This window comes from Cornus florida, unplaced genomic scaffold, assembly GCF_030987335.1.
Source record: "Cornus florida cultivar Cherokee Brave unplaced genomic scaffold, ASM3098733v1 CherokeeBrave_3.0.0_Hap2_Chr06, whole genome shotgun sequence".
NCBI classification, from domain to species: Eukaryota; Viridiplantae; Streptophyta; class Magnoliopsida; order Cornales; family Cornaceae; genus Cornus; species Cornus florida.
This window is the reverse complement of record NW_026775576.1, coordinates 56,854,294-56,998,472: the sequence shown is the minus strand read 5'-3', so window position 1 is coordinate 56,998,472 and position 144,179 is coordinate 56,854,294. Positions and strand designations below refer to the sequence as shown.

The 144,179-nt window shown below is 36.6% G+C and overlaps 4 protein-coding genes across 7 annotated transcripts; 2 read left to right on the top strand and 2 right to left on the bottom strand.

Annotated features, from left to right (window-relative positions):
* The first annotated feature begins 27,496 nt into the window (after positions 1-27,496).
* LOC132311582 (protease Do-like 10, mitochondrial) lies at positions 27,497-48,863 on the top strand. Its single transcript, XM_059809568.1, has 8 exons — positions 27,497-28,118; positions 30,615-30,860; positions 32,854-33,049; positions 35,105-35,364; positions 35,805-35,932; positions 46,229-46,432; positions 47,552-47,602; positions 48,378-48,863. Exons 1-8 carry the CDS (start codon positions 27,626-27,628, stop codon positions 48,582-48,584), a joined length of 1,785 nt encoding a protein of 594 aa, XP_059665551.1. The 5' UTR covers positions 27,497-27,625; the 3' UTR covers positions 48,585-48,863.
* A 1,284-nt stretch (positions 48,864-50,147) lies between these two features.
* On the top strand, positions 50,148-53,445 carry LOC132311581 (L-ascorbate oxidase homolog). The gene is made up of 2 exons (XM_059809567.1): positions 50,148-51,539; positions 52,299-53,445. Exons 1-2 carry the CDS (start codon positions 50,188-50,190, stop codon positions 52,597-52,599), a joined length of 1,653 nt encoding a protein of 550 aa, XP_059665550.1. The 5' UTR covers positions 50,148-50,187; the 3' UTR covers positions 52,600-53,445.
* A 581-nt stretch (positions 53,446-54,026) lies between these two features.
* Positions 54,027-66,168, bottom strand: LOC132311580 (uncharacterized protein At2g24330-like). Of its 2 annotated transcripts, XM_059809566.1 has the most exons (7): positions 65,696-66,168; positions 64,874-65,031; positions 61,143-61,421; positions 59,843-59,987; positions 57,332-57,441; positions 55,063-55,486; positions 54,027-54,896 (listed from the first exon to the last, which is right to left on the bottom strand). In XM_059809566.1, the coding sequence occupies exons 3-7, from the start codon at positions 61,416-61,418 to the stop codon at positions 54,649-54,651; spliced, it is 1,203 nt and encodes a 400-aa protein (XP_059665549.1). In that variant the 5' UTR covers positions 61,419-61,421; positions 64,874-65,031; positions 65,696-66,168; the 3' UTR covers positions 54,027-54,648. The 2 variants fall into 2 exon arrangements, with proteins under 2 accessions (XP_059665549.1, XP_059665548.1); XM_059809565.1 differs by lacking the exon at positions 64,874-65,031 and having other exon boundaries at positions 65,696-66,163.
* A 507-nt stretch (positions 66,169-66,675) lies between these two features.
* LOC132311579 (uncharacterized) lies at positions 66,676-127,537 on the bottom strand. Of its 3 annotated transcripts, none has more exons than XM_059809561.1 (22): positions 127,272-127,537; positions 126,940-127,159; positions 124,178-124,240; positions 119,656-119,915; positions 119,462-119,555; positions 119,276-119,353; positions 119,119-119,178; positions 118,915-119,019; positions 116,733-116,843; positions 103,897-103,938; positions 103,608-103,721; positions 103,346-103,530; positions 88,270-88,556; positions 88,073-88,194; positions 87,866-87,908; positions 87,669-87,760; positions 84,685-84,733; positions 74,935-75,005; positions 74,653-74,772; positions 72,210-72,310; positions 70,703-70,748; positions 66,676-68,583 (listed from the first exon to the last, which is right to left on the bottom strand). In XM_059809561.1, the coding sequence occupies exons 2-22, from the start codon at positions 127,111-127,113 to the stop codon at positions 68,533-68,535; spliced, it is 2,268 nt and encodes a 755-aa protein (XP_059665544.1). In that variant the 5' UTR covers positions 127,114-127,159; positions 127,272-127,537; the 3' UTR covers positions 66,676-68,532. The 3 variants fall into 3 exon arrangements, with proteins under 3 accessions (XP_059665544.1, XP_059665545.1, XP_059665546.1); XM_059809562.1 differs by having other exon boundaries at positions 126,940-127,129; XM_059809563.1 differs by lacking the exon at positions 103,897-103,938.
* Between the last annotated feature and the right edge of the window lie 16,642 nt (positions 127,538-144,179).

The window sequence follows — 144,179 nt, the reverse complement described above, 5'->3', positions numbered from 1 at the left end:
TTAATCATATAAGTAGCTGCACATATACATTTAACATTAATAGTTGATCATGCTTTTCCATTCAACAATTAATAAACTTAATGAGCAATGAATACGGAGACATATACCAAACATAATAACATGTAAGCACATAAGCACATAGCAATAAGTCATGTTTTAAAACCAAAAAGTAATAATCACATAAGCATGCAATGTCGTCAAACCCAATTCTAACTCTTCTAGGTCAACTCTACCCGTCGTCCTTAGGTTTTCGAACCTAAAGCTCTGATACAATTTTGTAACGACCTAACTCCTTATGGATCCGGATCATTAAACGGGTCCTTGCCTGTCTCATAAACCTCTGAGGGTAATACGGTCATTTCACGTTAAATTTAAATATCAAGGTCTAAAAAGGACAAAATGGTAATTTGCCATAATTCAATAAATTGCGACTCCGAGGGTGAAATGGCCATTAACTTGTATCACATAATAATTAAAATAAGATCCGGGGTAAAATAGTCTTTTCGATGGTCAAAACATAATTATTGCATTTATTTGGGTCATAAAATAATTACGTGTAACCTCACTTGGGTACCAAAGTGTAATATAAGAATTTAAAATAGCAATTACATACGAAACAAAAATCGGTCGACGTATATGCTTCATACGTCGACTGGTTTGGGACATGAACAGTAATGATACCCACTGCCGCGATACCGGTCGACGTGTAGGATGTACACGTCGACCGGTTTGGGAAGTGTACAGTGACAATCTCTCTGCCAGGATACCGGTCGACTGATTCACATTATACGTCGACCGGTTCACGCTATACGTCGACTGGTTCATGCTACACGTCAACTGGTTCACGCTATACGTCGACTGGTTCATGCTACACGTCGACTGGTTCACGCTATACGTCGACTGGTTCATGCTACACGTCGACTGGTTCACGCTATACGTCAACTGGTTCATGCTATACGTCGACTGGTTTTGGGTTATCCACACTCGCAATTCCCACTGTCCCATATACACCAACTTTGATAACCATTGCACGTGTACGTATTTATATACAATTCAAAACCCAATACGATAACAATATTGGTAATAAATATTTTGAATGATACAACAAACGTTCCAAGAAAATGCACTAAGAAGGATTTTGTGAGATTATATTTAATTGTATTCCCAAATACAAGTCCAATACATCATTTAAAGACCGAATTACAAAAGTCTCATTTTATTCAAATTTTAAAGGAATTAAATACAAGAGTAAGGCCTTTATGGCCAAAATTTACATAGCTTTGGTATGAGTAAAAAAAATGAAGTCCTATCTACATTGATATCATTTGATGCATGTTATTCATCGGCTCGTGTTCAATCCCTAAAAAATATTAATAATGATAGGGTGAGCTCAACAGCTCAGTAGAGTAAGCCTAAAATACAGTCCTAAAAATCCCATGAGCCACAACCAAAGAATGGGAATCAAAGAAAAGGGATCATGGGGTTATGAAGCATAACAATCATACATCAATTTTGTGAATTCATAATAACATTCAATCACGCGTAAAAATGCAAATGCCCCATTCTCATTTGCAACCCAATCTCACCGAAACCCTCATAACTTCACCTTATCTCACAACACAAATCATCACCTCACTTCTCAACCTTCTCTCCCACATCAAAACTTCATTCTCTCAATTCACCCCATGCCAAGCTTATGCATAACATGTTACCGTTCTTCAACATACAAGTCATGATATACATCATTAATATATTAAAAAAAATCCAAGCATAAAGATTAAACACATAAGTCATATTTTCACAATTTCACATATAGAAATTTGCATGCTTGACACAATTATAAGAAATCATCATAGTCTCAACCCACAACAATTAAATCAACACCATCTCATGCTTATTATCACAACGAAAATTTACACACTAAGCATGTTTCACAACATCAAAGTAATCATGTAAGAAAATACATAGAACTCACTAAAATCATAGGAATTGTAAGTTAAACTTCCCCTACCTCAAGATAATAACTCTAGCTCCAAGCTCCAAACTTAAATCCTACCAAAAGCTTGCAATACATGTACTAAGACGTAGCCCTTGCAATAGTCTACAATTTGCCAACTATGGCTTAAACCAAATCTTCTCTAGCATGAACAAATTTTTGAGAGAAGGGAGAGAGCAATATAGATGGAGAAAGAGAAAGAAAATAGAGAAAGAAAGAGCTTGTGGCAGTGGTCCGGAAATGAAAGGAAAAAGGGAAGGAAATGGTCTAGAATGAAGCCACCTCATGTGATACCCCTCGGATCCGAGACACGGGTTGATCAGGCCCAGACCCAAACCCGAGGGAAATATTAAACAATTAATTTATAACCGAACACAGAATACAAGATGAGATAAGTAATAACAATAAGCTGGAAGAATACTAATTGAAATCCTCAAAATATCATTAATGAAAACTATTAAATCCAAACTCCAAAATTCCATAAGTTACAGCTCGGGAATCCATTTAGTAGACCCCTTATTAAAATCCCAAAAGAAACTAAAATAACTGAAATAGAAACTTAAAGTAAACACAGAAAAGATTCCTACGTAGTCGGAGGAACGAATGTCTGTATCTGCGCTGCATGTCCAAGTTCTAACCCTAGAACTGACGAACACCTGAAAAATAAGAGAGTGGGTCAGGCCTACATGCAAGTCCTATTCTACTACGATCCAAACAGTAATCCGATACGCAGATACATCCTAGGAAGACTCAGCAATATCTAGAGTAGTCCATATGTATAGATATAGTACACACTATAGGACGCTCACTAGTCCAGTAGGTCTGTCTCAGCCTGAGTAGAGATACCATGCAAATCGCACAATAATGTGGTCATGTGTACCTAGACCTACCAGGGAACAACACATATGTCCAGTTATCCATCCTAGGTGATATACGCGCCCTAACCATGGTCCTGAGACTCAAGCTCATACCATGGTACCATATAGTAAATATATAAATCCTTGTACTCCTAATACAAAATATCAACCATCTGTATTGTGGTTTGATATATGTATCACCAATCCATCCTAAAACCACCATAGATCACTCAATCGTTTTATTGATATGACACAAATATGAGATGAACTTAACCTTTTTGGTTAATCCATCATTAAATCCAGATTAGGTAAAACACAGTGTTTGAAAACAGTCCATACCCAGTACGCCACCGTCCCATACCGGTGCATACAATCCTCCATCCAACACAGTTAACAAAAATAGCACCATATGCATTTATTAACTATACTCCAGAACCAATATACAACTAATCTAATCTATGTATGATTCAAATATATATCCAGTATATGATCTAGAAGTCACATTCTAGTCATTTAAAATGTTAGAGTAAAACACAGCAACTAACTCCTCTAAAACAGTACCATAACTTGATGCAATAACTAGTATAGTTAAACATCAATTAATTTCCATTTAAGCATACCTATATATTTTCCCAGAATATGTAATATATGCTTATACAATAGTTGAACCATGACAACAGTTTAAAATTATGCTAGAAACCAAAGTGCTTTATAGAAACAGCAAGCAATGTCAATGTAAAAATCAACCTTCCACATGCAGTGTATTAATTAATTGTAGGTTATTTCATGCTTTAAAATTAATACAAACATGCTTCCCAATCCTTTTAAAACCCTAGAACAGTTTTATAAACCATCCACAGCCCCTAGAGCAACTCAGAAACCTTCCTACAGGCCAACCCGAAAGTCAAAAAAGTGAAAAATCAAAAAAATGAAAGAGAAGCCGCCTCCACCAAAAGTAGAGCCGCCTCCCCCCTTGGTGGAGCCGCCTCCACCACAAGTGGAGCCAGCTCTACCCCTTGTTGAGGCGGCTCCACCCTTGTGGTGAGCCGGCTCTACTCCCCTGTGACCCCCTATGACCCGTTTGCGCGTAGTTTGATCATCTTCTTCGTCTCCGGTGGAGTTCAGAGGCTCTGTACAATTTTTATAACTTATTCTAGAGTTCAATTGATGTCCTAAAATTAATTAAAATCATGCATTCATTCCAAAACACACAAGGCTAACAAGTTTAAAAACCCACGCAAACAGATTCTTAACAAAGTAACTTCCTACACACAAAACAGATTCATACAACGATTTTACAGTCAATTCAACCATGCTTCCAAGATTGATATTAACTTTAATTTAATCTATTTTAATGCTTAATAAATCCCTGGAGTCCAAATAGGCATGCACAGAACACGAATTAAAGGGAAGGAGAAGAATAGTGACTTGCCTTTGAGTTTATGATTTGAAACTCTAAATTGCCGTCTTTGAAACTTCTGTCCACGTCTGAGACTCCTGTTCTACACCTCAGGTGCTCTTGGTTTAACCCAGAAGCACTCCGTCCAGTATATCCTTGAACCTCTCCAATAACGTCCTAGTTTCCACTCTCTGTATCTCTCTATCTCACAGTATAAGTATCAATGAATAGGGTTTTGTTTTGCAACTCTAAACCAACGTAGAATATGCATACATATATATACTTTTAAATTCTAAACCCTAATCCTTATACAACTCGGCCCATTGAACAACCTAGGTTTAATAGTGCCGGCTACATGAACTTACGTAAATTTATAATAACAATAACTTAAATAAAGAAAAAAAAAAACAACCATTAACAACCATTAAATAATTAAAACAATTTAAATAATTAACAATTTACAAAATAATTAACAATTAAACAAAATACCCGTAATTAAATAATTAACACAACAACCAAGGAAAACAATTAATCACAAAAAATAATTAAATCAAAAAATAAAATACCAGAAATATCCTTTTAAAAATTAGGGGTATTACACCTCATGTCTCTAGAATTCTCTAGACTATTCCATGAGTCAAAATGACAACAATGCCCCTTGAACTCCTTTGTAACTTCAACCTTGCCATAAAATATCCTCCTCCAATCAATACCACTAATACCATATACATACATGTATAAATATACACATAAACAGATGAAATGCCGATAACGTCCCTCACTTAAGATGCAAAAGCCGGAAGAAGTTCCCGACCTCCAAAAATTCTAAAAATGATACCGTCGCTTCTAATTGACTTAAAATGAATAAAAATACCCTTCTAAAACCCTCGGCTTAACAATTGACCAAAACGCCCCTCGGGGCCCGCATGGCACGCAAAATGAGACAAGGATTAAAATAATTTAGAAAGTCAAATAAATTCCAGAAATTAAAAAAACGGAAAAATCGGTAACGTCACATACTCCATATACTTGAAACTCTGATGTGTACTGTGGAGTGTGATTATTTTATCAGGTACAAAGGACTAAGTTTGGGAGTGAGGTGACGATTTCATTCATTTGAGCTATCAATATTTGATCCTTGCTGGTTCTGCGTATTTGGTAATATCTTTTTAACTTTACATTTGTTTTCACACATTGAGGACAATGTGTATCTTAAGTTTGGGGGTTAGGCAGTGCCTTTTAAAATTTTGTTGTTGATATATTGTGCATAAGAGGATGCAATTTAATTATTTAAGCATCATTTTGAGTCTGTTGATTATTGTGATGTCCATATACAGTCTGATATTAGTTTAAAATTGCTTGTATGCTGAATTTATGCTAAATAGGGATTTTTGAAAAAAATTTATATCAATTGGTGGCCTGTGGTCCACTTTGTCATGATAGTTACAATTTGATGATTTTGATTCTTAGAATACTTCACTTTGCACATGTTCACACTTGCATGAATTCTGTGGGGTATAAACTTAAAATCTTATTATGATTTGTGTTAAACTGAGGTGAACAAGTGAATTTGATGATTTTGAAAACCAAGGTATAAAAAAAATGATGAAAGAAAAAAAAATAGTATGTATGCAATGGGAAAAAAAAAAAAAAAAAAAAAAAAAAAAAAAAATTCTTTACCAATGTGATGGAAACAAAAGAAAAGGGAAAAAAATGATCAAGTTTGGGTCTGTATCTAGATTGCTTGAACAATTAAATCCTTAAGGGTGTTTCAACACCTAATGCCCTAAAACCATATGGTTTGGGAGTCATTGGCTGAAAGTTCGTTACATAAGTAGTTTAGGTTGCCTAGATTACTTGAGCAATTAGGTCTGTAGAGGTATTTTAACACCTAATGCCCTAAAGCCATCTGGTTTGGGAGTCATTGGCTAAAAACTCGTTACAGGGGTGATTTAGAAAGCTTAATAGACCTGAGCATTGCACAGTATCCTTTTGAAAAAAAAAAAAAAAAAAGTTGAAAAAAATTAAGTGATGAATGAAATAAATGCATACCTGTAGAAAATTAAGAAAAATACCTTGGAGATCAAAAGTTGAAAGATTTGCTTGTGAATTGAGGGATAACATGAGTTAGATATAAGTATGGATAGTAAGCCACATGTTTAGAATTGTTAGTTCACTATTAAAAAGGATTTTGGGGATCGAGATTGTTAAACATGTGATTAAACTGACATATGGGGACCATGGCTACTGATATGATATTGAAAGTTGGAGATTTTTCTTGTTTACTATAGTTCCTTATATTTGTTGTAGTTGACTCATTGATGCATTGCTGGGACATTATAAAAGCAGGTTTGAATGAGTTTATCGTGTAATTAAGGCACTGATTTGAGAAGTTTGTGGGTATCTTCACTGGAAACCTTCACGAGACTACAACTCGTCCACTAGGGGTAACCTAAGGGTTTAAAGGCTTGTTGCATAAGCTAAATGTAACCGTGATTCTCACAAAAGCGGCTTATTAGTTCTGTATTACTAAGGGACTAGCAATATGTAAGTTTGGGGGTGTGATGAACGCTGAATATTGCATATTCGAGCCCCTAAATATGCATATGTTTAGACCTAAAGTGATATATCTATCTTGTTTTATACTAATTTATGTTTATTTCATGTTTTTAGGTGTTTTCCCAAAGAAGCAGTTAAAACCGGGCTTTTTATGATGAAAGAATGATAATGAAGTTTACCGCGTCATTGCCGGTCATCCGAAACAAGCCGAGAGTCAAAATGGTGAATTTTGAAAGAGTTCAAGTTCAGAAGCTCGAGTCTCAGTTTTAAGGCTCGAGCATGAAACAAGAAATTCCACCAAGGCAGGAAAACTCAAGCTTTGAACTCAAAGCTCGAGCCTAACTTAAGGGTGCTCGAGCCTTTGCCTAAAAGCTCAAGCACATGATGCGTCGGAATGAAAAAAGTTGATCCAAGCTCCCAGACCTCATGCCAAGCCTCAGAGATCGAGCACTAACACTTAAAGCTCAAGCCCACAGGCCCAAAGCTCGAGCCCAACACCTTAGAATCGAGCACCATGAAGAGAGGATCAAGCACCATCAATAAAAAGATGTTCTGGACAAATTTTGTTCCCAGAGCTCGAGCCCGAGCTTTAAGGCTCGAGCCCGAATCAAAAAGCTCGAGCACCACCACTTCAGGCTCGAGCATGGCTAAAAACTCTGAACCTACTCTAGTATTTTGGCTATAATTTTTGACTTAGAACTCTAAATTAAGCAAACTTGGTGGCTCTAGAAAGAAGACTCGAAGCCCGACGTTTTTGTCTCTAATAGCCATATCGAGATTCGCACTCTAAATGGGTCAAAATCATGTTACAAAGTCAGAAAAAGTTGCTGGCAGGTGAAGCTTGAGCCTGAACCCAAAAGCTCGAGCCTGAACCTCAAAGCTCGAGCCTGGGACTCTAGAGCTCAAGCCTGGACGTCCTAAAAGTCGAAAATACATGCGGGAATTACCAAAAATCATATTTATTTATTTCCTTATGAGCCCAATTGTTACCAAAAGCTGTAAAACCAATCCAAAGGGGTTAGGACTTGTTCTCCACTATAAAAGAAGAAGAGAAGGCCACAGAAAAGGGAGATCTCTCATCCATCTCTCTCATATCCTCTCTCTCACGGCGACTTTTAGGGTTTTGAAGGGAAGTCCCGAAGAGAGAAGTGCAGACCTTGACAATGAAGACTACACCAACACAGATGATATCTAGCATCGTCATGAGTAGCTAATTCCTCTCTTAGGGCATTAATATAACCTGATCCGATTACTATGGTTTGATTGTTTATACTTTGGGAATTTAATAATTTATATACTTTAATTATATGATTTTGAGCAATTGAGCCAACTCAATTGGTGTTTTAATGAATTAATAGTTTCAGAATAGTTATTACCTTGTTTTAGATATAATTGTTTATAAACTGTTCTCAACCCATTCTTATTGGACGGTATCTGGCGGAGCCTTGTCAGACATAAGAATGGAGATCATGTAATGGTGTTCAAACGTTTTTTGTGAATGAATATTTTCATAGGTTATGCTTAGGAAAGATGGATTATACTGCAAAATTAGTTAGAAGTAGATAGGTTGATAGTCCATGCTAACCGTAGATAGGTTATAGTTAATTGAAATTCATGAAACATATTTCTTTAAAACTGAATTAAATGAATGTTATTGAGTTTAATTCGTATGGTATATAAATTGTTGAAATCCCAAGGTTGAACAGTTGACCATAGTAGGAGGATCGTGGTGAAGTCAATTCCTAAGTATCTTTACCCTTGATCTTTTCTTTTACTTTATTTATTTTCTGTTTATATTATTGCACCACAACAAATCAAATCCTTTCTCTTAATTAAAATAGCAATTAATTGAAGACTCGATAAAACACCACAGTCCTTGAGGTTCGACACCCTCAACATAGCCCTATCCTACAATGATTCATTCTAGTGTAAGTGGTAAGTTTATTATTGACACAACAGTCACCAGAGGACCCCATGTAGTCAAAGGTATGTAATTGCATTTATTTCTAGCATGTTATTCGTGTTTTCTTCTGGTAAGTGTTCGGTCTAACGGGTAATAGTTATAGTGATGGTAATGGCAATAATGTTGGAACATGAATGAGAAGAAATAATGATGTTGAACTTAGGACATGAAGTTCTCTTGTTTAGGGATGTAGATCGCCTTGGAAAGAGTGGTTTAAGTAGTTGGTTAAGTATTAATGATTGATTGCATAGTTGGTGATTTTGAGGAGACTATTGGGTGTTGAGAATTCTGAGATTGCGCCCATTTTATTTTGAGGATTTGTCAGCATGGCATTACCGTATGGAGGTTCTTCCCTAGTGGTAAACAGTGGTTGTTGTGGGGGGAGTATCGAGAGGAATGGTTATTTCTTGTTTTGATGGTGTTACCTTAAGGATGTTTGAAGAATAATCGCTTAATTGTGACTTGATGGTCTGGTGGGGTAATAGGTTTGAACTGTTATTTCGAATGAGTGGCAGTAAAGGCGTTATGGCTTGATGTTTAGCATTGATGAGTATAATGGTTTTAGGTATGATCCGATTGTGGATTAGAATTGTGAGTGTTGTTGTATGTTGTCAGGTAGGTGATGGGATTATGCACTAGTTGAGGAGATTGTGGATGGCTTAGTTTTTAGAACCAACGAGAGCGGTGTTGCAGGATAGACACCTTTTTCTTTTGAGGAGTCAGTGGACTGTTGTGACTGAGGTCACGGGTCTTGTGTACACAGCATTCGAGGTAATGTTATTTTGAAGGGTGAAGGTGGAATGGGTGGTAAAGTGTCATTTTATGGCTTTGAGGTTGTCATTTGGGAGTGACGGTTTTCAGATAGGACAGAACATGGTGTCCAAAGTGCTATGATTGTTTATAGTGATCGAGTGTCGTGAGCATTAGTGCTCTTATTTGGCTGGTTTTGGTTGGCATGAGTATCGCGATGTAGCGTATATGAGGTTCCGTGTTTGTGTTTGACGGTCCGTAAGTGGCGAGGTCGCCTAGAATTACGTTTGTAGTCCTATATGTGTTTCCAGTTGGTTTTTCTCCTTAGGTGTAAGGAGTTCATTTTATCTTAGGCGAGATTGGGTGTCCATGGTTGAACGATTGGTGGGTAGCATGTAACAGGGTGTCGGGTGCATTTTGGTGTGAGTTGCCAATCTCTTGTGAGAGCGGGGTTCATTACCCTTTCCATTTGTTCTAGTCCTGGCAAGGACGTCATTTGTTGCGAGACTTGTACTCCATCTAGGAGTTGTGCGTGTCTATGGGCAGACGAATTTGTGAGTGGTTTGTTACGCTGTCAGAGTTCATCGATTGAGGTCCTGATTGAAGGGGTCAACTCACTCACACGGAAGGAAGTGGAGTCTTTGGTTTTTGTAGTGTTTGTTTTGAGAGTGGTTTTAATTAGTAGGATGTGAGGCACGGGTTGCCGAATAGGGGTTGTGTTTCCGACGTTTAGTACTAGCGGTGATGGCTAGGAAATGTGTCGTGAATCGCAACTTGAGGATAATTAGGTGATGTAATGTGACTTATGTATTTAGATGTTTTTAGAGGTGATTGATTCTAGCAGTGTCTTGAGGATAGGTGTTGGTATTGTTTGAATGTTTTGCAGCTAGAGCGTGATTATGGGATTCCGTTGAAGAACTGTAGGAATGATTGACCTTAGTTTTGAGGTTTCAGGCATAAGATAGTCGCATTGTGTGTTTTGACGAGGTAGGAATTGAATCGAGTAATGCTATGAGTTGTTTACTTGGCGTGGATGTTATGAGGAAATTAGGGATCTTTAGTGCTGGTCGATGATTGTGACGTTTGGTGTCGTGTTGCTTTTAGCTTGTTATGATTGTGTGATTGAGGAATGATTGTCGTGTTGCTTTTAGCATGTTGATATGTGACTGTATAGTTGTTGAGGTTATGTGGAACGATAGGTGGATAGTGAGTGGATCTCTTGATTATTTTGTGGACTGTGTGGGGATGTGTTTAAGGTTTGGACCTGAAGACATGGATGACATCTGTGTTGAGACCGGATCGAGGATGAGAATGGCCTGGCCAACCATTTCTCCTGAATCAATCCCTCTTTAGCCCGATGTCGGGTCAAAGGTCAATGATCGTTTTGAGTTGTTACGAATAGCAAGAGAATGGTTCTAGGCGTTGCGTCGGTATAGTGGTGTGGATTCAGGAAGTTGTCTCAGGTGACGAAGGGTGTTAGATGGTACTAACTGTTTGATAAAGGGTTCGCGATGCGATCATTAATTATTGAAGATCTTATTTTGAGGGTTTGTGACATAGGTGCAGGATAATTTGTTTTATTGTTTTGGTGACTAATGATTGTATAGTTGTTGGAAGATTCATTAATTAACTATCTTGCGGTTGTTAAGTGCAATGATTACTGAGTGGTGTGGTTAGTGGTCGTTATATGATTATGTAGTGGTGTAACCGTGTGTTAGATGGCAAGTGTTGATCTGACTAAGAGGTGTAAATCTGAGTTTGAGCCTAATTAAATAAATGGACGGGGTTCCTTGTTTGGGATTTTGTGTGTCCTTTAAAGGATGGGTTGAGATAGGATATTGTCATGTTCAGGGGTCTTGTGATCGTTTTTCTTTCGATTCTGAAGCCTTGTGTAGCGGTGTAGAAGGGACCAGTGTTGGTTTTAAGTCGAGCGCAGAATCTAGCGGGTTTTGTGTATGATGTTATAAGTGATGAGTACCCTCATAGGGTGGTAAGCATTGGGTTTTTCTGATGACAGTGTGTGATTGCCTATTGGCATCGGGTGTCAAAGGCAACAAGGTTGTTGATTTCTTAGCTCTGCGGTTTGGTGAGGTGTTTCGCGGGAAGGTGTTTGGTTATGGGTTTCCTTCTTTAAGGAGGGTAGATTTCGAGGACGAAATCTTTTAAGAATGGTAGATTGTGAAGTTTTTCATTTTTCAATTTTTCCATTTTTGTGTGTTTTTCGAATTTTCTGAATTTATTTAAATTTAGTACCACGTTTTGCGTACCGGACGCCGTGGGGTGTGCCGATGTGTCTGAGGGTTGATTGGGGCATTTCCTTGAGTTCAGGGCTTATGCAAATGCAATGGCCGCCATTTCAGCATTTTTCATTTTTCGGGTCAGGAGGATCCAAGTGGGACCCTTTACCAGGATTGTTATGTACGATGGTTGTGTCACGGGTCCATTGCATTTCTTGCATTGTTATTTTGTGCGTAGATTATTTGTTTTTATGTTAATTGGTGTGGTGGTGAATTAATTATTGTATATATATAAATTTATGTTATTAAAGATTATTATAAAAGAAAAAAAAAATGGTGGGACCCACATGATATTATAACAAATATAATAGCTTTATAGCCAATATCTTCAACAGAACTTCACCATCTCTCTCGGCCAGTTTTCTCTCTCTCTCGCTGCCTTTTGTTTTTTTTTTTTTTTTCTTTTACAACTTCTATCTTTGATTACTCTTCAACCACTTGGAATTTTTGGGTGCCGTTTGCGGCAAATCGGAGAGCACGGCGAGATTTACGCGTGGGTGTAAACAATTCCTTATTTGGCCAACTCTAATGATTTTAAATTTTTGGACTCATTTTGGGGGTTTTTGCATCTTAATAGGTAGGGGTTCCTAATCCACGAAATTTCTTGTTCTTTTGTGAATTTCCTTTTTGAATTATTATCTAGCATGTCAATTTATGTTGAATTTCTTCTAAAATAATTAGTTTATTGTAAATGAAGTATGTGGCTATGTGTTTAGTTGAAATTGTATGAACTTATATGCTTGTATAAATTAATTTCATGTTTATAATCTTATCATGTTAGATTCTTGTTGAAAGGAAGCATGCCATAAATTATTTGAAAATTCTTGCAAGTATGGTAAGTGGTTTAGAATTGGATTAAATGTATGATTATGGGTATTAATTAGCATGGCATAAAAAGGGCATGATGCATTCATGCATATCATTAGGTATGAAGAAAAGGGAAATTGTTTTGGAATAAAAGAAAAGGGATTTTGGGAAAAGTTTTGATAAAAAGGATTTTTAGAAAACCCGGATGCCGAGGAGGTACCGAAGGTCCGTGGAGTTAATGTAACCTAGAGGGAACTTGGGAAATCACCCTAGCGTGGTTGAGCTATCTAGGCCCAAATGACACCGCGGAAGTACCAAGGGTCAGGGACAGTAGCCAATCCTTCTCTCGTGTTGCCGCGGAGTCACCAATGGACGGGTTATATTAATAGTTTGAAAAATGATGGATGATTTTGAAAATGGGGAGCGACATAGCACGGTATTGCATTTCATATCACCATATTGTTCATTTGGATTTGAACTTGATGTTGTATTTCTCCCAGCATAGCATGATCCCGTTCCCTATTGTTCTATTCATTGCTTGGATTCATAGGGTCACAAGAGGTGTGTCTTAGGCACCACCTTCTGAGCTTTATGTTCACCCTATTATTTAACATTTTTCAAGAGATGGGAAAAAAGTGGCGGGTGACGTTCCACCACAAGCCTAATTTGGATTAGAGGATCATTTTGCTATTTTTGTATCTAAGTCCCATCAATTTTTGTAAAACCTTAGTTTGTTATATTCGGTATAGAGACTTATAAACTCTTGTTATTGTAATTTTGCTTCATGGGTTGTAAGTTGATGTAATTAGACTACAATTCTAGTATGTGAGCAAAGGACTGTGTAAGATAGGTACTCCTTTGTTCTAGATGAATGGGATGGTGATGATGGGCTATTTTGAGGAGGTTGTTGATGTTGTTGTTTTGGGAATATTTTATATTATTTGTTTTTTGTGTTGGAACAAGTTAGATTAGTTTTGAAGGTCCAAGAGAGTCCTTTATTTTTTTTATACATTTCAACAGGTTGTTGTAGACCCCTTTTTAGCAAAGGTCATGCCAATTTTTTTTATTATTATTATATATAATTGGTATCATTTTCGGGTTGTGACAAGTAATACCCCTAACTTTGAAAGGATAGTCTCGGCATTTTAACTATGGTGTTATTGCATTTTTGTTTGATTAAGTGGTTATTTGTTAAATTGTTTAATTGTTTTGTTATTTATTTTATTTAATTGCTTCATTGTGTATTTAATTACATTTTTGTTTAATTGGTGGTTTAATTGAATTAATTATATTGTATTTTTATTAATGTATGCTTATGTGGAAAATGTATTTAACTGTCTTATTTATTTTATTTAAATTAATTGGTTGGTTAAATTAGGAATTTATTGTCTTATTTGTTTATTTAAATTTGGTTTGTTTAATTAAATTAGGTTTTATTCTTTTGGCCAACTAGGGTTCAGTTTAGGGTTTTAATTGGACTTAGGTTTAGCAATTGCCTATAAATATATACCATACGTCTGCCTAGGGTTTTAGAACCCTATTCATGGCACAGTGAAGGCAGAGACATAACAGAGAGAGGTTTTGAGAAAACAGAGCACGGTCGGTGAGGGTTTCGGCTGTGGCTTAAAGGTCAGAAGTAGGAAGAGGGAAGATTGAGTAGTAGGAGGTTGAGTTGACAGTAAACGGATGTCATCGGAAAGCTTAGGAAGACGGCGACAAGGTTTTGATTCCAAAACTGCACAGGCAAGTTCTTTTCTTTCTCTCTCCCGTTGGCCTATGTTCTGTGCGTACTTAGATAGTTTTTAGGGTTTTAATGGAATTTTAACTGAATCTTGCATGCTTAGTTTACGCTGAATTAATCGACTGTATGTGTTTTAATGTAATCTGTAATTGTTCTTGCAAGTTGAAGTTCAAGTTTTGTGTTAACGCATAATGAATCGGTAGCGGTTTTAATCACTGTAATTAATTCCAACTATTGTAATCAAATCATTGGGATGCTACTGGATATATATTAGACTGTTAAGATCAGTTTAAAGGAAGAATAGGAAGGTAGGAAGAGGCCGGATACGAAGCAGATGGCCGGAAACGGATCAGAAAGGGATCAGCGCTCTCAAAGAGGGAGAGAGCCAACTCCAGGAGGTTGGGAGCAGGCTCCCCTCTTCACAGAGCCGGCTCCAAGGGCTAGAGAACTGGCTCCATGGTGCATAGAGCCTGCTCTGTGGTTTTGAGAGTAGGCTCCCTTGGTTGGCCTTGTTTAGACACGTTCCAGAACTGTTTTGGGCACTGTTTTGGACGTGTTTGGTATTTTGGATTGTTTCAAGGACTGGACTGAGGATTTTAAAAGTAATTTCATGGGTTTTTAAACTCTCTAATTGTATAATTTGATTCGTAGTGCAAATAGAATGAATAGTATAAAAATAAGCAACTTTGCACACTGTTAACGGATAGGAGGGACTAAATTGTTTAATCTTGTTTTAACAATTTACTGGAATGTAGCATGGACTCTAAACATGATATTATGATGTAATTGAACTCACAATGCATAATTTATTTGTATATGCTAATGGTATTCACAGTGTGAAAGTTTTAAGCAATGTCGCACACTGTTGACGGATATAAAGTATTTAGTTGCTTAAACTGATTTTAGCAACTTAGATGACTGGTGTATGATTTTTAAAGTTGTTTTGGATGCATAATAGGGTCTTACACATAGTAGATTTAGTTATGCTTCTCTTGGATGTTAATTGAAGAATTATTAAATTATATTCTATCAATTACATGGAATTAGGTGTTGGATTTTAATTGCTGAATTATTATATTATATTCTGTCAATTACATGGAAGTTAATCTGGAATTTAATTGAAGAATTATTAAATTATATTCTGTCAATTACATGGAATTATGTGTTGAATTTTAATTGCCGAATTATTACATTAAATTCTGTCAATTATATGGATGTTGTGGATTGTATGTACCGGTATGGGACGATGGCATACTAGGGATGGTTTAGCTCAAAACGCTAAGATCTACCCTATTGGAATAAGGGAATGGAATATAAATATTGAATCCTACTTATATTTAGGTCAGATCAACTGAGTAAGTTGAGTGACTATATGGATTAGTTGTTGTTTGTGGTTAAGTCATATCAACTGAATAAGTTGAGTGACTAACTGGATTATCAATCGTATGTCAGGTCAATGAACAATTGAATGACATACTCTGGTTCTGGACAGACTTTAAATATATGGTTATGGTACTACGAGATGAGCTTGAGTCTCAGGCTCGTTGGTTTAGGCGCGTATATGTAGTGGATGCGTAGCTGGCTATGATAGGTTGAGGTGTACCCTGTTTGGTCTAGGTACTCATGCCTACATTTGGGTGCGTTTTTACATGTTGCCTTCTATTCAGGTTGGGATCCCCTTTGTAGTCCAGTGTCCTTTAGTGTGGATATATATACACTTATGGACTAAATAGATATTGTGAGATATCTAGGATGTATCTGCGTATCGGGTCACTGTATAGATTGTAGTTAGATTAGAACTTGTTCGTGCGCCTAACCCACTCTTATACTTTTCAGGTAGCGGACGGTTCCAGTCTTAATGCTTGATCAAGCTGAGCAGAAACGGTCATTCATTCTACCGATGACGTAGGATTTAATTCCTAATTTTAGAGTTGGATTTTTATATTCAGTTCTTTACTTATCATCTGAGATTTTATTTAGGGGTCCACTAGATGGATTCCCGAGTTGTACTATGGGAGGTTTTGGAGTTGAATTATTTAATCTTTATTATTTGAGGATTTTTATAATTAGAATTTCTTTCCAACTTATTACTTTATTTCTTAAATCTTTTATATTCTGTGTTCATTTATATATTAATTGTTTGATATTCCCTCGGGTTTGGGCTTGGGCTTGATCAACCCATGTCTCGGATTTGAGGGGTATCACATGACATACCACCACATAAATTAACTCACGACATTAAAATCATGCACAAAATAAATATACATGATATGCAATGGACCCATAATGCAACCCCTGTGCACAACAATTCCGGTAGAGGTCCCACGCAGGACCTTCCGGCCCGGAACGAAAAAATGCCGAAATGATAATCGGTGCATATTTAAGAGTCCTAAACTCAAGGAAATGTCCCAAACAACTCTTCGATACTCCCGGCACACCTCACGATGTCCAGTACGTAAAACGAGAAAAGACAAAAATGCCCTTGCAAAAATAAAAAATTTCAGAAAATGGAAAATGGAAAATGGCGAAAATCGAAAACATTACAAATGGTATTGCTAGTAGTTGCGCCACGTCACCTACCACATCAGTTGACACGCAACAGTGGTGCTAGCAGTAGTGCCAAGTCACCTGCCACTTCAGTTGTCAGGCCATCAACCACGTTAGTATCAGTGCCATGTCAGCTACATCAGGGTGAAAGGATTGTCCTCAGACTCAAAATGGCTTCATATAACCCACTTTGACTTTAAGGGGGACTGTTAGAATATATTGTTACCATGTATTATATGAATATATTCTATAATATAGTGTTACCTTATACTTCGTATAGAATTACCATATATATGTTTACCTTATATAGAATTACCATATACATATAATAATAATAATTGTATAAGTATTTTATCCTTCACTTGTAATGACCCGGTCATTTTCCTTCATTTCATTTTTTCTCAAATTTTACTGATAAATTTTTTCCATTGTCTTTTCTTTTCTGAGTTCGGTTTCTCGTCACTTGGTGTCGTCTCGAGTGCTCGAAAATGGTTTCCGAGACTCTTTCCTGTGGATTGACAACTTCTTTGTTAGGACTGCGTCATTTCCATATTTTCGTTTTTTGGCACTATTCACTTTTCGTCTTTTCCCTGTTTGTCACTTTTTTGGCACAACCTCACTTTTCGTGTTCAGAGTTGATTTTTGACTTCACATACATTCATTCTAAGTGGTTTTCACGAAATACGTATATTTAATTTTGTAAAAAAGTACTCTGGTTACTCTTGGTAACCACAGGGGCATGGATGCAAAGTCTCTTCGGAAACATTTTCTTTTCTTGGGGTATTTTTCGTAAATATCTTTTGAAGATATTTTATTTCAGGGGTATTTAAGAAAATATTTTTAGAAGATATTTTATTTCTGGGTCATTTGTGCAGTTATCCCTTTTTGTAGGGCCATTATGCAATTAACGAAAGTTATTGCAAAAAGCCTCGTTTTGAGCCTGGATCCTCGTATGAGATTCATTTTCACTTTTCATTGAGTCGTATGCCTTTAGAAATTCCTTCTAGTCGTTTTTTCCAGTTTTAGGGTTTTCGGCCCTGATTGTTGCCAAACTTGTTCGGGGCATATCTCTCTGGACAGGACTCCATTTTTAACGTCGTTTCTTATGTTCTTCATTTTTTTTTTTTTTTTTCATTTTGATTCTTTTTCATTCACGGTGTTTTACCGTTTGAGAGCATCTTCGTAAATTCCACTTTTTCGGACTAGGCGGGGCTCGTTTAGGGCACTTTTTGGGATTTTCAATAAATAGAGGGTTTGAAAAATTAAGTCATTTCATTTTCTCTTCTTCTACACTGCTGCAAATCTGATTCTTCAGCCCTAAGGGGGCTGCCACCCTTCATTTCTCAAATTAACTCTTTTCCTCTTTGAAAAATGCCGTAGTGCCTTAATGTTTATTGTAGGCCTTGGTGAGGTGGTCCTTTCCCCCTTATTATAAAAAATTTGCAACCATTTTTTAGTTTGGGTTTTGAGTTCAAGTTGGGATTTTAGTGTTGCCTCATGAAGGATTGTTGTTCCCCTCGTTGTCTCCGTCGTAACCCCGAAGTATCGTCGGATTCGGGGCGGTTTCCATTTGGTGGCTTTTGAGATTTTCCTCTCAAATTACGGGAGGGGATGTTTTAGGATTATGTCTGTGTTGTATTAAGTGCTTGCCATGCTTATATAACTTGATTACATGCCTTTGTAATAAATCTAGAAATTTAATTTAGTTATTTCTTTGAATAAAATTTAATTCACATGGATGTATATAGCTTAGAATTAAATTTTGACATACTATTAATGTAATGACTCGTTCATTTTCTTTCCTTTCCTTTTTCTCAAATTTTACAGATATTTTTTTTCCGTTGATTTTTCTTTTTCGAGTTCGGTTTCTCGTCACTCAGTGTCGTCTCGAGTGCTTGGGAATGGTTTTCGAGACTCTTTCCTTTGTATTGACAACTTCCTTAAAGGACGCGTCATTTCCACATTTTTCATTTTTCGACACTATTCACTTTTCGTTTTTTTTCCCGTTTGTTACTTTGTTGGCACAACCTCACTTTTCATGTTCGGAGTTGAGTTTTGGCTTCATGAGTTTTCATTCTAGTTGATTTTCTCGAAAGGCATAGCTTTACTTTTGGAGAAAAGCTCGCTAGTTGTTTCCTTTTCCCGCATGGGCGTGGATGAAAGGATTCTTCAAAAACATTGATGTTTGTTGGGGTATTTTTTGTAAATATTTTTTGGAAATATATTTATTAGGGGTTTTTAGAAAAATATCTTTTGGAAGATATTTTCATTCTGGGCCAATCTTGCAGTTATCTTTTCTTAGGGGGCCATTGTGCAATTAACGAAAGTTATTACAAAATGCCTCATTTTGAGCCTGGATCCTCATACGAGATTCATTTTCACATTTCGTCGAGACGTAGACTCTTAGAATTTCTTTCCGGACGTTTTTCCCAGTTTTAGGGTTTTCGCCTCTAGTTAGCGCCGAACTTGTTCGAGACATATCTTCTTGCACATGACTCGATTTTTGACGACGTTTCTTCCGTTGTTTATTTTTTCTCATTTCGGTTCTTTTTCATTCACGGTATTTTACCGTTTGAGCGCGTCTGCGCAGATTCCACTTTTCTAGACCTGGCGGGGCCCGTTCGAGGCACTTTTAGAGTTTTTCAATAAATAGGGGGTTATGAAATAAAAAGTCAACTTTCTTCTCTCTTTTCTATGGCTGGCCAGCAGCTCTCCCATGGCTGCCACCTTTTTTCTTCTTTTTTCGGCCACTTCTCTCTTGAATTATATCGTAGTGCCTTAGCGTTTATCGTAGGCCTTGGCGAGGCGGTCCTTTCCCCCTTATTATAATCTGGTTCCGACCATTTTTGAGTTCAGGTTTTTAGTTTAAGTTGGGATTTTGGTGTTGCCTCGAGAAGGATTGTTGTTTCCCTCGTTGTCCCTGACATAACCCCGAAGTATCGTCGGATTTGGAGCGTTTCCGTTTCGGTAGGGATTTGAGATTTCATCTCAAAGTGAGGTAGGGAATGTCTTAGGCTTATATAATTGCTGTATTGATTGTTTTATAAGCTTATACAACTTGTATCAATGCCTAGGTATTTTATCTAGAATTTAATTAATTATTTTCTTTGTATAAGATTTAATTTTCATGGTTATATATAACTTGGAATTAAATTGTGGCATGCTATTAAATTAAGTTTTGATATGTTCATTAACATATATTAAATTTGGAGTATTTGAATAAGTATTGAAACTTTTACTTAATCTTTCACTTGTATAAAAATTTAATTCACATGGTTGTAATTAGAATAGAATCAACTTGTAATGTGATATTAAATTAGGTCTTGGTATGTTCTTTAACATATGTGAATTTGAGAATATTCAAAGTTGTTTTAAAATCTAGAAAAAATTAATTAATTAGGTTAATTAATTTTATTTTAAGTGTTCTACTCACTTAATTGAATTTTTTATTTAATATTGGCGATAAGCTTGACATGTTCTATCATATACATTAAATTGAGAATATTTGAATAGGTTTTGAGACTTTTATTTAATTATTTTCTTTGTATAGAATTTAATTCACATGGTTGTACCTAGCATGGAATGAACTTGCAATATGATATTAAATTAGGCGTTAATATGTTTGTTAATATATATGAAGATGAGAATATTTGAATGAGTGTTGAGAACTTTATTTAATTATTTTCTTGTATAAAGTTTAATTTACTTAGTTGTAATTTAGGTAGAAATAACTTGTAATGTGAAATTAAACTAGATCTTGATATAACCATTGACTTATATTAATTTAGAATATTTGGAGTTACTTTGTAATCTTGAGAATTTAATTATTTAATTTAATTAAATTCCATTATATGCTTCCATTGAGGTAGTTAGGTATTGAAATTGTTTTTATACTTAACTTGTAAATTTGAAACTTCTTGTACAATTACATTATAGTATTCCATAAGTAGAAATTATACTTTAACTTGTTTATACCACATTATATATTTAACATGTCGTATGCCATTGTAGCTTGAAAACATAGGACGAATATTGTGTGCCTTACTTGACTTGTTTGTGCATGGTAGTTAACTAATATATTGTGTGTATGTATTATACCTTGATGCACAACTTGTTGATTTTAGGAAAGCTTCAACGGATATTGTAATATGTTATGGCTAGGGCATGGCTTTAGTACAGAAGATGAGAGCTTCCCCTATAACATATAGTGCGCACTGGGTGGTACCCTGAGGGCTAGTAACCCAAAAACACCAATATATGGTTTTATTCCGGGTTTAGTGCACACTAGGTAGCACCTTGAGGGCTAATAACCCGAGATCATTTGCTTAGTCATTGAGACCGTATGTCCTTATCTTTCCACTACTACTTGATTTCGCATTCAATTCCAAGTTGTTTAATATGGATTATTTATAGCTTGTGATGTGATGTTTGACATTTCAATTAGGTTTAGTATGCATGTGCTTAGTATACTTGCATGCCTTTCTTTTCAATACAAGTTAATAGCACTAAATTGTCATAACTTGTTGTTTCCATATTTTAGATTTCAAGTTGTTAACTCTGATAATCTATACCTTGATGCATTGTATTAAAAGTTCTAATGTTAGTTAAAATTGCATTGAAATTGTAATATGTGTTTTAATTATTCAATGTAGCCTAGGATGATTCCTTAGACTCGTTTGGAACATAGAAGTTAGGCGGTATGAACCGTTTCGGTTGTTTTCACATTTTAGGTTCTAAGTTGATAACTTTGAATACTTATGTCTTGTTACGTTACACTATATGCTTCCATGTTGTTAAATTACATGAATGATGTGGTTTATGCTAGAAATGCTCTAAGGTAATTTAGGATGCTGCCTGAGTCTCACCTTTGACATAGACGCTAGATGGCATGACCGTATGAATTGATTTATATCAACTAAATAAGTTTGTAACATGTTAGGCCTTTGCATGCTCATCTCCTGCGATTAGCTTTATGTTACTCACCCATGCAGTAGGGACATTTTTCAGGTACAGGAATCAAGATTCGAGATTCACATTATACTTGGGATGATTTGTAGATTTGAAGTTCATGATCGATGCAAATGTTAGCATGAAATCCTATTTGTAGCTTTATATGTCAAAACTTGTATATTTGGTTCTAAACATGTAATGTGTACATAAGTACACTCTTTATGATATATTTTACATGCATGTATGAGATGAGGCCATGGGCCAATGACTTTTATTTTGTATTCTAAGCACTTTTACTTTCAAGCTTTATTGTTGAAAACTAAAAAAATTGCATGCTTTAGCATCACTACATTGGCATGGGTGGTGGGAAGTGGACTTTTGCACTTCCATAGGGTCTCTTCAATTATGTATGAAGTGTGGCCAAGGACCAAACGGTCATTTGATCTCATTTTGAAATTTTAAGTTTCAAATTTCCCCTTTAACATCCATTTTTAGCATTTTTGGGATTCGGATAGGTCGTATTTTACATCGGGCATTTTTGGGACCCACAGGTCATTCTCTTGCACTTAAAATCACTAAATACATTTGCGTGCATAATTGTTTTAACTTAGAAATGCATTTAGGATCAAACGAGCACTTGGTGCAAAGTTGCATTTTCATCGTTTTTTACCTAAACTGATCCAGGGGCATTCTGTGCATTTTAAATTTTTTTTTCAACATGGTCGAGTAGAAAACTTGATTTTATGGGGGGTTTCTTCTTTGTATTTTTACCAAAAAAAAAATCATTTTGATGCTGAAAATAACTCGCAGGTCTGGAAAATCTGGTGTGCGCCCTTTTTTCAAGTTTTTCTGAAAAAAGTTCTGACCTAAGGGGCATTTTGGGTATTTCACTTGAAAAATAAAAACTTCTCTTGACATGGTCATGTAGAAAACATGATTTTTTTTTGGGGGGGGTTTCTTCACAACTTCTTTTTTTCTTTTTTTTTTTTCTTTTTTTTTTCCCCAAAAAATGTCATTTAAGCCCTCAAAACCCTGTTTGAAATCCAAAAATCTGTGCAGCCCTGCACAGATTTGAAACCGAAAAGTCTAATTTTATAAAACTTTGAAACTTCATATCTTTTTCGTCCGGACTCCGAATCAAGTGATTTTTGAGTCTAAGTTTATTCATTTTCGCTTGTCTATCCAATGATATGCATGGTTACATCCAATGTTATCTGAAAAGACCAATTTTACCCCTTGTCAAACACCCTTGCTGCATTGATTTGAAACCTAAAAATCTAATTTTATGAAACTTTGGAGTTTCATATCTTGTTCATCCGGACTCCGAATCAAGTGATTTTTTAGTCTAGATTTATTAATTTTTTCTTGCCTATCTAATGGTATACTCAGTTGCATCCAGTTTTGTTTGAAAAGACCATTTTACCCCTGGTCAAGTTCCCTTCTCATTTTATAATCTTAGCTTCCACGTTTGATTATTTTGAATTCTATGACTTCATGGAAGGTCACCTTGACGTCTTAGGGGTGTCATATATCCCTAGAAAACTTATTTTTATTTTTGCTTCCGCATTTCGGATCCGATTTGGGTCATCTTACGGGTCACAAAGGACGCACTATTTGAAAAACCAGGGCCATCACAATTAAATTAAGCCTTGATATGTTCATTAACATATATTAAATTAAGAATATTTGAATAAGTATTGCAACTTTTATTTAATAATTTTCTTTTATAAAAATTTGATTCACATGGTTGTAACTAGTATGAAATCAACTTGTAATGTGATATTAAAATAGGCCTTGGTATTTTCTTTAACCTATGTTAATTTGACGCCATTTGGTATTGTTTTAAAATCTAGAGAAAATTAATTAATTAATTTTATTAATTTTATTTTAAGTATTTTAGTCACTTAATTGGAATTTTAACTTGATATTGTGGATGACCATGCTATGTTCCTTAATATATATTATTTTAAGACTATTTGGGATTGATTTCAAATTTAGAAAATTTAATTTTTTTTATTTAATTAAATTCTATCTAATTGTTCCATGGATTTAATTATGTTTTAGAAGTTGTTTCTATGTTTAAATCATGGAATTGGATTTGTTGTATACTCAATTGGTTATGTTTTAAGCATTTGATAACATGGTTGTTATATTTATATTTATGAGAACATGTTTCCAATATTGAATATATTGTTGTCTTGTGTAATAAATTACATATTGTATATTTGACATTTCATATGCCATTGTAGCTTGAATGCCTAGGGCATATCTTGTATGTTTTCCATGACTTTGATGTACATGGTATTTAGCTAAGTGCATTGAGTATATATGATATACATATGTTGCACTATTTGTTGATTTTGGATCATTGGGGCATCGTTTGTTTTGATATAGCTAAAGTAAGGCTCTAGTACGGGAGATGTGAGTTCTCCTTACTTTATAGTGTGCATTTAGGGGAAGGTACCCACGGGCTAGTAAACCAAAAGTGGCTTTTGTATACGGTTCTATTCCGGTTGGTGTCCAAGAATATCCACTTTGTTTAATTTTGCAATTTCGTTTTCAAGTTGATAATTTTGAGTATTTATAACTTGATGTATTATTTTGGGGGTTCCAATTATGTTTAATTATAGCACTTTAGTTAATTTTGCAATCTTGATTACAGGTTAGTAACTTTGATAATCTATACTTTGATGTGCTATATTAGAAATTTCAACTATGTTGCATTGTATCATTTTGTTGGTTTTGTGTTTTAAACTTCAAGTTGTTTATAGTTGATTACTCTTAACTCATGTTTTGGTGCATGATAATTCATTTTTACTTTGTATACTTGTGTCTTGTATACTTGTATATTGAATATTTTGTTGCGTTGTACCGCATGCTTCTATATTGTTTAAATTGCATGAATGATGTGGTTTATGTTAGAAATGATCTAAGGTAGCTTAGGATGCTCCCTGAGTCTCACATTTGACATAGACGCTAGGTGGCATGACCGTTTGAATTAAATTATATTAACTTAATAAGTTTGTAAAACGTTAGGTCTTTGCATGCTCATCTCCTACGAGTAACTTTATGTTATTCACCCACGTAGTGGGGACATTTTTCATGTACAAGAATCAAGATTTGGGGATTCACATTATGCTTGGATGATTTGTAGACTTGAAGTTCATGATTCATGCAATTGTTAGCATGAAATGTTATTTGTAGCTTTATATGTCAAAACTTGTATATTTGGTTCTAAATATGTAATGTGTACATAAGTACACCTTTTGTGATGTATTTGACATGTATGAGATGAGGCCATAGACCAATGACATTTATTTTGTATTCTAAGCACTTTTGTTTTCATGATATATTATGGAAAAATAGAAAAATGACACGCATTAGCATCACTACATTTGCATGGGTGGTGGGAAGTGGACTTTAGCACTTCTATAGGGTCTCTTCAATTATGCATAAAGTTTGGCCAAGGACTAAACGATCATTTGAATTCATTTTGTAATTCTTAGTTTTAAATTTTCATTTTAAAGTTCCTTTTTAGCCATTTTGAGGTTCGATTATGCCGTATTTTGCATCGTCCATTTTTGGGAGCCGCAAATCATTCCCCCGCGCTTAAAATCACTAATTACATTTACGTGCATAATCGTTTTAGCCTAGAAATGCATTTAGCATCAAATGAACATTTAGTGCAAAGTTGTTTATTTTTTTTCATCGTTTTTGACCTAAACTGATCTAGGGGTATTTTGGAACTTTTCTTTGAAAAATAAATTCCGGCCTTAATATGGTCATATAGAAAACGTGATTTTAGGGGGGGTTTCTTCACAATATTTTTCCATAAAATGCCTTCTCGGTCTCGAAAACCCTGCGTCAAATCTGATTTTCTGTGCGCACATGCATTTTTTGAAAAAGTATGTTATAAGGGCATTTTGGAGATTTCATGTCAAAAAATAAAATTTTCTTTTGACATGGTCAGCTTAGAAAAATTATTTTGAAGGGGGTTTCTTCTTAATTTTCCAAAAAAACGTCATTTAGTGCCTCAAAACGACACCCGGTTTTAGGATTTTTCTGCTCAGCACTATTCACTGCTGTCAAAACACTATTCACGGTCGTGACTACGTCAAAACTTTGTTTTGACTTTTCTCTTTCATCCGGACTCCGAATAAAGTGATTCTTGAGTCTAAGTTCATTAATTTTTTGTCGTCTTTCCAATGGTGTGCTGGGTAGCAACCAAATCTTGCTAAAAATTACTATTTTGTCCTTGGGGCTAAACTTGTCCGTTTTTAAAACGTCGCTTCCACTCGTTTTCCTTTTGTTTCTGTGGCTTCATGAGAAGTCATGATTGTGTCTTAGGGATGACGTATATTTCTAGAGACGTTGTTTCCATGTAAAAAGACCATTTTGCCCTTGAAGGCTTATTTGGTCTTTTTTTGATATTTTACTTCCGCATTAATTCTCGTTGGGATCCGTGGCCTCATGGAAGGTCACTTTGGCGTCTTAGAGATGCATTGCATCTCTAGAGACTTATTTTCTGTTTTCGCTTCCGCATTTGGATCAGTTATTGGGTCAAATTTCGATTAATCACATGACATACTAACTTGAAAAACCAGGACCATCACATCCCTTCTTCCTTTCTTTCTCTTCTAAACCTCATGGCTGGTGCTGACCTAGCCCACCATTTTGTTCCTTCTATTTCCCTTTAATTCAAATGATGCATGTAAAGAATGAGGAACACTTGCATGTAAAGAAAATAGTGTAACGATTAGGCACAATCATTTGTCTCTATGGGTGGTATAAAGAAACATGGTGTCATAGAGGTATTATGGGGCTGCCATATGGGTCACCATCAAACCTAACTCTGTAAATTCTCAAAACCCTTCGCCACTGTCTAATTAATCACACAAAAATTGTAATGTTATTTCACCATATGGTATGATATTATTCATTTTGAGTTCAAGTCCGCATGATTTTGTTATTGAGTTTTACCCTCAAAACGCATCATACCAATTGGAAATGGACCTTACTTAGGCAAAGGCGATGTGAGATTGTACAACCTGTATCTCGATCATGGTAGCTCGGTAGTGCCCGTCACCCACCCACACACTCCGTAGGAGTTGTGGTAGGTAGCCAATGTACGCCACCTGCCTATTCAAACTACAATATATTGCGATAGTTGGCTAGTGTACGTCATCTGTCCACTGACACTCGTTTATGAGTGGTACCTAGCTGGTATCTGTCGCTCACCCACTCATACCTGTCTATAACATTGCTATCACCACACTTCCGGCTAGGATCTAGATATGATGCCAAGAATAGGAATATGTGACTATGGAACTTATCTATATTATTATGAAAGTGTAAATTTTTTATCCTTATTTTCAAACATTTTTACTAATTTTTAACTCATAATTTGACATATAAAAAGAATATTTAATAAAGAATTTAAAGATATTTAATATATCTATTTATATCTATATTCTTTCTTATTTTTAAATATTTTTACTATATATATATCTTTTAAAAATCATAGTGTGACATATATCTATACCAAACTAACTAATATTTTCATGTTTGCAAGTTTTTACAATAAAAGTTGGATGAAAAAAAAAAAAAATTTTGTTTATATAAAAGTGTGAAAATAGAAAGGGTAGATGAAAACTCTCAAAACCTACTTGCCCGCGAACACATACAGAAACAACATATACGGTGGCGCACAAAACACAGAATCCAGCAAAGTGTAAGCGCCGAGCCGAAGCGGGGCTGCGATGCTGGGAACTACTGTCCGTGCAGTTTACAGACTCTCCTCTTCCGCGCCCTCCTCCTCCGTCCACCGCCGCCTGCTCCGCCGCTCGATTTCCTCCGGCGTTTGTGGTTGTGGTTGCGTTCCTCACTCCCTCACAGCCACTAACAAAACCCTTCTCACTCTTTGTTCTTTTTCTTCCACTCTTCTCTCACCAAATAGTTCCCTAAACAATGCCTCCTCCTCCTCCTCCTCCTCCTCCTCCTCCTCATTCTTCTCCACCTCCTCCGTAGCCCAAAGCGCCTCCACCGTCTCCACCGCCACCTCCGTCGCTGAAGACGAAGATTATGCTGAAGATTCGGGTGAGCCGTCGCGTGCTCGATATGGAAGATCGGTTGATGCCTATTTGGCGATAGAGCTGGCTCTCGATTCTGTTGTGAAGATTTTCACCGTGTCAAGTAGCCCTAATTACAATCTTCCATGGCAGAACAAGTCTCAACGAGAAACTATGGGTTCCGGTTGGTATTCAATTTTCGTTTTAGTTTGTTTTACACTAACAATAATAATGTAAATTTCAGTTATTGTTTTTCTGCATTTTACTTTCTCTTCCCATACCCAAAAAAACAAAAAAAAAAAAAAAAACAAAAAAAACAAAAAATATGTCTAGAACAATCAACCAATTGTCCAAATGTAAAATCTTAGAGAGAAGGAAAAAGGAAAGCTGAACAAACCTTCTATATAAAATTTGGGATTTCCATTTTTAACTTATCAAAAAAAAAAAAAAAAATGTAGTCTTAGTGTTCCAATGCTACCTATTCCACCCTGTTTACTCATTTTCCAAAAGATTCTGACTTTTCACACATCAAAGGTTTATACCCCTGTTGGCTTGAGTATTAATGATACATATTTTAATTTAGGTTTCCCAATTCGTTTAGAAATTGATTTTCTTTTTTCATGTATCATATCTCCTCCTTTTTATTTATAATTTTTAAATGATCACCAGTTGCTTGAAGTTTATTCTCTGTTATATACTATTGATTATCTACTTTTTTTTTTTTTTTTTTTTTTCCTAGTTGGTACTCACACACACATGCCTCCACCAAGGCTCGAACCCCTGACCTCCCTTTGGGAAGTAGGAGCCTGATACCGTTAGGCCACTAGTTGGTTACTTTTAGTTTTTCATTTTTTGATGGATTGCCTGTTGCTTTGTGGATTCTGATATGATCACTCTAAATTTTTCCTTCACCAATTTTGAATGAATAACAGACGCTTGAAATGTATTCTCTGCTATCTATTTTAGATCATCTGTCTTTGGTTATCAACATTTAATTTCAAGAAAAAACCCCGGTATGGCCCCATGTAGGCATATCTATCATTGTTTTGAACGTTTTTTTTTTTTTTTTAGTCTAGGATTTAAAAGCATCAAGCTTTTTGACACATGGCTCTTGGGATTTCTTTGAGATAGTAGCATCTCATGCAGGCTCTAACTTCGATAACAAGGCATTATTGCTACCTTAGGACCATCACAGTTATAGCGCTGTTCTCAGGCTTGCCAGTCGCCAGCTCCACTATCAGTAGCTCACCAATTTACTTTTACTCTAGGCACCAGGCAGGCGTCACTCGTATACGGTCTTAAGAATTTGAAGGTTTCTTTCTTAGGGGATTCATCAAGTACATGTATCAGATTCCAATTAACATATTTCAATCATGTCATTTTGCTCCTACTGGTTATTGTGTATATGATGCTTCTCCCTATTAGGGATTGGTTCACTGGACCTTTGTTGGCATAACAGTGTGAACGGGGCAATTGTCTTGTTGGACACTTGGGAAGAGTATTTTTTTATTTACTTAAAAATTATGGAGAAAGCATGTGATACACCTTTGGAAAGACATGGAGATGTTGGAAAGAGGAAACCTGTGACATTGGATAAACAAAGGTTTACTCTATATGATATAACTCTCACATAATATTAACTTCTATTAATGGTCTTGATAATTATGACTTCAACATGACTTGCGAACAATGATATGATTTGGTATTTGCTGATATCAGTTGACATGCAAAAATAATGCATGAAGAAACTAAATGAAGTCATTGAAATGAAAAAAGAATCCGTGTTTAAACTGGAACCTTCTTTTTGATTTAAAAAATCCAGGTTTGATGCGTTCATAAAATTGGGGAATTCATTAAGAAGGAAGTCTGTAGGCTTTGGGTTCCACTTTTTCTTCTGTTTTAGAGAACAACTATAAACAGTTGAAAAGTTTGTTTGTTCAGCAGCTTTTGAAAATTGAGTTACAAAAGGCATGTTTTGTAGTTATTTGAAAATAATTTTTGGTTTTATGTTCTCAAAGTTCTTGAAAAATGTTTTTAGAAAACTGAACCAAACACATTTTTTTGTTGCTTTCCTGGGAAAAAAATGTGTGTTTTTTGGGGGTGGGCGGCAGTATGGTTTTCTACATGTTTTACTGTTTTCTTTTGCCATTCCGTTTATGGTACAATGCTTGCTTGATCCATCATCAATTTGACATGGCGGATCTGGTAGAGAGTTCCTGGCGTGGTAATCGGACTTCTATTTTGATATTTAATGCGGATGCATTATTATCTTAATTCTTTATGTATCAGCTAATTGAGATTTAGTTCTTAGATATGCTAGAAAAAGTTGAGTTGTTTTTATCTGTAAATTATACTCTTGAATTAGAAGAATAATATAATATAAATTGGGAACTTCATGCGAAGTTTATATGTTTTTCCTTTTCAAGAATGGAGAGTGGTTTATCTACACATTCTTAATGTGTTTAGTTGTAACCTTTTGGCATCACCCCAATCTATTGCAAACTAAAAGAAGTTATACATACAAAGAATACAATGTGCATACTGTTTTCCCGTATTAAAATTTATGAACCCGTGTAGGTTGATTTGGGAATGTAAAAATTCTAAACAGCTTACGCTTAAACCTTACTATTCCATTTGATGATGATTTTCTAATTTCATTATCCCTGTAATGATCATGCAGGATTTGTTATCCCTGGGAAGAGGATCCTTACAAATGCTCATGTGGTGGCTGATCATACATTTGTACTTGTAAGAAAGCATGGTTCTCCAACCAAGTATAGAGCAGAAATTCAAGCTATTGGTCATGAGTGTGACTTGGCTATTCTGGATGTTAAAAGTGAAGAATTTTGGGAGGGTATGACCTTCTTGGAGCTTGGTGATATTCCATTTCTCCAAGAGGCTGTTGCTGTTGTTGGGTATCCTCAAGGTAACAATATGACATGCATAATGCATGATGCTCAATGTTTAAGAAATATAGCTTTCATTTTGTCTACTTTTTCTACTTTATCTTGTACAAATTTAGAGAAAAATACAAAATGAAGTGTAGCAGAAAGAGTAAAAAGATGGAGAACTGCATCTTAAATTCAAGATTAATTTTTATGAGATTTCAAGTTGAAAGTAAAAGTTAGTATCATGGTGCCTTTATTTTACTTCCGAACAACCACAATTAGACTTCTTATTTTAGTGCACTTGTATGCCTTACTGGTTCAAGCAACGTTTTGAAGTTTGTCATACTTAGGACCATATCGTGTTTAACTTTTTACATGTTACCTAAGAATCCTTAGGCTATACTGATTACTTTCTGGTGCAGGCTTATATTGTGATTAATTGGGCTTGGCTGTGTTTTTACTTTTGATATGTGGACTGATTTTAAGTTGTGATCAGCTTGGAAGTTATATTTTGTTGGTTAAGGTCCAACTTTTAAGTTTCACTTGGTTTATACGTTTACTGGTGCTTCCTACATCCAATATAAGTTTCTTCTAGGCAGGTTACTTGTCCTCCAATTGTTAATTTCAATAGTTCATTTCTATAAGTGATTATTGACACTTTTATGGAAAATGGAATGGACAACCTCTAATAAATCATTTAGTACTATTGAGTGATCCATTCCTTAGTTATTGTGTTTTCCCTGAAATCTTTGGAGATATCACATGGCTTTCCTTTCTCTTATCTTAAAGCCTTTTTTCCTTTAAGTTACTGTCTCTCTGAAGCTACTTAAGGGTTTCATCCTGTTTTACTAAAAAGACTTAAGGGTTTCATCCTGTAATTTTAGCAATTGGCTTTTACTTACAGAAGCTTTAGACATTATCAACTTGTTTTCCTAATCAATCCCACATTGCCCTGTACATCAGATTTTGTCTTTTCCTTCTTTGCTCTTTGTTAATTCTACATTGAGAGCTATGACTCTGGTTGATTCTACATCCTGTCTCTACTATTTTGACCCCTCTTCTCCTAAGAAGTACAATCACTTCTAAAATGGAGCCGTCCCTGTATGGACACATGTCAGACGCAGACACTTTTTGGACGATTGTGGACACATGGTCTTTGAATGTGTCCATAACTTAAAAATAAAATTCTTGATTTTGGATACTTGACTAACACTTCTTGGTCATGCACCAGACTAAATGATCTTGAATATTGGATAAGACCTCATTCTTAGCAAGCAAGAAAATATACCTATAAGAAAAATTGAAGTAAATTTTTTTTAATATGAAATTTATATGAAATAATTAAAAAGCAAATAATAATATTGTCAGGAGGTTTTACTATGCACAAAGCAATAGCCCCTTTAAATAATATTATTGTAGAATGATTTCTTGAATTTGTTCCAATTGCTACAACAAATTTGTTGTTCACTAAAAGCTACATTGACTCAATCCTATTTTTGTTTTGGCTTCGGCCTTTGTGTAGCTTTTGGGATGTGTTGCCCTCTTGACCGCTTTCTAATATATCTGCACTTGTCAATTTTTTTTTTTTTTTTTTGGAGAAGTCTGAGGTGTAAGGGTTCCCCTTTTTTTTTTTTTTTTTTTTTCATGGGTAGTGTAAGGGTCCCTTTGAACATCTTTTAAGGACATGTGCATGTTTACCAGTATGATGCAGATTTTCTACTGCTTCAGATCAATGTTCATTGCAATATGTGGGGAATATTGATTTCAGTAAAGGTTTTGCTGTACCCATTAAGACAATGTAAATTTTTATATCATGTACAGGAACCTACTAGCGGAAATAAAACCTGGGGAAGGGGTTTTACTTTGTCTGTTGTTAGAAGAATCTTTTTTCATCGAAACTTCAGAAAGGATGCAGGAGAAAACTATATATATTTTTTCTTTTGACAGTCAGTGTTGTTTTACTGTAAAAGAAATCAATGTTTGGTTTCTATTTTTACTAAAGAATTTGTGCCTTGCGCTACTTGGTTGCAGGTGGGGACAACATTTCGGTTACAAAGGGAGTTGTCTCCAGAGTTGAACCCACACAGTATGTACATGGTGCTACCCAGCTCATGGCAATACAAATTGATGCAGCTATAAATCCAGGGAATAGTGGAGGGCCAGCAATTATGGGCAACAAAGTTGCTGGGGTAGCTTTTCAGAACCTTTCAGGTGCAGAAAATATCGGGTGAGTTTTTGGATTTGTTTCTGAGTGTTCATATATGTATGTGCATATATATTACTTTAGAGAATAAGACATCATTAAGTAATTACTTGATATGAAGAGGTTCCTTCTAGTATCAAGTAAACCATTTTACTGTTTATTGAGCTTGTCTGATGAGAATTTCCTTTTTAATCTTCAATATCACATTGTTTTATATCTCTTTGGTCATGGACATCAAGGTCTTATTTTAACTGTTAAAACAGTGCCAATCAAGTTTTGGCATTTTTTTGCTAGATGTAGGATCCTAATCTCATCTGTCCTCATGGTGCACCATGAATGAATGCATATCCATGTCTCCACTTTCTACTGAAGCTTGGAGGATAAGGATGGCAAAATTTTGGGATTGGATTTGATGGAGGGAGGTAGATGTACTTATTTATCATGTCAACGACCATATTTGGAAGAATTCTCTGCCCTTCCATTTTTTTGTGGTGTTGTGACTGAGTTGAATAGATCTTGTACGGAAAAGCTGAGGAATGAATAGGAAAAAAATTGTCTTAAACTGTCCTAAAACTGGATTTCTTATGGGAATGCTTTGTTTGAACCTTTTTTGGTCAGTGCGGTTCAGATGGGCACGTTGGACTATCATATTGTCATATTGTATTATTGACAATTGACCCCTTTTTTCTAGCCTGAAATTGGTACTTTTGGTGGATAAATGGAAATGACATTAGTGGACGCAAGGACAATTTTTTTTTCTTTTTTTCCCCGCGAGTTAAAAAGCAAAGAGCTAGAAGGAAGAAACAAGGACCAACTTCCTAAAGCATTTTTCATGTTAGAACAATATCTCCTAAAGCACTTTTAGCACTGATTTGCAGTATTAAAATAACAACTTATTTGGTATTATAATATTATGATAAAATTATGTTCTAAAAATCTTTATGTTTATTTGATATTCTTTTATCACATAGGACACTGTGATGTTGTGGCCCGAATTTGGTTCCGGGTCATGTTGAGGTCCATTTACTACGCGATGACCGGTTGATTGAGCTTTGACCCGTTGATTGAGCTTTGACCCGTTTTGCTTGCGGGTTGTGGGCCCTATTTAGTACTCTCTTGTAGCCCGATATATAAGGGTGTTTAGGGTTTGGAGTGGGATATTGAGAGACACTGAAAATCGCAGAAAAGAGAGTGAGAGCGAGAGCTAGGGTTTGGGGCTGAAACTTGTAATACCCTGTTTTTCGCCGGATCTTCACCGTGGACGTAGGCTTTTCCGAACCACGCTAAATCTTTGTGTTCTCTTTGTGTGGCGTGTTTACTTTATGTCATGTTTCATGATTGTTGCTTGGGTTTGTTGTGTTTGTTGTAAAAGACACCACTAGACTGCCAACCTGTTCCACTCCTGCTTATTAGCACCTCATGTATCTCTCTGTCCTTTTGTACAATTGGTCTGAAATATCGAAAGTAATCTACTTTTTTACTGTGTAATATTATAAATGCTTTGCATGATTTTATTGATAACAACTGTGCAAACACTGTTGTTGGACTATGATATGTGGGATATAGTTAATTTTTTAATTGAAAAGTAAAATAAAAAAAAATGTCTTGTTATATAAAAGATATGGTAGGAGCATTTTGTGGGATACAAGGGTTTTCTTTTTAATCTAAAAAGGGAAGAATACTTGATTTGCTCTTAAGTTCATCCATCCATTTATACATAGTATAGATATAGAAACAATATAGTATTACAATATCACATTTAATTTTCTAATTATTAACATTATTTAGCAATGTCAGTAACAAAAACATGATGCATGATTGGGCAGAGATACGAAGCTATCAGAATCCAACATGTATTTTGCAATGAAAAACTTTAGTCTAGCAATTTATAGGTTACAACTGGAGCTTAATGATTTTAGGTGTTGATGTTATTCTTCATTTCTTCTTTTTTCTTTAATAAAATTGTAATTCGGAAGATGATTTGGTATTTGTGATATAAAAATATATGTTTAGATGAATTTGTGTGATAATTGTTTCTCAAATTTTGTTTGTTTTCCTCTCATGATTTCGATTTTGCAGTTACATAATCCCTGTTCCTGTTATAAAACATTTTATAACTGGTGTGGAGGAAAGTGGAAAATATGTTGGATTCTGCTCTTTGGGTTTGTCGTGCCAGCCTACTGAAAATGTTCAACTTAGAGAACACTTTAGAATGTCTCCTGACATGACTGGGGTACTTGTGAGCAAAATTAACCCACTTTCTGATGCACATAGAGTCCTGAAAAAAGATGATATTGTCCTTGCTTTTGATGGTGTGCCGATAGCAAATGATGGGACTGGTACATATTTTTAATTCCTTTTTCTCATTATTTGCATATGGTGGACTTGTGTTTGTTGGTTTGCTTATAAATATGATTGCCTGATTGGTTGCTCTTATTACTTTTCCCCCTTCTTCTCTAGTGAGACAAAAAGAAAAAGATGTAGTTGGGTTGTGTGAATAAAGTAAATTGATAGCTATGTTGAAAAGAAAATATAGAGATGCCATTTGTCCATTAGTGATCTTCATTGGGCAGCAAGCCACATCAATATGGCTCTTTGGCATTCTCAAAAAAGTCACTCACGAGCTGCCAAATGAAGGCCATTAGCTATGAGGTTCCTCGAAAATGTTAGTTGTAAAGAAGCAGGAAATGGTTCTAGGAAAAGAGAGTTTCCTCTTCTTATTTGGGAGACTTGTGAAGTTCCGCTATCATAATATATTTGCATTCTTTATACCCTGCAGTTCATTTTCGGAATAGAGAGCGGATAACTTTTGATCATTTGGTCTCCATGAAGAAACCCGATGAAACGGCCAAAATTAGAGTATTAAGGAATGGTGAAGAGCATGAGTTCAGTGTAACTCTTCGTCCAGTAAGTCAAGTTATTTTTTCTTACGTTTCTATTTATATGTGATATTTTCTCTGTTCTACAGATTGTACAATATTAAGTGTCTGTAAATAGTGAGTTTGACATGCAGGTTCAACAGAATGGAACAAAATCTACATTCACAAAAATGAAAAATGCAAAAGGAGAATGACAATGGTTTATTAATATAAACATCAACGAACAAGAAGTAATTTAAATCTTTGTCATTTCTTTTGTGCCCCCTAACTTAATGGAATAAGTTCTGTTGTAATATTGTGCAATATGGATTGGGATACTATTTGGTTTTAATTAGCAAGAACATACATAATAAAGTAAGAGATGACCAACGCATGAAACATCACTTAGAGGAGTATCATACTATTAAGATAATATTAGATTTGCATGGGAGTGTTCTGGTTAAACAATAGGTAATAGAGATGCTGGCGTTCAAAATTTCAGAACTCATCTATGTTAGTTTAGCCACAGCCATTTTTGGGGTATATTTTGCTCTTGTTTTGGCATTGGAGCTCATCTAATTTACTTTTTAGGGTCTCTTTGACTTCAGGTCTCTGTCACGTTCTTTCTGATGCTGTCACTGGTTTCTATTGGTTGTAGTTGTAGATGGTGGTTCCGAAAGGAAGATAAAAGCCAATTTATTCGCTGGTCATTTTCACATGTTTTTCTTCGTTTTCTTCTCCCTGCTGTTTCATCTCCCTTCTCTCCCTTTCTTAGTGGTTTCCAGACATCAACACACGTGATAAAGGGGACAAACAGTATTTCTGAACTACGAGTATAGAGTTATCATTTTTTTAGTAAGTACTGGGGCTATAATGTTCAGAGTAAGCTCTCGGCTGCTGGTTCATTGCCATACAAACAGTTTAATTTTGAACATCTATACTAAGGTTTTATTTATCAAATATGAGATTTTTTTGGTTAGCTTTTGTTTTTTGTTTTCTTTTTGAGTTGGTGTGATGATTGTTACAATACATCTTTTTCATGGAATGAATGGTGCCAGTTTCTGAAGAGCGAGAGTATACAATCCATCAAGAGATTCTTTCTCATGAAGATCGCGTAATAAAACTCTTTTTTTTTTTTCTCTTTCTCATGAAGATCGCCACTTTTTCATTTTTGGATGCCCAAAATTTATGTTCCTATTGAAAATGTCAGAGTAGAAACATGCCTTTAATTTTTTGAAACTTAACCAACTTGGCATTTTCCCATAAACTAAATATTGAAGATAGATCGCAATTCACAAACCATGACTTGCTCATAAGAGTCGCACGTAATTTGAATATCTCTGTCATCTCAAACTTTAGTTACCACTTAACAGAATGTTATTAATATTCCCCAACACTTATATACTCAACATCAAGTAAGTGCCGTTGTAATGCAAGTTGGATTATTCTTGCACTTTTTCATATCCAACGGGCGTAATATGTCTCATTCATTACAATTTCATTTTTTTCTTATCAATTTAGTTCTCAAATGTCAAGTCACAACAAATATATGTTCATTTTGTATTTCACATTGAAAATTTAACCTAAGAGATGTGCTAAAATCCCATCATGCCTCTTTGGTTATGCCTTCTATTCATACTATCCACATTATTTGGTGATACTTTCACGAAATTTATTTTGTTATTTTGTTTAGTCAGTATAAACCAACTCTGTTTAAAAAAAATTTCTTTTTAGTTTTCGCTAATTAGAAGTGTCATGCTGTCATCTTATTTTGAGCAGTGCTATATGCACCACTGCTGTTCCACTAATGAATTCTGTGGAAAAATAATTTGAAAGGTGATAAATGTAACATGGACTCCACTTTGATTTAATACGAGAATCAAGAATGATTTAATGTGAAATGACATAATTGTGATTTAATTCATGTGAATCAAGTATAAGAGGCATATATGTTATTTAGCTTAAGAAAACGGTTCTCTCATCTTGCTTGGTCGGTCGATTCGACAAGGAGGTTGGGGTGTGTGATCGAGTGGAGGAATGGGCGACGCGGGCATGGAAAACGTCTTGTGGGGTGGGGGTTACACCCTTATCCGACTCATTGCTTTTCTTCAGGTTTCCTTCTCAGGCAGAGGCTCAACGGGTGTTGAAAGAAGGCCAGCGACAGTGGGGATCTGCAACTTTGCGGATCGATGTGTGGTCTTTCAGAGTTGGTTGTTGTGGTGTTCTCAGAGACAAAGGTCTCAAATAGATCCGGTTGTTCAGACTTCCTCTTCATCTATGGTGTCATGCCTTGTTTGTTGAAGTGGGGGAGTTGTGTGGTGGATTTGTGAGAGTTGTTGCTGATGAGACGAGAGATGCCGAAAGTGTTCGGATCACAGTGTGAATTGGTTCAGATTGTCCACAGTTCGTGTTTATTAATGATGACACCTTCTGTTACAAGGGCACGATCTGGGAAGAAGTCTTGCCGGAGCTTGTTCCCTCGACGGAGAGTTTAGAAGGCAGCGACGGGTCACATCTTATGACGGAGGAAGAATGGAATATAATCCTTAGCGAAGGGGAGAAAGGGGTGTTACAGATCCAACAATGGCTCAAGGAAAGAGAAATACAAAGGGCGGTGAAGTTCGTGGGGGGAAGAAGAAGTGGCCGACATGCGCCGGTCACGCGCGTTGAAATTGAACAGGAGAGAGATGCATGTGGCGGTCGTAGGGGCTCCTATCCAGATTCTTCCTTATCTCTAAGGGTTGGTGAAGAGATTGGGAAGGCCGCAACTTTGATTGGGCTAAGGTTGATTTGGGTCGGAAGGTGTCAGGGTAGGCTAAGGGTGAGTCCTTAAGTCATTATGGGCTTGGTTTGAATAATGGGCTCATTAAGCCCAAGCCTAATAGGACTTTGGCTAGATCTGGGCCTCGGACAGCCCACACCAAAAGATGGGTACAGAGAAGACCCAACTCCTTGTCCATTTCTTTTTTAAATAATCCAGGTCCATCATTGGGCAAGTATTAAAGGACAAAACCAGGTTCAGGCCTAGTCTTAAGTTCTCTCTTTTTCTATACAGCGAGACACACCCCACTGGTCTTCGACTGAGAAAGTGAAGTGGAGGACGATGACTGCAGCAGCCGATCGCCAGGGCTCTCGATGGACTTGTAATGAAAAACAGAAGTGGGTTGCACGCTCTCCTGCCTCTAATTTTCCAGGTTTGAATTATGTTTCTCATTCTCAGAGTTCTATTTCTACTCCTTCGTGCGGGGTGTTGAGAAGTGGTGGTGGGGTGGAGAATAGTTCGGTTCAACAGAGGGGCTTTTCTGGGGCTATTGTTCCACGGGTTGAAGGGTCACTGATCGATACTTCTCAAATTAGGTCTAGAAGTGTAGGTTGCTTCAATGGGGTGGCAGTTTGTGTAGGAAGGGATCTTCACTTCAAGTTGACAGATGATTTAGCTGTGGCTTTGCTCAAAGAGCTCAAGCTTTTTGTTGCTTTGAAAGGCCTAAATTGCCTACCATCCGAGACTCAGGTGAATGATGCTCATGATTTGATGACGTCTGTTACGGATGATTCTGGAACAGAGCTGGATATGCAGTTAAATACGTACGGGAATGGCAAAGAGAGCGAGGGGGAGGAGTATGATGATCGGGTTTCTTCTTAGCTGGTCTGTTCTAATGATTTCTATTCCAACATGGAAATGGATCAATCTGATGTGGACATAATGGAACCTTTGGCAGTTGTGCGCCCTGATTGTTTAAAGACGACTAATGATTTGGGTATGGAATGGGTGATGGAAAATATTGGCGAGGTTAGTGAAGCTTTGGGTGTCTCTTCGGAGGGTGATGATGACCGAACTCAGTCCATTCTTCACGCAATTGTGGCAGGAAACGATAATACAGAGACCTTTCAAGGCATAAAAGATGTTAAAAATAGAAAACATTTATCACATCGGGAAGGGGAACAGGAGGTCAAGAACCTTATTTCCTATGTAAATTACGAGGGGAAGGATGGGGTGACTCAAGAAAGGGGAAGGACCAGAAGTGGGAAACGGGGAGGAGGGGAAATGATCGTTTTTGGTTCTTAATGAAGTTACGAATTATTACATGGAACTTCCGTAGTCTAAATGATCCGGATAAAAGAAGGGTGGTCAAGGTTGCTGTGAGGAAGTGGAGTGCCCATGTTATATGCTTGCAAGAAACCAAGATGGCCTCTATTACCGATGAGGTGGTTAGGAGTCTTTGGGGTGAAAGGTTCGTGGAATGGGAAGCGTTAAATGTCTCTGGCACATCGGGTGGAATTCTAATTATGTGGGATCAAAGATGGATGTCCAGAACGAACATATAGAAAGGGCCCTACTCTTTGTCATGTGTGTTTCAGATGGAGGATGATAATTTCAGTCGGGTCTTTTCTGGAGTTTATGGTCCTGTTATTGATTGTGATAGACCAGTCTTTTGGGAAGAGCTCAGCTACGTTAAGGGATTGTGGTCGTTGCCTTGGTGCTTAGGCGGGGATTTTAATTTTGTTAGGTCTCCGTTTGAGAGGTCCACAGGGGGTAAGTGGTCCTTGGAGATGACCCAGTTTTCAGATTTTATTGATGGTCACTTTCTTATTGATCTGCCATTGGAAGGGGCAGTCTTTACTTGGTCTAATGGCAGGGATCCCCCTACTTTTTTAAGGTAGGATAGATTCCTGATTTCTGGGGAATGGGAAGAGAAATTCCCGGATGTTACTCGGGCAGCTATGGTTAGGGTAATGTCCGATCATGTGCCCTTAGTTCTCGATTGCGGAGGGATGAGATCTAGACGCACACCATTCCGCTTCGAAAATATGTGGCTGAGATCTAAGGACTTCCAAGGGAAAGTCTAGTCTTGGTGGGGGGGGAGGCAACTTTTACAGGCTCTGCTAGCTTTGTGTTGGCTAGGAAGTTTTAGATTCTCAAAATTGAGCTTAAAAAGTGGATCAAAGAGGTGTTTGGGAATCTTGAATGGAAGAAGAATAGAGTTCTTGCTGATATTGCTGAACTTGATCGTCTTGATGAGTTAGGGCAAGATGCAGAGTCTTTACGCTCTAGAAGAGTGTCTTGTCAGGCAATTTTTGCTGAGATTGCTGTTATGGAGGAGATTTTGTGGCGTCAGAAATCTCCGGCATTATGGCTAAAAGAAGGTGACCGTAACACAAAAAAGTTTCACAGGCTTGCTAACGCTCATAGAAGATGTAATCACATCGGGTGTATCCGTGTAAATGGTTCAGAGTTGTGGAGAGAGGATGAGGTGGGCGGGGGAATTGTTTCTTTTTATCAGCAACTCTACACTGAGACTTTGGGATGGAGACCTAAACTTGATGGTTTGCAATTTAATACTATTTCTATGTTGGATAGTGATAGGCTTGAGGTTCCATTCACTGAAGAGGAAGTACTTAAGGCGTTATCAAGCTGTTATGGTGATAAAGCTCCAGGACCATATGGATTTACTATATGATTTCTCAAGGAGAGCTGGGAGGTGGTGCGCAGTGAGGTGATGGGCACCTTTCAAGATTTTCATTCTCCTGGCACATTTGAGAAATCATTGAACGCATCTTTTATTGCCCTTATTCCTAAGAAGGGCGGCGCCTCTGATATTAAGGACTTTCGGCCATTCAGCTTAGTGGGATGTATGTACAAGCTTATTGCCAAGGTTCTTGTTCTTAGGATGCAAATTGTTTTGGATGGAATTATTTCAGAGTCACAGAATGCTTTTGTTGGAGGACGGCAGATCTTTGATTCTGTTCTTATCGCAAGGGAATGTGTTGACTCTAGGTTGAAAGTGGAGTTCATGGCGTCTTATGCAAACTTGAGATCGAGAAAGTCTATGATCACGTTAATAGGAAGTTTCTTCATTACTTGCTTCGGAGGATGGGGTTCGGAGATAGGTGGATAAAATGGATCGAAACTTGTATTTTGTCCGTTATGTTCTCTGTGCTTGTGAACGGATCTCCTGCTGGTTTTTTTGCAAGCTCGCACGATTTGAGGCGAGTAGATCCCTTATCGTCTTTCTTATTTGTTATTTTCATGGAGGGATTGACCAGATTAATGAAAAGAGCGGAGGATTTGGGTTACATTAGGGGGTTCAGAGTCAGTAGAGATGTTGCTCATCAGATGGAGATCTCCCATTTGTTGTTTGCGGACGATACCTTTGGTTTTTGTGATGCCGATGTTTCCCAACTCAAATATTTAAGGTGCATTCTTGCTTGTTTCCAAGCGGTGTCCGGACTTAAGATTAATGTTGGAAAGAGTGTGCTTGTCCCTGGGGGATGTTTCAGATATTTCCTCTTTAGCTGCAATTCTTGGGTGGAGTGGGTGCTTTTTCACTTCCTTATTTGGGATTGCCTTTGGGAGTTTCCTCTAGGAGAGTGGGGAGTTGGGATTTGGTGATTAGTTGGTATGAAAAGAGATTGGCAGGATGGAAAAAACAGTATTTTTCGAAGGGGGGGAAGAGATTTGGGGGGGGGGGGGGGGAAGGTCACTCTTATTAAGAGTATCCTCTCGTCCCTTCCCATTTACTTTTTATCTCTGTTTCAAATCCCATGCTCTGTTGCTGAACTAGATTGAAAAAATTCAGAGAGACTTTCTTTGGGGTGGAAGACGAGAGGAGTTCAAGTATCATCTTGTTAATTGGGAGTAAGTTTGCAAACCTTTGAAATTAAGCGGTTTAGGCATTTGAAAACTTGTCACTTTCAATAGAGCTTTATTAGGAAAGTGGTTATGGAGGTTCGGTAAAGAGCGTCATCGACAGTGGAGAAGAGAGTGGGGGCTGGTCCTCTCGTCCTGTCTCTGTTACGAGAGGCGTTGGCATGTGGAAATTCATTCGGAAGGGTTGGGATGTGTTTTCCACCCACATTAGATTCAAGGTTCAGTAACGGTAGGCATGTTCAATTTTGGGAAGACTTATGGTGTGGTGATTAGTTGTTGTCTCATTCCTTTCCTCGTCTTTACAGTATTGCCGAGAATAAGCATGCTTACATAGTTGACTGTTATCAACTTGATAGCAGTGGGGTTACGTGAGATGTGCGTTTTAAGCGTTCTTTTCAGGATTGGGAGATGGTAGAAGTGTGCGTTTTTTTGGATCTGTTGTATAGACAGAAGGAGGTTGGCAGAGGCTGTGACGATATTTTGTGGGTCCCTTCCATTCATGGTAGATATGGTGTCCGGTCCATGTTCTTGTGTTTGTCCAATTTCGCTGGCGAAGATTTCCCATGGAAGTCTATATGGCGCTCTAAAGCTCCTCTTAAGAGTCGCATTCTCTGGTTGGACTGCCACCTGGGAAAAGATTTTGACATTGGATAATTTGAGAAAGAGAGGCAATACCATTGTTAACTGGTGTTGCCTATGTAAAACAGATGGTGAGTCCATGGGTCACATTCTTATGCATTGTCCTGTGGCGTATGATTGTTGGAATCTCATATTCAGTATTTTTGGCGTTCAGTGGGTGATGCATAAGCACTCCATTCAACTGATTAACGCATGGAGAAGATGCCCAGTCAAAGGTCATGCCCGTGATTTTTGGAGGATTGTCCCACACCGTGTTTGGTGGTGTATTTGCAGAGAGAGAAATAATAGAAATTTTGAAGGAAAGGAATCATCTCTAGCAAATTTAAAAACTCATTTTCTTCGTTATTGGACTCTATTGGTCCTTAGGTTTTTTGTTTTGTGTATTAAGGACGCGTTCCCCTTTTGAACGCTTTTCTAATATATTTTTTACTTATAAAAAAAAATTTGTTATTTCGGTTAGGAAAAAAAAAAGTAAAAGCGGAGTGCATTTATAATAATATGGAATTCATTCATAATCATCTCAAATAATTTTTATTTTTGTTCTTTTCAAGCGTTAAGCAATTTACTGTAGATTTGATCATAAAAAAATCTACAGTAGATTTAAAGATTATTGCATGCCATGGGGTAAATATTCAGATACATCCTAGACCCATTTGGTCCTGGCTGAATTATTGAGAACATAGGCAAAACTGGGAATTGCGAGCATATTTACCAAGGGTCATTTTGGCACTCAATGACCAACATAGATTTGTTCAAGATTCTTGTTGATGTGTGATGTTGGATGCACCTGATCAAGGTCTCATAGTAAATGTATAATCAAAATTGCAGAGGATGGTGGGTTCCGAGTCCTCTGTCAAAACGTAGTAAAAACATGTAAATTTTAATGTAAAATGTTAAAATTTGTGTTGTGGTTTCCTGAAAGCTTTCACCTGACAAAGAGCATCGATACATCTTTGCTACTCTCTCTCTCTAGACTCTCTATCCAGAGGTATTTCCTACTCCTAACTATAAGATCTGAATTTCTGGTTAGTAGAAACATATTTGGGTCTCCTCTCCATTTCAACCAAACCAGAAAATCAGATCTTATAGTTAGAAGTAGGAAATACCTCTGGATAGAGAGTCTGGAGAGAGATAGAGAGTATCAAAGATGTATCGATGCTCTTTGTCAGGTGAAAGCTTTCAGGAAACCATACACAAATTTTAACAAAATTTTACATTAAAATTTTCGTGTTTTTGACTATGTTTTGTACTCGGAACCCACCATCCTGATTATACATTTACTATGAGACCTTGATCAGGTGCATCCAACATCACACATTGATGAGAATCTTGCACGAATCTATGTTGGTCATTGAGTGCCTACATGACACGTGGTAAATATGATTGCAATTCCCAGTTTTTCCTTTTGTTCTCAATAATTCAGCCAAGACCAAATGGCTCTAGGATGTATCTGAATACTACCCCAGGGCATGCGATCACAATCCTTAACTCTACAGTAGATTTTTTAATTATCAAATCTACGGTAAATTGCTTGACGCTTAAAAAGAACAAAAATAAAAATTATTTTAGAGGATTATGAATGATTCCATAGTCTTATAAATGCACTCCACTTTTTGGGGTATATTTTGCTCTTGTTTTGACGTTGGAGCTCATCTAATTTGCGTTTTAGGGTCTCTTTGACTTCAGGTTTCTGTCACAGTCTTTCTGATGCATTTACTGGTTTCTATGGACTATAGTTGTAGATGGTGGTTCCCAAAGGAAGATAAAAGCCAATTTATTTGCTGGTTGTTTTCACATGTTTTTGTTTTCTTCTCCCTGTTGTTCTTTCTCCCTTCTCTCCCTCTCTTATTTGTTACCGGGCATCAACGCATATGTGATAAAGGGGACAAACATTATTTTTGAAGTTTGAACTAATCAGAGTATAGATTTATCTTTTTTTACTAAGTACTGGAGCTATAATGTTCATAGTAAGCTCTCCGGCTGCTGGTTCATTGCCATACAAACAATTTGATTTACACTAAGGTTTCATTTATCAAATATGAGAAATTTTTTGTTAGCTTTTGTTTTTCTTTTTGAGTTGGTGTGATGATTGTTTACAATACATCTTTTTCATAAGATGAATGGTGCCAGTTTCCGAAGGTCGAGAGAGTATACATTCCATCAAGAGATTCTTTCTCATGAAGATCGCAGAAGAAATTTTTTTTCCCCTCTTTACGTTCAAGGAGAGAGTTCCCCAGGAGTTATTTTATTATTCATTTCTACGTTTTCATTCTCTTTCTAAACTGTTATACATACCCTTAGAGGCTTCCTGTCGTGATCTTATAACAGTGTGTTACAGCTGGTGTTTGACTAACTGAAATGTATTGATTGAAAATTTGAGGTTGTGATGCTGGTTGAACATTTGTGAGGTTGTCTTTGCAACGATGGCCATTTTGTGTTAGTGTGGATCCAGAAATGGCTACTTTTGATTGGTGTTAAGGTGCAAGTAAAAGGAAATAGAAACCTTTTTCGGGCTTATTGATATGGGAACATTTGGTTGGTCTATTAAAACATACTCCGTATTTGTGTTGGAGCCTAAAATTTAGTCTATGACCCTGTTTCCAATTTGTTGGTCTAGAAAGAAGTATCCATGATAGCTATTCTTATTTTATGTTTACTTTAGATTAATATGCTGCTAGTTCTTTTTATTTATGTTTTCTTAGATTACAGTAGTAAAAAATATTGTGGTGATTTTCAAATTTGCTGTACATGGGCTATAATGTATGTGTCAGAATTTGGGTTGGCTTGAGTTATTAGGCCTTTATATGTGGTCTCAATGCCTAGCTAGTCAAAAGTTTCAAAGTTTATGACCTTGGATTGTTAATCCTAGTAAAAGTAAGAGAAATGTAACAATTTCTAATTTACCTATTTAATCTCTCAGTTTGATGAAGTTGAGTTTTAGTAAATTGAAGATCTTGTTACGTGTTGAACCAATTTATGTAATTCTTCGTTTTCCAATTTGGATATATGTAATAGTTTGACTTCCATCTAACATAAAAACTTTGGTAACTTTTGCAGTTGAAGGCGCTAGTTCCAGTTCATCAATTCGATAAGCTTCCTTCTTATTACATATTTGCCGGTCTGGTCTTTATTCCATTGACCCAGCCATACCTTCATGAGTATGGAGAAGACTGGTATAATACTTCACCCCGTCGATTGTGTGAACGAGCACTGAGGGAACTGCCTAAAAAGGCTGGTGAACAACTTGTCATTCTGTCTCAGGTCTTGTTCTTATTCTGAAAGTCACATGTCGTTGTATATTATTCAATGCTTTATTACTTGCGTAGTTGCATTATTAACACTTAGAAGGTGAGACTTTTAAGACATTTAGTCAATGACTACTTAATTCTAGGAGGTCAAAATCCTGATCGACGAGAAAGCTAAGCCCACAATTTGAATCTGCAAAGGGGAAAAACTGATTTCTATGCCCCCTGTTCTAATTGAATTGTACACCCAGAAGAAATAAAATTTATGGAACAGCTTGTTTCACAGGTCAACTAGTGAGAATTGATTCTATCACACATTTTTTAAAATAGAGAATATGGTTTATATCATGATTTGATTACCGCGCTTTTGTGTTTTTTGTATACATAGTTCTGTATAATTCTTCCATATAAAAGTATATCCTCCTTAGATAAGAGAAGTTTTAGAACTTATTTGCCAAATCCACAGTATCTCCTATGAATAAACCTTCTAAATATCACCCCGATCAATGTAATAACCTACTAGGACCAAATGTGACTGATAAAGCCCTAATGACTAGTAAAAATACGAAAACAAATACCCAAATTCTAAAAAATGAAAAGTACATAAAGTACCTCATAAAATTGTGTTTTGTGACTAACTAAAAAATAATAATAATTGTTGTGATATGTGCTTGTTATCTGTCCTTGATCACCCTTGTTCTTATAATCTCATTTGGGCTCCATCTTGCACCAAAACGACCTTGGACAACAGAGTTTATCCGGGGTCGGTGGTGGTGGACATGGATCTTGAACTTTTCGCCATCCTTGGATCTGTTCAGTTAAAGCATGAAATGATATTGCTTACTTTTCTGTATAATTGTCTAAAGCAGCACATAAAACATCTCTTGGCCTCATTACCTGCCTTGCCATATCTGCCTTTTGCTTCTCAACTGCCCATTTGAGTCCTTCGAATTAACAGAAAAGCATATTGGTTAATGACATCTACCATGTCCAAGAAGTTGTATTGTTTTTGTCTTTGATAACTACTTCTTATTCTTCTTCTATTTTTTTTATTTTTTATTTTTGTTGCGTCAAACTGTTGAAGCTACATACTTCATATATAAGTGATTGAACATGTAATTTGAAATTTTTTCAGGTTTTGATGGATGACATCAATGCGGGGTATGAGCGTCTTGCCGAACTACAGGTAAACACCATTTTTTTTTCCTTATTTTTTATATTTTATTATTGTCCATCTAATGTTCAGCTCATCTTTTTGATGGTTCATCTTTATTTATATTTTATTTTTACCTTGGCAAGAAACTCACACACCCACTTTGCCCTTATGGGGACTTAAACACTCGACCTACTTTGAAATGTGAGGAAGTACCACTAGGCTACAACCCTTGGTTTTTTGATGGTTCATCTTTAATGTGATGCTCTTAACCACTGCCTTCTAAACGGGGTTTTAAGATCTAACACCTTGTTCACTTAAAAGGTCTCCTTGGTTGAAAGTCGAAGAAGGTGTTCAAAATCAATCTATTTATCTTAAATGGGGTTTTAGGATCTAGCACCTTGTTCACTTAAAAGTCTCCTTGGTCGAAAGTCCAAGGTGATCAAAATCAATCTATTTATATTTCAATTTCTTTTCCTTCATTTATTTAATTTTCAAAGAAGTTTTTTTAAAACATTCCACCATGAAAAATCAATTTGGATCAGTTGAGTTTTCTGGTAAAAGTTGACTTTTGAAGCAGGAAATCTGTAGGTTTATTCCCCAGTTAGGCAAAATCATATACAAGCACCCATTATTGTCCCATTTGGACTTGAACTCTCAACATTACGTTTGGAAGGAAGAGGAGATACCCTTTGGGCTAAGTCCTCGGTTGGGGTAGTTATATGATAATGAACTTGGATATCTATAGTTCATAATGAGTTTATTCTTGTTTGCTTGTGGAAATACTGAACAACTATGTGATGAGCAGGTAAAGAAAGTTAACGGGGTAGAAGTTGAGAATTTGAAACATTTATGCCAGCTTGTGGATAACTGTAGCGAGGAGAGCTTAAGGTTTGATTTGGACGAAGAAAGGGTCATTGTTTTGAACTATGGTTCAGCAAAAATAGCCACTTCTCGAATATTGACGCGTCATAGAATACCTTCTGCCAAGTCTGGCGACCTTGTTGATGAATAAAAAGAAGAGAATTTTGTTTGCTTAAAGCTGAGTCATCCTCTTCTTCTTAAAATTTTGATTCGGTGAATTTATTAGTTTTATTTATTTATTTCTTTCTGGGATATTATTATGATCATATGTCATTCTTAAGAACAATATTGGTGGACTCGAGGCCTCCACCTTAGGGATAGAAAATTTATGCAGGATACCAAAGGCCATTGATTGTTGTACATTTTTATTCTATTACTGTATTGAAACTGGCATCAATTTCAAAATTAACAAAATCTTGATTTATAGCTATTGAAATTATAATGTTGAGGTTGTTACAGAGTTTTAGGGTCTTGAATTATGATCTAATGTGCATCGAAACATATCATTGAAGTTGTCATAAAAACATATCATTGGATGAGCTCTTGGATTTTGAATGGTAGGTCCTTTTTGGTCATTAAGAATCCAAAGGATGGGAAGTGTACACGCACAAACACGAGAAATGTGCTAGAAATGTACAGTTTTATTCAGTTTTTTACTGCCGAACCAATCCATGTAATAATATCTCACATGCACACACATTAATATAATATGAACTGAGTCTTTTAAATGGTTTTTTTTTTTTTTTTTTTTTTTTTTTTTTTTTTTTTTTTTTTTTTTAGTATTTCAATGAAAAGGGGCATTATAGGTATTTTATTGGGAAAGGGGAATACGATTTGAACTTATTTAAAAACATTTATAGAACTGGGATTTTATGGCGTCAATAAAAATAGTGTAAATTATACTGGCCTCCCTCGTGTTTGTCATAATTATAGGATCTTTCTCTATGATTTGAAAAATTACTCGATTTCTCCTAAAATTAAAATTAACCCACACATTCCTTTCTAGTAATGGACAGTCAAATGTACTAATAGATTTATTTAATTTACTAAAATGTCCTTAACTTATTATGCTAAATGACTATAGTATCCATCTGTATGTGTGTAATATGGAAATTTCAAATAGTAATATGGAAATTTCAAATTATTCAGTACATGACATAAACAAAATTCGTTGACCGTAACAAAAAGGGAAGTTTTTAGTTACATTTTTAGGGAGGTCCGAGTAATTATCCAAACTATACCGGTCTGTGTAAAACCAGGTCAGGTCCTTGAAATGATATATATATATATATATATATATATATATATATATATATTTTAATTCAATTTATTGAATTGTATTGTAATCATTTGTCAGTATTCACTAGTTACAATTTTTTTTGGATAATTAATAAAAGTCCATTACATCTGGTGAATTAGCTCTTTGATCCTCACAAAACCTAATTTGGACTCAATTTTCTAATTTTCTATATATGGGGAGAGAGAGAGAGCAAAGAAAGTGAGAGAGATGTGGTAGAAAAGATGGTGAGAGAGATGAAAGGAAGACCATAATGCAAGGATCAAAAGGCAAAAGATTGAGCTGCCTAGTGTTTGGTTATGGTCATAGTGTTTTGTGGGAGAATTGAACGGCTCTCCATTTGCCCCTTTCGTATAAAAGCTCATTGGGGCTCTGAAATCCTCTGAATACACCCCACAATAGACAGAGAGAGAGAGAGAGAGGCAGAAAAGAAGAGTGAAAATATATAGGGAGAGAGATGAGTAGGGAGACATTGGTTCTTGTTTCATTGATATCATCATGTCTATGGTCATTGGTCCAAGGAGAGGACCCTTACTTGTATTTCACATGGAATATCACATATGGCACCCTATCACCCCTTGGTGTCCCCCAACAAGTTATTCTCATCAATGGTGAGTTCCCGGGACCAAACATCAACTGTACTTCCAACAACAACATCGTTGTCAATGTGTTCAACAACATTGACGAGCCTTTCCTTCTAACATGGAAAGGAATTCAGCAGAGAAAGAATTCTTGGCAGGACGGAATGGTTGGCACCAACTGTCCCATCTCCCCCGGAACCAATTACACCTACCATTTTCAAGTCAAGGACCAAATCGGAACCTACTTTTACTACCCCTCCACCTCCGTCCACCGCGCTGCTGGGGGCTTCGGAGGCCTCCGTGTCCACAGCCGCCCCCTCATCCCTGTCCCATTCCCAAACCCGGAGGACGAGTACACCGTCCTCATAGGCGACTGGTACATTAAGAGCCACTCCGCTTTAAGAAAGATCCTCGATAGTGGCCGGTCGATACGTAGGCCGGACGGAGTCATCATCAACGGCAAGAATGCAAAGATGGACGGCAAGGATGAGCCCATGTACACTATGAAACCCGGTATGGTATACCGTTATAGGGTTTGTAATGTAGGCATGAAGAACACGCTCAATTTTAGAATCCAAGGCCACAAAATGAAGCTTGTGGAAATGGAGGGTTCTCACACGGTGCAAAACGTGTATGACTCTATGGACGTGCACTTAGGTCAGTGCATGTCGCTCCTGGTCACCGCCGACCAAGACCCGCAGGACTACTACATGGTGGCTTCCACAAGATTCACCAAATACCATCTCCAAGGTGCAGCCATTTTTCGTTACACTGACGGAAAAGGTCCGGCCTCTCCGGCAATACCACCAGGACCGACCGGGTGGGCGTGGTCGCTGAACCAGTTCCGGACCTTCCGGTGGAACCTCACAGCCAGTGCAGCCCGTCCGAACCCACAGGGCTCGTACCACTACGGGAAAATCAACGTTACCCGGACAATCAAGCTGGCTAACTCTCATGGCGTGGTGGAGGGAAAGCTCCGGTATGCCGTCAATGGGGTGTCGCATACAGACACTGCCACCCCGTTGAAGCTTGCTGAGTACTTTGGAGCGGCGGAGAAGGTGTTCAAATATGATAGCATCGGCGATGAACCGCCGGCCGAGGACAAGATCAAGGTGGTGCCTAATGTGGTGAATGCCACATTCCGGAACTTTATAGAGATCATTTTGGAGAACACTGAAAAGGGAGTTCAGTCATGGCACTTGAATGGATATGCCTTCTTTCCAGTCGCGTAAGTAAAATGACTAATACAATTTTAATTTAATTTTTTTTTTTTTTAAATTTTAAAAATAGCAGTTTTGGACAGTCGTACCTTTTCAATCTCATTCATTAAATCCATAACATCCATAATGCAGTTCATATGTATTCGAATCACCACATCCAAATTTGTCACGATTGTCCTCGGTATCTGCCCTTTAAAAGAATAAAAATATATATATTCTTTTATGATTTTTTTTTCATATAAAAGAAAGGGAGTTGTATGCACGGACCTACATTGCCTGATTTTATTTTTATTTTTTTATTATTATTAATATATCCTACTAAGTTGCTCTTTTTCAGCTATATATCTCTAAAATACTACTATTGATCCCCTGAAATTAATAAAAGATGTCATTATTACCCCCCTTACCTTATTTTCTAAGTCCGTCCCTGATTTTATGTAATTAGGGAACTTTATAAAAAAATCTCATCATCACATTTTCATGATACACTTGAAAGGAAAAAAAAAAAAAAAAAAAAAAAAAAAAAAAATTTAATAATAATAATTTACCCAAAAAAAATAATAATAACTTGTCCATAGTTTCATCTTATTACATGACCATACAGATTGAAAAGAGTTTCATTGGATTAGGATCCCACCAACAATAAATTTTTGTAATGGCAACAATAACACCTTGCTCCCACAACTATGTGTGTCTCGATAATATATATATATATAATTTGAAGTAGCCAAAAAATGATGCGATGCATTTTTGCATGCAATTTGCAGGATTGAAACAGGTAAATGGAGTCCAGAAAAGAGAAGAAACTACAATCTTCTTGACGCAGTAAGCAGATACACCATCCAAGTCTACCCGAAATCTTGGGCAGCCATCATGACGTCATTTGACAACCCTGGAATGTGGAGCTTGAGATCAATGGCTCTAGAGAGGCACTATCTGGGACAACAGCTCTACATCAGTGTTGTCTCTCCTGCGCGCTCCCTCCGGGACGAATATAACATCCCCGACGACGCCACTCTCTGTGGCGTCGTCAAGGGCTTGCCCAAGCCCCCGCCTTACGGCATCTGAATCTGAATCTGAATCTGAATCTTCTCCGTCATGCCATGAGTCTCTTTGTCGGTGATAGCACTCGGCGGCAGAAGTTAGGATAGTACTAGATCATGAAAAGGTGTTGCATGGGATGGTTGGCCATGCAATGTACGTATCAACTTTGTCACTAGAAATTTTGTTTTTGTTTTTATTATTTTATTTTATTTTTAGTTAATTTTTTTCCTCAGTCCAGCATCCGGTATATAGAAAGGGATGAACATTGGCTATGGCGCTAATAGTGTCCTTTTTTTTTTTTTTGTAATGTATTGTTGTAATTCATCTAATGAAATTATTTCTTTGTAATAACATAATGATGGTGACTTTACTCGACTTTTGAAATTATTGTTGTAGAATTGAAAATTATGGTTTTCAAAGTAAGTTTCCATTTCCAATTTCCATACTTTGGAAATTTGAAAATTAAACCAAAAAAAAGTAAGGAAAAAAGATGGGAACATGTATCCAAAACATACCCTAAATGAATTTCATTTTTGTCAGGCACCTTGCGAACTCGAGTATGTAATAAATGCGAATGTATTATTATCTTAAAGTTTGAACTAGCATAATTTACATTCCATGGCATCTTATATTCATGCAAATTTTTCGATAGTCCAGTGGTCAGTATCTTTGGTGAATTTTAGAATATCAAACTTTTACTTTATACATCTACTAATCTAACTTTTAATACTTTTTACCTTTGAAAAAAAAAAAAAAAATTGCAAAGGCGTAGAATCTCCTTCATTGAAAATGATACTATATATATATTTTCAATAATTGAGGTGTTCGAGTCCTTATATAGATCGTGTAAAATTCGGACTATGTATGCGGGAGATGGCCCCTAAGGAATTATTTGCACATAGGAAGAATAGATCGTGAGACCTGGTGTTGCATGGGCATCAGGACCTAAATTTTTTCCAACTAGGCCAACCCATTAGAACTAAAATTATTAGACAACTTGATACTAATTATTTTCATTTGTGAATAGTATTGTAATGGATTTATTCGAAATGATATGAATTTTGATGCAAAATGTGAATGTAATTATCCGATTTCTGAGGACGTGCTTACAAATGCCCATGGTTCGAATTATTTTTAAAATTTAGTTAATTTCTTTCATAAACGTACACTATTTAATCTTAAGGTGAATACTCTAGCCTCTCCACTGAATGAGAGTATCCAATTTCTTTTAGAACACCAACCACGGTAAAAGGAAAAAACAAAAAAGAAAAACCTCAAAAAAAATATGTTTTGTGGTTCTATGTTCCTAACATATGGTGGCATTGTGTATCCAAGGGAAAAAATAATAATAATAAAAAATAAAAAATTCCAAATAAGAAAAATATAATTCATTCACAAACCCTTGGGTTTCTCCCTTGAAACTACCGATTATCATCATATTATAATAACAGTTGGCCAATCAATCTATACTTTTTAGCTTCTGAACACAACATATAAATATTCCTGTGTAGACAATCCACAAAAATGTTGACAGACAACGCCTAGATACAGCTTCATACATATATATCTATATATATTTGCCATTGATGTCAATGTCAACAACTGCCCATGTACATAATTCTGGAACCACGCACGCCCAACAACAGCAAGAGTTGAAAACTGAAGAAAACTCAAGCCCAAAAGGAACTACCTAAATGGCTTAAAACCCAAACAAACTGAGGTTGGCAACCATGCCGTGTGATCTATGTATAAAATCATTCAGAACAACTGAACAAAGTTCCCCAGTTATGAAATCTCAACATTATGCAACCAAGAAAGAAGTAAACCCTTCACCCAGCACTCAAATCGGCTCTTATCTATAACGAACACACAACTTATTGACAAAGAAAAAGATCACCCCTCTTTGACCTATGTAATTCTCGGAACAAGTTCCTTGGTTAAGAAATCTCAGCATTACGCACACAAGCAAGAAGCAAACTCTTCACGGCCTCAGCATCTAAAACGGCTCTTACCCCTCTTTGACCTATGTAATTCTGCATGAAGTCTGCCTTTAACCGAATGGATCCCCAGAAACTATCCTTCTTTATCTTCCTTGGTTTCCACAGCAGCTGCCACAGTCTCACTGCTTGAAGATGTCGTCTCGTCATTCATGGAATGACCACCACTGTGGACCATGTTAACATCACCTGTTGTGGGCGAGAGAGCCACAATTGGGGGGTTGGAAACAGAACCACTCTCTTCAAGTTGTTTTGACCTATTCAGAGCATTGCAATGTGGGCAGTAGTAAGTTAAGTATGGGAAATCCTCCTTCCTTGCAAGCCCTGCACAAAAAGAAAAAAAAAAAAGGAGACAAATTTGGTTGATTCGTTCCATCACATTCAGCATAGAACAAAACTTAAATCTCATTGTTGGAGGGCTCTCTTCAGAAAATAAGAGGCAAAAATAAATCTATAAAAAATTCAAGAATGTGCAACCCAGTCCACTCACCATTGTGCATATGACAGTTGCCGCATATAAGGGCATAAGACTCCGTTGGATCCTCGCCCACAAGCAGTGCAGCAATTCGAGCAATCCATCCCCCGTCATGTGTGGTTGATCCCGGGTCATGGTGATGTTCCACAACCAGCTGATTGTTCTTAGAAGACTCAGGGCTCTCATTACCTTCATGATGGAGCATTTCCTCATCAGCATGATCGAATACAGTGCTCCCTGGGATACCAGATCTAGTTTGCAATTGTTTTCGATTGCGGAGCCCACTAGATTGCATGACTTCAACATCATTGCTCTTTCCTGTAGGGGAACCGAGCTTGGACTCATCCCCAACATATATATTAAAGCCAGAATCTGAACCCAACTTGGATGCAAGGATACTTGCAGCAGCTGCCTTTGCTGCTGGATCAGTGTCATATCTCTGCATAAGAGATTGCAGTAAGTATATCATGCAGTTTCAAGTACAAAGATAATGCATTTGTAGGGAATTGTTATGATAGATGCAATTATATAATAGAGGCAACCACTCAAAGATGAACAAAGTCTCAGCCTAGAAGTTAATCTTATGCTTGATGACCCAGTTATGCAGAAACAGTGAACCTTCAATACTTAAAATGTAATGATTTGATAATTTCTAATCATTAATAGTTCTAAGAGTAACCAACTAGCTTCCATAGTGGATACAAATTCACAGTTCCATTACTTCATAACAATTTGTTGTAAAGTAAGAAGGAATTATCTAGAGATACAAACACTCAGAGAAGAAAGCGTGATAATATTCTCATGTCATACTTGGGTCAATGTTATTCTCGACCAATGAAACACAGTGTGACTTGCCTGTCTCAGCAACATTTCACATAGTGACTTAATTTAAATTTTTTTTTTTATTTTTCCCTTTCACCTTTAAGAGTTGCAAATTGTATATGAGTATGTTGAAAATATTGTTTGAAAATGTATGTTTTGTCCAAAGTTTAAAAGTTTTAGCAAATTAGTTAAATAAATTTGGTAATTAATCCATTAAATGATAGAATTTTGTCTCCCACAATTACCAATTATCTGAGTGGACTGAATATGAGATGAATAATCACCAAAATAGACTACCAAAACAAGACACCGTTAGGTTCATCTAAATTCATTTTTCTTTCAAAATAAATTTTACATTTTTAGTTTAGTCTTTTAACCAGGCATTTTGAGATATCATTCTAACATTCACAACTTATTTGTTAGCATAATTCCGACTTGACTGATCGACTCCAACTCAACCACACTTGAGTATGAGGCAGGCCAAGATCTAGGCCAAAACAAAAAATAATTTGAGATGACCGTGATTTTCGGTTAAAACCCCTATTTTCAGCCTTCTCTCATTCTTTTTCTAAATCTTGAGGCCAACAAATAGACAGAAACCAAAACTCCAACCCTACCAAACTATAGATTTACAACTCAGGAAGTAAAAAACTCGATACTTTCCAGTAGATTTACATTCTAAGTGTTTGGAACTTGATATTAACAGTTAAGAAAATTTCAGTAAACAACTAATTTGTGTATAATATAAGTTATAAACATAATCCATATTACGCATATATTGATGTAAAATTGTTTTGCATAAAAAATCAAATACAAAGTTCTTTTGGTCCCTCTTGATACCTTATTGGAGCTTTGTACCTAGACCGGTCACCAATGGCTAAAACCTTACAAGAATTCGAGACTTGAAATTTACATAATTAGTAAAATTCATTGAAAATTTATTTAAAAATAGAAACAAGCTAATAAGTAAGAGTATATAATCTTTTACGTATATGATTCCCAAGTGCCAACTACATGTATACTCATTTCCAACTAAGTTATCAGTTCAATATAATTTTTGTGAATATGACATGTTTATTTTTTGTTTTAATATGCATTTGTGGCCATAATATAAGTGCAAATTATTAATTATTATACTGGTAGTGTGCACAACACCTTGAAATTTAATTTACAGGCCATTACTCATAAATACACCTTGGAATATTCATTAAGAATCGTTAAAAAAATCAGTTCATATTTCCGAGTGTTTAATAATAATAATAAAATAAATAAGAGAGAAAAATCTCAATCTTGTGCCTCATCCTGAATATTCCTTTGATGCATTACTTATTCCCTATGCATTCAAATTTTAAATCATAAAACAATAGAACTTCAAAGGTAGAGATCTATCACAAAAATTATGTGATAATCTCCACAAGCAACACAACAAGAATACAACATGGCTAGCTTCTAATTATATCACCTGAATGAGCTGTTGTGTACTGTAGTAATTTGTCTTCTCTTTAAGTTCATCAATTTTTTCTTGCCTTTCGACCCGAAGCCTTTCCAAAGTTTTCTGGTCCTTGCGATCACCTGTAAAATCACATGGGTAAACAAAAATTAGATTTCTAATCAGAATGAAACTCTTCCCCAGAAAGAGAGTAGTGTGAATGTGTGGTTCCATCATGATTCATGGTACGTGAACATACATAGATATAAAAAAAACTATAATATGTAGCAACCCATTAACTTGACAATCCACCCCTCAATGACGATGCGCTACATGGCAACTCGAAGAACTGTGTGTATCTCATTAGACTACACGTGCCTGGCGACCTTCTAGTAGAACACACGACCGCCTCTCCATGCATGATTTTCCTGGTGCATACTATTCAGTAAGGTCTCTACACTTGAGTATTTAATGTGCTTACCTGCGTCAGAGGCAACATTCAGGTACAAGCTCAAGCTTGGCGATCAATTATGACGTGACCATCAGCATCTAATTGTAATTCTGCGATTGTGGTTTAAACCTTTCGCAATGCGTTGTGATAAAAAAGTACAATTTTTTACGTTGTGTTGCAATCCCCATGATCAAAATGAAAGCGCATAGTACATCATAACCTAGCGATTGTGTTGAAGCACATGCACTAAGTTGTGATCACCATGATTATGGTGAAAACACAAAGGCGCCACATGTCTTCTTTCCATTCTCAAAGTATTGTTATCTCTACTCTGAGGAAACGTCCACCTCCGTGATGAGTTGCATTCTATTAAAATAGCTGCTGCTCATCAGAATCCAATATGATAAGAAAACGGAGAATTTTAAAAATTCTATGGAAGGCTGAAGCACCGTTTTATATTCTCTAGGCTTGCCCGCAAAAGGTTTGCTATTAACCTAGAGACCATAACCCTCTTAGAGGCTTCAAGAAATTTGAGGTTGTTAATAATTGGCAACAAGATTGTGGCACTAATCGCTTTATGAAATACATTAATGATTTGACCACGACTTAGAGCAGAAGAACAGATGGATCCCTACATCACTCATGATTAAGCTGATGGGTCAGCTAAAAGCCTAAAACTACTATGCAATTGAGAGAGAAGGAGAGAGAAGGAGGGGGGGTGGGGTTGGGGGCGGCATTTTATCCTTCTTGAGCATTCTTTAGACTGATGCAGGTAGAGATTGTTTTTCCCAAGCGTTTGTCAAATTTTTTATTTTTTTTCTTTTTCATTTGGGTTTATCTGCTAATCAGGCTTGAAGGATTCCTCATTCTCCTACCCATGTACTCTTGTTTTCTTTTTCTTTTTTCCCTGGTAAATACCCTTGTACTCTTGTTTCTCCACTCTAATAAATAAAAAAATGCTCCTCCAATCAGCTGTAAACCTATTTAGTCAAAACTTAACCAGCTTGAAAGTGTAATTGTAACGGATTAAAAGAGAAAAATAAAGTGTAGTTGCAAGGAAATTCCTTTAAAGTTGCAAAATTGCACAAGGGTATTAAAATTTGATGTCATAGGATTCATGTAGCCGACCTCAAGTAGTTGGGAAAAAGGCTTCTTGTTGTTGTACTACAAGTAACCTAAATGCAATTTTGATTTTCTTCACTTCATGATATACAGCTACTTCTATTTCATCCTCCATATTTCTGCCAATTAACCGCTGTATTTTTTATTTGTCATGGCAAGTGGCCATAAAAGCCATATTAGGACTATTTATGAATAAGAGTGATAGTATGGTATTTCTATATGCTCTTTGAGTAGTCCAAATCAAAATTCATCACATCTTAAAAGAAGAAAGAGCAGTAAACGAGACAAGTAACAATAAATAAATAAAAAAAGATTTTCCAGGACTTCTCAGAAAAGTAAGGAAGGAGGCATTCAAAAGGCCGATGACAACACAGCTCTAAACCAAGTCATGAGCGATAACAAAACCAAGCCACCGCCTATAGGCGAAGGATTGAAAGCCCAACAAAGGCCTATGCAACAATTAGAAAGAAAGTACGTTAAGGTTACAAAGTCAGTAAGCTGTTGATATTATTATTATTATATGTAAGTAGGTGGTAATGGTTCTTTATATTGACTTTGTTTGTAGCCTTAGGCTTTTACTTTGGGAGGGACCATATACCCTGCATGTACATAAGCATTGCCCCTTTCCCTTTCTTTATTTTAGTAAAACTTCTACTAAAATAATAATTAAAAAAGATCCAATAACTTAAGTTGGAATCTCATACTGCCTCAAGGTATACCCAAAACATAAATTACCTAGCTTAGGCTCCAAAACTCAAGTATACAAGGATTCAATGGAAACACGTCCAATGTTTTCTATGAAACTGCATCTTCAGCAAGATGACAAAAAAACCCAAAACATAAAATTTACATAGATATGCATGTCCTTAGAAAATCATTAGTCCAACTACTAAAAGTGAAAAAATAAACAGCAAAAGCAAAAATAATTTTCAAGGGAAACAAAATTCTGTAAGGAATTTTAAGATACTTACACATCCTTGTGAAGCTTGCAAGTGCTGAGTAAGTAAGGGTAGATAAACCAGGCAAAAGGAACATTGGCAAAATTCGGAATGCCCTCATTTTCCAGTTCAAGTCCAACGATCTTGTTGTCATGATAGCATAACCCACTGCAATAACCTGACAATTGAAACCAAACCACCTTAACACAAAGAAGAAGATAAAGAAACTATTCCCCCTCCATTCCCTCCCTCACTTCCTCTGCATGCATGACTCTAGGCTGATAGCATGGGCAAATATATTTTAAAGAGGATTTGATTCGATAAAATTTGGCTTTAAAATTAAGAATATAGAGATTTTCACTCAACTCTCTCCAAGCTGCTGAGATATATTTTTTACCCTAAACAGATGTGGGAAGTGGTGCAATGATTTTTCTTTTTTTGGGGGGTGGTGGTGGTGTGTGTGGAGCGTTGGTATGGTCAGCAGCTGTATAGATGGTATGGTCAGCAGCATTGTAATGGGAACAACGGAGGTGGCATCTGCAGTGGGTTACAAGGGAAGTGAGAACAGCTTTGGGAAAAATGGTTAGTGAGAATACAGTCAAAAAAGTAAAAGAGAAAGAAAAATAAGGCTAGAAATGCGGGGGAAGAAGTGGGAAAAAAAACCAAAATACTCCTTATAGGAAGAGAAGAGAGTAGGTTGACGGTTGATGTTGTGCATGCATAAAGGAGTTGTTCAAGTGTGGTGCACCGGCTATGTTCCTGTGTTTGGAACTTGGAACTCTGGGTCTGGGACTTCTTGGGATTTAGATTTTAAAATCGAATTCATATTATTTGAACAAATGGAATTAAAAACGAAACTTCCTTTTATGGAATTTGGGAGGAAAATTTACAGTGTCTGGATCTGGAAATTAGTTACCATCCTTGACATATAAATTTGCAACTTACCCAATTTGCCCCTTTTATGTGAAAGATAAATGGCAAATCCAATCCATAAGGGTAAAATGGTAAAAGAGATTTGATTCCAAATAAAATAAAATAAGAGATTTCATTTCAAATACAATCATTTCCTTTTCCTTTTTCCAATCCCAATCCAAAAGGATTTGGTTCCAAACACAGTTTGTTCTCTAAATCAAATGAAAATACACTATAAATGGTATCAATGATTACATCAAGTCATCAAGTACACAAACAAGCTCAAGCTAAAGAAATATCTATTTATCCAAGTTATGCATGGTAATTATTTAACATTTTTGCAGAGGAACTGACGCTTCAAGTCACATGCACAAACAACTTTTGGTCCCTGTTACAGAAATAAAAGAAGCCCGCAACTTACCTCGAAAATCACAGAGAATACTATCAGGTTCCTGGCCATCTTCCTCCAACTCCGAGATCGCTTCTTCATTCTAGCAAGAACAGCAGCTTCTTCCTTGGAAATATGTTGCAGTCGCTTCTCAAAATCATCACCATGTGTCCTAAAGACTCCATTCCAAATTCGAGACAAAACTCCTCCCTGCTTCTTCTTCACAACAGTCACCTTGTCTTTCTTTTCAGTAGTAGATACATCCAAACTTTCATCTACATTTTGGTCCTTATTGGTCTCCGCAGCCATGTCCTACAAGTTAGTTTGAAGTCACAACCATGATGCTTTTTTTGTTGTATATATCGCCACAATAGATAATTCCAAATTTATTATCATATGATGATACATCAAAATATACCCTAGTAAGGGAGAAAGAGAAGCAATAACAATCTTCAACATTCTGGAACAGTTACAAATTAATATAATTATAGATAAAATCTATCATAAAAGAGCGACCACTGCAAGAAATCTAGGGCACAATGATCCTGCATTCGCTGATATGCTAGGCACCTGCTTACTTGCCTAAAAAAGCACATGACTTCTAATGTCTTTCTCAAAACTAAAGTAGTTTTAATTACGCATACACCCTAAACACAACAGAAATTTAATCCGGAAGCAGGGATGATGCATGACAGTTCGCCAAACTGAATAAAGCATAATTAAAAAAAATCACGACACAAAATCATAGGTTTATGTCTAACACCAGCATGATACATGGATCCTCTTGTCGATAAAGCGGTAGCAGGGGCGGAAGTGAATACAATAACTTGGACAGATTTATAGAGAAAAAACAGAATCTAACATATTAATAATAAGGGAAAAAACATGAAATCCTAACAGATTAAACTGAGATTGGAGATCTAAAACTAATACCGTAGTGATAAAATTGTTTGCAAGAAAATATAATAGCTATTATTCCAATAACAAAATTCAAGTTATCGTGCTACCATACACAAATTTAAACTATGCTACAAGGACTCACCTTATCAACCCAAGGTATCCATGTCTACAGGACACAACATGGTACACATATCATACATGTTGGATAGATGTGCCCAACTGTTCTACATGCGATAACGAACCAGACACAACTGTGGGATCTCTTGCATTGAATTCCAATGTTTTGCTATTTAAAGTAGTGTTCAATCAAGAGAGCTCCGATAGCATCAAATTAAGGGGCTTCAATCCTATTGAATGCAGACAGAGTTACTAATTTTTACATGTACAAACCGATCCAATTACTTATTAAAGAGAGCTCTTTTTCATAAGTCAAAGTTTCCAAATTTCAAGTCGCAAGTATTTCTTTTATTTCTTTCTTCTCCCTACCAGTCTCGAAACCTTGACCTGTGGCTTGGAAGTTAAGACCCAAAGCTACCAAGACAAAGGTAGACCGGTGAGTCACAAGTATTTGTATTTATAAACTAACACCATCATTTCAATACTTTTTATACATCCAAATTTACTATAGTTTTGTTTATGTATACCCTTTTTTTGTTTTTTGATAAGTATTTGTTTATGCATACCCTTAATTATTTATAAAAAGGACCATTAGCCAAAGTAGTCCCATTAATCAAGGGCTACACGACGAACTAAATATAGACCTAACTATTGATATTAGTTTTACCACCAAAAGCTTAGCTTTAGTAGTATCTCTGCATTTCATGTAGAAGGTTGAAGGTTCAAGTCCCCATAAGGGGCAAATGAGGTTAAGGATGGTTCCACACCTAGATACACATTCATTACAAACATTCTGAGTACATATAAGATAGATGAAACTCAACTCAATAAAGCTTTTTCCCAACTATTTGGGGTTGACTATGTAAATCATTTTCGTCATTCCACTCTACAATCATAACAACGTTCAAACCACATTCTATCATATACTTCCTTACTTTTCTTAGCCAATGTTAGACTATTGGTTCTATTCTTCCTCACATAACGAAACTATCTTAATCCTCATCTTATCCCCTTCAATTGTCTCATTAACATGTTCATTTCTAATTTTATTTTTTCTTATCTAACCACACATCAATCTCAACATTAGCTTTTCTGCTATTGATCCCCAAACTATGTCCAACGACTCCAAGCTTACCTCGTCCTCCATGGTTCATTTTTAAATGTTCCAAGTGGTAAACAGTGTTTTTAGCTTTTCAAAGACGTGGAAGAGGCTCTAATGATGACGATGAGCACTAGGACTAAGGATCAAAGAGTTACAATAAGCTAAAGAAGTCCACACACAATTCCTATTGAATCTTGGGAAAGGGGCAACCTCAAAGTCCAATTGCACACACAGACGCACAAAAGCACTCTCTAGCAATTTAAAAAAGAACGTGGGATCAGTTGAATTTGATGATTTTAGATAGGAGTGCTGTGGAATGGCAGAAGCATTGGACGGGGGATCAATGGATTCTTTTCCTCTAAGACTGATTAAATGAAATTTGTTAGCCAAAATGTTATAATCAATTGATAAATGTACAAAGGCATTAACTTTCTTCATATCATGAGGCTAGGGTCATTTTTTGGGGATGAAAATAAAAGTGTTACACAATAGTAATGCATGATTTTAGGAAGTAAAGAAAAAAGAAGGTATTAAACAGTACAGTTGGTGAATTTGGTAAAAGCCCCACTCACAAGATGATGTGATTACGTCATTGAGAAAGAAAAAAAAAGTTGCATATTCATGCATCCTACATTTTTACAGTATATGTTTCCCATTTTTTACATACCTACTACTACCCATTTGTTTCCGAAATTGTCAGTATATTACCCAACTAATGATACAACATGCTTGTGATTCAGAAAAGCAGGATGCTGATTCATAATATGAATACTGATTTTGACAACTAATATTCAGAACGACTTAATTTGTATCATCATTTCCTACATGATTCTAAATAACCACTGTCATGTTACAAATCAGATCCTGCTAAATATTGAAAAAAACAAAAAATTTAAAATAAAAAAAGGATTGCTAAATGATGTGTCTTATTTTTTTGTTGCTGCAGATGCTTGCCATAATTGATAAAAATGAAGAGTGATATTTTGATTGTGCTTAAAAATCATGGGTACATTTAAATAGATGATTTGTCATTATTTGGGATACCTGAAATGAAGGCAATTGAAAAGGAGGTGAATGGAATCAATTCGTTTTAAAGTTCATCATTTGGACAAATGCATTAAGTTCCAAAAAAGTAATGAAGTTTGCCAACACTGAAAGTGACACATGTAGTGATGATGTAATTGGACCATAATGAATTAATGATGGTGGCAATTGTAACAATGGCAGTAGTGGGGATAAAGGAGTCAGTTACAAAGGCGGCAATGTGATGTTAGTGACTATACCAATGGCACTGAGCAATGACAGAATTGAAATGATGGCAGGGAAAATAGTCTAGTAGTGGCAACAGCGGTTGTTTTGTGACCAACACCTGAATGGCAATGTAGTGTTCTCTAACGATGATCTTGATGGTGGCAGTGATGATAGCAACCATGGTGTTATTATGGTCGTGGTGGTGCGGTAGTAATCCATGCCTCACAAACGTGGTGACCCACTGAACCATTATGCTCAATATGAGAAGGAATATGTAGCAAAAACAAATTCTATAATAGGACCTTAATTTGGTGATTTTTGAACAACCAAATGACAATCTTCAAATTCCTGCTAGTGGCACATCAAAAACTACAGAACCAACTCAAACCAATACCTAAAGGTAATAAGCATTCTGGGTTGATCCCCTCACGGAGTACAGAAGGGCACCGGTACCCACATTCACATGCATGAAACTCACTGTTTGATCAATTCAGTGCCACCAAAGCCTCAAAACACAACCATTATATATGCAGCATCCACAAAACCAAGTCCCTGAATTACTAGCATTCTGTGAGCTCAATACACCAGAACATCCAAGCAAAACATTTAACAATCAAAACTTAAACAAGTCCAATGTAAAGAGAACATTCAAACCTCACGAGATGAACAGCTAAACAACAATTGATTTCCATTAAACGCACTGGGTTAGCACTCAGTAACTAAAAAAACCCAGCCATTGGGACTCAAATCCGAATTGGGTCGACTCTACCTCGCCATGAGGACACCAAAATTAACTACCCCTCAAGCAAATTTTGACTCAGCTGAGTCAATGCAGCGCTCAAATCACTATTGCTAATGTTATCCAATACATGACACCGATTTGCTACAACCAAACCACTTATATTCACACAACAACATTGCTCCCCCAAGACAGAGTTGACTCGGTGAGTCTAGATGCACAAATGGCCCTAGATTTGGTTCACGTCGGTGATCTAAATCCAAAAACACGACGGGCAGAGAGAGAGGTCAGCGAGTCGTGTTGAAAATGGGTCTGTGTTGGGTAACTGGATTCAAACCTGGGTTGAACCCGGTTCGTCCCTAGTTAGAACAAAGCGGAGAGAAGAGGGATATTTATATAAACATACATACATATACATATATACAGTAATGAATATATATATATATATATAGAGAGAGAGAGAGAGAGAGAGATTACCTGGTATGATGATGGGTTTAACAGCAGTGATCGATGATCCGTTCCGATCTCTTCTTCTTGATCCTTAGATCAATTAATCATCGCATGGATTCGGGGAAATGAAACAACTGAGTGGTGGTGATTCAAGTTGTGAACGCTTAATGGAACAACGGCGTTGAATGATTGGGTTTTGGTGGCTGTACGGCGGAGGTTGTATGTCGCCGATGGTGGGTCACCGGAGATCCTCAACACCCGGGCACCTCGTCGTCCTCTTACCCCTCAAACAAGGAAATTCTCTATTTTATGGTCCCGATAGTTTGTTTGTGGGCAATAATGGAAGGCCTATGGAAGGAACTTTAATAAAATCTTTTTGAAATACAAAAAAAAATGTTAGGAATGTCAATTTTAATCAGCAAAATCTAGCAAGCTCATTTTGGCTTCGTGCCCAAGGTTATGTTCTATTTGGTTTTTTGTTTTTGTTTTTTTATATTTTTTCATATATGTTCGGTTTGGTTGGACCAATGGAAAAATATAATATGAAAGTGAGCAAAAATAATAATGGACACATGATCATTCTTAAGAAATGAATATCATATCTCTCCCCTTTTTTCTTTTATTGAAAAGACGAATGAGATATGTCACACTTTTTCTTTTTCTTCTTTTAAAGTAAATTTTACTTACTTATTAAGGTTTGTCAATATTATCATCATCCTACATTTTATAATCCTACTTACTTATTTTGGAGTTATGACTTATATAATAGAGTTCTCCTTCCATTTAGGCAGTTGACCAAGACAAATAGGATTTGTTAAGAAATGAATGTTAGCAACAGAAAATGAATAAAATGTTAGTTTTGCTCTTTTAGTACTGGAAAAGAATTTTAATTTTGCCCTTCTGACGTCTGAAATGACAACAAATATTTCTGGAGGTAAATTGAATTGAACTATAAAAGCTTGACAAATTTCAAGAGAGGTGAGTGAAATTTAAACCCCCCACTTCCCTTTTTTTTTTTAGTTGGGAGGAATAATTTTAATATTTTAAACCAATAGACCCTCATTATATAAAATTATAAAAAAAAAGCCTTTATTTGAAGTTAAAATTGGTATTATATATATTGAAATAATTGTTCTTTCTTTTCCTCTTCTCTTCTGCCCAATTTTTGACCGATAAAAAACTTCAAAGTTGGTCATTCCTCCTTGCTTCCTCCATCTCTTCCATTCCTTTTAACCAAACAGGAGAAGACTCGTCCATCCTCCTCTCTTCTATCCCTCCTCAATTAATCCTTCAAACCAAACATAGTATTCATAAGCACCATCTCATTTAGAGCAATTTCATTTTTATTTTTATTTTTTGGTAAGTACAATTTTATTTATGGGTTTGGCTACTTTAAAATTTGTATTGGTTCTCGAAATGACTATGTGATCACCAAACTCTCTCAAACGTCTTGGGAGATGCATGAGTTTCTTGTCGATATAAAAGTAAATAACCATATCATCAAATTTGATGTTAAATTTCTCTCTTTTATTAGTTGAGTCATTAGTGATAATTTTGAAGAGATTCAAGCACTGACAAGCTGACTTGACAAAACTAAAAGCAAATCTGTTCATACTTACAACACTATCATTAACACGTCTTACACAATATTTAGTGCCAACCATATCATTAACCATTGCATAAATGACAAAACTCACCTACGCTTTTATTACACATAATTACTTAACCTACTCTGAGATTTGCAAGTTACATCTCCTGATTAAATTTTGATTAAAATTGTTATCTATGGCATTTGTGAAATTGTTATTTAACTAGAAATAAAATTAATTAAAAACCATTTAACTGTCCTTTGCAATAGAGAGAGGTTATACCACCTACCTAATCCTTATTAAATTTAATAAAGTGCCAAAAATATTTGTATTAACTATGTTCAAATTTTTATAATTAATAACACGTTAAGTAGATACTCTCTTCTAATTGCGATCCAATCACAAACGTTCACATTATTTTTAATTACAAAATTAATAAGGAAAACACCTACATAATAAATCACAATGTAATTGGACATCAACAGTCGGAAGGAGCACCCAAATCCAAATTAGATAAGACATCATTGTTCATCAGATAGCATCAATATTTTTGGGGAAAAAATAAATAAAAATTCAAAGGTTAATTTTCTAATTTGACTAAAACTAGGCTTAAGAAGAGTAATCAAGTGTAATATATGTTTTTTTTTTTTTTTTTTTTTCTATTTTATTTTAATATCTTGGCAAGAAATTCGCACCACTTTGCACTTGCAGAAATTTGAATCATTAATCTTCAACTCCGAAACGAAATACATACATAATACATAACCATACGATGGTATAACTTATAAGCCCTCCATCCCAAAGTAGGGGCAAAATATAGAGGGTGTGCGCGTTTGCTTAAACTAAGCATTTTCCATGTGACACGTCACCCAACCCATTTAGGAAAAATAATTATTGCTCAACACATAATTGTCATTGATTCTTTCTGCTTATTTTTGAACCATAAACTGTAAAGAGAAGCAGTTGTAAAATGTCGCCGGCTTACTCTTCCTAATCAACAGCCACAAACCATTGTCGTGGAGAAATAATGCAACACTTTGCGAATGCATGCATACGAGTGGCATCACACAACACACACACACACACAAAAATGGAGAGAGAGAGACATGGATAATTAATGTATTGAATGTGATGGAAGAAAAATAAGAACGGATCTCATTTCACACCCAAGCTGATTTTCTACCTACGGTGAAGTTTATATTGTTCACAAGCTACAGAACTACAACACCCTTTACAACATACATTTCGTGACCAACTGAAAAATGCCGTAGCGTCTCACTTGTTAAAGAATAAGCCTCTCTTCTTCCCTTTCCTTTTCTCACTAGCCTGCAATCAAATGGAATAATCCAGAAGTCAATAGATGGCAATTGCTTACCTAAACGAAGACAGTTTCAAACAAATTATTGAACTTGAATGAGACTATTCAATCAAGCGTGTGCAAGTAAAATGGTAAAGAAAATGTTTAATGTCAATACTTGAAATCTGGTTTTAAAAAAAATGTTGCAGAAAGAAAGCCAGTATCTTAAATGTCAGTAGCTCGGCAAAAGCCTTGTATGCATTAATGCTGCCTCACTGTTTTCTATCATGCTTCCGGTATGGTTTCCCATGTCAACCACACCCCAGCATGCAGGAACACACGCACCACGCGCATGCGCGCATGGACAGACAAAGAGAGATGAACTAATTAACATTGACTTCTTGACCTTTTAGTGTTGACCAGCCACCCATCTATATCATTTCTCCTATTACTAGGCAAAAACAGTGAATGGGGGCTAGCAAAACCAAGAATCAATTTCAACCACCTCCATTGCCACCCCAAACCAAGCGCAAGATCTTTCAACAGGTGAAGCCTGAGAAGGGCTGTTCAAATGGGTCACTTGAAAATCAATAATACTTGAAAAGAATAGAACGGACAATAAATAAATAAATAATATGTAGCAGTGGGAACTGATAACAGATCATCTCGGGACTCTTTACCGCAGGAAAAAATGAAAAGAGTTTGTTTCCAAGCCAATAAGGAACCGATATCAGTTCATTTAATGACGGAACCTTGAAATCATCCCACTAAGAGGTGGACCACTAAATCCTCAAGACGGGCCTGAGGATTTAGTAGAAGTCTTCTGCCCTCTTAAATGCAAGGCTAAGGCTTATTTATAGTCATGGATTGGAGGTAAAATGGATGCCCAAGCAAATGTATAATGAGAGGGTCGAAAAGAGATCACCATAGGACTCTTTACCACAGGTATCAATGAATTAAGTGCCTTTTCAGGCCAAAAAGGAATCTGAAGCGATGATCTAAGTTCATTCAATGACAGAACCATTGGCATCGTACCAATTAGGGGTGGACGTTGTCAAACTATATTATTGAAGGATTCTTTATAGAAGAAAATGAAAATGTTGGATATGCCATTAAAAAAGGCATTATGATAAAAATATATAAATAAAATAGAATAATATATGCAATATTTCTAGGATTAAATGGATATGATAAATATAAACTCCAAGGAGATGAGACTTAGATGATGGACTAACTTATGAATTATTTTTGAAATAGATGAAGAAACATCTTTAGCAGATGATTAGAAGAGTATTGAAAATTTTCAATGATGAAAATGATGACAACCATAGAAAGAATAATAGAGGAATTCTTTTATAAATCTAATGGATGGGAAAACGGGAAACCACCACAGGAAGCTTCTGCAAGCACATAAAAAAATGAGCTGCAAAAGGCTATTCAGGTGAAGAAATGCAAGTCAATAGTTAACACAGAAGTAGTCACGCCTAGATAAAGAACAAATATTGAACTATTACTGAGTGTGCAGGAAAATGCTAATCCACAATATTCGGAAGTAATTACATTATTTATCATTTTTAGATTTGTTAGATGAGACCATATCATTCTAATCCTGTGCCACTGCAGTCCACCTGTGACTTAAAAGTCTTAAATCCTGCATACTAGAACAAGAAGCATTGACAAAGAACCATCTATTAGGTGCACTGAAGAGCATAGTGTACAGGGTAGATTGGATGTTAATTGTAACAGTTCCGGCAAAGGTAACACATAGTTCTTGAGCATGACATTTTCTATCTATATACGAATATTGAGTACTGGGTTCCATCTAAATGGGCAAAGAGAATAATTTTTATACAGTGGCCAGCGCAGATTGTACATATGTTATATAAAATATTCATAATCAATCACAGAAGCTCTTTAATTGTTAATGCAAATATATGGCAATATATGTACAGGAGAAATGTTCTCTTGGAGAGCAAACGAAAATATAACTGCATGACAGAATCTAATAATAGGTGCCTAATATTTAAAGAATTTTTTTTTCTTGGGATTTAAGGTAAATAAATAAAAGAAAGAAAAAAAAAAAAAAAAAACCCCAAAATTTCCTGCCATTCATACTGAGAAACATGTCTTGAAAGTAAGAAGTCATACCCTTCTGATAAACAATCTCATGATGAGAACAATTGTATCTCTTGAACTGCAAAATGGAGAAAAAAGTAAAGGTCACATACATTCATTAAAACAAAATCACATAAAAGTTTAAGCATAGGACATCTGCTGCTTCTCCAAATTCAACAGATAAAACACTATCATAGAAGCCTCAATTATGAATTAGACAATTCCTTATGTAAATTTCAACCAGTGTTGACTGTTGATCCAAAAAACAATACAAATTTAATCACTGATTCTTGTGGGAGAGAAAAAGGATAGCACAGGTACAGAAGCACATGAATGAAGGATCACATCTTATAATCAAGTTCAAGACACACACTAGTTTTCAAAGTCCTTTCAGCTGTGTTCCATGTTGTTTCTATTATTTATTTTAATAATCACAATCTTGTTAGTGATCTTTTCACTTTGATCAATTTAATTAGAATCCTAATAGATAGTGCTGCTGCATTAAGTGTTAATCTAGCACAATCTGCATGGTAGCTATTAGTTGTGGACTGTAAAATGCTCTACATGAAAAGTTTGAGGATAAAAATTTGAGTTTGAGAGCCACACTTTGTGCAAAATAATACTGTAGTTGGGTCTGCCCACAGTCCAACCCTCACAACATAGGTTGGACCAACACTAGGTTATTCATGCAATCAGCTTATGAAAAAAAGTAGAATCAGTAAAAAGGGAAAACACGGAGCTAGTTCAAGCTAAAAAAAAATAGCTTAAACACCCACCACAACTCAATCCCAAAAGGGAGAGGTAGAAAGTTGCAGTAGCAGGCTAAATAAATTGATAATACATCAAAAACTGCTGATTACAACTTGGAACAACCCTTTTATAAGGCACAAGGGATGCCCTAGCAAAGATTTAATCCTAGCCCTTCATATAAATGTAATTTAAAGGCTAGTATTCTGTCCAGCAGAATAAATAGTCAAAAAAATGACAAAAAATTCCTTAAATAGTCACATGACTCATTTAAAAGGCATGTGACTTAATAAATAAAACCAGAATGACAATAATATCCTAAACATGAAATAAAGACAGATTTAAAACTTATATAAATGACTCAAGACCCATAAACAATCACACAATCTGATCACATCATCAGCTGCTCCTATTAATGGAAACTCAGTCTAGCCTTCTTATGATGTTCAAGTATTTGAAAATAGTCCTCTTCCATTTGCTCTCATCAGTTATATAGCCTTTTTATTTTGTTTACTCATATGATTTTTGTTCCTTAAGAAGAGTGCATAATTTAAACTAAAATAAAATTTTAAAGGGTTAGCTGGAGACTATGGGTAAAGATGTATTATATGCTTCACGAATGAAGAAAAAAGTTAGTAATCATTTAACATTGTAAGAAATGAAAGCCACCCTTTCTGTAGCAGGAGTAGAATACAACAGAGGACTCAAATAACAGTATTTAATAGTTTGATAAATTTGATGGAAGTCTTCATTGAAGATATATGTATATCAAGAGAGACTATGTGAGACATACCAGCTAGTATCTATTGAACTATTATCTGCGCGTAATATATGTTCGTTTCCCCCAGAACCAATTATAGAAAATTCTGTATCCTGTCCAAATGGAATATTAACCTGCAAAAGAGAGAAAAAATCACAACAGATTTAAAGTAAAAAAAATTGACAAAGCTTCTTAGCACATTATATTAAACATATGTAATTTTTAAAATATTTTCTGTCCTACTTGAGAACTTTTAAACCAAAATAGTACATGCTCCTTGGGGAGGGCAGGAAGAAATTTAGTTGATACAAAAACCAATATTTCTTCTTAAACGAATTCTGTTTCATGAAAATGAACCCTACCAAGGGTTACAGCCCTGTGGTATCTCCTTTGCCTCCCAAAGTGGAAGGTTAAGGGTTCAAGTCCCCATAGGGTGAGTTATTTGCTAGGTCCAAATATATATATATATATATATATATATATATATATATATATATATATATATATATATATATTATATTCTGATCACTAAAGCTGGCAAAAAACTACTAGGGGATTATAAGAAAATGCTTTGGGAATTTACAACCTTAATACATGTGTATGAAAGCACTGTGGAAGGTTAAGGGTTCAAGTCCCCATAGGGTGAGTTATTTGCTAGGTCCAAATATATATATATATATATATATTATATTCTGATTACTAAAGCTGGCAAAAAACTACTAGGGGATTATAAGAAAATGCTTTGGGAATTTACAACCTTAATACATGTGTATAAAAGCACTGTGGAATCATAACATTACGTATATGATTCTACATTACAAATTTGTTATCATCAAAATAAAAGGTAGCACCCGAATAGTAATTAATTAAAAAAAAAGCATAAGGTACACATATAAGTTACCGTATCCTGCCAAAAGAGAAGGTATACAATAAAGTAGTACATAGCATTTATAAAAATAAGGAAATGGCAAGTACTTCGTACATCAGACTGGATGGAGAAAAGAAAAGTGCTCACTAAAGTTCACATATAATTATCCATTGAAACTGATACAATTCCAATCACATGCATTTGTTCTTTAACTTTCCCAAGTCTGTTTTCATATACTCCAAATCTGCCTACATGGGCATGGGCAAGATGGTGTGAAGCTTTTGGAAATAAACCAGGTTCCCCAAGTTCAACTCCTAGACAATCCCTGAAACATGTGGTTTCTGCGTCACCTCATGTACCCAAGATATTTGTCCCACCTCCACAGGAAGTGTAAATACCCCATGACACCAAAATAAATAGAAAGATCTTCCAAACCACCAAAAGATGTAGGTCCATCGGGCAATGATAGAGGTTGTAACCAAACATCTCCACTTCCATAACTGAATGTTACCACAAACGTAACGAACCCAATAAACAATCTCGTAACACGACCAAAAAAAAAAAAAAAAAAAAAAACGCGCCCCTCAAAGAACACAAAGAGAAGCATACCCATTTATTTCTTTGCTTTTCTTACCCTTCATCAAAGAGAAACATACCCTCTAATAAAGTTTATCCGGCATCACAGGCAGAAACAATGCAAGTGTTAACAACTATCTACTCCAAAATCTTAAGTTGTTAGAGAGGGTGCAACTTTAATATTTAAATCCTTCAAACCACCCCTCACGTGTGGCTTTCTTTTAGTCCAACACATGTTTCGATTTTAATTATCAGGGTAACGGTGACGGATGACGGTGAGGTTAGAACACAAGATCTTACATGCTCTGATACCACGTTAACAACCATCTACTCCAAAAGCTTAAGCAATTAGAGAGGGTGTAACTTTAATATTTAAATCCTTCAACAGCAAGCTACATTTAAAACAAGATCAAGCTGTGCTCAATCAAGATCTAACTTCTACCAAACCCATAACTTGACAAGGCCCAGTTGTTACAAATTGAAATTATGTTGTCAAATAAACAATATACAAATATGAAAGCACCCATTTATGTAATATTTGACTTCATTACGGGCAGTGTTCTTCTCTGTCATTCCAAATATTCAACTAAATGTTTGCCCACATTTGGAATAAGTGCTTGATATGCTTCAGAACAATTATGAGCATTGCCAAATCCAAATTAAAAAGGCTCAAGTAAGCAGGCTACATGCACATTAAGCTAAACTATGCACAATTGGAATCTACATTCAATAGAGCCCACATTTGTACACACATAGTTGTGCTATAAAAGGTGAAAGAACTACAAAACGTTAACTTTCCTTTTAACCCAAAAAAATATATATATTAAAAAAAATTAAAAATTAAAAAAGAAGCAGCAATAAACAAAAAACAAAAAAAGCCATCTTCTTCACAAAATCAAAATTTACATTTTAGAATTAGAAGTACATAAGACTTTAATATTGCATGTTTTCTCAAAATAAAAAATTATAACCCTACAGGGGTAAGTGAGATTTTTAATGCTATATAAAAGACTAAGCGAACAAGAATCATACACTAGTGGTCGGTGAAAACTTCTCACTGACTACAACACCACTAGATCCACTGCACTTGATACTGTAACCACCCCTCTTGATGGCCAAGGTAGCTGGCTCCCATATATCAAGATAGCCAGTCTGTACAATTAAATAAATGTAAAAGTTGAATCATTAACTTAAGCCTCTTCAAGAAAAATAATATTGTATAGCCTTACACTAAGAATTTGATAACTTAATAGGAAGAGCAGAAAAATAGACTAGGCAATTAGTCATAAAAAGAGACTAGGGAATTAATCATACCGGCAATGACACCAAATATGAAGCCTGACCATCATAAAGTGTCTTTTCAATGTGGCTTTGCATTTCAGGATCTGCGGCAACAAGGGAAAAGAGAGAAGCATATCGCAACATTAATGCACTTGCAATATGTTAGGTCCAAATAGGATGTGCACAACTAAATAAGATAGGAAAAATCGAGGTTCTCAATTACAAATTAATATCAAGGGGACAGCAATGCTGCGTCTCCTAACAAGAAAAAGAAAAACGAAAAAAAAAAAAGGATCATCTATCAAGGTAAAAAAACTAAATCATCCCAAAAGCAAATAACATGGTTATGAAACAATATAGCTTACAATTTGTGGAATCGTAATTTTTTTTTTCCTAGTTGGTACTCACATACACTTGTCTCTTTCGAGACTTGAACCCCTAACCTCCCTTTGAGAAGTAAGAGACTGATACCTCTAAGCCACTGCCCGTTGGTATTTTTATTTTTTATTTATTTTTGATAAGTAAGACAATTGTATAGAAGCACTCAAAAGGGGAGCGAAGCCCAAAAGAACTACACAAGGCCAAAAAGGGCCTCTAAACTTTCAAAAAGTCCAAAAAATCAACAATCTCCTCTAAAGATATATTATTGCTCCCCGCAACCCAACAAAAAAGAGTGGAGATAATAGAGAACTTAAGCATAGAAATAGGATTCTCCTTTCCTTCGAAAGATCATCTCTTGTTCCTCTCAAGCCAAATACATCACCAGATAGACAAAGGCGTAACCCTCCAAGCATCCCGGACTTGGACCTCCATTGAACCCCAAACACACCAAGCATCAAATCCCAACAGTCCCTAGCCATGGTGCAGTGCAAAAGGAGGTGATCCACTGTCTCCTAGGCACGAAGGCACATACAACAACAGTTGACCACCACCTGATTCCTTCTCCTCAAATTATCTTGCTTCAAAATCTTCCATAAAATAGACGTCCAAGCAAAGAAGGCCACCTTGAGGGGGGACTTGGAGCGCCAAACAGCCTTCCACGGGAAAGGAGCCCCTGGCACCTCCGTAAAACACCTATAGAAGGATCGAACATCAAAACGACCCTGAGAAGCAGGGGCCCACACCCAACCATCAGAATCTCCACCCGTGATCTCCTGGCAATACAGGATTTCCAAAAAACCAATGGCGTCCTCAATCTCCTTATGAAGCAATATAGCTTACATACAACAAGGTCTACATCTCCTTTCTCCCTCCAACACAAAGTAAGGTTAAACATTCCTAAATGAACAATGTTGATCTTCAGAATTTTGGAGGGCAAGTTTTGGAACTCCAAGGGAGACGTGCATTAAATGCATGTCCCCTTACAAAGTTCGAGTACCCAAAAGGAACACTTAGTTTGGGACAGGTTTTTTCAATGCTTACTGATACTCGAATATACCAGTTGCACTAATTCTCCTTTGCATTTTAGTTGAGTACTCTGGAAATTAAAGAATTGCAATCCGGAGATGAAATTAGAAGCGGCAGCAAATTACACCCAAAAACTACAAAGAAAAATGTGATACAGTGGCATGTTTCTCAGGTGACTGGGAAACTACGGTAAACCCAATCCAAAATACATGGTAATGAAAAATAAAGCATAAAAACATATAAAGAACCTATTTTACTAGATCTAAATATCTAATACAGCGATGTCATGTTGGGTTTAAGAGTAACAGGCACCACCTCAAATACATACCCAAAGTAATGAAATACCCTTGCGTTATTTTTGGTATTCCTAAAATAACCTTGGTCATATATAATTTCAATCTCAGCAACTAAGGGTTCTAGGTTATTTTGTTGAAAACCAATTCTCTTCATCTTTCACTTGGTCCTTCGAAGATCAGAGACCGCCTCTCCAATTTTCATCTCACTGCCACTATATGGTATTGTGAAGCAAAAATAATTAATGGTGTGTTGGGAAGTGTTGGAAAAAAAAGTCAAAGAGTCATTCTTGTTTTTGGGTACTAATTAATCAACCTTTGGAACTACCAAGTGTTTACTTAGGGAAGTGGTAAAAATGTTATTAATGTTGTGTGGGAATTCTAAAAGCATTTTAGGAGAAGTCATGTGTGACATCTTGGATTTTTATGAGGTTTTTTAAATTGTTAAGTAAATTATTTTTCTTTGCAATTATTATTATTTTTTCTCTTGCTGCCACATGAATTTATTTTGCCTTATCCTTAATATTTAAAATGCATCAAGATTTACTTTCCTATTCTATGTGAGTTAAGTTGTTTTATTTCTATTTTTGCTGAATTTTTTTCTATAGTGGTATTGTGCTATTTTCCTTGTTTTAAGTACAAAGGTGGGTCCAATATGCAATTAGTTAGCTAAGTTGTGCGGGTTCACTATTAGAGGAAATTGTGGGGAAGCATTGTTGTTCCTCTGTATTTAAATTAGTTGGTGGGAGAAACTTACAATTTACACAAGATATATATATTAGTGGGAAATTAAGCACCAGTCAATATTCCTAGCATCCTAAGGACACGTTTGTGTTCTAAGGTTGACACCAAGACTCCAAGCTTAGGCCTTTCCACATATTTCTCTGCATGTAAGATTATCTAAAAGAAACTAATAGAAAGGGGAAATCGAGCAAGGAAGAGAGGAAGAGAAAGGGAGGCCGAGAAAGGCTGGGATTTATTCATCGCTATTTATTCATCTATGTAATTGGTAGGGATTCTCTAATTTTGCTGATTTGGGAGATTTTCATTCTCTAAAATTTCTTTGATAGTCCTATATGTTATCTTGAAATTACTTTGGCTGTAAGCTCATTAAATATTGCTCTCTAGTCGTAATACTTAGAATTTTTGAATGTCATGTTTTCTAATATGTATAAATTCTGATTTTCCTCTTTGAAATATTGAGATAAGCATTGTCTATATTCTGTTAAAAACTGATTTTTTTTCTTTAATTATTTGAAAAGAAGGGTACTTCCAGTTAAGGTTTTATAAAAATTCCTTTATGCATATTGTGTAAAAGTGAGATGTTTACTGGGTTGTGCATAAGAAACAAATTGAGTAGACTTCCTTCAAGTTTGAACTTCTAAGTTGGTACAATAAACATCATGAAAACAGATTTTCTTGCGTGAATTGAGATTAGGTGGGGTGAAGTCTCGGAAGGGAAAAGAGGGTACGAGCTACCCTAGGGTGAAAGTCCCAAAACCCGCAGCGGTAGACCCTTGTTTGGGTATTTGGGAGTTGTTTACATACCGATTGGTGTGAGAGTGACAGTGTGGGACACTCTGGGATGAGTTGAAGGTGTTCGATGAATTGTTCCAAAGAAAAGAAAATGTTTTTCAACAAAATTCCTGAATATTTTGTTAGCTCACTATGAGTTTTGTCTGTTCCTTTGTATGAAAATATAAAATTCTGATATATAACATAGTCTATAGTCAAATTATATTTTTTGAAAGTTCATCATGTGCACAAAACCTCATTGAGGCATCATTAGAGTTTTTCTACTGGGCGTTGTCTCACTCCTAACAATTTTCAGGTACTGTCAACCGAGATGGTGGACATGGAGATGCTAATTGTGGTCCATGACTTGCTTTTGCACTGGATATATTTTTGGATCGAAGCCTATGTTGCTTGATGAAATTAAGCTGATAGCATGATCAGTTTTTTTTGGCTCTCGTTATAGTAGTTATAGTTTGACTCCTGAAGCAGGTTGTAGAATTGTCACTTTTTGTGCTGGTTCGAAAATGTTAGCATGCTCTTCCATTGTGTATATTTGATTTTGGTGTTGTATATAGTTGGCTTAAGTTGTAAAGCATGCTATGGGGTTAATGTATGGGTTTAACCTATTTCAGGGTATTAGTTGTACCCTCTTTTATGTGTGTACCAATGTAGTTTTTGTGAATTGACTAAGTTTCTACTCATCTATATAAAGACCTTGGTGTGTAAATGTTATCCGTTTCCATGTAAATGGATAATTGTGTTATGTAGAATTTCCTTTGCTGCCTAGGGTATATTTATGTAATCAATGTCAAGTTTGGGTTCTCGTTATCATGAGTTATACTCTACGTCATTAAGAATCTGTCATCGGGGATGCACCTTTTATTTATTTTTATTTTTTCCTTGAGGTCAGCATTATTGTATACAAGTAATCTTGATGATGTGGCTGGGTGTTCAATAACTGGTAGCAGGGAACTAAAATAGTTAACTATCCCATAGCCAACAACGGATTATTTCTCCTTAGTCTTACTTGGACAAAATTCTTAAGAGGTGATGTCGTGTCCCGATTACTATGATATTTTTACCACAAGTACCCAAAGGAGGGTAGTACCACTCTGTAAAATATTGTGATTTTTGGACAAGCAGATAATTTTCTAAAAATCTGACTCTACCTGCTGTTCGTCCTTTATTCACTGCTGGAAAATAGAGTTTGGATTATTTATTAGGCTAACTTTTCGACTTCGTAGCATTATCAAAATTTCCAGATTTTAAGTTCTTCAAGTCTACTTTATAAAAAAAAAAAATCAAATCTATGGAATTTCTCTCAGTTCGCTATTTTTTTCAAATGAACAAAATTTACTGAAGGGTCTATGTCTAGCTTACATTTTATGCGTTGTCATACCTTGAAAAACTGTTTTCATTGGCTAAGATTAAGCTGCTGGGAGTGACCCGTCTATGTTACCCTCGGTGTCTACTTTCCAAATCATTTTTGTTTGCTCCGTTTCGATCTAAAATGAATTTTCTACGAATTTTTTTATTAACCGCTGCTTAGTTTTTCTACCAATTAGAATGAGCTGTCTTATCTTCTTTGGAACCGTAATTTTTTCGTGCCTTATAAATTTGGGGCATGACATCATGTGTCATTAAAAGTTGTATTATAAAAGGGAGCCCTCTTATTTGTTGTAACCAAGTCATAACCATTAACAATTTGAGTTATTATCGGTTTGTAAACTTCTCAAAAGGCTTTTCCCAAATTTCCCTTAGAAATCTAGGCTCCAACAGTGACTGGAGAATTTGTAGTCTTCCTTACTATTGTAAGAAGAGTTTTATTTATTTATTTATATTTATTATTATTATTATTTTCTGATTGCTTCATTGTGCCATTAGGGTATAAGCTAAGTTAGATCTTTTTCTCTTCTTTTTTTTCCATGAATAATTTAGATCTTTTTTTCTCTTCATCTATCACTTCATCAATATATTTAAGCTCTTTTGTTATTGACGAGCTTTTTTTTTATAGGTTTTTGTATTAGTTGGGAAAAGGATTTGTCTGTTCTAATGTGTCAATGTTATGAATAGTTTGTGTACAACCATGAGAAGATGATGGACACGAAGATCAGCAAAGAACACATTACAAATCTCTCAAGACTCAATTGTATATCTATGTTAAAAGCAAATGAGACTTTATCGACCATATTTGACCTAGTAGTGCTCTTTAATTGGCTCATAATTATGTTTTCAACTTGTTTTTTCAAAATTAGGGTTTAAATCTTGAGTTTTCTCAATGATTTCAAATGAGCTTGAAATTAGGAATTTTTACAGAAATAGAAGGGCTCAATCGATCAACATGTTCTAAAAAAAATCAGATTGCAGTCCAAAATGACTCAATCGAATCATCGACAATGTGTGTTTCAGGAAAATCTCTAAAACTATATTCTAAAAGGATTCTACGTTCTATACCTCATGGGACTCCTCTATTCACTATATTTATGGGGATCTAGTCAATCTAGGGCATTTATACAAGTATCTAACACAGTTGAGAGAATTCAAATTTTTAGAGAGAAAGAAAGCCTTGTTTCTCAATCTAGGATTTTCCACAGATTATTCATTATATGTGACCAAGGAATTCGAAGCAAAGAGTACATCAGAGAATTCAAACAACAACAAATCAATCGAGGAAAGCGTGAAGTTGAGGGATTGAACATCCATGGAGAGGTAAACCATGTGAGGAGTAGGCCTGTTGATGGATCAGCGGTTGGAAGGAGCAAAAAGATCTTACATAAGTCTGCGTTAGAAACACAGTTCGTTCTCCTCTCTTCCCTCCCTCCTCCTTCCTTCCCTCCTAAAAAACATAGCCCAAGTCTTCAGGCACCCAGTCTGCTCCATCAACAGATTCTGCTCCTCATACAATCTACTTCTTCAATAGCACTTCGATCTCCAGACCAGTCATCCACACAATCACTGAAGGTTGACTATTTGGTGTTGAATTTCAATTAAACTCAGGTGCAGTATGTTCACAACACATATATAACTCACCAATCTATATGCGGAATGATTGATGAATGAAAAATATAATGCTCTCTATTGTATTTTCAGTGTGTATAGGTCTTCTAAGTATTGTTGCCGTGCGTGTAGGTCTTCTAAGTAGTGGAGTATTTATATACAAAATAGAGAGGTAGAATGGTTGGGATTGTAGAGCTCTAAATAGAAAAGAAAATCATAGGTCAATCAATCGAGATCACATGTCAACCGATCATGTGCTGGCACCCTTGGATTGATCTCTCAATAAATCAAATTTCCCTGTACACTCTATGCATACAAAATTAAAATTAAAATTAATTTTTTTTTAAAAAAAAATAGATGCAGTAGTTTCCAAAAACTAGTGATGCATATCAAAGATGATTTTTCCAAACCAAAACTCAGAATAATAAAACCGCAATTGACAAATAGATGAACCCCAATTTGGCGAGTGCATATATTCTGTCAAATTACCTTTGTACCCTTAGCTTTGAAGATTACCAGTCTGCCCTTGGTTGTAATTTTACATCCGATTCCGTCCTTGGACAGGTGGTAACTAACATTACATTAACTTTCAAAAATCTAACTAAAGCCAAAATAAAAACTTAAAGGTTCTTGTTTTGATAAAAAAAAAAAAATTGCAATGTAGTCCTATTGACCTAACAAAACGAAAGAGATGTTTTCTTACAACAGATCAATACAATATGTTAACTGAGAGGCTTCCATCACTTTAGCAGCCTAAGAGAGACTGGAACAGGCTGGAAGCCTCCCCATTTGCTTTTCTTTCTTCTCTCCTTTTCAACTTTTTAAACCCTCATCTCATGCGAAATAGATTGAAGCCACCCCTGTAATGTTTCTGATTTTCCTTCTTTTCCATTTTCTGGGAATTTTCCCAATTTTTGGAATTATTTTCATCTTGTCTCGTTTTGTGTGCCGGACACCGTGGGGTGTGCCGGGTGTGTTGCGAGAGTTGGTTGGGACATTTCCTCGAATTCAGGACTCTTAGAAATACATTAGTTGCCATTTCGACATTTTTCCATTTTTCGGGCAAGAGGTCCCAGGTGGGACCCGCAACCGGAGTGGTGGTGTACAGGGATTATTTTTCAGTTTTGTTGCATTTCATACATTATATTTTTATGCATAATTACTTGGTTAAATGTTTAAAAGTGTAATTGTAATATGGTTAGTATATATATATATATATATATATATATATTAATGTTTAAGGTTGATATTTGTTGAGGGGGGAACCACCATTACATTATATCACTGCATATGGCCTTTGGGTCATTAACTGACTCTCAATATCTCTCTCCCTCTGCTGCATTCTCTCCCAGTTTCCATTTTCTTTTTTCTTTTTCTTTTTCTTCAACCTTTAAGCTTAGATTTACCACAAACCATTGAGACTTCGATCTTGCCATAAAAGGCAAAGTTGACAAGCTCGTTGAGGACTATGTTTTGATCAGAGCAGATCTTGAATTGGCCACCCTTTGAATTTCGAATTTAGGGGCTGAATTGGGGCTTTTCTTGTTTCTTGAGGTAGGGGTGTTCTAATGCATGTTTCTTTGATTTTCATGAATTATCCCTTATGAATTTCGTTATTTGCATGCTCAATTTTGTGAATTTTGTTCTTGGCAATTATGGTTAAATGCATAAGATGTGATAAATGCACTCCATGGAATAACTGTGTCGCTATATGTGTTTTTATTCGAAATTTGTGAACGAGCATGCTTAGTATTAAATTGTCGTATGCCCTATATTCTCAATTGCCATGAAATTGAAATTTAATTGTGAAAAATTGATGCTTTGAAATTCTTTCAACTATGCAAGTATGATGTAGATGATATGTATGGGATTTTGTTGTTGAGTTGGCATTTGGAATCATGGGGAAAGAAAAAAAAAGGGGAAAAGTGTTTTTGAAAAGCAAAAGAAATTGTTTTGGGGGAAAAAGTTTTTGAAAAGGGTGAAAACCCGGACGCCTAGGAGTCACCTAGTGGTCCGTGGCATTAGTGTGGTCTAGAGGGTACTAGGGAGATACCCTAGCGTGGTTGAGCTACCTAGGCCAGATACGACGCCTTGGAGTTGCCTTGTGGTGGTGGATAGTTAGCCAATTCTCCTCTCGTAAAGCCTTGGAGTCGCCTTGGGTCGGATTGCACTAACGGTTTGAAAGGTGAAATCATATTGTTTCGGAAAATGGGGAGCGACATTGCATGGCATGGCATTTCATTGGCATGTATTGCACACTTGGTAGTCAGGTAACTTGAGTATGTATTTGTTGATACTATTACTATTTTTATTTACTTCCCAAGGCATGATTCCGTTCACTTACACTCTATTCTTTATGTGGATTCACGTGGTCGTAAAAGGTGTGTCTTAGACACTTCCTACTAAGCAGTTGGCTCACCCCATTTTATTATTAACAATTTTCAGGATGCGGAAAGGAAGTGGCGGATGACGCTCCTCCACAGGTTTTGATAGTAGCGGACTATTGTGACATATTTTGTAGCTATGATCTCATTTTTTATTACTATTATTATTATTATTATTATTATTATTATTATTATTATTATTTTATAAGCCTTGGGATGACACGTATATTATGTATTGACATAGGAAATGACGGTAGTGTCCTTAGTTGACCTCGGGTTCGGGTAAGGACCCGGTTAGCAATTCGGACCCTTGGGTTCGGGTTGTTACACCCTCACTCTTCTTTATCTCTCCTCCTCTCTACAATGTGCTAGTGAATCGTTTCAATTGCTAGCTTGTTATAGATTTTGTTCTTTGACCATCAAAACACAAATAAACAAATGCAAACACCATTTATTTATTCCGATTAAATAATCAAAAATCATTGAGTCAAGATAATATTTCTTACAGATTACACACTGTACTAACTAGTCTTATTATAAACCAGATCCTAATGATAGGTTAGCACAAAGTATCATCTGTCTCTAAAGCAACATAATCTGTACACAACAAAACTTCGTGAAAAAACAATTTTAATTGCACTTATCGGAGACCACAATCTGCACCTTCAAACCCACATTTTTAATCATAGTCACAGACATCAGCATCCAACTTATATGAACAGATACTTTTATAAAAAAATGTGCACATACATATATGTACAAAAGATAATATGATTTATCCCAAAACAAAAAACCTAAGGGATGAATATTTGATTGTGAGCAGTGCTCCTATTGGAGGGCTTTCTTTCCTCCGCCACTTGCAGATCCTTTTATTTCTCCTTAGTTGGGCTCTTTTCTTGCAATAGTCTAATAATAATACTACACTAATGTAAGATTGCACCTCATACTAGAAAATCCATACGATCTCAAAATTTAAATGCATATCATTTAGGAAGACAAACAAATAAGAAAATCAGTTCTTAATTAGTAAGAGAAGCTAAAACAGGTGCAAGAAATCCATTTACTGATGACAGCAAGTTTGCAATTTCAGCCAGTGTTTATGAGCAATCATTTCTATTTTCCAAAATACAGGTAGAAACACGTGTGCATGACAAAATACAAGTCAAGTATCAATTTCATTAGCTTACCACAAGTGATCTTTCTATGCTCATTGGTGAAGACCTTAACTAGTTCACCCTGGAATTGCAAAAGGAAAAAAAAAAAAAAAAAGTAGAGATTTTAGTTTTACGTGATTATAAATTTGAGAACAGTACTGACACTTTGGTTTTATATCAAACAACTATGCTGCATAATCATCATTGACACGAAGGCGGATTCTGACTATTGATATAACCCAGTACGCAATAAGTATACCATTAGCATAAAAATGTGCAGAAATGGTTTTTGACAAATACATATATATATATATATATATCTCGAAATGTAATATTTTAGTAACTTTTTGAGACCAGCAGCACCAATAAACAGCTAGAAGCATATAATAAAAAAATTCAGGCCCAACGTGTAAAACCATTAATCCGAACTCCAGACCGAAAAAAACCACAACCTTTCAATCACTTTGCCTGGTTCACACGCTAACAAGTGTCATTAAGTAGCCTAAGGAGTTCTAGATGCCTAAATTTTCAAAATGAGGTCTCCTAGGAACCTACCACATACTATTCTCAGGTGTTTCCTGCCAATACAATGGTCAAAGTGTTGGTATATGTTAGTAGATATGATAGTCACGATTTATGGAATGACTTACCATATTAGTAGAGATTTGATAGCCACAAATCATGGTATAGAATATGCCATAGAATATGATGTGATTTGATTTAGATTTGATTTAATTTCCTTTCTTGTAATATGAGCATGTACTCTTTTTATCTTTAAATACTAGAGATGTGAATGAGTGATTAATCTCATTCAAGCCTTTACACAATTCTCTCCTTTTTGTTCTTTTTATATTTCTACTTAATATCAGAGCTAGGGTGGTCCGACTGCAATGAGGCCATTGCGAGTTCGGCACCACCCTCTCAAGAATGGTCTAAGGGTGACATCACCCATCTGGGAGGTGTCGCGTAGGCAGGGTGGTTCGACCTCAATGAGGGCGTTGCGAGTTTGGCACCACCTATTCAAAAATGGTCTGAGGATACATAGTTGTTTCTTTTTTATGGTATGAGGAGACATTGTTGATTCTTTCATCTACATTGTTTAAACATACGCATGAAGGGGAATGGTCTGAGGAGATATTGTTGATTCTTCCATCTGCATGTTTTAAACATGTGTATGAAGGGAAATGGTCTGAGGAGACATTGTTAGTTGTTTACGGTCTGAGGAGACATGATTGGTTGTTTATGGTTTGAGGAGACATTGTTGATTGTTTATGGTCTGAGGAGACATTTTTGATTTATTGATTGACACTTCATTTGAGAGGAAATCATCGCTAGTAAAATTTGCACTTTGTAACTTGTAGATTCTGAAGAAAGGTGCTAGCAAGACCGTGTTTGAAGATGCATTGTCCAAATCGGTTGTCTCAGATATCCACACACCAACTTGAGGGGGAGTGTTAGCAGATATGATAGTCACAATTTATGAAATGACTTACCATATTAGCAGAGATTTGATAACCACGAATCATGGCATAGAATATGCCATATAATATGATGTGATTTGATTTAGATTTGATTTAATTTCCTTTCTTGTAATATGAGCATGTTGTCACGGGTTTAGAGTTTCAGCACCACTCTAGCTACTCCCGTGCGGCACTAAGACGTTGCTTCTACTCTTGCAAGTACTTGGTCAGCCTAACTCCCGTGCACAGCTTAGCCAACACACTCCCCTCGTGCACTTACTAGTGTTGTAGTGGCCCTCGTCCTCTCCTCACTTGGCTTGCACACTCACACACACTAAGGCACTTAAGTTGGCAAGGAAAGAACACTTCTATTACTTCAAAGAATGCTTTGTACAAGGCTAGCACTCAGACTCTCTACAAGGCTCTTAAGGCTCACTCCAGGATTTGTTGGCTACAAAATGAAGTCCTACTCCTATTTATAGGCATCCCCATCCCTAATGGATGGCTAGGATGCATTCTAACCAACGGTGGAGATCGATTCTCTAGAATCTTCTCCCACTTTCTTCACACTTCCATACTTATCTACTAGTATCTACAACATTCTACAACTCTCCATACTACTCCACACAATTCTGGAGAACTCTACAATATACTACACATATCTAGAATCTTCCACACAACTCTAGACAACTCCGGAAGACTCTAGAAACTCCACTCGCCATGCAGTTGCCATGCAACGTCCTCCTCAGCGTCTGCGTGTCGCTTGCATGACACAACCTCCATAGGCGGGGCGTGACAATGTGCTCTTTTTATCTATAAATACTAGAGCTGTGAATGAGTGATTAATCTCATTCAAGCATTTACATAATTCTCTCCTTTTTCTTCCTTTATATTTCTTTTGTATAGCATCTAAAGATAGGGGGTTACATAAACTGGTTTGAAAATGGCTTTTTTTACTTGGCTTGCAGCCCTCGGGAGGATTCTTACTTTAGACAATCTTAGAAGGAGACGACAGATTGTGGTAAACTGGTGCTGCATGTGTAAGAATGCTAAGGAGACGGTAAACCACATTCTTCTTCACTGTTCAGTGGCAAGGGGCGTTTGGTCTATGTTTTTTGCTATGTTCGGAATGTATTGGGTGTCGCTCGGTTCCACAGTCGACATAATCGAGGCTTGGAGAGGGTGTATAGTGAATAGGCAAGCCAGGGATGCTTGGAGGGCCACTCCTATTTGTTTATTGTGGGGCTTGTGGTGCGAGAGGAATAGGATATCTTGTGATGGAGAGGAGACTTCTATTTGGTCTCTCATGTACATCATTATTAGTTCTTTATTCTTTTGGGTAAATGGGCGAAATTGTAAATCTGTGGGGGACTTAGTGGATTTTGCTGATAGCTTGAGATTATAGTTGGCTGTGGTTGGGTTTTTGTGTGTTCTATAGGGAGCGCTCCCCTCTTGAGCGCCTTTTAAAGAAACCTTAACAGAAAAAATAATAATAAAAATAATAAATAAATAAATAACTGCAAGAAATTTTTTTTTTCCCCGGCTGCAAGAATGTACCTTGCGCTTCCTGTTATCCAGAGGCTGGACTTCAATAGCAAGGAGTGTATTAACATCATCAGCAGTAACAAGATAGTTTGGTTGCTTTGCCCCTGCCATAATAAACTTCTCAAGAGCTAGACAAATTTCGGAAAAAAAAAAACACAAAAAGAGGAAAACATTAAACAAAAAAAAAAAAATCAAAAGAAGCATAATACCATCTATGTAGTTGACAGACCCATCTTCCAAGTGGCGAACCCACTGTGAGGGCAAAAGATAGCAAATTTTAAAATGAGTTGCATGAAAATCCAACAGAAAACCTCCCCAAATTAGGCATTTCATGGTTTTACTTGGCAAAGTTTGACAACAAAACGTAATGATAAATGAGATAATAGAAAAAACTGAAGCTAGATCCAAAGAAACACCTCAAAGTTGCAGCTTGTTGTTCCATTAATAGAGTATCCGCTTGCTTGTAGTTTCCGTCCTGGAAAAGCGTCACCGGAAATTTGGAGGCCATCTATTGCTGGTAGTGGATCATCATCTCCAGCTGGACATTGCAGTGAATTTAGTGCAACAGCAACGCTTAATCAACACAAAAGACAAAAGCGCAAGAAAGTCTCACCCTCAGAGATAGAGGAGGAAGGTTCTTCAAGAACCGGTGGTAAATAATGAGGATATGATGAGCTGGGATCATTCATTGCAGTTGTATAGGGAGAATTTCTTGAACCCCAATTAGAAGGCTCTATCTCACTTTGTTGTCCCTCTACATAGAAATCATCGACCTCACTTCTGCTGACAGGGTCACTAAAAGTGACTTGTTTATTGGTGGTCTCTTTGCCGTAATGTGTAGAATGCAATTCATCCCGGCTTACAACAGGAAGTGAAGGTACATCCTGGGATGTGGTGTCCCTGTAAGAATATTAGAAACATTAAAGCAAGACCAAAATTGACACAATCATTATAATGTCGATAAGTAATTGAAATATGCAAATTTTGGAAACATTCTATCTCCCTATGTAACATTACAAAGATTACAAAAGAACTTCTGCACACAATTTTATTGGTAGAAATAAATTTATTTCGATAAATGGGGAAAAAAAGGGAGAGAAATTGTCCAACAAGGTACTGAATCACCCATATATTATCTAATAGAATGTCGAAACTTTTTATTAAAGAAGCACGTACACTTCCACAAAGAAGCAGAGTATATGTTGAAACACCATATAAAATCCAACACATGCCTATACTCGCACACTCCAAAAAAAGGCCACAATTTAATGTAGATTTTCTCACTAGGCTGACATGCCAACAAATAGTTGGACATCCATTGGACAAATAACATAATAGAAATAATCGGTAATGTGCAAAGCTGGACAAGGTGTCATACAACAAAAAGAGGAAAAAGGAACAGAACAATAACCACTATAAAATAAAAACAAAAAATCAACTGAGACAGATTATCCCTCACAACTCAAGCGATCTAGACCACATCATATCCAAGAACTCCACCCTGCCATCATGCAATTCGTGGAGGCAAGGGAAAAAGAACATTCCCTAACTTAATGATCACAGTTCCAAGAACCTCTTCAAGTTTACCCAACCAAAAGTCATCCCATTCCACCAAACGATGGGTCACTCTTAAAAAGACTGCCGTTTAATATCATCTAGCACACTCAAGATCTTTGCTTTAATAGCCTCAATTCAACTGACCAGTTTAAATGCTATAATAGAAATTATTCCCCACATCCATGAAAAAACACCCGTTCTACTTTGTCTCAAGTCTCCCAAAAGAGCAACAGAGTTAATTTGAAGCACCCAAAATGAATGAACTTTCCAAAGACCAATGGTTAACTTTATGAATAACATAAAATGAAGCATCAACCCATTCTCTTGGATTCAACAAAAGAGGACATGTTTGAAATCCTTCATAACTGAAAAAATTGAAGCAATTTTGAGCTAGAACGAGCAAGATAATTTGAAGGTTTAGATTCCATTTCGGGAAAAGTGTAAAACATGAGGTCTGCTACCATGTCCATGTTCATGAAATATAGCTCTGAACACAGTTTTACATCATACACTTCCAGAATTTCAAACCAAGCAAAGTGAATACTCTTGGTAATAAGCTAACAGAGTCGATTTAACCATCAAATGTCCTCCTCATTGTGAAGGATAATTCCAAAATATTCTAGTGAACTTCTTCTTCCATAAGCTATGCGAACCTCTGCTGGAAAAAAGGTTACTGCAGAATTACATTTGATAAAGCCTCGCCAGTTTCTTGGGAACATCCAGTTTACAACAAAAAGCTTTAAAAATGAGATCCAAATGTTACAATATATCATCCGCAAATAGTAAAGTGAGATCATGTTCACAAATCTACACACAATGCATTGGATAAATGAGATTCAACCCTTGTTTATTGGGTGATCTATAATCTGAATCTTACTGAAAAACATTGTCTGGATAAAGAATGCAATCTTACTGGGTTTCTTCCCGGCATAAGTATGCCAACTAGAAGGAATAAATAAATAAATTTCTGCATGCAGATGCAAATGCAAACAGGGAGAGAGGTGTCCTGACTTTAATCAATCTCTTGTATCCCACCCACCAGTCTCGTGTATCAAATTCATGGCATAAACGATTCCAGTCAATTTGAGAGGAAAGAGTATCATTCTGTAGTATAATATCTAAAAATCCCTCAAATCCCCAATTGACCAGATTTCCTCAAGAGCAACCACTGAATTTGGACTTGATCGCCCTAGTCGCAGAGGTTTCCAACATATAGTACTCTCATTGCTGGCTTCCTGCAGGAGCAATATTTTTCCAATCCCTTGTAATTTAACTTCAAGTAAGTGGCCCGCATCTACTCTTCTTGAGAACAATTGCCCTCAAAATTTCCAGCAATCTCTTGCTCTAAAACATCCAATCATAGCCAAAGAGACCAACAGGCCTGTGGCCTAGCGGTACAAGGCTCCTACTTCCCAAAGGAAGTTAGGGGTTCGAACCTCAGTGGAGGCAGTGTGTGTGAGTCCCAACTAGGGAAAAAGAAATAATCATAGCCAAAAAGCCCCCAGCTGAAAGGATCTAAACACAAAGCACAAATCAAATTAAAGATAAAGCACAAATCAAAGAGACTAAACCACAAAGCAAAAGCTTTGAAACAATGAATAGAAATGGGTTGGTAGCCCATTACTCCTTTTGCAAATAATAGATATATTCTAGCTAAGGGCTTCATAAGGTACACTAACAAGAACTTGTAAAGTAAACCTTAATTGACATTACATATGCAGTGAACCAATTTGATCAGGGATGACTTGGGCTCAATTCGTACAAGGGTCGGCTCAATTTGAAGCCCAAAGGGACATCAAGTAGGTGGCCCGCATCTACTCTTGTTGAGAATAATTGCCCTCAAATTTTCCAGCAATCTCTTGCTCTAAAACACCCAATCATAGCCAAGAAGCCCCCAGCCAAAAGGATTAAAACACAAAGCACATATCAAATTAAAGATAAAGCACAAATCAAAGAGACTTGCTAGCAGATATGTTAGCCACAATTTATGGAATGACTTACCATATTAGTAGAGATTTTGATGTCTCCTTACACATTTCTATATTGCATTTCTTCTATCTTGTATTTCTTCTTGGTATCAGAGCCAGGGTAGTCTAACTGCAATGAGGCCATTGCAAGTTCGGCACCATTCATTCGAGAATGGTCTAAGGAGATATCGCCCATCCAGGAGGTGTTGAGTAGGCAGGGTGGTCTGACCTTAATGAGGGCATTGCAAGTTCGGCACCACCCATTTCGAAAATGGTTTGAGGAGACATGGTTGCTTTTGTATTGTCTGAAGAGACATTGTTGATTCTTTCATCTACATTGTTTGAACATATGTATGAAGGGGAATGGTCTGAGGAGACATTGTTGATTGTTCTATCTACATATGTTAAACATGTGTATGAAGGGAAATGGTATGAGAAGACATGGTTGGTTGTTTATGGTCTGAGGAGACATTGTTGAATGTTTATAGTCTGAGGAGACACTTTGATTTGTTGATTGGCACTTCATTTGAGAGAAAATCATTGCTACTCAAATCTTGCACTCCTCACCTTGCAGACATTCTTACAAAGGGAGTCCGCAAGATTGTGTGATTGTGTTTGAGGATGCATTGTTCAAGTTGGGCGTTTCAGATATCCACGCACCAACTTGAGGGGGAGTGTTAGCATATATGATAACCACGATTTATGGAATGACTTACCATATTAGTAGAGATTTAATAGCCACGAATAATGGAGTTTGACTTTATTTACGTATATGTCTAGCCATAGAATATGTTGTGATTTGATTTAATTTCCTTTCTTGTAAAATAAACATGTGCTCTTTTTACCATAAATACTAGAGCTGTGAATGAGTGATTGATCTCATTCAAGCCTTTTACACATTTCTCTTCTCTTTCTTCTATATTGTATTTCTTCTAGACTCAACCACAAAGCAAAAGCTTTGAAACAATGAATAGAAAGGGGTAGGTAGCCCATTACTCCTTTTGCAAATAATAGATATATTCTAGCTAAGGGCTTCATAAGGTCCACTAACATAACCTTGTAAAGTAAACCTTAATTGGCATTACAGATGCAAATGAACCAATTTGTTCAAGGATGACTTGGGCTCAATTCATATAAGGCTCGGCTCATGTTCGTTCGTTCATTCATTAAGTAAATGAACCTAGCTCAATTAAGGTCTAGCTTGGAGATTTCAAATCTTCAACATGCTTCCATAGTTCTTAATGAACCGCTTTCTTAAGTAGCATCATTACTTGGTAGTTTTCAAGTCACTTCGATAAAACCCCACCAAAAAAAATCACATGCTTTAAGATGGACAAAAATTCTAACACTCCATTCTGCATAATTATAAAAAATAAATTTTAGATCTTTCTATTTTTCATTAAAGTATTAAGGGTGTGTGAAAAACCATTAGAACTGGTAAACTAGACCAGACAAATAGTCTGGTTCTGTGATGGAACAGCTCGATTCCGGTTCTAAAACATAACAAACCGTTCATTACAGTTTGGTTCTCGATTTGGGGTCCAAAAGGATTCAACCGAGTTGTTAGTAACAAATAGATATATATTATATAAAAGATGCAGTGTCTAAACATTGCTTACTTTCAAACAAAGTTGTTGCCATAAATCGAGTTCAAGTGGCATTTTCTCCCTAGTTGTTTAGATTTGATAGATCTTTTCTACATCATCATCATCATTTGCCTATTCTAATCTACCAATTAAAGAATGTCTAGCATATAAAAGACTTGGAAGTTAAAAAATAAATAAGTGATAAACTTAACGATTGCTTCTTCTCATCATTATTACCAATATGAGTAGAAATCCACCAAAACCCTAATCCTGATGTGAAGTTTTATCTATCTATGTTCAGAATTTATCATATCAATGCATACAAGAGAGACCTATAAACGGAAGTCACGAATAAATGATCCATTGGATTATAAGGATTAGATCAGATCAAGAAATAATCTTATCAGATTAGGACCGGATCATTCTTGAATGAATCTGTTGAAATATATAAATATTTCTATATAATTGTGGAGCAAAATCCTCCACCAATCACGGTGATCCGATCAATTTCCTTCCAACTATAAATATTTCTATATAACAGTGGAGCAAAATCCACCACCAATCACGGTGCCTCCTTTGACTGTTGTACATCTCCCATATCTTTTACCTTTACCATGCCTATTTATAGGCTCTTTGTACTCAAACAACATATACATCTGAATAATAGAAATGTAGCCCTTAGTAGGTCTTTGTCCATGGATGTAGGCCTTAGTGCCGAACCATGTAAATCTCTATATTTTCCATCTTCCGCTTACTCTTGATATACATTTTATATTTGCATATTCAACTTATTTGGGCTGCCGATTTGTTCGGCAGTAATGTTCTTCGCTTTTGCCGTGTCTCCAACAGTTTTTTATTAACTTGCTTGGGTTACCAGTGTGTTCGGTAACATTGTCTTCGTCTTGGCCATATCTCCGGCAATTTTTATCAACTTGTTTGGGCTGCCGGTGTGTTCAGTAGCATTGTCCTCGCCTTTGTCGTGTCTCCAACAGTTTGTTGTTGACTTGTTTGGGCTGTTGGTGTGTTCGGTAGCATTGTTCTTCGTCTTCTCTCTTCTCTCTTCATCATTCACACTTGTTGTTGCTCGTCATCTTAATGACAAGTTGGGCATTCATACTCCAACTTGAGTGGGAGTATTGAAGATTTAATGGAGGAATCAGTGGAGGAAAATCTTTCAGTAATTGATGTTTCCTATTATTGAAGATTTGGTGTTACTAGAGGAATTAGGAGAAAAATCCTCCTTGTTTCCTATTTTTTAATTCTTTCCATTCTCATAATTTCTTATCCTACATAAAGGAGCCTCCACCATTGTATTATGCATAATTTGAGAGAGCATTATAAAAGTGATGTAGCCCTTTGGGCTCTTCGTGCTATGAACGTAGACCCTAGTGGCTAAACCACATAATTTATGTGTTCTTCTTGTTTCATTTCTCTCTTCACTTCTATTTCATAATTTACAACATGGTATAAGAGCCTAGATGTTCTTGTAATCCCATCTAGAATTTGAGGAGGAGTACTGATATTATTATCATGAAGCATATTCTCTCTGCCTTCACATTCCTTTCTCTGCGTAGTTCCGGCCAGTTCCTAGCCAGTTCCGGTTGGTTTTCCTGGCATAGTTCCGATCCGTTTTTCGGATGGTCCAGCACCTCAGCGTTCCCCAATGTAGTTCCGGCCCATTTCCCGGCTTTATTCCCGTCATTTCCCGGCTTTGTTCCTACCATTTTCCTGGCTTAGTTCTGACCATTTTCCTGGCTTTTCCCGGCATTGTTCTGGCCATTTCCTGGCTTAGTTCCGGCCATTTTCTCACGCAAAGTTCCAGTCATTTTCCCCGGCAAGATCTGGTCATTTTCCACAGCAAGATCTGGTCAATTTCTTGGCTTTGTTCTGGATAGCTTCTCATCATCTTTCGAGGCGTTTCTTTGGCAAGTTGGGCATTCATGATATTCATGCTCCCAACTTGATGGGGAGTGTTGAAATATATAAATATTTCTATATAATTGTGGAGCAAAATCCTCCACCAATAACGGTGATCCGATCAATTTCTTTCCAACTATAAATATTTCTATATAACATTGGAGCAAAATCCTCCACTAATCATGATGTCTCCTTTGACTATTGTACACCTTCCATATTTTCTTACCTTTACCATGCCTATATATAGGCTCTTTGTACTTGAGCAACATATACATCTGAATAATAAAAATGTAGCCGTTAATGGGTTTTTGTCCATGGATGTAGGCCTTAGTGCCGAACCATGTAAATCTTTGTTGATTTACATTTTATATTTGCACATTCAAATTTAACAGAATCCATATCCAATTTGTTATTGTTGGAAGTTGTTATGTCAGAGAATATCATTATAGGAGTGATGAAATCACTCCTTGACATAATATTGACATGATTGGGAACTTGGGGAGGTCGTTGAGTTTTTGGCCCTGCTGTACAAGTAGGAGGTGGAGGGTGCAAGGATGGATGAGATGGTGTGGGTGGGCTCACCGAGGGGACTGTTTAAGGTCAGGACGTTCTATCATTTGTTGCCGGTGATCCCAGGTTTTTCCTTCCCTTGGAAAGTGATTTGAAGGTCGATAGCTCCTTTGAAGGTGCCCTTCTTTGCTTGGTGTGCAGCCCACAGTAGCATTCTCACACTTGACAATCTTAGAAGGACACGACAAATCGTGGTTAATTGGTGTTGTATGTGCAAGAAGATAGAGGAATCAGTGAATCCTCTCCTTATTCAGTGCCCGATGGCAAGGGATGTTTAGTCTATGTTTTTGGTTGCTTTTGGCATGTTTTGGGTGTTTCCTAGAACCACGGTGGATTTGATTGAGGCTTGGAAAGGGTGTTTGGTGGAGAGCTGAGCCAAGGTTGTTTGGAGGACCACTCCCCTTTGTCTTTGGTTGGTTTTGTGGCACAAGAGAAATAGGAGACATTTTGAGGGCAAGGAGACTCCTATTTGGTCTCTCAAATACACTATATTGCATACTTTGTTCTTTTGGGTTAACGAGCGGAATTGTAAATCTTTGGGGAATCTTTTGGATTTTGTGGATAGTTTAAAGCTTTAGTTGTTGCCTTTTGCGTTTTGTGTATTCCTTTGGGAGCGCTCCCCTCTTGAGCGCCCTTCTATGAAATTTTGACTTATCAAAAAAACAAAAAAAAAGAGTATGTTTAGGAATCTGTCCTATATCATATTTATTTCACCTATAAATAGAGGTGATCATTGTATACAAAAACTATTAGAGAATATTATAAAAGTGATGTAGCCCTTTGGACTCTTTGTGCCGTGGATGTAGGCCTAGTGGCAGAACCACGTAATATCTTTGCGTTCTTCTTGTTTCATTTGTCTTTACTTATACGTAGTATTTTATTATTTACAACATGGTATCAGAGCCTAATTTCTCTCCTCTCTTGCTGCGGCTGCCTAGGTGCAGAAAAACCCTTGGGCAGCGCTTAGTGTGTGCAACAGTGTATGGAGGATCTCTTCCTAGGTTCGGACCTCTATTTTGGGGTATTCCCTAAGCGTCTGAAATGTGTTAAGGTTCTCTCAGTACTATTTGTGACTTATTTAGGCTGTCGGTGTGTTCTGTAGCATTGTTCTTTGCCTTCACAGAGTGTCCAGCAATTTTTATTGTCTTGTTCTTGGTCTACGTTTGTGATAATTTATCGGTGGTGACATCATCGTCACCACTATAATTAATGCTAATTGTTAATTGCTCGTGCAATGGTTATCATTCTCATGTGTTGGCAATTGTATCTATAGATCGCCATTGTTGTTGGACTTTGTGGTAATCATTCAATTGTTAATCATCGTTCGTGTGTTGATCGCTTGTGCAGTGGTCATTGTGATTGTGTATTGGCAGTCATTGAACGTCGTTGAGTCGCCGAGTTGCTAACTGTGTTGGTCATTGTTGATCGTCGTGGAGTTACTAACTATATTGCGGATAGGATTTTGGATTGAGTAACGTCGTTATGCCTACGTGTTGGCTACATATCATCACAAAGAGGAATACACTATGGACATTCTCAAGTTGCCAATATCTTCACCAAATTGTTGGAAAAAATCTGTTTGAGGATTTGATATGCAAGATGGACATTATTTGCATACACGATCCAGCTTGAGGGGGAGTGTTGGAAGATGTTATGTTGGAGAATATCATTATAGGAGTGATTAAAGCCCTTAAATCACAGATAGAATATTGATATGAGTGAATCATGGAAGTGATTTTAGGAATCTTTCCTATATCATATTTATCACATTTTTGTATTCTTTCACCTATAAATAGAGGTGATCATTGTATGCAAAAACTAAAAGAGATTATTATTAAAGTGAACTAGCCCTTTAGGCTCTTTGTGCCGTGGATGTAGGCCCTAGTGGCTCAACCACGTAATATATTTGTGTTCTTGTTTCATTTCTCTCTTCACTTATATTTTATTATTTACAACAGTTATTAATCGGATATCCAATCCGATACCCCAGTCCATTAAGAGATTGAGAAAAAAAATTAAAAAATAATGTCAAAAGAGATAAACAAACAATGATTAGCGGGGCGGGGCGGGGCGGGGCAAATAAAATATGAACAAAATAGGTTAAGCATTCGATGATATATGTATAACATATTATCTATTATATTATGTCAAATCGAATTATTATCAGATTGGATTGACCATAATCCATATCCGATTTGTTTAACAAAGAAATTTTCAGATTCAGATCGTTAATGGTTTATCAAATTAAATTTGCAATCCATATCCGAGCTATTGAAGAGGTTTTAGATCGAAGTCCATCCATTGACAGGCCTAATATTTTAAAAACACTTAAAAGCTAGTTGGAGAACCAAAATTAGAGTAACTCGCTTTTGAGTTTGTCTATTTATGTTCATATACAAAATAGAATAATAGATAAGTATGTGTCTCTGTATAAATAAGAGGCAAGAAACTATGAGAGAGAAAGAGACCTCAAAGTTATGCGTTAGTTTCGGCTGCCCCTTGCTCTTAGTGTAAAGGTCTGGTATTCAAAGCATAATACACTGATCTCTGTAATCTATACATTGTTTATGGATTTATGCTGATTTCAAATTGTTCTTCATTTTCTTTATGTTGTTTTAAAACTGGGCTAGTCATTAAGCCAAATTATCAAAAAGCTCAAAACCGTATAATCGAACCCAATCGATCATCTACAATTTGATTTCCTTCGGTTCTAAAGGTTTCATTTGGTTCCAATATTCCTAAAACCGTTGGGACCGGCTTGGTCCTGGTCCATTGTAGGACCAGACCAAAAGAACCATGTGCACCCCTATTTGGTACACTTTTTCTTTGACTTACCTCTGTCCTCGAATCCTCAAGGATCACTATGACTTTGATACTATGTCAAAACTTTCTGATGCTCCAAAATCAATGTTGATCTGATACTTCGATACAACTTTTTTGGCTTTAATTTAGTACTCAATTTGTTGGAGGCAAAATACAATTTTTATTATGGAAAAGGTAAGGAAGTACAGTGTTAAGGCTTTTGCCTATACTTCATGGTTTCTTTTTTATTGCTTAAAAATGAGAAGGAAGTACCCCTTTTTATACAGGCATATAGATTTTTCTTTTTATAAGTATCCAAGCAGACTCTATTATAAACTCTCTTCCTAGGGAATCTAAAGATCATGCATGTATCTATTGATTACAAATTTCAAGAGTTCTACGCTGGACAAAATACAAAAATAGATATTACAAGATTTTCAAAACTATTTTTTCTTCTTCTTCTTTTTTTTTTTTTTTTTTTTTCCTAAATGATTTGCAAAACTATTCTCCAACAAACAAAAATAAAACTGAATGGTTAAATGGAGGAGCGTTGGCATACATCCAAGGAAGTGCAGATGTCAACTCACATGTTGAAAAGGTTGATGTCAAGTAATTTTTAATCTTAGATTAATAAAAGTTCAACAATTCTTCTCAGTCTATTATAGACTTTTAAGTGATTTCAGCTTTAAGGGGCCTTACTGCACATGAAAATTGGGTTCCCCCCATTTAGCACTTTTTCAATATATTCATGTGCAATTATATCAATGTAACTGACTATTTGAAAGATCTTTTAGCCCTCCCTATCTCCTCTCTCATATGTTCTGTTTATTTTTTGTTGTGCCAGACTTCCAATGTCTTGAGTCGGTGTCTAAGCTTCATAATATCAAAGTCATTAGACTAAAAGAATTTATGACGAACTAGGAGAGAAACTAATGTCAAACCATACTTTAAAAGCATTTAAAAAGAGACAATATTCACACTCCAGAAAAAGCCTCCTGCATGCCATTATATACTTTGTCATTTCCTTTTAGTTAAAGGAGTAGAGGAAAGGAGACAGGTGCTGGTTAATTGTTGCTATACGTGCAACAGATATGAAGAAACGGTTGGTCACCTTCTTCCGCATTGTCAAGTGGCCTGGGATTGTTGGGTCATGTTGTTGGGATTGTTTGGAGGTCAGCGGGTTATGCCCAGATCCTCCAGAGACTTGGTGGAGGCTTGGAGAGGGTGTATAGTGGGGGCCCAAGCCCGTGATTGCTGGAAGGTTACGCCTTTGTGCGCTTGGCGGTGCTTATAGCTTGAAAGAAATAAGAGCTTTTGAAAGAAAGGAGAATCCCATTGGTGCGTTGAAGTGTTTCATTATTAGCACTCTTTTTTGTTGGGTTCTAGGGAGAGATTGTAAATCCATGATGGAGATAGTTCATTTTTTGGACTCTTTTGAGAGTTTAGAGGACCTATTTGGCCTTGTGTAGTTTCAGAGGGATGCATTCCCCTTTTGAACGCCTTTTTTAATACAATCTTACTTATCAAAAATAATAATAATAATAATACTGTTTCTCATTATATTATTATATCACAATAACCATACAAGTAAGTGCTTAGTGTCCCACCTTTTTATAAAGCCAGTTCAGTAGTTCCAAGACAAAAAAGAGGAGGTTGTGTTAGGTCCAGAATGTATGAATAGTGGCAACTATGCTTGCTAGGTTGCATATCAACAGTAGCAACAACCATAACAATAGAAAAAAGAATAGCTACTTATTAAATAATATTAAGGATGTCTTCAATCAACCATGAGAAGTATAAAGTTCTAGATAGTTTATGCTGTTTGTGTGAGACAGAGGGAGAAGGCAGGTTTGCTAGTGTATGCTAGAACTCTTGATAATGAATTGCTAGAAATCCCAGGCAGCAATAACTTGAAATTAGGGGCTAGAGAATCAAGTCTGTTTTACACTGGTGGATCAAGGACTAAAGGAGTAGGTTCTGAAAGCAAATAAGTACAGCTCACCATAGATATATAATTTACAATAAATAGAATTTTTTTAATAATTTGATGATAAGGAATCTAAAGGAGGAAATCTCCAAAAGAAAAAACTATATACGAGCACTGCAAGCAAAAAAGAACAAAAAGGAAAACTCAATTGGCAGCTTAGTACGTCTAAGAAGGATTTCCCAAATGTTGAAGCTCCTCTAATGGCAAAGGAAGTTCCTTAAAACATTTAACCTATAGACAAGAGGGACATCACTGATTATTGCACAGAAACTCACCTTTATAAAAGGAATCTGCAAGACTTTACTTGCCACCTTGCACTAAACAATTAAAGCAAGTCATTAACCTTAGATTTCATGAAACCTGATACATTTGCAAGATTTGTTTCCATCGCCATATATATCATTTACGAGAAATTTAATTTTTTTTAAATAATTTGGAGATAAGGAATCTAAAGGAGGAAATCTCCAAAAGAAAAAATTATATACGAGCACTGCAAGCTAAAAAGAACAGTAGGAAAACTTATAGGGAAGCTTAGTACGTCTAAGAAGGATTTCCCAAATGTTGAAGCTCCTCTAATGGCAAAGGAAGTTCCTTAAAACATCTAACCTATAGACAAGAGGGATATCACTGATTACTGCGCAGAAACTCGCCATTATAAAAGGAATCTGCAGGAATTTACATGCCACCTTGCACTAAACAATTAAAGTAAGTCATTAACCTTAGCTTCATGAAACCTGCCTGATACATTTCCCAGATTTGTTTCCATCTGCGTAAGATATCAGCTAGAAGTCTAGAATACAAAACCATGGGTAGTGTAAATCCATCAAGATTCTCTACTTTGGTCCAAAACCAATATTCCCATAACAGGTATAACAAAAAAAATATAAAATAAAAACCTAGAATATGTAGTCATTAACCTTATGGAGAATTACCTACCAAAAGTATAAATAAACCATACATAAAATCACCTGTACCCCTTACCGAACTAGATCCAATTCATTCATTCATGATATGAACTCCAAGAAAATCATAGTTCCTGCATAAGCATCGAGGATAGTGAAGGTTGTTACCAACATAAAATCTAATACCTGTCAACAACTTTTAAGTAAAATCTTTTAAATACTCACAACAATTCTGACTTAGATATATTTGTCCAGTAATCTGCCTCTTTTCTTTACCTAAATTTTCTCAGACCACATAGACTACACCTGTGAAATCACTATTAATAGTCTATAGCAGAAAACTTTACAAGTCGAGCCATCCAAAGTCAACACTTTTCCTTTTGGCTGGTGCCATAAGAACCAAACAGTTTTCTTTTCTGTAAGGAAGAACCAAACAGTTTTAATTAAAATTTATTAGAAGTTGATGTAGCTCCACACTTTATTTATTAGAAGCTCTTGGGCCAGATAAAACACAGATGGGTATGGATATGGCATAAGTATCCAACACACTTCCTCTAAGAAGATGAGCCACCCCTCTATAAACTAAAAAATTCCTCGTTAATAGTAGGAATACATCAGTACTTATACTAGGAGAATCACCATTAACTCCACATCAACTTTTTCCATACGAAATAAGGTGGGTGATAACAACTGAATATGGTCTTGTCCAAACTCCTCTCAACATTAGATAGGAAAGATGCTTATGCCTATTGTCACTATCCCTAAAACTGACATTATATGAACTATTCACTCAAGAAAAGAAAAAAGAATATATACAGTATCGGGCTGTGCTCCCCTTTGAACGCTCTTTTATGAAATATTACTTATTTAAAAAATGCGTGTGTATCTTTCTTTATATCAAGTTATCAACTCCACATTTATAACTTTTAAGTAAAACTATTTGTGGAAGATATAATTTAATGAAAAGAAGGAACATTTTTTTAATTTTTATTTTTGCTTAGCAATGAACTCCACAATGCTTTTGGGGAGCTTAAAAGAAGGAATATTTATGAGACTGAAATAGTGACCCGACTATAAATGAGGCACTGAACAAAAAGGGAAAATTAAAATGTACTACAAAATATGGTGAAAGCTTAAACCCAATTCCATATAACTTCCCTCACCCACCAAATGTTCCATGAGTAATGAGTACATATTGAGTGGTGCAATTGAAGGGGGAGCCTAGGCTACTTTTTAGGATGTAGAGATGTCCGTTACACACTTAGAAACAATATGCTTTCTTCTCACCATTTTCAGGTTTAGGTGTCACGAACACCCCCCCTGGCGGCGGGGATATTGTCCACTTTGCACACTTTTCGTGCTTACAGTTTTCAAAACGCATCTACACGAGAGTGCCAGCAACTTCTCCCTCTAGGCGATGTGGGACGTTAAAGTCACCCTCTCTTAGGACCAGGTGTTCCCCACCCCCCCCGGCAATGTGGGACGTCACAGTCACCCCCTCTAGGGACCCAGCGTCCTCGCTGGCCTGACCCACACAAGCTAGTGCACGCTCCCCCATTTCTGGCTGGAGATCAGCTCTGACACCTAAGCTCACGATTTTCAAAATACGTCTACATAGTTAAGAGGCATCCATACATATAAGTGCCACCAACTTCTCCCCCCAGACAATGTGGGTCGTCACATTAGGGAATTTTTCTGCTTCCATTTCTTCATTTTCAGGTTTCATGAGTGACTTGAGCTCCTAGGGAAGAGCTTAATTTGTTGGCCATGTATAACTTGCATGTGCATGGATTTTGTCCCCTTTGGTGCCTTGCGTTTATACACATATATTTATATGTTTTGACTAGTCAAAAAGAATCAACACCATAAGGATTCTAATAAGCACTCCAGCCTCTTGAAAAATACAGCAATTACCACCTCCAAATTCTTTTATATAAAACTAAATGGGAAAGAATCGAGAAGATTCTAAAGACAGCAAATTCTTTATACAAGTTTCATTTTCCTGACCTACTGCCAATTGAAGAAATCATCAGAAACAGTTTCACAATGAAAAGTACAAAACAGAGTTCTTTCAAACATTTTTCCCTCATCATTATTCATAACAATGTAAGTGCTCCTAAGTTTTGACAAGGTTAAGCTTATAATAAATTAAATTGGCACATATTTCTTGTACAAATGAGGAAAGCACAGACAGAGGAATAGATGCACTTGATGAGTTGGTTGGCTACAGGAGCATCCTAATAATAGCACACAAGGTTCATTCATATCTACATGATTTTCAGACATACATGGCAATGAAAGTGAGAATTCCGAAAAAAAAAAAAAACAGAACCAACCAACAAAAGCAGATGATTAATTACATGTCAGTTCATAGAAGCAGTCTACATGTAACCAAGCTCACCTGCTAGAAATATGTGAATATCTACCCAAGTCATGCTCCAGTTCTTTTGCAACACCACCACCTAAACCATTCTGGTGTTGTCTCAATAGATCCCAATCTGCGGTTGTTTGAGGATCAGACGAAGAAATTGGCATGTTCCCATGAGAATATGCTGGCCGAGGAACCAGTTCAAGCCCATTTTTGTTCTGTCAAAGAAACATAGGAATTTGAAAAAATCATCATGACATTCCGGGAGGAACCATAATAAGATATGAGAGCATACTGAAGCAGTAAGTGCAATGCCAATGGAATGAGCTGGTGATTGAGGAGCAAAATTTGATTGGTTCGCATCAGAACGCCACGGTGCCAGATGATAATGAGATTCATTTAGCTTTGCCTGTGACCATCAAAAGCCACGGTGCAGAGTCAGGACAATCCAATCATTGAGAAAAAAGAATGGTTGAAACTCCTGTACTTAGCAAATTAACAAAAGCAAGGTTAGATTTGCTATCAAAATTACAGGAAAACCAATAAACACAACTTCGTAGTCTTCACAAATCTATGTAGCACACCTCTGTAATATTGAGCTTCTCTTGCAAATGTTTAAACAGAACCTGCAAGGGCAAATTTCTAAAAAGTAAACATCTTGAATGCGATTTCATATAAAGAAAGACCTTTATACACACTTCCTTTATCTGAAAACATAGACATCATTGTTTTATTTACGACTGTAAATCGATATGTCAGTCATTTTACATATCTGAATTAAAAAATTAAAGCATCCCCATGAGAAATAAGGCTGGAAAAGTGTAATTAGGTCAGGAAGGGGAAGCCGCTACTTGCTTGTTATATAGTTCATGCCCCATGCTCCAATGGGTCACTTCACTCACTTAAAAGCCAGCGAGAACGATATATTTATAATTGGTAATTGCCTTTTAATAGGGAATGTCTTAACTCTCCACCTTCTGGGGGGACAAGTAAAAATACACACACCCAACTCAACACAAACACTCACACTAGCCCCAAGGGGGGCTTCAGCCCCAACCTCTCACATGGAAGGATGAGGAGACCACTTGAGCTAAAGGCTTGGTAAGAAATGTCTCGCTCAGAAATAGAAAAGGGAAAATGAAAGGAAAGAACAATGAGAAGACACCATATGATACTTGAAAGATACAAAAGACAAGAACCCAAGATCAAATGGCAAACCCCCCTCCCCCTCTTTAAGTTTATTCTAGATTAGTATGGTGCAGCCAGTTTCATTCAGCCTTCTTATGTTTCAAAAGCCAAGGTTATTTTAGTTAAATCCAGAGATTTTCTGGCATTTATATGTTTGTGGCGTGTAGGTTTTACTTTGAGCCTAATTATGCTATTTATTACATTTATTCTTTTTCAATTCAAGATCTCAGTTGGCAAAGATTGAAGTTCCACTACCATATATATAGCTTAACTGCTACTCCTGCTCAATATAGGAAAGATGCAGACTTCAAGTTCCAGTAGAGTAACATAGGGTTAAACGGTATTGGGGGATGGGGGGTTATGTACCCATTTTTAAAGTTTCCAATTTCTAAATCCTAGTTTTTCTAGATTTAGAAGAAATCTAGCAGCCTATTGATATATTTGTATTTTTTTTCAATTTAATTGACCTGAGTCTAGAGGGGCTATTATTTGGTGTCATATAAAAGCTCAGACTAAAAGGCGAGAGGTTGCAGTTCAATCACTTTTATGTATCTTTCAAGTATCATACAAATATAAAAGTGACAAAAACAGAATTAAAATTGAATCCAAATATTTATCTTTGCAACAAGCATGCAAACAAGAAGAAAATCAAATCATTGTCATTGTCCTTGCTTGTATCCAATATGAGTGGGTGGACCACATGGATTCTCTTTTTCCACTCTTTTCTATTACAAGTCATCCTATTATATTTAAACATTTTAAATTACCGATGCATCAACAGGTATACTGTTCCCTTATTTTATCACTCATAGTCATAGGCTATGTTACATGGACTCCTAAAATTAGTGAAGTACCCATGTCGGACACATGTTGCTAGAACATGGGTATGGAATATGTGTCTGACACTTTTGGTTGGACATGTACTTAAAAAGCATATCCAATCATTCAATTTTACTATAGTATAAACTAGGAAAAAATGTATATATTACTATTACTTTAAATGAGTTAAATGTGTATATTGAACACTATGTTACATAAAAACATTACTTCACTCTAGAAAATAAAATGAAAATTTAGTAGTGTCCATGTGTCCTTCTATTTGGAGTTTTGACATGTCTAACACATGGATACATACTCGGACCCGCCACACGTACCCAAGTCCATGTAACATAGCTCATAGGCGTCACTCTAAATTTTTCCTTCACACATCAATTATTAAGCCTCTCTTCTATGCTTTCCTATCATCCATCTCAGCATCCTCATTTCAGCTACATTAACGTGTGGCTCCTATTTATTTTTTAATGTCCACCATTTTGCTCCGTGTAAGATAGCTAGCCTAATAACCGTCCCATAAAATTTTCCTTTTCATTGCTCTCATTCCGAAGAAGGGGGAGTGAGACCTTATGTTCCCACCCAAGTAAAGGACTGCAGATTCAACAATAATAGAAGGTTTTTTTTTTTGGTGGGGGGGGGGGGGGGGGGGGGGGGGGGCGCTTCTAGATCGAGGAGAGTCTTGGATGGGTCATCTCTCTCAAAATGATTTTGTTGGAGGCCGTCAGATTTTGGATTCAGCCCTTACTGTTAGCGAATGTGTGAATTCCAGATTGTGTAGTGAGGTTCTTGGTGTTCTTTGCAAATTAGGCATTGAAAAGGTGTATGATCACGTGAGTTTGAGCTTTCTTCTCTATTTGCTGTAGAGGATGGGGTTTGGTATGAGATGGAGGAAATGAATTCAGTTTCGTATTTCCCGTGCTCGCTTCTCAGTTCTTGTGAATGGAGCTCCGACGGGATTCTTCTCCAGCTCGAGGGGATTGAGACGAGGATCCGTTTTCGCCTTTCTTGTTCCTTATTGTGATGAGGCCCTTAGTAGATTGATGAGGAGGGCTATGGATTTGGGTTTTCTGAGAGGCTTTAGGGTGGGCAAGGATGCTGCTAATTAATTGGAGATCCCTCACTTGATGTTCAAAGATAATATTTTAGTGTTTATGATGCGAATATGTCCCAGACAAGATATTTGAGATGTTTTTGATTTTGTTCCAAGTTGTCTCTGGTCTGAAGGTGAATGTGGGGAACAGTGTTTTGGTGACGGTTGGGGAGGTCCTTGAGAGTGCATCGTTAGCTGATATCCTTGGATGTTGTGTTCGATCCTTTCCCATTTCTTATTTGGGTTTACCCCTCGGAGCATCCTCAAGGTGTGTGGGGAGTTGGGATCATGTTATTGAAAGATTCGAGAGACTGGCGGGATGGAAGAAGCAGTTCCTCTCCAAGGGTGGAAGGGTCACTCTGATTAAGAGCACCCTTTCAAGTCTTCCCACTTATTTTATCTCTTTGTTCTAGATTCCCTCTTCTGTGGCTGAGAGGATTGAGAGATTGCAGCGGAATTTTCTTGGGGATGGGGGTTCGGGGGAGGAGTTCAAGTATCATCTGGTTCGCTAGGAGCAAGTGTGCAGTCTGAGCCGGGTCAAAGGCTTGGGTTTTAGAAGATTGGTGTCTTTTAATAAGGCTCTCCGTGGGAAGTGGCTTTGGAGGTTTGGGATTGAGAGGCATAGGTTTTGGAGGAGGGTGGTAGCAAGTAGATTTGGGGAGGGGTGAGTAGGGTGGAGTTCCCTTGAGGTGCATATTCTAGGGGGTGTGGGGGTTTGTAAACTCATTCGGAAGGGGTGTGGGGGTTTGGAAACTCATTCGAAAGGGGTGGGATGGTTTCTCTAAACACATCAGATTTCGACTCAGGGATGGTAGGAGGATCAGTTTTGAGAGGACGTTTAGTGTGGTAATCGCTCTCTTGCTCTCGCTTTCCTCCTACTCTTCAGGATTGCCACGGATAGGCATGCCATGGTGGTCAACTGTTATCGGCTTAATAGTGGGAGATCGTCTTGGGATGTTCGTTTCAGGAGGCACTTTCAGGATTGAAAGATTGAGGACATCATTGGTTTTTTGGAGTTGCTATATCGCCAAGAGATCACGGGTCGAGTTTCTGATGGATGGGTGTGGGTCCCTACTTCCTAGGATCGTTTTGATGTTCGGTCCTTCTATAGGTATCTCACGGAGAAGCCAGGGCCTCTTTTCCTGTGGAAGGCTGTTTGGCACACTAAGCCCCCCTTAAGGTGGCCTTCTTTGCTTGGACATCTGTTTTGGGGAAGATTTTGACCCAGGATAATTTGAGGAGAAGGAATCAGGTTGTGGTCAACTATTGCTAAATGTGCCTTCATGATGAGGAGACGGTGGATCACCTCCTTTTGCACTGCACCATGGCCAGGGATTGTTGGGATTTGATGCCTGCTTTGTTTGGAGTTCAGTGGGTCATGCCCAAATCCTCCACAGGGTTGATTAAGGCTTGGAGAGGTTGTATAGTGGGGGCCCAAGTCTGGAATGTTAGGAGGGTTATGCCTTTTTGTGTTTGGTGGTGTATTTGGCTCGAGAGGAACAAGAGATCTTTCGAAGGAAAGGAGAATCCTATTTCAATGCTTACGTTCTCTACTATTTCCACTCCTTTTTGTTGGGTGGTAGGGAGCAATCATAGATCTTTAGAGGAGATTGTTGATTTTTTGGACTCTTTGGAAGTTTAGACGCCCTATTTGGCATTCGCTCCCCTTTTAAGCACTTCTATACATTTTTACTTATCAAAAAAATAAAAAATAAAAAATCCTTTTGACTTATTTGATATTCGTTTGTCATATTGAAGTATAGGACACCACTAACATGTTATTAATGTCCTCACTTAAAAAATAATAATAATAAAATAATAAAATAAATAAATAACAAACATGTTATCTATGTCCTCATCCTTTTGTATTATTGATCCTATAAAACGAAAATAGTTAGTTTGAGTGAGGGAGAGGGGAGGGACGGATGAGGCATCCCTAGGGAAAGGATGGTGTCTCCCTCACTTCATTTAAATTGAATGGAAGGGTAATAGAAAGGATGGATGATGTGACACCGTTCTTTGTTTGGTTGGAAGGAAGGAAATGAGAGTTCTTTTTTCTTTTTCTTTTTTTTTTCTAGTATACCCTCATTATATAAACTAATACAAAGTAGGGTTTAACAAATTAATTTGGTAAAAAATTGTAGGGTAAAAATGGTATTCCATATTTATGGAGCAATTTTTATTTCTTTTCCTCCTTTCTTCCGCCCAATTTTGGATGGATGAAATAATGTGGCCAGAAGGAATGCTTCATCCCTCCTTGCTTCCTCACTTCTCTTCCTTCCAACTAAACGATGGAAGCTTCTTCTATCCTTCCAATCAAACAAAGCATTATTTCCTTATTTTTTGACATTATAATAAATTAACATTCCATATATTTTGTTTTAATTTTACTAGTTCTTAAGTCTTTTGCCTCTAATGCATTTCTCTATTTCTAACTTTATTGCTAGGGCTTCTTTAGATATATCATTGACAAACAACATGCAACATAGAATGTCGGCAAGGGCTAGGGCTGCAAATGAACCGAGCTGTTCATGAACAACTTGGGCTCGGCTCGGGCTCGTTCATTTAGTAAATGAGCCAAAAGTACTATGTCCTTTATTATTTCATCTAAAACCATTATAAATGACTATGGACTTACAATTGATCCTTGCTGTAATCATACCTTTATAGGAAAATCACTAGTCTGCTCAGATATAATACGAGCTTCATTTGTCATTTATATTTATAAAATGGGGAGTTTAAATCGAGTGTGCTTAAACCTGGTGCAATCAAGGATTCCTTTGCACACAAAAAAGAAGTAAATAAATATTACAAGCACCAAAGATGGAACACATTTCATACCGTGTAATCAAGTTTTTGGTTGAACGAAGTGTTATGCTAGTTTTAGAATAACATGCTATTGAATCATTTTTATCTATATTTAAGGTTTTGCAAGTAAGATTATTTTCGTAATTTTTACATTTGTTGGACCTGGGTTGTAGTATTAGTCCATGGGGCAAAACAAACTCGGCAAAATCGAATCAATTCATGGTTGTACTAAGGAAAATCCAGTAGCCTATAATTTTTACTCTATCGAATTTTTAATGAAATTAAGTTTTAAGTTATAAAACAAAAACAAAAACAGTGAAAATTCAAATGATTTGTTATGAAACCTAACTTTAGGAAGTTAATCCTAACAGATTTAGATCAGATTCGTGGAAAATTCTTGTACCTATTCATCTGATCCGTCTTTTTCTCTTTTTTACATTTTTTCTTTTGTTACGTAAAATTTCATAAAAGGCGCTCAAGAGGGGAGCGCTCCCAAAGGAATACACAAGACGTCAAAGGCGGCAACCAAAGCTTCAAGCTATCCACAAAATCCAAAGGATGACCCAAAGATTTACAATTACGCCCATTACCCCCAAAAAAGTAAAGTATACAGTACACTCTATTTGAGAGTCCAAATAGGAGTCTCCTCACCTTCAAAGGATCTCCTATTTCTCTCACACCACAAACCCCACCATAAACAAAGGGGAATGGCACTAGTGGAGAAAAATCCTCCTTGTTTCCTATTTTCTAATTCTTTCCATTCTCATAATTTCTTCTCCTATATAAAGGAGCCTCCACCATTGTATTGTGTACGAGTTGAAAGAGCATTATAAAAGTGTTGTAGGCCTTTGGGCTCTTTATATCGTGGATGTAGGTCCTAGTGGCTGAACCACATAAATATTATCTCTTCGCTTCCGTTTTATGCTTTACAACAGCCCTCAAACATCCTTGGCTCGACTCTCCACTAGACATCCTCTCCAAGCCTCAATCATACCCTCTGTGGATCTTGGGAACACACAAGACATGCCAAATGCAACCAAAAACATAGCCCAAACATCCCTCGCCACAGGGCAGCGAAGAAAAAGTTGATTCACTGTTTCCTCCGCCTTCTTGCACATACAATACCAGTTCACCATTATCTGCTGTCTCTTCCTAAGATTGTCGAGGGTAAGAATGCTTCCACGAGCAGCACACCACACAGAAAGCCACCTTCAAGGGGGCTTTCGACCTCCAAATAGCCTTCCACAGGAAGGAATGACCTGGGATCTCCGCAAGACTATAATAAAATGCTCTAAAACCCTAAACACCCCTCTAGGTGTGCTTGTTGGAGTTGCTCTGCACAATCAACCGGATTTGATACCAGTTGTTGTGACGGAAACGCAAAATAAACAACGTTGTTCAAAGAATAAACAAGCAATCACGAAGAACAAAAAAAAAAAATCACACACGAGAACACAAGATATACACGGTTCACCCAAATCTTAGGGCTACGTCCATGGAGCACACCGAACAAATTCACTATGAAGAAGATGAAGAATTACAATGGAGAATTCTCTCAATCTCTCTCAATTGCTCTCTCTTGTATTGGCACAAATTTATCTCTAACTCTCACACACTCTAAAATCTTATTAGAGTTGATATTTATATAGTCCCAAACTTGTCTTACAAGAACTTACCTTTTGCAGAATCCAAAACCAATAAAGAAGTTAAATCAGATCAGGAAACTGAATTTTCCCTAAACTTCAACAGTCTTGAAGTTTCCATATAATTAAATCTTCCTAAAAAATCAATTACCTAATCAGACTCCACAAAACCACAACAAACTCCCACTTGGAGGCTGGAGCACTTGTAAACTCATTCCATTTTCTTCTCATGTATGTCCCATGCATGTCAATGCGATTCTCTCTGTCTTCAAGCTAGAAGACGACTGAAGCTGCGCACAGCTTCAATTTCTCCATGGTCACTGTCTTGGTCAACATGTTAGCCAGATTCTTGGTGCTAAGTATTTTCTCAAGTGTCAACACCCCATCTTCTAACAAAGATCTAATAAAGTGATACCGAAGTCTTATATGCTTGGTCCTTGAATGAAATGCTAAATTCTTTGCCAGATGTATCGCACTCTGACTATTACTGTGCAAAACATTCTTCACCTGTTCAAATCCCAACTCTGTTAACAAACCTTGTAACCAAATCATCTCCTTGCTGGCCTCTGTCATCACCACATACTCTGACTCTGTAGTAGATAATGCTACGATCCTCTGTATTTGCGAAACCCAACTAACTACAATTGTACCCACCATAAACACATATCCGGTAGTACTGAATCTGTGGTCCACCTCACCAACAAAATCTGAATCTACATAATCATGTAGCTTCACTTCACCCCTTCTAAAACATAGCCATCGATTTGTGGTACCCCGTAGATATCTTAATATCCACTTCACTGCTTCCAGTGTAACTTGCCCAGATCCTTCATGAACCTGCTTACTGCTCCCACTGCATATGCAATGTCTGGTCTTGTGCACACCATGGCATACATCAAACTTCCAATGGCTGAGGCATATGGAATTTTAGCCATGAAGTTTTTCTCATCCTCTATCTTCGGACACTGATCTTGAGATAATCGAAAGTGATTAGCTAAGGGAGTACTCACCGCCCTAGCATTATTTATGTTGAACATCTTCAGAACCCATTCAACGTACTCAACCTAAGACAACTGCAAAGTACCTTTCTGCTTGTCTCTACTAATCCTGATCCCAAGAATATGCTTTGCTGCACCAAGATCCTTCATCTCGAATTCACTAGACAACTACTTCTTCAATTTGCTGATATCTTCAAAATCATGACCTGCCACTAACATGTCATTAACATAAAGTAGAAGGATAATGAACTTGACTTAAACCTCTTGAAGTAGCAGCAATGGTCAGCGTTGCACTTGTTGTAGCCATGTCGCTTCATAAAACCATCAAACTTCTTATACCACTGCCTCGGGGCTTGCTTCAAACCATCCAAGCTTTTTTTTTCAACTCGAACACTAGTTTCTCTTTCCCTTTGACTGAGAAACCCTCCGGTTGTTGCATGTAAATCTCCTTCTGTAGGTCACCATGGAGGAAAGCAGTTTTGACATCTAACTGCTTAAGGTGCAACCCCTCTGCAGAAACAATGCTAAGAACTAAGCGAATAGTACTCAGTTTTACAACCGGGGAAAAAATGTTTGTGTAGTCAATGTCTTGCTTTTGCTGAAAGCCTTTGACCATCAATCCCGCCTTGTATCTCTTGGAACCATCGTGTTCCTCTTTTACCCTCTACACCCATTTGATGTGAGGAGCTTTCTTCCCCATGGGCAACTTGGCTAGTTCCCATGTTTTGTTGGAGATAAGGGACTTTATCTCATCTTCCATTGCAAGCTCCCACTTGCTAGCATCTTCAACCTGACATGCTTCATCGTAGCATTCAGGCTCAGGCTCACCACCATCTGTGAGCAACATATAATCCATAAATTGCCGATTCAGTACATGAGGACGCGTAGACTTTCTGAGTGTAGGCTTAGGAGTTGGAATCCGCGGTGAACCATGCTCTGTGAGTTCTGGCCAAGAACCCTCATCTGTTTGCTCCGCGTCAATGCTCTCTGGATTATCATCCAACTCAACAAACTCAAGATTACTCTGTACAGGACTAGTTGATTATGCTGCATCTCTATCTTTGTACATCACCCTTTCGTTGAAAATCACATCTCTACTTCTGATGATTTTCTTGTTTTGATTATCCCAGAGTCGATAACCAAACCCATCTCCGCCATACCCAACGAAGATGCATTTTAGTGACTTGGGGTCGAGCTTTCCCCTAGCATGGTCACTAATATGCGCATATGCAATACAACCAAAAACTTTCAACCATGAAAGATTTACCTTTTTGCCACTCCATACCTCTTCTGGTATTCGATGTTGCAAAGGCACGGATGGTCCACGATTAATTAGGTAGGATGTTGTATTGACTGCTTCTACCCAAAACTGTTTGGGTAGACCCGAATGTATGCGCATTCTTCTGGCTCTCTCTATCAATGTTCTGGTCATCCGTTCTGCCACCCCATTCTGTTGTGGGGTTCCTTGCACAGTCCTCTCTAATCTGATCCCATTATCAAAACAGAACTTCTTGAATCCGGTGTCTTCATACTCACCACCATTGTCTGACCTCAACCTCTTGATCTTCAAACCTGTCTCATTCTCTACCATGGCCTTCCACTTCTTGAACACATCAAATACCTTAGATTTGTCCTTCAAAAAATAAACCCATACCTTCCTCGTGTGATCATCAATGAAAGTCACAAAGTAAGATTTTCCACCTATGGATGAGACAGTGGCTGGCCCCCAAACATCTATGGGAACTAGGTTAAGTTTCTCCTTTATAAGATCTCTGCCACTCTTCTTGAAACTGACCCTCTTCTGCTTGCCCATCACGGAACTCTCACAGAAGTCAATATCAATTGCCCGTATGCCTGGTAATTTCCCCTTTGAGTGCATAATCTTAAGCCCCCCTTCACTCATGTGACCTAGTCTCTGGTGCCAAAGGTTGTGATCATCTCTTTTCTGCAACTGCCATAGACCCACAAGCACTGGTAGTTGTGTAGAGAGTGCCAGAATTCTTACTGCATGCAATGGTCATAGCGCCTCTGGAAACTTTCCACGAGTCTCCATTAAAGGTTTGGTTATCCTTCCTCTGACAATTGTCCCACCGAAATCAGATTCTTCCTCAAGTCAGGGATGTGTCTCACATCCTTCAACTTCCAAGCTGATCCATTCAACTTGATTTGCACTTCACCCTTACCAATGACGCTGCAAGGCTGATCATCACCAAGATACACCTTGTCAAGGTTACCTGGTTCATAGCTATTAAATAGCTCTTTGCTTGAGGTGCCATGAAACGATACGCCGGAATCTAAAACCCATGACTCAGCCTTGCTCTCCAAAGAGCATATCAATGCATCATCTGATTCTTCTGAGACAACGTTTGCTTCAGTTTTTCTTTCGGTTCCTTTCTTTGGAAGTTTGCAATCAACACAGTAATGTCCCTTCTTTCCACAATTCCAACACTCAACATCACTGAGATCTGTGAAATTCCTGAAATTTTGAGACTGTGTCCTTCCATTCCTTGACTTGGATCTGCCTCTTTTTCTAATACCGTTGCCCTTCTTCTTGTTCAAACCCTTGCCTCTGCTTTCAACATTCAATGCCAAACCACTAGTGGAAACCCCAGTTGTTTGCTTTCTGATTTCTTTAGTCAGAATCATGCTCACAACTTCATCAAACTTCAACTTGGTCTTCCCTGCAGAGCTACTGATCGCTGTAACTGTGCCACTCCAACTCTCGGGTAATTGCCCTAGAAATAGCAATGCTCGGACCTCATCTTTGAAGTCGATATCAACAGACTCTAATTGCCCAACTATCTCGTTGAACGCATTTAGATGTTTGTTGAACTTACCACCTTCGACCATCTTGATGTTGAACAACTTCTTAATCAAGTGCACCTTGTTCGCAGCAAAAGGCTGTTCATACATACTAGAAAGGGCTGCCATAAGAGACTTCATCGTCTTCTCGTTCTTGATGTTGAAGGCGACTAATTTTGATGTCGTCAATATGACGGTGCCAAGAGCCTTCCTATTAAGTAATTTCCATTCTGCATCCTTTGTATCCTCTGGCTTCTCTCACAAAGGTTGATACAGATTTTTCTAAAACAAGAGGTCTTCTATTTGCATCTTCCAGAAACCGAAGTTTGTGCCATCGAACTTCTCAATCATGGATGTGGATGCCTTATCTTCTGATGCCATTACTCCCACTCGCACGAACAGATCTGATCGAAAGACTTTCAGAATTTCGTTAAGCACCTTTTGTGCCCTAGGTTCTCAACCAAAGGCTCTGATACCAGTTGTTGGAGTTGCTCTGCACAATCAACCGGGTTTGATACCAGTTGTTGTGACGAAAACGCAAAATAAACAACACTATTCAAGAAATAAACAAGCAATCACGAAGAATTTAAAAAAAAAAAAAAAAAATCACACCAGAACACAAGATATACATGGTTCACCCAAATCTTAGAGCTATGTCCATGAAGCACACCGAACAAATTCACTATGAAGAAGATGATGAATTATAATGGAGAATTCTCTCTCAATTGTTCTCTCTTGTATTGGCACAAATTTATCTCTAAGTCTCACACACTCTAAAATCTTATTAGAGTTGATATTTATAGAGTTTCAAACTTCTCCTACAAGAACTTGCTTTTTGTAGAATCCAAAACCAATAAGGAAGTTAAATCAGATCAGGAAACTGAATTTTCCTTAAACCAAGGAAGTTAAATTAGATCAAGAAACTGAATTTTTCCTAAACCAATAAGGAAGTTAAATCAGATCAGGAAACTGAATTTTCTCTAAACGTCAATAGTCTTAAAGTTTCCATATAATTAAATCTTCCTAAAAAATCAATTACCTAATCAGACTCCACAAAACCACAACAGTGCGCATCCAAACCATCTCATCCATCCCCACCCCCATCCACCACCTGACTGTAAAGCAATGCTAAGAACTCAGCAACCTCCGCATTTTTCTCTGTAACTCTCTATTATGTGATTTTGTTCAGTAATCATAGCCAGTTCCTAATTTCACTATTTTATAATCCCCAAACCCTTATTCCATAATCCTAGCCCGTTGGAGAGCATTCGAAGGGAAACACAAATTATAGTTGATAGAAACTTGTGTTCCTTTGATCTGTTTCGGTAAAAATATAATTTAGAAAAATAGGGACCACAGCATAATGCATGAGATTGGGTGGCATTTTGCACAGGTAACCAGGAGAAGACGGAACACAGATGGAGAGAAAGAAAGAAAAGAAAACGAGAGGAGAGTAAAACCGAAAGAAGGGAGGAAGAGAGAGACAGAAGATAAAGAAAGAGTGGGTGAGGAAGAGCCCTTGAAGAAAGAAAAACAATTCACAAAACTACCACACTTTTTATGCTTACAAGTTTGTTTTTTGTATTATGTGAAATTTGAAAACCTAAAGTGAGTAAATTATGAACCTTTTATCACCATTCTTTTCCTATAAGATATTATTGTAAATGTTATCACAACGGAAATGAAGAGAAGTGGATGAATCTAGTAACCCTTAAAATACTAAACGGAGAGAGTGGAGAGGGATAATTTTCACTACCCATATGTTTCTCACTAGAGATATAGAGATAATGCAAGCAAATCTTATTTTTCCTTGATTTTAAATATCAAAACGATATCATCAGTAACATCCATCATTTTCCAACCAAGATATATAGAGTTGGATGCATGTGCTCTCAGGTTCACATCTTTTATATGCCAGCCATGACTGCAAGAAGGCTGGAAGTTACAAATATTGAGTAACCTAAATGGAGGTTCTCATTTAAAGCCAAGAACTATAGAAGAATAAGAGAGTATCTAACTTGCGCATGTCACAAAACTGAAAACCAGCTCATGCATACCTTGAAATTGCTAACAATAGATTGAGCATCAGCTACTGGAGGCTGCAAGGAATACTCTGCAAGAAGAGGAAGTAAAGATGACACAAATGTTGATCTTTCTTGTTGTGCATCCTGAAAGAATCGAAATATGAACCTTAAAATCCAGTTTTTTAATACAAAAGTAACTTCAAAAAATGAAAGCTAGATCCTGAAAGAATCGAAATATGAACATTAAAATCCAGTTTTTTTAATAGAAAGGTAACTTCAAAAAATGGAAGCATCTAAGAAACAACTTCGATAAATTTACACCAGTTGTGCCATTATATGCATTGCATAGGTCCTCCAAATAACTTATCTGCGGTTATGAGGATTTGACAAAACTATGAAACAAGATTGTATTGACATTTAAATTTCACTGACCGCATGAGCAGGCATGGGCACAGAGAGAGAGAGAGAGAGTAATCCTACTCAAATTAATGAACTTGGTGGCTAAAATATAATTTTAAAAAATCTTAAATTTGTCTAATCTTAATCTAGTGGCTGCAAATTCATCATAAAAAAAGAAAAGGATGATAGGGGAATGAATCACACAATGCATATGAAGCCTTAAGCGTATGATCTTCCAACGTTCTACAAATTTGACAAAACCGCTCAAAGATTAGTTACTTCAAATGATATCAGCACTTGCAATGATCAATTTGCTTAAATCAACAATAATTTATTCAGTCCAAAGAGGTTAGAAAACAACAAAAGAGAAAGCACAAGAAGAAGCTGTCCTGTTTGAAGCATGTACTGGGCACGCCACATCTTGAGCACATACACAAGAAAAACTAAAAATTTTAGTTCTGGGCAAAAATACACAATGTGACACTTCTTGCTAACTAGCTAATATCATATGATCAACAAAATTTGAGCGTCTGTATATGACTTTTAGTGTGGAACAGAAGTATAATTGCAAAGCAAAATCCGACTCAAGGTCTGTAAAAATTTATCTAAATTTTTTATTTATTTATTTTTTCATTGGCAAGAAACTCGCGCACACTTTTGTCTAGAGCTGCAAATAAGCCAAGCCGAGCTTTAGGTTGCTTGGGCTCGGCTCGCCAAGATTATAGGGGTGCTCGGGCTTAGGCGAGCTTGGATAGGCCGAGCTCGAGCTCGGCTCGGCTCGAGCTCGTGACTCTGAATATATCTATATGTATATATATGTGTGTGTGTGTGTATGTATATCAAATGAATCAAGTGGAAACATACTGTTTTGGGAGACAAAAATTGCCATCATTTTCAACCATTAATCAGATTTTCATCATCTCCTTCGCATCTTCAAGTGCCAACCACCGATCTCCGATTCTACCAATAATATCAGTGAGGGAATAGAGACAGAGAGCAAAGTAACATTGGTTACTGGTGGAGTCGAAGGGAGGCCGATGCGGAGGTCAGTGAGGGAATAAGAGAGAGCTAACCTTAGTCGCCAGTGCAGTTGAAGGGTGGCCGGTGCAATGGCTCGGGAAGTTGCAGGAGTTGCCGGAGTTGCAGAAACGTTGTCTTCTTACGGCTGTTAGGGTTTTCTTCTATAACCTTTAATATGTATAAAAACTAATCCAATGGCTTAGATTAAAGCTAAATTGGGCAAATGGATTACTTAGTTAGGTGGACTTCATTTGTGTGATGGACTTTATCAATTGAGCCAATTAAAATTATATGTGTGTAATTGGGCTAAACTTGTATAAATGGGCTAAGTTTTTAAATATAATAAATTAAATTTTTTTTATCTTTATCTAAACGAGCTTGTTCACGAGCTTACAAGCAGAGCTTGACATCGTTCAAGCTCAGCTAGTTTACTAAACGAACGAGCCCGAGCCGAGCTTTTAACGAGCCGAGCCCAAGCTGTTCATGAACAGCTCGGTTCATTTGCAGCCCTACTTTTGCCCCTACGGAATTTAGGAAAATCACTAGTCTACTCACATATAACACGAACTTCATTTGTCATTTATATATATATTTCCCTTGCATATTATTTGTTGTGAACTTCTGTCCTAATTTAGATATATATATATATATATATATATATATATATATATATATATATATATATATCTAAATTAGGACAGAAGTTCACAACAAATAATATGCAAGGGAAACTGCTGTCATCATGAAATAATAATGCTTCATGAGGGCTAAATGCACCAGATATGAAAAAAAATACCTGCAATGCATATGAAAGACGTATGTTCTCCTCAATAATGTCTTGTCGGTAAGAGAGGGCTTTAGATGCAGCATCAACAAGGTCTTGCTGCTGCTGATCAAAGGCCTAGTAGCAAACATCAAGTCCAAATAATATCCATTAATTTTCAGGGAGGGAAGATGGAGGAGTGTGTAAAAAAGGAACTACAAGATAAATCACGCCCACCATACGCATATAAGCAATGCGTTCTTCCAGAACATATTTCTCATTGCGTGTCTGTGCTTCCTATCAACAAATAAATTATGTCAATTAATAAAATTAAAGAAGAATAAAGCTACAAATTCTTCCTAGCAATATGTGAAACTCTACATGCCTTTCTTACCTTAATCGAATATTCACTAAGGTGTTTCTGCAACTGCAAAATCTCTTCTTCATGTTCCCGAATCTTAAAAACAAGATCCTATGAAATTAAAAAATCCATCAAAAGAGGAAAAATAATCAGGTGCAAATATAAATCATCCCAAAAAATAATGTTCGCACAACTTATTACAGAAAAGCCAGATACTACCTGCTTCCCAAAGGTGCTTGGATTATTTATATCAGCCATTGGCATCAACCCATGTCCAGAGACATTAAATCGTGGATTATATTCTCCTTGAAACCTAACAAAGGAAAGTATGATTACATCTCTAAGATTGTTTATCAATGATCCATTTATAATGACATCACGTGTGCATGTTATTTGTATTTGATGTTAAATACCCGCTAGGAGAAAAGGATGTTGTAGAAGGTGAAGATAATTGAGAGAAACCAACATTATCCTGACCACCAGGAAGTTCTTTCAACATTCCATTAATCTTGTTGCTCTCAAAGCGGCCTTCTGCCCGAGTTTGTGTGGCAGAATCCTCAGTATTTGGCATTAAATCTTGTTGAATTGATTGACGAGGTCTGTGAGGTCCATGAACGTGATCATCCCATTGATCAACTGAATGAAGTATTCGAGCTTTTGAGTCATCTGATTTCTGCCAGAAAGTTTAAACTCAACAAATCGAGCAACAGAAAAAGATCCCTTATGTAAAAGGGTACACTTATTCCATTGGCAAAAGATGCATGCTACTGCGACTAAGCACCAAAAAATACATACTACAGAGCTAACTAATGATGAAAAAAATAGAACTGCAATGCCCTCGTCGCTTTCATTTTCAGAAATTTTTAAATATGCAATAGGTAAAGCATGAAGACACATTATTTTTATCAGACTGGCGACCAGATGATTCTGTAATCAAACAATGTCACCTGATGACATGAAGATCTCTGAAGTTTAAACAGAAGTAGTGTCGTTGTATCAAAACTATAGAAATGACAAAAGCTTGAGCTAAAACCTACATAGAGGAGGAACTTGTTTTGACCAATGACAACGATATATGCCTTGGAACTGATGAAACCTAACCGTTATTAGTTCCGAGTATTTTGATATACTCCCTCGGTTCCAAAATTCCTGTCCTTTTTTCCATTTTTGAATGTCCCAAAATTCATGTCTCGTTTGGATTTTGGAGAGTCAATTTGTATATTTTTCAAGTTCTCTTACCTTTTGAAAACTATTCCCAACTAACATGAGATTCAAACAGGCTGAGTTGAAAAAAGGAAAAAATTTAACATTCTTTGTGATCTATCTACAATTGGGAAACCAGTACCAGACAAAAACAAAAGTTTTTTGGCTTCTTCAAGGCCTAGGTCATGGATATGAAACTTTTGTTACTACCATGTTAAAACCACCTGTTCTGTCCTACAAGGACATAATTCCTCTTCTACAAAGTCATGAAGTCGAAGACTTCCCGTCATGGAACTTTCCGGGTCCTTTGCCACAATGAAGTAGTGGTAATTCCCACATAGACCACCTATTATTACCTCCAAAACCAGCATCCACCTCAGAGACCACCAAAGTAAAGGAAAGACTCAGACCATCAATCAATAGACAAGAAAAGATAGATTGGGCCATTCGGTCACTATTCATTCCATACCTCCTTCTGCACCCTCTATCTACTCTTAAGTGGATTAACATGGATGGATAAAGACATCCCTAATGAGCCTGAAAAAGTCCATCTTGTATTGGATTTTGTTGAAAAAAGCTCCATTGGGTTTTGCAGAGTCCACGAGGAGCATGCTTGAAGCTTGGAGAGATTATATAGTGAGATATTAGACCTAAGATGCTTGGAGAGTAACCCCCTTTGCTAGTGGTGGTAGTTGTGGACGAATAGGATATCCTTTGAAGGGGGTGAAGCTCTTATTTGGGTGTTAAAACATTCTATCTTGAGTTCTTTATTTTTTTAGGTTAAATGGTGTAATTGTGAATCCATGGAGGATATGGTAGATTTTGTGGATAGTTTGAGAGCTTAGCGGTTTTTTGGCCTTTGTGCAATTGTATATGGGCACGCTCCCCTTTTGAGCATTATCAAAATATACTGCATTTATCATGAAAAAACATTTCCTTAAGGAACTTTGTTTGGCCGTTCAAACCCTTCTCTTGTTGTTTGTGATAATCAAGCAGCTCCCCACACTGCCTCTAATCCTATATTTCATGAGAGAACTAAGCATATTGAAATCTGTTACGAGTAGGATTTATTTTATTATTGAGGATTTATTAGTTTAGGGTTTATTATATTATTACGTATTCTATTGTACTCTTAAGCAACACATGAGTAATATACACATCTGGATTTTCTCCATACTCTTCTTCTCTTTTCTTCTTTACTGTACAAAAGTTAACATAATATCAGAGCAGTGAAGACCTGGATTGCAATGGATACGCTAAACTTTGCAGTCACAAACATGATATCTCAGAGACCCTAATCGCAAAAAAATATATAATAATAATAATAAATAAATAAATAAAACCTACTCTAACCATTTGTGAAATCTAAAGATTAACTTGTCGATATGTTCACTTTTTTTTAAAGTAAAATTCATGAAAGGCGCTCAAAAGGGGAGCGCTCCCAAAGAACAAAAGGAGCCCATGGCGACACTACATTTCAAGCTACCTACAAAATCCAAAAGAATATCCAAAGATATGTTCACTTAGCCCCCAAGTCATAATCGTTTGAAAGCTATTTGTTACAAATTGGGACTATATGATATATATACTCTTGGGCTTGAGGGGGAGTGTTAGAATATACATATTATGGCATATTGAAATAAGTATAGCACACAAGGGTATACTTGTATTTTCGTTGTTCTCACAATTTAGTATATCACACAAGGGTGAACTAGTCTTTTCATTATTCTCACAATTCCTATATATATATATAATTGTTTCCAAGGTGAGAGGGATTAAGTTGATCAAAGCTCTCACCCAATTCTCCAAAACCCTTCTCTCCTTTAGATCAACACTAATTTCCACAATTTCTAACTTGTCGCCTTTTTAATCTTGTAACTGGTTTATATCAATACCCTCATTTCAACAATGGTCATTTATAAACAAATTCTTTCTTAACCATCCATCATATTGAACAACAAAAGCATTGCCAGTCTTAACCATCCTTTACAACTTGGCATTCCAATTCTAGAATTACACACATCAATAATACAACACTCAGTAAAGTAACTTTCCAATTCATTCATGCTACTTTAACACTGTCCAATTCCTCAATCCCTCTATAATAAAACATTAAAACACGGATTATCATAATTGCCTTAATTACTTTTTTTTTAAAAATTCTAATCGCGAACATGTGAATCATCAGGGTTGCAAACAAAATGCAGATGTGATTGCTAGAGCTGTTCTTTTTGAGGTAATGGATGTGGCAGCTATTCCATCTCTTGATGACCTGTGCCAACTTTTTTCTAAATGTTTTGTGTCCTTGGTCTCAGTGTCTCACGCTTATCTATTCTCTCATCTCTCTTTGTCTCCATGTGTATTGGAATCATTTTCTCTTCAGTGTAGATGTTAATTTTAGTGGGGGGTATGCCCTCACTCTTATCCATTGTACTGAATGCTTATTCTAGTTGAATGGAAATCACCACATTTATGAAAAAAAGAACATGTGAATAATAAAATTCCCAACCTCATGAAAAGAAGAAACAATCCCTATTCTCTCAAGACTAAAACAAACCGCTCCATACAAAGGGAACAAGACTAGTAGATACAACCTCTAAATAGCTGGACAAAAACTAAAAGCTTGTTTGATTCCTCTCCTTCCAGATCATCGGAAAGATCAAGAGACCAGATACCTAAAACTATAATAAGCTAAATTATGCTTCTAAAACAGGACAAACCACTCTTTATGGGGAAGACACAATCTCCCCAAATTAGGCATCGTCCACATTATATACAAAATATAAACAAGGGTCTCTACTTTGATATCAGAAATCATAAAAATGACACTGAACGTCCACATTTCGAAGACAAAATCTCCCCAAATTAGGCATCGTCCACATTATATACAAAATATAAACAAGGGTCTCTACTTTGATATCAGAAATCATAAAAATGACACTGAACGTCCACATTTCGAAGACAAAATCTCCCCAAATTAGGCATCGTCCACATTATATACAAAATATAAACAAGGGTCTCTATTTTGATATCAGAAATCATAAAAATGACACTGAACGTCCACATTTCGAAGACAAAATCTCCCCAAATTAGGCATCGTCCACATTATATACAAAATATAAACAAGGGTCTCTACTTTGATATCAGAAATCATAAAAATGACACTGAACGTCCACATTTCGAAGACAAAATCTCACCAAATTAGGAATTGTCTACATTATATACAAAATATAAGCAAGGGTCTCTACTTTGTTATAAGAAATCATAAAATATAAAGCTGAACGTCCACATTTTGAAGACAAAATCTCACCAAATTAGGAATTGTCTACATTATATACAAAATATAAGCAAGGGTCTCTACTTTGTTATAAGAAATCATAAAATATAAAGCTGAAAATCCACATTTCCTTATACTGCTCCTAATCTTTTGTCTTGCAATCCTATAGCCACATTGATATGCATGCATGCAAAAGGGGATATATTGATAAAATATCAGCTACTAGTTTCCTAAAGCACAGACCTCATATACTGAGATGTTACAGATGTACACTCAACTATAAACAACTAATTTAATCAGAGCATCCAGAGGGAAAATTGGGAAGAACTAGATAGGGCTCATGCCGCAATACTAATGATACAATTATATTTTACAAAAAGGTTCAATCCCAGTACAATGGAACACAAAACAAGACAAGAAATATATCTTTACACATCCCAAATGATAGGACTTACATTATTTTCAAGTTCCTGAATTTTTTTCTGAAGTTCGATTCTCAATCTTTCATTTTCCTCCCCCTGGGAAGAGTTATCCAAGATAGAATCAGAAAACTAATAGAAATATACAGCCACCACAAGTAGAAATAAACATCTTACTACTTGGCATACTTTTTGCAATTATCTAGAACATTATAAAATCTGTAAATTCAACATCAACGGTTATCCAAAACATGAGTCACATTTCTACAGTTATAGATTTAATGTTTAGGGTTTAACATACAAAAACAAAAGTGTCAAGCACCCATGAAATGGAAGAGGCATATAATTGTGAGTACAGAACTCCAACAAATCATTCCGACTATGTTTCTAACTCTGCCGAAGACGAACCGCACACATAGTGTGTCCTAACCTGTCTCCTGCACAATTATCCGTGTTGCAAATCTTCACAGGTACTCTAGGGCAAAGCGGTGAATCTATATAAGATTAATTGAACTAAACATGCCTCTAAAACCAACTCAAGGGCTATGTTACCCAGCCTTGGGTATAAGTGTCAGGTGCCAGTGCATTTCTAGAGGTTGGATTCATCCGTTCATCAAATTTGGGAGCTCAACTAAAATGGGTCCAAAAACTAGATATGGGTACTTGGACACAAAGTTACAAACCCAGAACATTAGACTTGCTACTTCTAGCTCAGTAAACACCATAAAAGACCCTCTCTCTCTATCTCTCTCTCTCTCTCTCTCTCTCTGTGTCTCTACATATATACATATGTGTGTGTGTGTGTGGATAATGCATACAGTTACTTGCAAAAGTTAATATATTGTATTAAACAATTTAACATTCTCTTCAAAAACACAAAAATTATGATTATAAGTCAAAAAAACCATAAAAAATATCACACGCATGTTAAAAGGATTATAACTTTTAAATAGAAAGTAATTTAAGACGATAAGGAGTATTTTATCATTTTATCACAGAACAGCACATGGCTCAATGTTACAGGCGTGTTTAACAATTTTAAATACATTGTAAGTAAATAGTTGTACAACACTAAGTGCCCTTTTGGCATTACTGTTGAACAAACTAAAAGTGCTTTTAATTTAAAAATTCTCTATTAGGTGTGCTCAGTAACCACTCACACACAAAAAAAACAAAAAAAATTATTGGTGGAGATTTTGGCTTAGTAAAGCTTTTAGCCAAAACTCAAATTTGGAAATTTTTACAAGTAGAGGTAAGAACTATATAGGAAGAGACTACTTACGGAAAAACAATATTTAGAAAATAATAATGTTTTACATACAGTATCGCCAAACATTATTTCATCATCCAGATTCGGACCTTTTCTAACAGCTCTATATTAAAATAATAATTAAATGACAAAAAGTGCTTGTTATAAGTTACAGTTTCCAAACGGGCCTTAAGTGAACAGCTGCAGAAGCCTAGAACACCACATCTCTTGGATTCCCTCATCTGCAACCTGTAAATGTGGCATCATGGCAGTCTTTTAAGATGTCAATCCAGTCATGCAAAAGGGCAAACTTTCGCAAAGCCCAAAGCGGATCAAGACCACCATTCATCTAAACTAGAGAAAATGATAAAAATAAATCATGTAACAGAAGCACGTTTGTGCGTGTGTAAAAACATTCATCTTCAACCTTCAAAAACACCCGATTTCTGAACAAGTGAGGAACAGCAATCGATCTATCAAAGAAACATAGACAAAAATTCAAACTTACACAAGCATCGAACTACACTATCTCATGTGACTGTTCCGTTATCAGTTTTACCAGATATGTGCAAGAAAATGTCCACCCCATTTCCCATGTCCGTGTTTGTCTCCTGTCATATAGACACAGGCACCATGCTCTGTAGTGGCAAGTCCAGGTAATACAGCTCAAGGGTTGGCTACTTAAATGTTGCCATTAAACTTGTCAGTTTTTAAGCTTCACATTTTTTAAAAAGGTCATTTAATACTAAAGGTTCACGGATGACATTACTTTAACTAAAAGACCTGTAACCTTAATAAAACAATATATCTCATGTCTTAAGATTAAATTATCCCGAATCCAACCGTCAACTTAAGTAAAGGAACTCAAAAGGACATAAACCCTAACTAGAGCTACATAACTTCATAACAATACGTTACAATGAGACAATTGAGTAGAGAACATCTTTGACCATTGGAGTTGAAAATAAACAAAAACCAATAAATCTCAGAGTTCAAATAAAGTACCTAAGGTGTTATTCAACAAAGTCTTTTCCCAACTACTTGGGATTGGCTACATGAATCTTATTTTTCCATTCCGCTATATTCTAGGCCATAGCCTCAGTCAAACCGCATGTTAGCATATCCTTCCTTACTAACTCTACCCACAATAATTTAGGTCTTCCCCTTCCACTAGCAATACCCTCTATGTGGGCCATGTCACTCTTCTTAACTGGCGCACATACATGACCAAACCATCTTCACACCTAACGTGTTTGATAAAACTGAAAATTTACTCTTGTGGAACTTGTTCTTTCAAGTGATATCTATATTGTGTTATTAATAACACCTAATTAGATAATCAATTCATTTGTTTAGAATCAAGTGTTGAATTGAATTATCAAATAGCACCTAAATCAGCAAATTAAAACTCCTGAAAACTAACAAAGTTGGCCTAGATGATATTGATAATCAAAATCACTAGCTGGTTTAACAGAGAAGCAAATTCAAGAGTCAATAAATAAAATATTGGCTATTAGAACGCAGAAAGTGAGAAGAGGAAATGTAAGACCTGTTGTTTGATGGTGGCCTCTGCAGCTTCAACAGCTTTAATGACCTGCAACAAGCCATCGTTGTTGTTGTTGCTGCTGTTAGAGTTGGAAGAGTCATTCCTACCACTGACAGCTAAGGCTGCAAGCTTGTGTGCCAAATTCCCTCCTCCATCAATGCCACCACCATTTTCCATCTCCTCTCGATTCTTTCTATTGAAATTGCAGTAATAATCGAAACGACTAAAATTATAACCAAAAAAAAAAATGAATGAGTTCTGAGAATATGGAAATGATTGTAATCTCGGATCTTCTATAAGCTATAGAGATGTACGTATAAAATGTATGTACAGACCTGAAGCCAGAGAAGTTCTTGTCAATACCGTTGGTGGTGTTTGCGGATGCAAACCCTAGAGAGAGATCAATCAAGAGAGAGAGAGAGAGTTTTCCCTTTCTGTTTCTCTCTCTAAAATAATAAATAATGATATGATTGATGATACAGACTGATAGTGTTGAGCAAATATATAGGTTGGGGGCGAAGAAGAAGAAGACGACGACTTCGGAGTTTGAAGGGGGAGAGGTCGGGTCGTGGTCCAAGTTGATAGCGCGTTTCTACGTTTTACTTTCTGTAAATTCTCAGAAGCTCCGCCAATTTGGATTCGGGTATCTTTAAGTCTGGATCATCCAATTATATGCTAAATTACATTTTTGTAAGGTTAATTAACAAATGTACGGAGTATTATTTTCACATCATATGGAATGATCAGGAAAGAATTTTTAATTTTAATGTCGTGTCCCATACTACAAGAAATTTTTAGTCAATGACTTCTTCCTTTTTACCATGTTTTTGATATATATATTTTTTATATGTATGTTTTTTATAATTTTAAAAATTATTCATAAAAACAAAGTATGAATCATTTTAAACTAATATAAAGGTTGACCTATGTTTTGAGTCTCCAGATTCAAATGGTTTTTATTTATTTATTTATTTTTTTTTTTGGTTAAAAGGGTAAGCTACCAGATTCAAATGGTTACCCACCCACTTGGACATTTTTTTTCAGTTCCCTTTACTTACATTCAAGATTAAAAATTTAAGGACACGGATCCTCTCCATAACCCATCTCTCTCTAGTTCTTTCCAAACTAAATTCAACGGTTGATATTAAGACACGTGTTCACTTACCTATACTACACCGTTTTGACACCAAACGGACAAAACAGCCGTTTTGTGCTTCTTTTCTCTCTCATCCTCCTCCTCTTCTTACTTTCTCTCTATACCCCACCAACGAACCCCGCTGCCGTCTCCCTCGGAAAACCTAGCCTCTCTGTTGTCTTCTCTGCCGCAGGGGGTAGTGACTCCGTCTTCGTGGTGATTGCCCCGACCTCCACCTCTCTCTCTACCACAACACTGTCCTCTCTATACCCCACCAACGAACCCCGCTGTCATCTCCTTTTTTCTCCAGAAAGCAACCCAATATAGCTTGATCCTCAAACCACTCTCTGCGTAAAGTGAAACCCAGAACTACTTCCACTAAACAAGACACCCACTAGACTTGATCTTCAAATCTCTCTACAAAACTGCAACCAAGAATTACTTTCTAAAAATAAGAGATACCCAGAAAACTTGATCTCCAAAACACTCAAACTTATCTACTCTTAGAAATTGAAATCCAAAAATTGTAATGCATACACATTATTTACAATGTTGTGGTAGAGAGAGAGGTGGAGGTCGGGCAGTCACCACGGGAGATGGAGTCGCTACCGCCTGCGGCGGAGAAGACGACAGAGAGGCTCGATTTTTAGAGGGAGACAGCAGTGGGGTTCGTTGTTGGGGTGTAGAGAGAGAAAGTAAGAGAAGGAAGAGGAGAGAGAAAAGAAGCACAAAACGTCTGTTTGGTCCGTTTGGTGCCAAAACGGTGTAGTATAGGTAAGTGAACACGTGTCTTAATATCAACTGTTGGATTTAGTTTGGAGAGAGATGACGAGGATCCGTGTCCAAAATTTAAATAGTTAATTGATTATTTATGCAAGCGATATATTAAAAACAATCTTATTCCAAAGATTTGATACTTGGTTTATAATTGAATGGTTTAGTTTTGAAGGTTTCACGGTTGAGTTTAGACATAAAGTACATTGCTTAAGGTTCATGTCGTCGTCGATTTAGGATAAATATCGGAAAAAGTCTTTGAGCATTATCAAGAAACTTCATATTATGGGTGTCGGTTTTTGTAGATGTAGAAACACTTTAACTACAATGAGACCACAAGCAGGTATACACCTAGATGAAATTTGAGCCGATACAAAAGGTTCTCGAGGGAGGCTCGAGAAAGCAACAAATTCTCATAATATATCTTATGGCTAATGTAACGTTACTTGGTCATTGAGTGTCATTTTATCGTAGTCGTGTTTTAATTGACTCGTTCACTCTCTTTTGTACTACTTTGCCTGATAAAATTATAGGGCACAAGACATAATTATTGGTCATTGATGAATGGTTAAGATATACTAAAAACAGGAAATGAGACATCATTTAGAACTTCAAGAGATTCCCCAACTCATTAGGGTAAAGGGACAGGACTCATTAAATACAAAGACCCTAAGGTCGTTGTTCACTTTTTCTCTTCTAAGAAAACACCTTTCATCCTTCATTTATGATAAGTCCAAGAACATCCATGGCTTGTAGGTCACAATGGTAGCCATTTGGGATTCCTAGGACCTTATGCATCATGACAAATATTCCAAAGTTCCTATTGTAACAGTGCTACTTTGAAGCCTTATTCCCAGGCTTATGAGGTACCACTCCATCCTCGAGGCTTATTGTAGATGTTAGAATGTATTGTAGATGTTCTAACATATATTGTATAATATATTCTAACAGTAGATAAAAACTCCACCAAGGCTTTCATACAACCTCCAGGTTTATCCATACTAAGGAACTTCTCGAGGTCCTTTAATTATTCCTCTAAGTGATTATGTATAAATGAACTATTTGAATTATTTTAATTTATTCTTGATGCTTATCCATAGAGAGGAACTCCTCCATGAGTTTTAGAGGAGAAATTATTGCATGAACCAAGTCCACCATCTAGTTTGGCTGAGTTGGTGTAGTACACTAATTAATTCTAGACACATGTAATAAAAAATTATTTTTAAATTCAATTTGCCACATCAACTTTGCATCATATCTTTCTTCACCCAACTTTACTCTTTCTCCTCTTTCTCTCTCTAAAACGATGGCTTCTTCATCTCTACTCCACAATTTCGCATCAACAGACCAACCAAACCCACCTCAAGATTTCTTTAACTATTTTCATTATCGGTGTTATCCACATTAATTCTTTCATTTGATGACCTTATCTCTGTTGCAGTAGGAAGAGACTTTTTCTTCGTTTTACTTAATGGATGTTTTTTCCCTTTAATTATTTTCCTTTTTACAGTACTATCCTTACGGGTTGATTCACCCAGCTTGGTCCTTTGCACGCAAACTACCTTTTCAAATCCAGTTCCATTTTCATTTTCATCTGATTATAAAATGAAAGATTTCTCTAACTATAAATCAAAACCTAATTAATCCTATAGGATACAATAAGATCTCAAATTCGGTCGGACGTGAGCTGGATCGAGAATAAATGAACAAAAAGTCATCTAAGCAATCAAACTAAAAAAAAATTAAAAATATATAGTCTAAAGAGAAACATCAAGAAAGAAATTCACTGTCTTCGTAGGAAGAATCCCAGGGATAGAATCCAAATGGATCGTCGTCGAGGAAATTGTCGGAATTGTGAAATGGACGAAGGAAGAGAGCGATTAAGGGTGAAGAAGAGAGAAATTAGCGAGCGAAGTGAGAGGTGAGGAAGAGAGAGAGGGAAAGGTTTCTTTAGAGCGAGAAGTAGAAGTGAGAGAAGAAGAAAGAGTGGAGAGGCAGAGGGCACCAGTTTCTACCATTGTAGACGATTAACACCTAAGCGGTGACTGTGATACCCCTCGGATCCAAGACACGGGTTGATCAGGCCCAGGCCTAAACTCGGGGGATATCAAACAATTAAAGTATTTTAAATCGAACACAGAATACAAATCGAAATAAGAAATAATATACTGAACTGGAAGAATCTAAAATAAAAATCCACAAATTAAAGATAATAAAATCTGATAATCCAAAAATCTCTAATCCATACAACTCGGGAATCCATCCAGTGGACCCCTTATTAAAAATTCTCAATCCGAAATTGAAATGACTGAAATAAAGTCTAAAGCTAACATAGAGAAGATTCCTACGTAGTCGAAGGAATGAATGTCTGTATTTGTGCTGCACGTCCAAGTTCTAACCCTGGAACTGACGATCACCTGAAAAATAAAGGAGTGGGTCAGACCCACATACAAGTCCTGATCTACTACAATCCAAACAGTAATTCGATATGCAGATATATCCTAGGAAGACTTAACAATATCTAGAGTAGTCCATATATGTATATAGTATACACTATAGGACGCTCGCTAGTTCAGTAGGTCTGTCTCAGCCTGAATAGAAGGCAACATGCAAATACGCACCCTAAGGTGGGCATGAGTACCTAGACCTACCAGGGAATAACACCTATGTACAGTTATCCATCCTAGGTGATATACGCGCCCTAACCATGGTCATGAGACTCAAGCTCATACCACGGCACCATATAATATATATATAAAGTCCGTACTCCTCCTAATACAAAATACCATCCATCTGTGTGGTGGTCTGATATATGTATAACAAATCCATCCTGAAACCATCAGTAGGTCATTCAATTCACAATTGATATGACACATGTAGGTGATGGACTTAACCTTTATGATTAATCCATACCTTAATCCAAATTTAGGTAGGGCTTAGTGTCTGAACTAATCCGTACCTAGTATAACACCGTCCCATACCGGTGCATACCATCCTCCAGTTTACGTAGTTAATAACACAGCATAATTATTTATTAACCACATCCCAGAATAAACATAAATATAGTTTAGCATGTATACAACCAATTTATGCATCCAATATAACATTTAGATATCTCATTACAGTTCTTTATATAAATGAAAAGACTGTACATTTAACTCCTCCAGTTAACATAGTCGACGGAAACAGTATTAGATACTAATCAACTGATAAGCGCCGAATATTACATATTCAAGCACCTTTTCTTGCATTAGTTAAGTCCATTATTAGAGGATAATGTACAATTTTAATTCAGTTGTGTATTTCTTTCTGATTTCAGGAATTTTTCCTGAGAATGATCAAAGAAGCGATTTTGATAACTTTCTATTGAAATACGTGCGCCGTGTCGGGGAGTCATCTTCGGGACCTAACCTCTTTAGTCGCCGTTTTTGTGAAGTTCGTGGCTTAGTGTTCATAGTGGAAGCCACGTCAGTGCTCCGGCTCGGAAAGGCTTACGAGAAGCCTTGGTTTAAAGCTGCAAATGGCAAGCTCTCGCGGGAGCCCGCCGCGCCACCGCGGGCGCCTGCCAGTCCCCTCTACTCTCTGCCAAATTTCGCGGGCCCTTGATCAGCGCCCGCGGGAGCCCCCGTGAGCCGCCGCGGGCGCCCGCCAAACACGCCAGTGCCCTCTTCGAAGTTACAAGCCACCGCGAGCGCCTGCCGATCTGCAGAAGGCAGTTCAACTGCCCCTGATTTCCAGCTTTTTGGTTCCCTTATCCTTCTTTTGTGTGGTCTAGCTTCATGCAGAGGGGAGAGCTCTGGATTTTGGGTATGGGGAGTAGGTTTTGAGTGTTTATAGGGGGGAAGCTGATTATTTTTGGATATCTCATAATTTTGGTTAAGTTCTAGAGAGAGAAAGTAGTATTCTTGAGAGGATTGAGTCCTACACTTTGGGTAAGTGTTTCTACCTTTCTTTTTCTTTAAATTTTTGCACTAAGGAGGATGGGATTCTTGTTATGAAGGATTGGTGATTGTTGGGTTGTGATTGAATATCCATTACAGGTTAAAATTTCGGGGTTTTTGCATTTCTAACATTATTTTTGCTCTCTTCCCAATTCTGTTGCATGCCAGGTGTTCGTAGAAATTCCCGAACCAGTTTTCTTTATGTCAATGGCTCCTGGGGTTATTTCCAAGCGTGCTCGTTCATCTGAGGGCCCTTTTAATGTTCCTCCGACCCCAAATTGGGCTGAATGGCCAATTGAAACCGAAGCCCGATTCGACATTGCAAATACTTTCGAGAACAATTTGGAGACCGCATGGTTCATCCGCGAATTGAGGACCCGTGGCCTTGCCTCTCTTTTCAAACCGCACGCTCATTCTTACTACCCACGTATGGTCCGTCTATTCTACGCCAACCTGTTCCACTCATGTGAGGAACCGGACAAACTCAAGACCACCATTGATGGCTATGATTATGAATTCGACCTGGATGACCTTGCTATGGCTATGGATTGCCCCTTGGTTTCGCCGGTGAATGAGGCGAGCCTCGCCCTTTATGTTGAAGGTCCTGATCAGCTTACCTTAGCGGACATTGTGGGAGAAATTTGTCATGGTCAATTCACCGGCAACAAAACCACAAGCACCAATAAATCTTTCTTACCATGCCGGCTGTGGTTCCTCGATTCGGTCCTGGCCAAGAACGTCTTACCCGTGCCAGGCCATTCCGAGCGCAAAGGGGATTTTCTGAAAACCTTCTACTATGCTGAAAAGGAGTGTTGGTTTTGTGTCCCATAGCTTGTCTGGGACCAATTGCTAAAAATCTACAATGAATTAATCTTGGTTCGGTCGCGCACCACCACCACTTGGGCATTCCCATTCCCATACCTTATTACAAGGTTGCTAAAAAATGTGGGGTTCCGAGCTCCCCGTGGTGAGTAGAAAGAGAAAGATGTGTTGAACTTCAACCTTGGGGTCTGGAAGTCCAGCACAGCTCAGCTCAGACGTCTCGTCAGGCCCGCATTGGTGACGAGTTGGATTGGGGTGCTCTGGCTCCCCCTGTGGCTCCTGCTCCTCCTTCTCTTGATGCCCTCACTTCTCCAGCTACCCCTTTTGGACCGCCGCCGGATGTCATGACTCAAGCCGACTATCTCGCCTTCAATGCTCGTCTCGATGCCTTTTCATTGCGCTTTGATGCCATAAAGGGTGCCGTCCAAAAGACTCAAGAAAATTAAGAGATTCTGCAGGCTATGCTCCAGCCATTGATTGACCGTGCACCTGGCCCACCTGGTGCTTCCTCCTCTACTGCAATGATGGAGTGATTTCATATTTTTCATCTTATTTCCCTTTTCAGTAGTACTTTTTAGACTTATTTTGGGCCGCGTTTGGCATTTGCTTTTCCATTTTTCTTTTGCACTTATAACTGCATCACTTTTGCTACTTTGCATAGATTATAGTTTTTAGTCGAATAAATTGCAGTTATTTTCAGTGAATTTGGATTCATATGATTCTTGCTTTGTATAGATATCTTTTGATAGGTTTTTGAAACCAAGTTTAGGGGCGTGCTCATGGAATTCACGAGCTGACCTATTTTTGCACCGCCACTCCACTCCTCTCAACTTGGTACCATTGTTCCTTTCCCCCTTTTGTTCATTCTCTTTGCTTATCCCTTGTCTTCTCACATTGGGGACAATGTGACATTCAAGTTTGGGGGTGCATGCGCATGCTATTACATTTTTGGTGCATGTGCATGTTACTACAGTTTTGATATTTTTGCTCATTTTTTTATGCTCGTAAGATTAATAAAATCATATTGTTTAAAGGGAACTTTTTGAAGGTTGAAGCATGTGCTTAATACTTTGTGTATAGAAGCCAAGACAAATTTTTAGAAAATAAAGAAACTTTTGAATTAAACATGTTGATTCATAATCGGTTTGTATAAAAATTTCAATTAAATTTTCGTCGGATTTCATACTCTGTTATGCTTCACATTGCACATTTGCACACCGGAAACCTAATTGTGAGGCATGCAACCCAAATTGACCTTGATCGAGACTCAGTGATCTGAATTAATGACCCTAATGAATGGATATCCTTGGCATAAAATATATATATATATATATATATCAATGACCAGTTGAAGTTCGTTGCCTTTCCAACTCGAGTTATTAAGCCCTAGGAGTGTTTCTACACTTAGCACCCTAAAGCCATCTGGCTTGGGAGTTGTTGGCCCAACACTTGCTACATGGGTTGGTTAGAAAGCTTAAAGAACTTAGACATTGCACGGTTGTTCAAAAATAAATAAAGATGGTTCGTCGAAATTCGTAGCCTTTCCAATTCGAGTTATTAAGCCCTATGAGTGTCTTTACACTTAGCGCCCTAAAGCCATCTAGCTTGGAAGTTATTAGCCCAACACTTGCTACATGGGTTGGTTAGAAAGCTTAATGAATTCTCGACATTGCACGACCATAGTAGGTGATCTTTTGAGTTGATCAATAAAATTGTCAATAAGCAACAAAAGTTGTTCAATTAATAAAGTTATGCCTTGGAGACCTCATTTAGAAGGAGATTTAAGGATGTGAAAATGTGTTCTTGAGATTGGAAAAAGAGGGTAAAAGCCACATATTAGGAAGCCGGCTCACTTTCACTGAAGTTAGAGTTCATGTTATTCAAGAAATGACAATCGAAGTGTTTATATAGACCTTGATGATTGATGCATTTAAGTTGAACTTGTTTTGCCATTTTGTGTTAAGGCTTCATATATACAAGGTAGTCTGCCTAATGTCTATTTTTAAAATTTTTTGTGTATCAAATCATAGTTGAGCTTTGTCGATATTTTTGTTTCATAATTGATGCATGTGTTAGCATTTCATTGGTTGTCATTTGCATTAAGCTTTTTGTCTTGTTTTGCTAAGGGACTAGTAAAATGTAAGTTTGGGGGTGTGATAAGCGCCGAATATTGCATATTCAAGCGCCCTTTCTTGCATTAGTTAAGTCCATTATTAGAGGATAATCTACAATTTTAATTCAGTTGTGTATTTCTTTCTGATTTCAGGTATTTTTCCCAAGAATGATCAAAGAAGCGGTTTTGACAACTTTCTGTTGAAATACGTGCGCCGTGTCGAGGAGTCATCTTCGGGACCTAACCTCTTCAGTCGCCGTTTTTGTGAGGTTCATGGCTTAGTGTTCATAGTGGAAGCCGCGTCAGTGCTCCGGCTCGGAAAGGCTTACGAGAAGCCTTGGTTTAAAGCTGTAAATGGCAAGCTCCCGCGGGCGCCCGCCAATCCCCCCTACTCCTGCCAACTTTCACGGGCCCTTGATTAGCGCCTGTGGGAGCCCCCGCGAGCCGCCGCGGGCGCCCGCCAAACACGCCAGTGCCATCTTCGAAGTTGCAAGCCACCGCGGGTGCCTGCCAGCGTCTCGTAGGCGCCCGCCGATCTGCAGAAGGCAGTTCAACTGCCCCTGATTTCCAGCTTTTTGGTTCCCTTATCCTTCTTTTGTGTGGTCTAGCTTCATGCAGAGGGGAGAGCTCGGGATTTTGGGTATGGGGAGTAGGTTTTGAGTGTATATAGGGGGGAAGCTCATTATTTTTGGATATCTCATAATTTTGGTTAAGTTCTAGAGAGAGAAAGTAGTATTCTTGAGAGGTTTGGAGTTCTAACTTGTTGGAGAGCGAAAATGGAGTTCTTCTTCATTTCTTCCTCTCCTTTCATTGCTCCTATGGGTAACTAATCCCTATCTAGGGAGGTGATGAAGCCCCATTTTGTAAGCATTGCTATGTTTTGATTTATATTTGGGGTATAATGTATATATGTAGCTTTTCCATGAACTAAAGCACTTCATATGATGTAATGAATTTCATTACCTATAAATGATCATTTTGAGTCAAATATCTTGTCTTCGATTATTTTTCTCTCTTGATTATATTGCTACATTTTCATAGTGACAATGGAGATGAGTTCATGTAAGTGTTTTTATTGGCATGATATTTACGAATTTTGATAATCTATTGCTTAGGGCTTTCCTTTGATAGATTCTTCTTGATTTCTATTTCATGTGCTCTTATTATGAGATTAAGGGCTTGATAATCTATAGCTTGGTGATCATGTCTAAGGTTGCATCCTAGTTTAGGTAAACAAAACATGTAAGCCTTGATAGGTTATTCTTGTATCTTGATTTTATATATTTCTTGAAGGTAATGTATCAATGTTGTGTTGTTGCATTCCACGGTTTTATATATATATGTATTTCCTCAAGTAAATCATTTCCTAGCATACTTATTGATGGGTACTGGATTCACTTCCCCAGTCCCTTTTTAATTGTCTTTTCCTCTTTACTTCTTAGCATTAACGTTTTTTGCACTTTTCAATTCATAATCTTAGTGACAATCCAACGAATCCTCTATAACCCCCTTTATCATTCTAAAAATGACTCTAAACACCTAAGTTGCCATAAACTAGCAGTTCCAGTGGTTCGACTTACCCGACCAATAGCCCTATTTTACAATGATTTGTGCTATTACAAAGGTTGATGTATAATTGACAACCGATCATCAACCATACTCCAAAATTTGCATAAATACAGTTTAACATGTGTATAACTAAATTATGCATCCAATAACAATTTTAGAATTCCAGTTCCAATCCTTTAAATTGATAAATTAAGATTATACAATTTACTTCTCCATATAGTATCATAACTGATGCATTGTATGGTAGATTTTAAACATCAGTTAATTCCAACTAAGCATACACATATTTAACTACTATACGCTTATATCATAGCTAAAAACATGTCTCGCAATTTAAGATTTTGCAGAGAAATAAAATTCCAAAAATAGTAGATAATAGAAATTAATTTTCAAATCATCCACTTACGGTTTCACTGTTTAATCTTAGATTAATTCTGTTCTCAATTCCTACTTGTAATCATGCTTCCCAACATTTTTATAAGTCTTAAACATTAAATTACAACATCCAATAGCCTTTAAATAATTTTAGAAAATCCAATTTCAGCCAAAAAGTCCCTAAAACTCAGTTTCAGTACGTTTTAAAAGAGAGCAGGCTTTAGAAAAATTGGAGCCTACTCTTTTCCATCTAGAGCCGGCTTTAGACTCTTTAGAGCCTGCTCTAGTCCACCAAGAGCCGGCTCTAAGAGTTTTAGAGCTGGCTCTGTCCATTCTTGGAACCTGCTCTTGTTCCCTTAGGCGCCGTTATCCGTTTCTGTGTCTTCTTCTCCAACTGCGGTGATTAACGGAGCCTCTGTGATGTTTTTAAATCTTTGTTCTAGGTTCAAACTCAGTCCTAGGTACATATTAAACCACTGATATTCAATGATAGCATGCATATATGGAACATAGGTTTAGAAGCAACGATCACAGGACCTTAGTCTGAAATTTTAAGCAACCCACAACAGATTAATTTGGTGAAATTAAATACTATGTTAATTACTTATTCAAGGGTTCGTTTAATGTCTCAGACTAACCCTCAAGCATAAATATATATTCACAACAAGAATTTAACACAAGATTTAAAACAATCCGCAACAAGATTTCAGTTAAAACTTTTAAGCAACACTAAAACAGATTAATTCAATGGAACTAAAAACTAATTTAAACATGCATATTAGATGAATCATAACATTCGTTTCATCTATTTTAATCTTTGATTAATCCCTGGAGTCTTAACTAGGCATGCACAGAACACGAATTAACGGGAGAGAGAAGAACAGAGACTTGCATTTGAGAGTTTAAATTAAAATCTCTAACTGTCGTCTCTATCAACTCCGGCAATGTCAACTTCTTGTTATCAACCTCTGCTGCTCCTAGTTAAATCCATAACTCCTCCTTGAATCCCTCCCTTAATCTTCTAAGGTTCTCTCTATATTTTGTCTCACAAAACACACTCAGTTTTTCTCTGTAATCTCTCTGTATCTTAGGTACGTGGATATGGTGAATAGGGCTTACAAAAACCCTTGGCAGACGTATACCTATAGATTTATAGGTTTTATTTGAAACCCTAAATTCAAATCCTAAACCAACTACAAGTCGGCTCAAACCCAAGATACGATTCAATTCACGTAATTAATTTAATCCATTTAAAAATAAAATCCAATTAAATACACATGAGATTAAAAATAATTAACCACATAACATAAAGATAAAACCATTTAATTTAAAGAAAATAAAACACAAGTAAATAACAATAATACAACAAGTAATTCAAATAAAAAACACTTAAATAATTAAACCAATTAAAATAAGTCAATAAAATTACACATAATCAAATAAAATGCAATTAAATATAATAATTAAATTCCAGAATTGTCTTTGTAAAATTAGGGGTATTACAGCGACCGTGTGGTCATGGTTGTGGCAAATTGTGATGCAAAATTATGAAGCACCATCTCTGAAGAAGCCATCGTTTTAGAGAGAGAAAATGGAGAGAGAGTAAAGTTGGGTGAAGAAAGAGATGTTGTAGATGTGGCAAATTGAATTTAAAAATAAATTTTTATTACATGTGTCTAGAATTAATAGGTGTAGTCCACCAACTTAGCCAAATGAGATGGTGGACTTGGTTCATACAATAATTTCTCGTTTTAGAGGCTTATTAACTGAAAGGAAGTCCACGTATTTATTTCCCAACCTACGACTTATCCTTAAAGACGATATCTTCAATTCATAAATAAGTGACCTCTAGAGGGCCTAGGGGATCCCTATATACAGCTTTGTCCTTTAAAGCGACTGTATACAAAAAAATTAATCATAATAATAAGTGTGAGGACCCCTTGGGGACAACACCACATAGAGTTTAAACATATTTCTCTATCATGAGTCCCATCATGTGTTTTTCAAGGCTGTTAATATTCTTGCTAATGAATCACCAATGAGATGGCACAGTCAACGCCATGAGGCAATGATCAAACAAAAGGCTGGTGGACTTGACATATACATGTCTTCTCAAGGTATTCTCTAAACATATCTTCTACTTAAGTCTTAAATAGTAGTCCAGTTCTACCTATGTCATATGTAATTGATACATAACTAATTTGCATGTTTAATATAGGCAGTCCATTTTTCCCCTGCCCATTTAAAGGGGAAATCTGGTAACATCAAGAGGATTTTACACCATAACGTATCCTTGTTTAATCAAACTAGAAAAATAGGTGAATTCGATTGTCAAATAAAAAAATTGAGTGTTATTGCTTTTGAACCGCGCCAAAACATGAGAGTGCCTGAGGTTTCTTTATTTACGATCATTTGCCCAGCAAGCTGAATTTAAGTATCTTTAAGGCTTAATCAAAAACTATGGAGCCATCCAATCATGCTTAATTAATTGACATTGTGAGGACTGGTTTACTCCTTCCTTTTCCCCATTTTTTCCATTCATTATCATTTTTTTTGGTCATGTGATTTAGGTTGGGTCAAATGTTCGGGAATAGTTTTTGACACTTATCATTTATTTCATAGGGTCATTTTCATCATTCATGACACTGTGAGGTTTATTTTACACATGTATGTGTTTATTTTCACATTGGGGGTTTTAATGCATTTTGGAGAGACTTGTAATACCCACTTGTTGATTTTATGGCTTATTTTATGTGGATGACATTTAGCATAGTGTATGTGTATGTATGTACATGTGAGGAGAAAGAATGAGAGCAAACAATTCCCATTTCTCCCTCCCCTTGGCTGCCCCTTTTCTTTCTCTCTCTACACCATTTGTTTCAACCTTCTTCTTTCATTATCACCATATTCCATTTGGATTTTCACATAGCCACAGAAAGGAGAAGCGACGATGACAACAAGAGCATCATAACCATTATTTTTATTTTGCATTTGGAACATTTTTTTTTCTTGTTGGGATTTTTAGGGTTTGCTTCCCTAGTGAGGTAGGGGGTGTTATGACTTTAAACTATGCATTCTTGGGGTTTTTGTGGGTTTAATGTTGGTTGGTCATAAATATGTGTATGTGGGTTATGTTTAAAGTATTTGATTAGTGATATAGTCATGCTTTAATGATGCTTTATAGTTCTTCATCATGATTTTCATGTATAACATGTTTAGTTTTGTAATACCCCATGTTTTAGATTAAGCTTTAATCTTGATTGAAGGTATGATTAGTAAATTTTGGAGACTTTCTTATTTTATTTGGGGAGTTTAATTTTATTAGAGGGATATTAGAGGTCTTAGTGTAATAAATTAACTAGTGGTGGAGGTTTTGGTATTTTTATAGCATTTAGTTAGTGGACTTTAGGTGGCATTTTCCTACAAAGTCTTAGGACACATGTCCCATTCATGTACCACTTGTCCATGACTCATCTATGTATTTTGCTATACACCACACCCACCTTAGCACTAGTACTAGTGCATTTCCAATGTATCTTATACGATCATGAGAAAGAGAGGGCTCAGATTGGGACAAGAGGGAAAAAAAAGGAGAGCTGGCCGAGAATTACTGAGAGGAAGAAAAAGGGGAGAAGGAAGGAAAGATGGACCAAAGGATTTCCTCATCCCATGGTCATCTTCATTATCACTTCTCATGTTCTTTCATCATCGTTGTTTTCATCTCCATTCATGTAGGGTCTTTCTAACTTGGGTTGCTATGAGTGATATTATTTTCTAAATCTCCATACTTTACTTTGTACATGGATTCCCCTAATTTTGTTCTTGCTTTTGATGTCCATAAGCTACAGCTTAATTCTTGATTCTCTACTGGGAAACATAATATAATTTTTGACTCATATTTTCATCCTTCTATTTGTTTGTTCTAAGTTTCTGTTCTGTTTGTGAAAAAAAAAAAAAAAAATGTTCTTATATGTGTGCTTAAAATTCCATGTTTTTCATCATTGTAAAGCAATTCCCTTTTGTGTATGAAATTTTGTTGTTATATGTGTGCTTGAAATTCCATGTTTTCCATCATTGCAAAGTAACTCCCTTTTATGTATAAAATCCCATAGGAACACTTATTAGAATTATTCCTACTGGGACTCTAGTCTCACCCTATTATTTTCAGGTGCCATGATCAAATTGGAGAAATGGAGTTGCTGAATTTCATATACATGGAGACTATCTTTATATTGTGTATAAAGTGTCTGAGGAATTGTTTGTATGGATTTATATTTGAGGAATTGGATGTATTTTGAGTTTAAGTGTCTATGTTGTATTTAAACCATTCTATATTCACTTAGAGAATGGTTTTACTTATCTTTGTGATAGAATTTGTATTTAGAGCTTAACTAAGAAAACAAAGATTTTGTATTTTGTAGAAGTTCAATAATTTCTCCAAGGAGCTGTATTGATCCAAATGCTTTCAAAATTTTACAGCTTCCTTTATTCATCTAGTATTTCTCCATAAAATTTCATAATTTTTAGATTAGCAGATATTTTTATAAAAATTTGAGATTACCTACTGTCCAGATTTTACATCTGCTGGAAATCAGATTTTAAATAAATTATTTCACCAACTTTTTGACACCGGATCTTTATCAAAACTTCCAGATTTATTCTTTCATAAGTCTACTATCAAAATAAATTTACTTTACCAATTTCGGAGGTCAAACGAATTTTCTAAAAATTCTGAAGTATATGATGCCCAGGTTTTCTTCAAACTAAGTATTGCTGATTTACTTCTCAAATCTGATTTAATTGGAAAATCTTCAGCCTCTGTGAGTTGCTCAGCTGTATTTCACTTTGATTCTAGTTTTCAAATCATTTTCATTTTCTCCGTTTCGATTTAAAATGAATTTTCTACGAATTTTTAACTAATGGCAGCACAAATTTTGTTTTGTAGATGATTGTGATGTGTTTAAGTTGATAATTATCAGAGTAGTGCAACGGAAGTGTGTTTGAGGTTATTTAAGTAAATTTGGGACTATGACTAGACTATGGATTTTATATCAGATGATTGTTGATAATTTATTTAGACGGTTTTCAAATTATGTTTTGTTTGTGCCCCTAATTTCGGGTCGTTACAAGTTTACTCATTATTATGATTATATGTGGTGGCCATGATGATCATGCTTGTGTATGTGTGTTTTCCTTCACTAAATGTTGTTATAAGTTGAATGGATGTGATTCTATAGCTGCTACATGTATTCTTTATAGATTTAAATCTTTGGAATATGTTTATGTGATCTTGATTGAACTCTTATATTCCATATATTTGATGAAATACTCACACGAATTACAAAGACTACATATATTACCCTAAATTGTGTCACCACATGATATTGTATGACATGGAAGCATTTTTAGACTTTATAGGGCATGAGTTGTTTGAATAATCTTGCTTATGTGTGCTTGTGAGATGCAATTTGATCATATCTTGGTATGAATATTTACCTTATGGAATTTATTATTGATTTTGAGAGACACTCGGTGGGTTTATTATTATGATTGTGAGGGCTTGGCGTTCACCGGTGAAACTTAGGTTTTTCTAATTTTTAATGGCCACTCGATTGGTTTATGGTGGGGTTAATATCCGAGAACAACTATTTTATTGGTGCATGACATGGCTATGTGGTCTGGAGTGTGGGCGTGTTTCCAAGTTATCCCATTGTTTGATTTCGACTCTTATTTTCAAGTTGACATTCATGTGTTATTGCAACTTGGGTTTTAATTTATTTTTCACTATTCTGCTAATGTTGTAGTGAGGTGGATGATTTCTTTATTGCACGATAATATAAGATGCTTCCTTCTAGGTTCCTTGAAACTAGACATTAGGGGGATTGTTCCTTTGTATTGATTAAGCTTCATTGAGTGTGTAGGACTTGAAGAAACATAGTTTATTTTCATGTCATTTCATATTGAGAGAATCTGTTGCTCAACCCATTGAAATTCACTCTTTTTCAAGTAAGAGCATTGCCTAAGCGGAGGTTCCTCATTCCTAGCTTGTGATGATGTATGTAATACCCCTATATTTTAGAAGAATTATTTAATTAAATTAATTGCCTTTAAATTGGATTTAAGTGAATTATTTGTTTTAAATTAATTTATTTGATTATTTAATTTAGAATAATGACTGCCTTAGGCCGCATAAGAAGGAACTTCCTTCTTATGTTGAGGTGGCCCAATAAAATTTCAATATTTGTTAAAAAAATTCAAACAAAAGAAAAGAATGATTGTAGATAATAAAAACCCATCCCCTTTCATTTCTCACATCAACTCTCCTTGTGTTAATAAAAAAAGAAAAGAAGTGTCCCTCTCCCACTATAAAGATACATCTACACATATCTATATATGTATGCATATATATTTTATGTGTGTTGAATCTTCTTTTAAATTAAAATCATTGTTTAAAATTGTGAGATCAAATATAAAGACTTCTTGCCATCAAAATTAAAGGACGAATGTACCATTG

Coding starts and splice junctions, on each gene's coding strand:
- LOC132311581 (XM_059809567.1), top strand. CDS start 50,188: ATGAGTAGGGAGACATTGGTTCTTGTTTCATTGATATCATCATGTCTA. Junction 51,540..52,298: donor TATGCCTTCTTTCCAGTCGC/GTAAGTAAAATG, acceptor TGCAATTTGCAG/GATTGAAACAGGTAAATGGA.
- LOC132311582 (XM_059809568.1), top strand. CDS start 27,626: ATGCTGGGAACTACTGTCCGTGCAGTTTACAGACTCTCCTCTTCCGCG. Junction 28,119..30,614: donor ACGAGAAACTATGGGTTCCG/GTTGGTATTCAA, acceptor ATGATCATGCAG/GATTTGTTATCCCTGGGAAG. Junction 35,365..35,804: donor GATAGCAAATGATGGGACTG/GTACATATTTTT, acceptor TATACCCTGCAG/TTCATTTTCGGAATAGAGAG.
- LOC132311579 (XM_059809561.1), bottom strand. CDS start 127,113: ATGGAAAATGGTGGTGGCATTGATGGAGGAGGGAATTTGGCACACAAG. Junction 103,531..103,607: donor GCATTGCACTTACTGCTTCA/GTATGCTCTCAT, acceptor TTTCTTTGACAG/AACAAAAATGGGCTTGAACT. Junction 84,734..87,668: donor TGGATAACAGGAAGCGCAAG/GTACATTCTTGC, acceptor TTGCAATTCCAG/GGTGAACTAGTTAAGGTCTT.
- LOC132311580 (XM_059809566.1), bottom strand. CDS start 61,418: ATGGCTGCGGAGACCAATAAGGACCAAAATGTAGATGAAAGTTTGGAT. Junction 59,988..61,142: donor TATTCTCTGTGATTTTCGAG/GTAAGTTGCGGG, acceptor TTCAATTGTCAG/GTTATTGCAGTGGGTTATGC. Junction 57,442..59,842: donor TGCAAGCTTCACAAGGATGT/GTAAGTATCTTA, acceptor GTGATTTTACAG/GTGATCGCAAGGACCAGAAA.